The following is a 144179-nucleotide window of genomic DNA, read 5'->3' as shown; positions in this document are numbered from 1 at the left end:
CTTGTGATTCTATTATTCCTTACCTGAATTCAATTTTCATGACATTATGATAGCTGAATTTCTATGGAGAGTCTCAGTCATCCAGGTCATGGTTGTCCCAAAGATGCTTTTTTCAAGAGGCAACTGGACTTTCTGGTTTTTCTTTGAAGACATTTCACTTCTCATCCAAGAAGCTTCTTCAGCTCCAAGAAGTCTCTTCAGCGTCTTCAAAGAAAAACCAGAAAGTCCAGTTGCCTCTTGAAAAAAGCATCTTTGGGACGATTATGACAGCTGCCTATTTGCTTCTGGGTAGAATTCAAGGTGCTGGTTTTCACCTTTAAAGCCCTACATGGCTTGGGACCAGGTTATTTGAAGGACCATCTTTTCCTGGTCACATCCACCCAACCCAGCAGAAAAGGGAGACAGAGAGTGTTGCGGGGTCCCCTCTCCCAAAGAAGTACATCCTGCAGGACCCAGAAGAAGGGCCTTCTCCATGGTGGCTCCCTCCCTTTGGAACATCATCCCTGTGGAGATTAGATAGGCTCTCACTTTGACATGCTTTTGCAATGCTTGGATGATTTGGTTTTACCAAGAGATCTGGGAAACCCAGAATGAGGTGGAGCCCATCAAGGGACTTACCTGATTGATTGTTGTCACCAGAGGGGTGGGAAGTTATTATTTTTATTGTTCGTGTATTGTATTTTTATTTTTGTAAGCCACCCAGAGTCACTGACAGTGACAGTCTGTCAGGGCAGCCATATAAAGTTTCTTAAATAAATAAACAAATTTTCAAGCACTATCCCGCCCTTAGGTGGGATGAAGCAGCTACTCAGGCAGCCTTGGTAGTACAGTGGTCTAAAGCACCCTGTTATTAAGACCAGCTGCCTGCAATTACTGCAGGTTCAAATCTCACCAGGCTCAAGGTTGACTCAGCCTTCCATCCTTTCTAAGGTAGGTAAATTGAGGACCCAGTTGTGGGGGCAATAAGCTGACTTTGTATAAATATACAAAAGGATGAAGGCTATTGCTTAACGCATTGTAAGCCACCCTGAGTCTCCGGAGAAGGGCGGCATATAAATCAAATTTAAAAAAAAAAAAAAAAATTGAGAGGCAGAAACTAGTACATATCTCCTGCCTTGCAATTCCTCTTAAATACATCTGAGGATGCTGTCCAAAGCAATATTAAAGTAAGTATCATGCTGGTTCTTCCCCATATTCAGAAGGGAGAACAGACATCATCTGTCTCTTGTAGACTGTCTGAGCCCAGCCCTGATGTTTTCCTGCTTCTCTGCATACTGTAGGCTTCCCATTCAAAACACACAGTTCCAGATTATATCCAGGCATAATCTTGCCCAATTTTTTCAACAAATTCTTGCCTCTCTTTTTATTTTTTTTCTTATCTCTGATCCTCGTCTTCAATCCCAATCCTTTTTTTTTTTTGTATTAGCCACTCTGCTGCCTGGAACATTCTAAACTCTGTAAAAAGTTGGACTTTCTTGTGAATATCCTCTTCAGACCCATAAATCAATCTCTTAATCCATTTTTCTTTCTCTCACCATTTTTGACTGGAAGTGGGCAAGGAAGAATCTCAGATTGTGAAAAGGTTGTTCAGGCACCATTTTAAAGAACAGCATGATTATATGATTGTGGGAATCAGTTAGAAAAGGGGAACTTTTCCTATCTAAGATTATCCAAAAATGTTTAAAGTGTTCCTTTAGGCTAACTTAAATGTTACAGAATGCTGAGCAAATTAATAAATTCAACAGAATTCTAGTCAGTGGGAAATTTATAATATGATTCTGTACTATTTTATTCTAGCTATGTTTCTCTCCCATAAATGCTGCACGGGGAGAATAGAAGAGAAGGGACATTGAAAACACTCCATGATTAGTAAATTGGCTGGCTCTCCCTAATTTATGATTGTAGAGAAGGCACGATTCAAATTAAGCATAATTCGATATTTTATCAGATTGGATCGCTCTCCACTTTTTTTTTTTTTTTTTGTAGCACATAGACCCACGTACAATCTAGCTATAATAACATTTTAATTCACTTAAGCCATGAAAGTTTACTGCCAGTGTTAATTAAGGGAGGGATTGCCAATTTTCTGAGTAAGGTTGTGAGCATGTTTAAAGTTTCCTCCTACTTTTATGGCAGCCCTTGTCAGTGTGACAACAGGGAGATTTCATCCCTCGCTTGGCATGCTGAAAGAAAAAGGATTGTATGAATAATCAGGAGGAAACAAGGATTGGGGAGAACTGCAGTTCCAAACCAATATTCTAGAAAAGCTGAAGTTTTCCAATACTCGAGGCACAAGTCATGCTTGCATAAGTCCATGAAAGTGGTCTGAAAAGGATGCAACTAAGGAATGTTGTAGTGGTGCAGTCGTTAGAATCAGGGGTGGGTTCTACTTAACTTTACTACCGGTTCGCAACGGGATCGCATGCGCAGATCGCTTCTGATGATGTCAGGGTTGGTGGGCGGCGCCTCCTGCCGGTTTTACTACCGGTTCTATAGAACCGGTCTGAACCGGGAGCAACCCACCACTGGTTAGAATGCAGTATTGCAAGGTAATTCTGCCGACTGCCAGCAGTTCGATTCTCACTGACTCAAAGTTGATTCAGCCTTCCATCCTTCTCAGGTAGGTAAAATTATTATTTATTATTATTATTATTATTATTATTATTATTATTATTATTATTATTATTATTATTATTTTAAATTTATATACCGCCCTTCTCCCTGAGGACTCAGGGCAGTGTACAGCCAGAATTAAAAAACATAAAATATAAATATTGAAAAACAATTAAAATATATATAAATTTGGCCCAAAATTAAAAATACAAACCAATTAAAACATTTAAAATTTCTTCTTAAGCCAGCCCGGCTTGCTGGAAAAAGTGGGTTTTAAGGGCACGGCGGAAGGCACTAAGGTCTTGGATTCTCCTTATCTCTGGGGGCAACTGATTCCAGAGGGTAGGTGCCCCCACAGAGAAGGCCCTCCCCCTGGGGGTCACCAACCTACATTGATTGGCTGATGGCACCCTGAGGAGGCCCTCTCTGTGGGAGTGCACGGGACGATGGGAGGTCGTCGATAGCAGCAGGCGGTCTCGAAGATAACTAGGCCCGATGCCATGGAGCGCTTTAAAGGTGATAACCAGCACCTTGAAGCGCACCCGGAAGACCACTGGGAGCCAGTGCAGCTCGCGCAGGAGCGGTGTTACATGGGAGCGCCATGCTGCTCCCATCACTACCCGCGCTGCTGCATTCTGGACCAGTTGGAGCCTCTGGGTGCTCTTCAAGGGGAACCCCATGTAGAGAGCATTGCAGTAGTCAAGGCGAGAGGTGACGAGGGCATGAGTGACTGTGCACAGGGAATCCCGATCAAGAAAGGGCCGCAACTGGCGAATCAGGCGAACCTGACAAAAGGTCCCCCTGGTTACAGCTGTCAGATGTTCCTCCAAGGACAGCTGCATATCCAGGAGGACTCCCAGATTGCAAGCCCTTTCTGTGGGGGCCAAAGACTCGCCCCCAATAGTCAGTGATGGAGTCAACTGACTATATCGGGATGCCGGGAGCCACAGCCACTCAGTCTTGGAAGGGTTGAGCTTGAGCCTGTTCCTCCCCATCCAGATCCGCACAGCCTCCAGGCACTGGGACATCACTTCAAGGGCATCATTGGGGTAGCCTGGGGTGGAGATGTACAGCTGGGTGGTATCTCACCCCGAAGCCACGGATGATCTCGCCCAGCGGCTTTACATAAATGTTGAACAGAAGGGGCGAGAGGACCGATCCCTGCGGCACTCCACAGATGAGAGGCCTCGAGGTCGACCTCTGCCCCCCTGCCAACACAAACTGCGACCGGTCGGAGAGAAAGGAGGAGAACCACCGCAACACGGTGCCTCCCACCCCCAACTCTTCCAGCCGGTGCAGCATGATACCATGGTCGATGGTATCAAAAGCCGCTGAGAGATCTAACAGGACCAGAACAGAGGAGCAACCCCTGTCCCGAGCCCTCCAGAGATCATCAACCAACGCGACCAATGCCGTTTCCATGCTGTGCCCAGACCTGAAACCTGACTGGAACGGATCTAGATAAGATGTTTCCTCCAGGAATTGTGGGAACTGTCACGCGACCACACTCTCCACAACCTTCGTCATGAAGCAAAGGTTGGAGACAGGACGGTAGTTGGCCAATATTGCCGGATCCAGGGACGGCTTCTTGAGGAGAGGCCTCACCACTGCCTCCTTCAAGGATGAGGATCCAGATTGTTTGGGGCAATATGCTGTCTCTGTAAACTGCTTAGAGAGGGCTGTAATAGCACTATGAAGCAATATATAAGTCTAAGTGCTATTGCTATTGCCAAGGAATGTGTTTCTGTTAGCAAACCTGTTTGCCATTCAGAAGTCCAGTCAGTCTATCATTTTTGAAAGAGCAGATGACAGAGTAATTTGAGCTCAGAACAGATGAATGGATGGAGAGATACATTGATAATTTACACTATATTACTCCTCTGCAGTTTGATTCTTAATGAGTAAAACTAAGGAAAGATTCTAGAGCAGGGCCCAAGCTACAGTCCAACACAGGCTCATTTCCTATTATTCAATCGGCTATCTAACTAATAGCAAGTCCAAATTAAGCTTGTTTCCCTCCATCTGGCCATTTCTGGCTCCTCGTTTACCAACTGAAAAGGAGGGAGATACATTTAGTATACTGTACACATTTCTCAATGTCAGGCATAACTATCCTGCACACATCTACCAGTAGATTGATCACAGGTGATATTTTACATCCTACAGAATCTGCAGTTCTGGGAACATTTGGAGACATTTGTACAGTTGAAACTGTAAGCAATGCAAAAATTGTATTGCATTAGCAAGCACAACAATGCCTAATTAACCACATAAAACTAATCTCTAGATCTAATCAAAACATCCACTATTCCCTATGTTCATTGCAAAACATTATTTCAGACTGCTCTCGCCCATCCTGGGCTTGAAAACACTTGCCCTAACGATTAACCATTCTTTAAGGACAGGTCTTCATGATACATCCTTTGTCTTATCCCCAGACCATAGGTGAGCCTGCCTAACTTCACATTGTGGGGTCCTTGGTGCTCTCTGAGCTTGGTGGTTTTCTTGCAGATGTTTAGCACTGATGATTTTACCTAATTTGGTAATGAAATGTCTGCAAGAAAACCACCAAGCTCAGAGAGCACCAAGGAACCCGTAGTTCAGCCCTGAGCTACAAGTATTCTCTTCTATCAGTAACTTCATATTCATCTAATCTGATGTTTAAAAAAGCGTCTTCCATCTTGTCCCAACACCAGCTTTGTTCTGTGCATGATTTTTGGTGCAATGGCAGCATTTGTGTGATGATGTGGCAAGGTTGGGCTGTCATGACAGTGGGAGAGAGCAGACACCAGAGGTGGTATCCAGCAGGTTCTGACCAGTTCTGGAGAACCGGTAGCGGAAATTTTGAGTAGTTTGGAGAACTGGTAAATACCACCTCTGACTGGCCCCGCCCCCATCTATTCTCTGCCTCCCGAATCCCAGCTGATCGGAAGGAAATGGGGATTTTGCAGTAACCTTCCCCTGGAGTGGGGAGGGAATGGAGATTTTACAGTATCCTTCCCCTGCCATACCCACCAAGCCACGCCCACCAAGCCAAGCCACGCCCACAGAACCTGTAATTTAAAAAATTGAATCCCACCACTAGCAGATACCTGATGTGAAGTGCCGCTTAGGCACTTATATAGACTTATTAACTGTATGGACAGACCAATGCCCCAACTGCACAGCTTGCAGAGCAGAGCAGCACTGGCTGAAGCCAGGGAATCCCCCTGCCAGCACGTGTCAGTAGCCCCCAATCCTGTTTCTTTAACAGCAAGAGAGAAAAGGGCAGTGAGATCTGTGAGAACAACAGAAGAACAAAGGAGGTAGTTGAGTGAAAGAGAGGGTGCTAGAGGTAGACAAGCAACAATAAGAGCAATGAGCAAACAGAAGAAAGCGGAGCAGAGATGAGCAAAGTCAAGAGAGAGTGAAAGCAACAGAACAATACAGGACAATAAAAGCAGGTGAAAAGAGTAAGTGATAGAGAAAAGGAGAAATGAATGAATAAGAAAAACAGGTGGCTAATGGAGTATGCAACAAAGAGAACGAGGCAATGAGCAGCAGAGGAACAAGTGCAAGAGAGGCCACAATGAGAATGATTGAATGCGTAATGGAACACATGATGGAGCAGACAATGGAGCAAGCCAGCAATGAAGCGAGCAGATGACAGAGCAGAAAAATAGTAGATGATGGAGCGACAGAGGGCAAGAGAGAAGGATGAGTGAGGGAGAAAGGGATGGAGAGTAAGTATAGGAGACATCCCAGTGAGAAAGGGACTGGCAGAGGGGATAAAAGAGCAAGGAATAGAGCAAGAGGGTGAGATAATCGACAGATCATTGACATGGTGAGTGAGGTAGCCGTGCTTAATCCCTGGGGTGCTTCTCAGTACAACAGGAGCAGAACCCCTTCCCCTTCGCCCCACTGATGAAGTTCTATCACTCACTTCTCCACCTTCAGCCTTAGCCATATGTTGTATTAGGGAGAGAAGAAGTAAATATTGGCCCTGCCAACAGAAAATCCACCAATTACTTTTCATAACGCATTTCACAATAAAGCTTTCTGGACTGCCACCACTGGGCTGCCTTGTTACTAAAGCAGAGGTCAGCTGCTGAAATAGAGCATGTTAGGCAGGCACAGAGTTGCACCTCCTCACAGATTGAAGGAAAACAGCTGACCAGATGTGCTCTCAGAATCCAATGCTAATCTCCATTGAAGTTTTGACCAAAATTTCAAGTTAAAAACAATCTACAGCTGTGCTGTAGCTTAATAAGAGTCCATCTGTTTTGCACACAGAAAATTCTGGGTTGCATTCTTCCAAGTAGTCCTGGGAAAAACTCTAGCCTGAAGACTTCCTGCCCTTCAGCAAAAACAATATTGGGCTAAGTGGGCTATGGATCTGATTCATTAGAAAGCAATGTTCTAGATCAGGGCTGTCAAACTCCCGACCCGTGGGCCAGATGCATCATGTTCTGGTCCCACCCACTCCCGGTTTAGCGAAGGGGGGGGAAAGTCCCGATACGTCACGTGATGCCACTGTGGCGATGTGAGTTTGACACCCCTGTTCTAGGTTCTCATTCTAGAACATCAGGATTCTTTTCTTTACAAGTGATAGGGAATCAGCCATATTATGAAAAGGTAATATTGTCAGAAAAATAGTCAATACGTTTGTACAACTGACAATATATTTGTTCTTCCTGTCTTGAAATGTAACAATAAGCAGGAAGCTTTCTTTTTTTCTTCTTTTTCTTAATTTTGTTGACTAGTATTTCCTCACATGGAAAAGTGGATATAAATTAAACAAACACATTTTTTAAAGCACACGTTCAGAAGATTCCCTTGATTTAGTCTGGCAGTACATGCTAAGTCCAGAAACATTTTATAATGCAACTTTATCTCTTCTGCACAAAAATTGTCTGCAGATTCTCAAATAATGAGAACCAGTCTTATGGGAATCTGGAAGCTTCAGATCCTACAATAGCAAATGGACAAACACAATCTTTCTGGGAGGCTAATTAGTATGGCTTATCTTGTCTCACTGGTTTGTATTGTCACCAACATTTGAAGGTAACACTTGCCTTCATAACTTATCTGTCAGGTTCCGTAAAGTCTGGGAAAAAAACTCAGCATGCAAAAGCAGTAACCAAGTTTGTTTAGCCTGATATCGGTGATATCAGTACTAATGCGCTGCTCCGTCTCTCCTTAATGTGATGGATGGTGAGAAACTGCTTCAGTGCAGTGAAGCCATCTAGCATGCAGCTGGGGAGTCGAAGTGAGAGGCATGCCTCGGGGCTGACGACCCAGCAGAGCAGGCACACAGGAAAGGTCATCAGTGAAAGTGTGCAGCAGCAGAACGGCGATCCCCACATGTACCATTGCAGGGCTGGGGCGGCCCCAAGTACCATTGCAGGGCTGGGACTATTATCACATCAGCAGCACATCATGGCCAGAAGTGGTATTCAGCAGGTTCTGACCAGTTCTGGAGAACCGGTAGCGGAAATTTTGAGTAGTTCAGAGAACCGGTAAATACCACCTCTGACTGGCCCCGCCCCCATCTATTCTCTGCCTCCTGAGTCCCAGCTGATCAGGAGGAAATGGGGATTTTGCAGTATCCTTCCCCTGGAGTGGGGTGGGAATGGAGATTTTACAGTATCCTTCCCCTGCCATGCCCACCAAGCCACACCCACAGAACCAGTAGTAAAATTTTTTGAATCCCACCACTGATCATAGCTCATATTGGTTTATGAGAGGTGATGGTTAAATTTCCTGGGATTTTGCAAGCCAGTTTATAGTTGACCTGACCATGAAACCTGGTATGCCAATCAGTTGCTTGGTGGCTAGCACCGCAGCATGTAGCAGCAATGGAGCCAGCTGTGTTAACGAAGACTAGAGGCATTGGGGATTTTTTTCCCCAGAGAGCTGGTTGCTAAACGTTTACCAACACATCACTGCCTATAGGCATCTGCAAAATGCCATCATCCCACAGATATTTTGATGTGGCAGAAAATGCTTGATACACTATCCTAAAGTACAGGTCGTCCCTGACTTATAACAGTTCGTTCAGTGACTGTTCAAAGTTACAACGGCATTGAAAAAAGTGAGTTATGACCGGTTTTCAAACTTGAGACCATTGCAGCATTCCTGGAGTCATGTGAACAAAACTTGGATGTTTGGCCAAACTGACTCATATTTATGATGATTGCAGTGTCCTGGGATCATGTGATCCCATTTTGCGACCTTCAGACAAGCAAAGTCAACGGGGAAGCCAGATTCACTTAACAATCATGTTCCTAACTTAACAATTGCCGTGATTCACTTGACAAATGTGGCAATAAAGATTGTAAAATGGGGCAAAATTCACTCAATAAATGCCTCATAACATACATTTTGGTCGTTAATTGAGGATTACCTGTACCGATATGTTTTTATTAATCTCTGCCAGAATTGTAACTTTGATGTTTTTTCTAAATCTGACCTTAGAACGCATCAATACTACAGGCTCATCATACTGTATTCGCTTTATCATCAGAGGAATCCGGGATCTTGCATATTGTTGACAAAACCCCAATACAAGGAGTCGGTTTTATCTTGCGATATTATAGGATGATTGCTGAAGGCTAAGATTATGCAGACGATGCTTTGCTTGAATCTGAGACAAGTTTATCTCTACCTCTTTCTTTAAACCCATGAACTGTCAGGAATATATATTTACTATGTATAGTTTTTCCAGCACGAATCTACAAATACTTCGTTTATACGCAAGAAAGCTGACAAGGCAGCTTTGCTGGGAGCTCAGGCAGGCTCTCTACTAACAAGGTCTGTCGTAGAAGAAAGGGCACAGAAATGCTTGGGCAATTCCAGCACAGCCCAGAGGACTTTTATGGTTACACCTGACAGAATGAGCCAGAGCCATGGGGCTCAAAGTGTTAGATTAGAGCAGGGGAATGTTAACACAGCACTAGTGAGCAGAGAGTGTTTGGACCTCAGGCAGTTCCTGATCATTCTGGCAAATCCACAGAAGTTTTCAGACTTCAAGCTCCAAATTGATGCCCGAATGGCCAATGCCACTGACTTTAGCAAAAGATTGTCATTCTGCCCAGAGTACATCAGTTCTAACAGCACAAGCTTGACCTATGACTACAGTGTTTTTGCTTGGGCTTCTTTCTGTCTTTAATCTATGAAAAGATCCTGTTGAGATCAGCATGTGTGGACTGCTGGTGAGACAGGGCCAGATCGGGGACAAGACTGCTGAGAAAACGGAAGGCAATCAGGAGTTGAGCAGCAAAATCCAGATAAGGAGGAACCAAGGACATTTGACACACGCAGCATTAAAATCACAGTACCATAACCATTTTCAAAACTGTGCTTATTCTTATTTTATTTATTTTTATTTATTTGTAAAGAACGTAGGTAATAAGTATAAACATGGATTGGATACATAAAATAGATACAAACAGAGGAAACATTAGGACAGAGATGGTAGGCATGCTGGTGCTCTTATGCACACCCCTTACAGACCTCTTAGGAATGGGGTGAGGACAACAGTAGACAGTCTTAGGTTAAAATTTTAAGGGGTTTGGGAAGAAACCACAGAGTCAGGTAGTGCACTCCAGGCATTGACCACTCTGTTGCTGAAGTCACATTTTCTGCAATCGAGTTTGGAGCGGTTCACTTTAAGTTTGTATCTATTGTGTGTTTGTGTATTGTTGCGGTTGAAGCTGAAGTAGTCATTGACAGGTAGGACATTGTAGCAGATAATTTTATGAGCTACACTTAGGTCATGCCAAAGGCGGAGTAGTTTTCTAAGTCCAGAATTTCAAGTCTGGTGGCATAAGGTATTTTGTTGCGAGCAGAGGAGCGGAGGACTCTTCTTGTGAAATATTTCTGGACACGTTCAATTGTATTAATGTTTTGTTTGTCTTGCTCTCCATACTTTTCTCTCTTTGCATGCATGTATCCAGACATTCTCTTTACCCACACTTACCTCAATAGGCCTAATCCTGAACTTGCCAAAATCACTGCTGGAATGTGTACTCTGTCACATTTTGAGCAATCTAACATAGACTTCACCAAGAAAGTTTACCATTTCTAATCTAGTCTAAAGCCAGTTTGGTGCAATAATTAAGGCATCAAGCTAAAAACCAGAAAACAGAATAACCGGACAACAGTTAGAAGGGACCTTGGAGATCTTCTAGTCCACCCCCTACTCTGGCAGGAAACCCTATACCCGTGATGGCAAACCTATGGTACGCGTGCCACAGGTGGCACGCGGAGCCATGTCGCCTGGCACGCCAGCTCAGCTAGGGCGCGCATGCACATGCCAGCCAGCTAATTTTTGGGCCTTCTGGGTCCACCAAAAGTAGAGAAACAGGCTGTTCCCTGCCCCGGAGGGCCTGGGGGTGGGGTGGGGAAGGCTGTTTTGGCCCTCCCCAGATGCATAGAGAGGATCTGGAGCCAGGTGAGACAGAAAAACGGGCCTACCGGGACATCGTGTGCCAGGAGCAGGGGGAGGGAGATCGCGCGTGCATGCGCAGAGTGGGGTGCATAGAATTATGGGTGTGGGCACGCTCACATGCGAATCTCCCCCACCAACCCTTTCCTGGCACGCGATGGCAAAAAGGTTAGCCATCACTGCCCTATACCATTTCAGACAAATAGTTGTCCAATCTCTTCTTAAAAACTTCCAGTACTGGAGCATTTACAACTTCTGGAGGCAAGTTGTTCCACTGATTAATTGTTCTAACTGTCAGGAAATTTCTCCTTAGTTCTAGGTTGCTTCTCTCCTTGATTAGTTTCCACCCATTGCTTCTTGTCCTGCCCTCAGGGGCTTTAGAGAATAGGTTGAAATTTGGAGAAGTTTGGAGAAACTATGCATTCTAGTCCCACCTAGGACACAAAGCCAGCTGGGTGGTCTGAGGCCAGTCACTTTCTCTCAGTCCTAGGAAGGAGGTAATGGCAAACCACTTCCAAACTCTTGTCAAGAAAACTGCAGGGACTTGCCCAGGCTATTGCCAGGAGACAGCACTGACCTAAAGGCTGGAAAAAATGGTTTAGTATATTGTATATCGCATATAGTATATATACATCTGAGTATATTTAGCTTGAGATCCAATTATCTCAAGGAGTCTGACTTATAGTAAGCCAACCCAATGTGGGGAATCCCAATATTTTTGTTACAGTCCTCCTAAATTTGATCAAAAAATGACAAATACTTTCTCACTTACTGCCCAAATGTTTGTTTTAAATAATCGAATGTGTTCCCTTCATAAGGGAGAAAGGAAGCCAATACCAAGAAGAGCTAATCGGTTTTTGAAGCCTTTTTCCTCTTCTATCTTACAAGGAATCCCTGTCCTAATAGGTTTGGGGGAATGAAACCTGAATCAGGAGGACACAAAAAATGAAGTATACTAAAAATGTTGAAGAATTGTTATAGTCTTAGAGGTTAGAAGTGTGAATGCTGCTAACCAACTGGGATCCAGTGGATAAAAGCCTTGGCACGTTAATTTATGTGACAGATAAATCAAAAAGCTCCTTCTCAGAAAGACAACATGTATTTCTGAATTCATCCAAAGTTGAGGTGAGAGGAATCCTTTAAACCACATATAGTTTTGCAGGCTCTCTCCAACTAAAGGTGCAATTTCAGCAGCAACCTTTAAAAATATTGCTAAATATAATTAGCAGCCTAGCCAAAAGATGCAGCACAGTATGGCTTGGCAGCATTTGTGTCAGCATGAAAGCTAGCATAGTTCTGTTTCATGTCAGATTCCTTTGGTTGCATGTAGATCTCTCCTTATTTAACACTCCCCTCCAGCTGTGCTTGGCTAGGCTCATTAGTACTCCCTAAAGGACATTTTATTATACTGACACTTCAGAACCAACTTCTTTATTTCATGTTTATTCACTATCTCCCACCCCTTTTTGAATAAATCATCAAGAATCAGCCCATTGCGTGCAGTTCAAATGAACTCTGCATCTAGATACTTTCTATAGCTAGGGAAATTATGCCACAGGAAAAACTCTTAAGAAAACCCACAAACTCCAGAAAGTGGGATGAATAAATAAAAAGGTAAAGGTAAAGGTTCCACTCGCACATATGTGCTAGTCGTTCCCAACTCTAGGGGTGCGGTGCTCATCTCCATTTCAAATCCGAAGAGCCAGTGCTGTCCGAAGATGTCTCTGTGGTCATGTGGCCGGCATGAATAAACGCTAAAGGTGCACGGAACGCTGTTACCTTCCCACCAAAGGTGGTCCCTATTTTTCTACTTGCATTTTTTATGGGCTTTTGAACTGCTAGGTTGGCAGAAGCTGGGACAAGTAATGGGAGCTCACCCCGTTACACGGCACTAGGGATTCGAACTGCTCAACTGCTGACCTTTCGATCGACAAGCTCAGCATCTTAGCCACTGAGCCACTGCGTCCTGCTGGTGAATAAATACTCAGCCTTTATTTGACCTATATGCAATAGATTGTCAAATACAAATATGATAGATAACATATTAGAATGAAACCAAAGGCTTAGCTATTGCTACATTCTATTTCAACAATGATCAAACAAGCATCCATGGGAACCCCCAAAATACTAGGCTTCCGGAGAGGATCTATAGTGAGTTAGACATCCCTGAGGGCAGCTCCGTGAACAGGGTAACATCATGGTGAAATCAGTGGCCAGGATACAGATTCTGGCTGATAAAAATTGCTCTAGAGCAAGCAGAAAAAAAAGATGACCTACTTGCAGTCTGGGTAGCTGCTCCTCACGAGGAGATCACAGGAATTGAATTTTTTTTATGGTGAATTGTGAGTTGATTCTGCTTGGGGACCAAGGGGTAATCAACCTGCCCAAAACTATTGTGTAGCCTGTACGGATCCATGGGTGGCAAAAATCTCACTTTCTTAAATACCTTTGGATATAATTAATTGACAATTGGAAAGAAGAAAAATACTCAGTGTGTTGCCTTCTTTTTGGAATTAACGAGAAAAACAAAATTAACAAAAGAAAAAATATTAAAGGATTTTAATTTAAAAACAAAAAGCTTAACATGATTATGATTCAAGAAAGCTTTTTTTTGTAAATTTTGTACTAAAGTTTTATAAAACATAAAGAAATAACAGGGAGGGAGGGAGGGAGGGAAGGAGGAAGGAAGGAAGGAAGGAAGGAAGGAAGGAAGGAAGGAAGGAAGAGGGGGGGAGCGAGGCAAAAGTTAAGAAAAAAAGAATCCAGAAGAAAACCCAGGTTTCCAAACTTTTTGCAGAAAATATAAGTACTGTACATTTCAAAATGCTCTCTTTTTCTACTATCCTCTTGTGAATAACTAATATTATGATTCAATAAAGTTTTAAATGGATAAGGGGGACTGTAATTTTTGAAAGCAGAAAAAAATTCTGGCAAAAATGACTTGTGAAAATAGTAACATTAATTAGACAGACTGGATCTTTGTGGGAATGCTGATTGTTTATTATTAAGGAAACTAGATCAGAGATGGATTTTATAAAATAAAAAGATAAGGGCAATATGAGCTAGACTGTGTGATTGTGGCTAAAGGTAAAGGTATAGGTTCCCCTTGCACATATGTGCTAGTCGTTCCCGACTCTAGGGGGACAGTGCTCATCTCTGTTTCAAAGCCAAAGAGCCAGCGCTATCCAAAGACGTCTCTGTGGTCATGTGGCCGGCATGACTAAACTCCAAAGGCGCATGGAATGCTGTTACCTTCCCACCAAAGGTGGTCCCTATTTTTCAACTTGTATTTTTTATGAGCTTTCAAACTGCTAGGTTGGCAGAAGACTACAGCGACCCATTTGGGACTAAAGATAGAGAAAAGCAAAACAGAAAAAAAATGAGAAGTTTGCTCTGTACTTTCACTCTAGCAGTATTTGACATACTTTCACTTTACCATATTGGCAACCAAAATAGAAGAAGGAAGAAAAGGTTCATTAAAACCCACATGACTTTACATCAGATTTAGTGCAGAAAATGTTCGAGGAATTTGGAACGAAGATAATGGCAACAGTTGCCAATAATTTGAATGCTTTTAAACAGGAAATGGAAGAAAGATTTACAAGGATAAAAAGGGTATGAAAGAAGTAGTTAAGAAGATTGAAGAAACTTTAGGACAATTGGATGAAGATGTAACACAAATTAACGACAAAGTGAAAAGTTTGGAAACAAAGAAACTATAAATAGAGAGATGGAAAAAGATTAGAGCAGGGGTGTCAAACTTGATTTCATTGAGGGCCACATCAGCGTTGTGTTTAACCTTGGGTGTGTGTGGGCAGGGTGGGCGTGGCCAGCTTGATGTCACTCATGTCAGAGGGGCATCTGTGGTGGCCCGAGCACTCTGCCAGCGAAAATGGGCTCATGAGCTGTTTTCAGCTGGCAGAGGCACCATGGGCCAGTCCTTTGCTGTTTCCAGGGCAACCCCGCAGGCCACATCTAAGCACCCCTTGGGCCAGATCTGGCCCACAGTTTGACACCCCTGATTTCAGTTTGACACCCCTGATTTAGAGCAATTCCAAAAAACCATGGGACAGATACCAGAGAAATGAGTTTTACATCCCTAACCTAAGGTCTTGGATTGGGATGAACCTGACATTGAGACAGAGAATGATAAGGTTTATATCAAGGGTGAAATGCTCCCAGTTCGGATTGGATTGTCCGATCTGGTAGCGATGGCAGTGGGTGGTTCGGAGAACCGGTAGCAAAAATCCCTATGCCCCACCCTCCGCCTTGCCCATCTGAGCAACTTCTACAACCTCTACTACAACCTCTTCAGCTCAAAAAATGCTTTTAAAAATAAAAAAAAAAGCCTCTGATGATCGCGCGGCTCAGCTGGGATCGTCAGAGGCTTTTAAAAGCATTTTTTTTTCTACAGCCTCTTCGGCCGAAGAGGTTGCAGAAAAAAATGCTTTTAAAAGCCTCTGACGATCCCAGCTGAGTTGCCTGATCATCAGAGGCTTTTAAAAGCCTACTAAAGCATTTTTTTTCTGCAACCTCTTCGGCCGAAGAGGTTGTAGAAAAAATGCTTTTAAAAGTTTTTTTTTTAAAGTTGGCCATGCCCACCCAGTCATATTACCCCCTCCCCACCAAGCCACACCCACCAAAACAAATTTTACATTTCACCACTGGTTTATATAGTATCAATACATGATTTGCAAAATTAAAAAATGTTTCAAGGGATGTCCTTGGGCACTTTGTCAGGAAGAAAACCAGAGACCAATTCTTACAGCAGCAGTTTAATACTAAATTGAGGATTGCTAATACAGATATGATTGTAGTTAAAGAAGTCCCTATTAGAATATTATGCAAGAGGAAAAAAAGTTTATATGGAAGAAGTAGAGATTACAGACAAATTTAAACTAAAACTATGTTAATAAAGCCTGGGGCTTTATCTCCTGCTTACTAATATTTGCTTCAGATCCTTGGGTTCAGCTTTTGCAAATACTAGTACAGAGTAAGATATGCATATGTTACATAGTGCAGGGGAATGTAAAGAAGTCATTCGTCTTCTCTGCAGTTTCTAAAATTTCATTTAGGCCTCAGATCGTTGCCAACAATGCACCCCTTTCTAGCCATTTTCTTGCTTCTAATATGTATACAATATTTCATTATTAGCCACTATTGTTAATAACATACTCCTCAAAATCATTTCTGGCACCCTTTACTATATTCCTTCTTTTTTTTTTTTTCCTTAAAAGTGTGCTCCTTTTATAATCCTTAAATGTGTGTTCTTTGATGTTTTCTTCTCATTTAGAAACAATTTCTTCAAGGAAACTTTGTTTTTTCCACCTCTATTAGATTCTTTCACCGTATTTGTTAACAATACTGGTGACCTCTTGGACTTTTCAGATACACAATCTATATTTTATTTGAGGTTTTTTTTTTATTGTAGCTTTAAAAAACATTCTGGAGATGTGATCCTCTTGACTTTCCAATTTTCCATTTTCTGTTCTGCCTCTTTTTAAAGAATTTCCTCTTTCTAAATAATATCTGACTCTGTTGGCCTTTGTAGGCAATTTTCCTTTTATATATAAATTAAAGCTGATAGCATTATAGCCATTGTTTCTTTCTGATTTAATAACACCTCTCATGCTAGATCTTTGTTTTCATTTAGGATTAATCCAGAATCACATCCCCTGTGGTCATTTATGATATACAGAAATTTAACTCTTCATCATGATATGCAAATTTAGCTGCTGTACAGGAGGCTAATTGAACCCATCCATTATTATAATATTTTCTCCCTGATTTGATTCTTCGTCTAAAGATCCAACTAACCCTCTGGGTGGTATATTCACAATAGCTTGTTTTCTTTATGCTACCAAAGAAAATCTTTTTTTAAAAAAAAACTGTTCATATGCACAGTTCTTATTCGTAATAGTACTGAAGGCTGGGAGATGGAACCACATTTTTAAGTGCTCTATAGAAATTCTGCCCCATCTCTAAGGATTTCCTCCCGTTGCAAATGTTGGTCCCTATTCCCCAATATGTCCACACATCCTCAGCAGGTGGCAGCACCTGGTCATCCTTGAGTTTGAAAGTTAAGTAGAATCAGGTCTGTTTGACAGACTATCAGAAGATATCAGGGTTACAGGCTAGACTGAATAGTAATATATATATATATATATCGAAGAACCAGTAAATACCACCTCTGACTGGCTCCGCCCCCATCTATTCTCTGCCTCCTGAGTCCCAACTGATCAGGAGGAAATAGGGATTTTGTAATAACCTTCCCCTGGAGTGGGGAGGGAATGGAGATTTTACAGTATCCTTCCCCTGGAGTGGGGTAGGAATGGAGATTTTACAGTATCCTTCCCCTGCCATGCCCACCAAGCCATGCCCACCAAGCCATGCCACACCCACCAAGCTACACCCATAGAACCGGTAGTAAAAATTTTTGAAACCTACCACTGGCCACAGGTGCCCATGCTTCATTGTCCCATTTCTCTGGTACATCTGATGTACTAATTTCTCTGCTAAGTCTTGCTCACCATCTAAGACTCTGCATCAGCCTATCTGAACATTATCAAAATCCCACTGATTGAACCAATCCTATATTTTCTCATCAGAACTATGCGTCAATCTGAGTAATCCAAAGAGCTGGTCCAATCCAGAACTATCATAAAGCTGATTAGCAACCTTGGTAACTTCCAGATGTATGCACCAGTGATGGGTTGCTCCCGGTTCGGCCCAGTTCGGCCGAGCTGGTAGCGGTGACGCTATTACATCACCGAACCGGTTCTCTTTCTTCGGGAGCTGGGCCCTCCTGCCCGCCCCCGTGTTATTCCGACCTTATATTTCTTCTTTTTTCGCCCAGCTGAGAGGTTGGCAGAGCGGATTGCCGCACATCAGCTGGGCAGATTCGCAACGCGCATGCGCAAAGCGCAAGTTTGGCGCACATGCTCACTTCTCTCGCATGCACATGGCGATCACGTGCAAAGCGCGCGACCAAAGAGGCGATCGCGCACAAAGCGCGCGACCGAAGAGAACCAGTAGTAAAGCCGGTTAGAACCCACCCCTGGTATGCACCTCAATTCCCAGAATTCTTATCAATAGTCATGTTGACTATGGAGATCTGGGATTTGAAGTCTACACATCTGGAAATCGCCAAGATTGGGAAACAATAGATTAGTCGGTTGGGGGGAGGTTTTTTTTGTAACTAAAGGTTTACCAGACATAATGAGAATTTTGTTTCTTCTCATTACAGAAAATGGGAATTGTTCTAATAAAATCAGTATTTTAATAGTAATTATTAGAATACTGGTCTTCTCAGTTTCAGTCTTAGCAAGAAGCATAGTTTTCCCCTTCATTCTATATAATTTAGAGCTTTTTTACTTCAGAAAAGAGGAATATTTCTTTCTCTGCTATCCTATATATTCCTGTACTTATGATGGTTCTGAAAAAAAATATTCTCCTATTGCTACTATGGCATTCATGGAATATTTTGATGTAAGAGGTTTTAGCAGGAGTACTGCATTTGTCCAAAATTAAATTTCTGTTTCTATGAGCGACCATGCCCCCAACATATAAAAAATGCATTTCCTCATCAACCCTGGCAGAACAAGGCAGAATTATATGTGACAATGATTGAAATTGACATTCAGAGTCAGAATCTTGATCTCTGTTCTCAAAATATCTACAACCATTGCTAGGGGTCAAGCTGAAAGAATTGCACCCTCCCCATGATACTCTAAGATCCTTTAATGATTATTATCCAAAATATAAGAAAAAGGGGATACAAGAAGTCTTGTTAGATTTCATCTTCCTTCGGAGGTGAGATTTATAGCCCATTGGGATAATGATGTTATAAACAAAACAATTTGCACTTAAAGATTTACAATCATCCATGGGAAATACCAGTAAAAAAAAAACATGTAAATCTCAGTGCCGATGCTAAAGAGGCTTTGTCTACTTAGGCTGAAATGGGATTAAGTGCAGAAGGCAATGAGTTCCCTTGATGTGTTTGAGCTAACTCACTCATACATGTGCCACATATTTATTTTCTACCCAAAGGAAAAATATGAACTAAATATCATCCAGGCTCAACAAATATTCAACAGTCGGTCTCTGTGTGTATGTGGTGCTTTTGGCACAAATAAAACTTATCAGGCAGCAAGCATTAGAGAGCATATACTTCATCGGGTTGATGTTAAATCCTTGGGGGTGGGGAGTAAATCAATCTCTCAATTTCCTCTAGTTTAGGTGTAATAAAACCTCTTAACTGCCTAGCAGAATCTCACAAAAAAAATTGCTTTAAGCCAGATTAGTCGGTCTGTTGATAGACCCCAATTCACATGCGGAGATGGAGGCTTGAAGCTTTTTTCTCATACCTACTTGGTATGCCATATACATCCAGAACTCTTTTACAATACTGTAGCTGTTGCTCGGGCTTTCTTGTGTATACAGGTAGTCCTTGTTTAGTGACCGTTAGAAGTTACAACTGAAAAAAAAGTCACTTATGACCGTTTTTCACACTTATGACCATTTTTCACACTTATGACCGTTGTAGCATCCCCATGGGCACGTGATTTACATTTGGATGCTTGACAACTGGTTCATATTTATGCAGTGTCTCAGGATCATGTGATCCCCTTTTGCAAACTTCTGACGAGCAAAGTCAATGGGGAAGCCAGATACATTTAACAATCGTGTTACTAATTTAAGAACTGCAGTGATTCACTTAACAAACGTGATAAAGAAAAGTGATAAAATGGGGCAAAGGTCATTTAACAAATTTCTCATTTAGCAACATAAATTTTGGGCTCAGTTGTGGTCGTAAGTTGAGGACTACCTGTACTTGCATGTAAGGAGCATGGCTAATGATTTCTTCATCTGTATTATAGAACCAGGAGTCATTAGTAGCATGTCACCTGCTGATCTCGTCCCACTCCATCCCTCCATTATACCACCTTACCCTGACTTCTCCCACTAGTTTCACAGCAACTGCTAGTGCTTTCATTCCTGCTTGCTACCATCCCTGGCCTTCTGTTGCCTTCCTTACCCTAAAATGATGCTCATCCTCACTTCCACTTTTAAGAGAAAATCAATGTCTACCGGGAAACGAACTAGCTATTTCATTTTACTTTCAGTGCTGGGACAAGAAATAACTCTGGATGGTTGTTATTTAACAAACATCAGGTGAGGAGATGCTCCGTTCATTAATTGTTTAGTTCCAATTGCTGCCTTACAAAATTGCTTTCCATTTTAAAACTTCACAGACTGAATAGGATTTCCTTAACCTGTAACTAGTGAGCATAAGGACAGTATCATCAACATCAAAGGAAATTGAATCAGCGCAAGAAAAATTAAAGCGGAAGGCACACTGGCCCCTAACTAAATTTATCTTAGTATCTAAAGATGTGCTAGATAAGAATTGTTTGGCAGGCTTACTTGAAGGCTCACCTGAGAAGGGCTGCCTTTCCTTGCCTCCTTTTTAAACTATTAAAAATAGTAGGAGAACTTGACATGAGCAGATTGGCCTTATTCCCAAAGTGGACAACTTTCAAACTAAGAATACACACAAGATTCACTAGGAACAAAATGGTAGAATTGTAATAGAATATGTTTTGTTTCTCTCCTGACCTCACATGGGTGTTAGATGGTATCACTCAGGAAAATATATTACATGAGACAGGATAATTTAAATGCACAGCTGCACGTGTAGAAATAATAACTATAATTTAAGTAATGACAGAGGTCACCATACTATAACCAGTCGACCGTCATGCATCATAGGCACTTCAGGAGCCTGGTGTGCCTTCTTCATCTTTTTAGAGTGCTATATCTTTAATCAGATTAGAGCATAACAATCCTCCAAACAGAAATGTCCTCTGTAAAATATAATCCCTTACCTGTTCAAAATGGCAAATCAAACTGAAAACCAAGCAGTGTTGTCCTGTTTTCAATATGTGGATCAGAGGTGGGTTTCAGCAGGTTCTGACCAGTTCTGGAGAACTAGTAGCGGAAATTTTGAGTAGTTCGGAGAACCGGTAATGAAAATTCTGACTGGCCCCACCCCCATCTATTCTCTGACTCCTGAGTCCCAACTGATCAGGAGGAAATTAGGATTTTGCAATAACCTTCCCCTGGAGTGGGGTGGGAATGGAGATTTTACAGTTTCCTTCCCTCCACGCCCACCAAGCCACACCCACCAAGTCATGCTGCGCCCACCAAGCCACACCCACAGAACCGGTAGTAAAAAAATTTGAAACCCATCACTGATGTGGATGAACAAGCATATATCCACCAATGCCTTGGATAACTGCAAAGTGAAAAACCTGCCATCAGATGCATTTAAGAACAAATCTAAAAGGGCACCAACCTAAACAATGAAACCCCCTGCCCCCAATTCTATATATCTTCTAGCATTATAAGATCAGCCACAAGTACATGCCACAGCGAAACAGAAAATATTTTCCTCCTTTCCTTAGAACGGTAGATGTTCCCTGCATCAAAATTAGGAGTGTCTTTAGAAATATACATCTCTGTGAACTTTCAAGTTCTCCTTTAAAACACAGAAACCTATCATTCGCCAAGGGGAATGAAAGGAGAGTAACCAAAAATGAATTCCTGAGGCTGGAATATGCCCAGCTTCTGGGGATAAGGAAAGGAACTTGATCTATAAAGCAATTATTAACAAGATATTTGAACTTCTGATTCTTCGCAGCAGCATAGGTCTGCCTCTGAGCTTTCTATTCTATTCTTACCAGGAACAGCTACTCTGTTGGATTAATGAATATCTAAAGCCTCTTCAGTTTTCTTGCAACCAACATCCTTATCCTTAGATAGGGTGAGCAGCCATCTCAAATGGCAAGTGCTGAATGTGACACATGGTCTCCTCTCACAGGCTAGGAAAGGCGCATCACTAGGCCCAGCAAGACATATATTACCCTAGATGAGTGGGACTCAAAATTCATAAATGTATTCACAAAATTCAGTAATCATGGTGGTGAACCCATTTCGTTATTGCTCCTCCTTTGTCAGCTGGCAGAATGGTACTTTGAATAAAACAACAATTATATCCATTCATATAAATTCAAGTATGGATACACATATCCCCTTCATTGTGGGGGGGGAGAATGATGATATGTTCTCACTTTTTTGGAAGAGCATAACAACCACCCTAGGATTGCCATATACTCCATCTTTCAAGAAACTCTTCAAATGAGAGGATCCTAATTTACAGTTCTGTATTTTGTACCAGATATTTTATAGCTAGTGATGCTACTAGCCTTTGTGAGTTTCTTTCACCAAGCCAACTGTTATGGGTTAGATACTGTAAGCATCCCAAATCCATGATTGCAGTGCCCATATAAAAAGTGACGAGTTGTCTGAATTATTACATAAAAATATGTTTATATATTCCCATCCTTCCAGCACTCGGAACTGTTGAATGAACCATTTTTTCATTACCCTTCATATTATTCCATTTATCTATTGCAAGGCTTCGTATCATAATCTGAAAGGTACACACCAGGTTTAGAGAGCTATACTTAATCCAAAGCTAGTATTCAATTGTCTACAACCAGATGCCCTCTTTCAACCTCTATCATCTCCAATCAGACCATCTAAATAGTCAGGAGACAAGAAGTTGTAGTCCAACTCTCCAGCCAGCCTGGAGCTGAAGATACTGTATTAGTCTTTTTTCTTTCTTCCTTTCGCTAATGAACTGACTGCCTAGATTTGTGCCTCCAAGACAAGCAATACCAGCCTGGACGATTTTATTTCCCAGTTTCAAGAACTGTGAAAATGCCAAAAGGCTGAAGATCATGGGATATTTAAAGTCTGAAAAGTAAGTTATGCCAAGCTGGTGATTCACAGTGAAAAATTATTTTTCCCAGCCTGTCTTTTACCTTCATGATTCTGGACTAGGCAGGGCTGCCTGAACCTCTGACAGAAAGTAAATTCTGAAATGCATAATCATACCGAATAATAAAGGCTGAGGTTATATCACTGTTTGGGGTCAGTGACTCATACAGAGAAAAAAATACTTCAGCTATATGCTTGCAGAATGGTGGGGGTTGTTGGGGGATTTTCTTTCTCCCTTAAGGTTATAACAATTAATTATAAGACAAACAGTGCAAATCAGAGGTGAAAGTTAACAACTTTTGTGGTCTCCCTTGGGCCTTTTTTGGTTAGCTTGAGAGTGTCTCTTCACCTCTGTTCATTACACTGTTTATTTTTGGATGAACCCATTGAACTACAGTAATCCAGACAGCTCATTAGCTTAATACATGCATGTTTGGCTGAAGTTTGCTATGCACATCATTGCAAAATATTAGTAGTCCTCTCCTTTTCCTCCTCAGGACCTTGCTGATTTTCAATGAAAATACATTCTAATCAGAATATACTAGTCCTCCCAAAATAATATTGTGATTCTTCATGTTTTGTTAGAATGAGTTCCCCATAGCGGCTAGAGCAGGGGTCCCCAACCCCCAGTCCATGGACCAGTATCACTCCACAGCTCGTTGGGAACCAGGTTGCACAAGTGGCGGGTGAGTGCGGGAAACTTCATTTGCACAAGAGCGGGATTAGATTGAACACAAGAAACCAACCCCTCCTCCCGCCACCACTGCCAATCCATAGAGCCAGAAAAGATGGGGACCACTGGGCTAGAGTTCCAAATTAGCAGTAGCAAAAATGGAATTCCAAACCTACCCAACCATGAAAGTCATTGACTGACCTCACACAACACGGTAACACCTCAATTCTAATTAACAAATCGTAATTACTGTGTTCCTATAACATACAATGTGGATGGATGGATGGATGACAACATAACAGAGTTGGAAGGGGCCTGAGAAGTCTTCTAGTCTAACCACCTGCTCAAGCAGGAAACCCTGTGCCATTTCAGACAAATTGTTGTCCAATCTCTTCCTAAAAAAACTCCAGTGTTGGAGCACCCACAACTTCGGGAAGCAAGTCGTTCCATTAATTGTTCTGTCAGGAAATTTCTCCTTAGTTCTAGGTTGCTTCTCTCCGATTAGTTTCCATTCATTGCTTCTTGTTCTGCCTGTGGGTGCTTTGGAGAATAGCTTGACTCCCTCTTCTTTGTGGCAACCCCTGTGATATTGGAATCCTGTTAGCGTGTCAACCCTAGTCCTTCTTTTCATTAAACTAGATATACCCAATTCCAGCAACTATTCTTTATGTTTTAGCCTCCAATGCCCTAATAATTTTTTGTTACCACCGGTATCATTACATTGATGATGGATGGATGGAAGGAAGGAAGGAAGGAAGGAAGGAAGGAAGGAAGGAAGGAAGGACAGACAGAATGAATCAGCCTTGCTCAGATAACCGGGGTGGGGGGCACTGTCAAAATTTGTTCTGGGCTTTCTCATTTTGCCTATGCAAGCCCCCAGTGGTGGTTGCTGAATTAAGTTTGAGAATCTTTGTGATATATAAATTAGAAAGAGATTAAAATAAGTTGTATGTTTATATTTGCTCAATCCAGATGCCAATTAAATCCTCAGCTTTATTAATGGGGAAGTCATACACATGTATCCATTGTTTTAGGCTGGCCCAGAATCAAAAACTTAGAGCCAATTTGATCTTGTGGCAGATGTGAGTTCTAGTCCTGCCTTAGGCATGAAAGCCATCTTGGTGACTTTGGGCCAGCCTCTTGCTCTCAGCCCAATTCACCTCACAGGGTTGCTGTGGGGGAAGAAAATAGGAGAAAAGAGTGTAAGTTACGTATGCCATCTTGAATTATCTATAAAAAAGGTATGAAAAATATATACAGTATATTAAAAAGTATATTTAAAAAGTTATATGTAAAAAAAGATGGGATTAAAAAAATGTTTCAGAGCCATTGGCTTTGCCTGCCACCCCACCTCTCCCCTTTGCAAATAATTTCCAATTCCAGCTGGGAGGTTATTCCCTTCCTTTGTTTTCAGGTATCAAAAACTAATGTGGGCCTGAAACTTGCTGCGGGCACTTAGAGCCAATTATTGCTCTGTCAAAGCTACCCAGTAGCTGTGCTCTGAGAAGGTGAGCCAATAAGCTGTCAGGCTTTCAGTTTCAAACTCGCCAGACCCCCGAGTTTACTCCCACCTCTTCCAAACTATAAAAGGAAGGATGACAGCAAGAAACCTTCAATTCACCGTGTGCTATTCTAGCAAACCTGTGTGGCATGCTGCCCCAGCAAATCCCAATAGCAAGTCAGTAAAGCTGTGTTTTGACAGGGTTTTTCTCTAAGCCAAGGTGAGCACTGGATAGTCTATCTAATGCAAAACACACACACACACACACACACATTGGAGCCTTCTGGGTAGTTGAAGTGTAAGAAGGAAAAAATTATTGATCACAGAGTGGCGAGGAAGCTGAATTTCCAGGGCTTTGCAGCAAATTAGAATGTCAGCGTTCCAGAAAAACCCCAACTCCAAGTAAAGACGCGGAAGCAGACATTTTTCCAAAGTTCTGTTTACTAGAATAGGCAAACTGGCATATCTGGGAAAAATCTGAAAAGACCGTGTTATCCTTCAGTAAGTCAAAGCTCCCAAAACCATCTCCTTTCCCCCCAGTTGATCACATGCTCCAATCAACGTCCGTTCCATCTCGATCAAGCCCCCTGACCACTCCTTCTCCAGATGCTGGATCGCCCTGACCTTGATCGACAGGAAGAATGCTATTATGTCTACTAACAACCCCTCTCCTTAATCCCCCCTCCTACTTTCCCACACATGAGAAGGTGGCAGCATTGAAACTTCTGGCCTAATATGGCTTCCAAAGCTGACATAGAATTAGAATTAGAATTCTCTATTGGCCAAGTGTGATTAGACACACACGGAATCTGTCTCCAGTGCATAAGCTCTCAGTGTACGTACAACAATAGTGATAGATCATTATCATAAGTCATTGTAAAAATACATTCATCATAAAACATTAGATACACTTAGTGATAGTCATAGACACTAAATAAGCAATCAATGTAAATCATACTAGGATACTAAGTAAACAATATAAATCGTATACAAGCAATGAAATTATTATCATAAGAAGATAAGGAGATAAGGAAGATGAGAAGATCTTTATCGGGGTTTTGCTGCCAAGCAATAGGCAAGAAGCATTTGTACATTAGCAGAGACACGGTCAATTCAGTCTGTGGTAAAGCTCAATGGTTGTATTGCCAGAACAAGCTAAACCACGAACTAGCCAGCCTTATTTTTAGCATAGGTGAACGTGTTGTTGTGTGAACCAAAGGTAGTCTAATAATTCTGTCTCTTGTTCTACTTCATAGAGTTGTGTAGATAAAATGATGGGTTGCTCAATGCATGGCTATTTGGAATTTTAATCACACCCACCACCACCTTGCTGGAGGAATTTGCTCTATATTTTTATTGCAGGGTGTCCTCTCTCTTATTTGTGGACTACCGTACAGGTAGTCCTCAACTTATAACAGTTCATTAAGTGGCCGTTCAGAATTACAACAGCACTGAAAAAAGTGACTTACGACCATTTTTCACACGTACAACTGCTGTAGCATCCCCATAATCACATGATCAAAGTTTGGCTGCTTGGCAACTGGTTCATATTTATGACGGTCGCAGTGTCCCAGGATCATAAGATCCCCTTTTGTGATCCTTCTGACATGCAAAGTCAATGGGGAAGCCAGATTCGCTTTACAAACATATTACTAATTTAACAACTCCAGTGATTCACTTAACAACTTTGGCAAGAAAGGTGGTAAAATGGGGCAAAACTCATGTCTCACTTAGCAACATAGGTTTTGGGCTCAATTATGGTTATAAGTTGAGGACAACCTGTATTTGGAGATAAATTTTGTGATAAATTGTAAATTGACCCTAAATAGATAAATTTTGAATTGACCCTAAATTCTCAGCATCTGCTGACATTAGAGGAGGAGCACTGTGTGAGTTGATGGTGGCAAAAAATCAGGAGACTAGCAGCATCTTTTTCAACTAACAGGTTTTATTAAAAGGCATAAGCTTTTGTGAACTGCCACTCACTTTGTGTTATGCAAATCATTTTATGCCTTATGTTTGTGCTTTTTAATAACATTTGTTAATTGGAAAAGGTGTTACCAGATTCCTTCTGATTTTTTGCCAGCGCCTGCTGAGTATTCTTCAAAAGCATCTGCACAACAACAACAATAATAAAGATCCAGGAAAAAGGAAATAAAGGACAGAAATTCCGTAGCATATTGGATCCATTCTAACATGTCTGAGCCTGGTATTGTAAAAGACTTATAGAAAAGGAACCGAAAATCAGGGATCAACCTGCTGGAGAAACTACTAAAAACAAAGTAACTTTGCTAAGAAAAGCCAAAGAGAATATAGGTTTGTATCCCTTGCAGGGGTTTAGACTAAATGACCTCTAATGTGCCCTCCAAGTCTGTATTTCTATGAACATCACCATCTGGGATTGTGGGGGTGAATGTAGAAAGGACCCACATAGAAAGGAACTATAACCCAAGGAGCCATTGTATGCTATACAAAATCCACAACACATCGTAGTACATCATGAACTCCAATGGAAAAGGCAGCAAGCAGAGGTGGTATTCAGCAAGTTCTGACCAGTTCTGGAGAACTGGGAGTGGAAATTTTGAGTAGTTCAGAGAACCGGTAAATACCACCTCTGACTGGCCCCACCCCATCTATTCTCTGCCTCCCGAGTCACAGCTGATTGGATGGAAATGGGGATTTTGCAGTAACCTTCCCCTGGAGTGGGGTAGGAATAGAGATTTTACAGTATCCTTCCCCTGCCACTCCCACAGAACCGGTAGTAAAAAAATTTGAATCCCATCACTGGCAGCAAGTATGTATAATAGGATATCTCCAAGCACCCCAAAAGACAAAGGGTTGAGATTCATATCTATACATAATAGAATACTGCTGTTTTTAACACACAAAGGGCTCAGAAGGCTATGGGATGCGACACTTGGAGAGATCAGTTAATACAGAGGTAAGTAACCCTTAATCTGTGGACCATTTACAGATCCCAGTCCCCTCCAGGGTGTCCACAAATTTACCACAAAAATGCTGTGGCATAGTCACTGTTCTCGTTGTTTGAAAGATTATGCACTTCTGGGAAAGCTGCTAGTCAATGGAGATATACAAACAGTGAAAAGCAGATGGAGGAAGACATACTTCCTGATCCAGGATATAAAGTAACTTTTTACAAGGGAATGGGACAGAAAAGTGAGTGGGGATACTTAACCCTCAGTCAGCAATCTCTCTACTTCTTATCCTACTTTCCGGCTTTATATCAAACATGGTTAGAAAACACCCTCACAACTCTCTTAGCTTCACTTACCAGAGCAGATGCAAGGAGATTACGTAAGCAGCTTTATTATGGAAAATTAGGAAGCCATTTGTAAAAATAAGATCCACATATGATAGCACACAGGAAATAAGCCTGTCAATTCCAACCAAGATTTAAATTGTGCAGATTTTAACTGGGGAACAGCTGTACTCCACATTTCCAAGCACCATTCGGATGTGTTAAATCTATTGCACTAGTGGAATATGGCTCCTGCCATAATTTTTTGGCTAGGATTTTTTTCATTATATGATTGGCTCTTTATAAGGAGTGGCTGGACAAGAAAGCAACTGCCTCAAGTGCTGAACCACTGTACTTCAGGAGATAGAAACACAACTACAACTTCTTGTTCCAACAGGCCTTGTGAATAAGTGGTGGTAGCGTAGACTACAGATGACAACCTTTGGGCCAGTGAGCAATGTTGTGGATGTACTACTGTGATACAAGCCCAAATATGATGACTACCAAAAAGGAGTTCTGTGGGAACAGCAAAAGTTGGAGACCCCATAGCTATGCTAACATTTCACAAAGTGAAGAAGAAAGAGCTTGTATATAGATTTGAAGCCCACAGTAGGATATATCCCAGACTTGTGGCTCTATATAAATCAGGGAAATAAAGTCTTGCTTGATAATAACCACTTCTTGGCCCAAATACTCTCAATTCTCAGTTAATTTTAAAGCTGCTTGCTCTAGCTTTTCAGGGCATCCTTTAACCTTTCCCTAGTGTATTTTCTACCCTATCTTGTGATGGGCTTCTTTTTAACGTTCAGACCTGACAAAGTCAGATCTCTATTTTCAGCTCTGCTTCAGTGACTTAACGAGCAAAAGTTTGCTGTATTCAGGATTCTAGCTGCATTACGCTGTTTATCCTATCTATAGTAATGTCAATTGACAGAACAAGGAATCAGATGATTCTCATAACAATAGAAAACAAAAACAGAATGAGAGTTTTTGAGCCATGCAAACAACAGATGCATGGTAGGCAAATTAGATCCTTTAGGTATAGATTAGTAGCACATGGTTTAGCTCATACTATCATAGACAAGGTTATATTGGATCAAGATGCTTATCCATAATTACCTGGGGGCTGCTAAATTAACTTCTGGGCTCACACAGCACACTGGAAAAAAAAATTCAGCAGATTACAATATGATTGGCTATGTTGTTGCTCAATGTGTCACTGAGTTGTCAAAGGCCTTTGAATAAACCATCAAGACTAAGCCTGGGAAATGAAGATTTTCCCTTTACAGAGAGTTCTGCAACTTCTGCTTTTAGCTGATTCCTTCTTGAGGTAACCAATTTCATTCTCGAGCAAGCTGTCATCATAAGGGATTCTTTTTCCCCATGATCATCCAAAATCTGACTTGTGACTTAAAATCAGGTTATTAAATCTGGTAGCAGAGACTTTGTCCTCATTCTCTACTTTCAACTCTTCAAACAGTTGAAAAGCAGGATCACTTACCTTCAGTGAGCAAGCAGAAGTTCCAAGATATTGGAGGATACAGACTAGGCAGGTTTCACCTGGAATTCAATTACATCTCTTCATGTTTGGCAGCTGTTCTCCTCTCACTGGGACCTAAAGGTCTTGAAACCTACCTTGAACTCGCTCTCTATGGGCCACTTCAGCTGTAGTAGAAATAGCTATTTTTAAAAAATTACTCCAAGGTGACTTGGAGTGCTCCATAAAACATCCATTCATAACATCATGGGACATGATGGCCTAACTGATGGAGGAAGAGGCCCAGATGTGCAGGTAGCACAGCTTAATAACACATCTAAAGTGTCCCAACTGTAAAGGAAAATACTCCTTCTCTTTCTCACATCTATCAGAGTTCTACTCTTTGTCCATCATTTTAAATCAGGGAAAAATGTGGTTCCTGGACAAATAATTTGATTCCTTATAATAAGGTTACTCTCAATCATGCATACCATTCCACCTCAGGCACATCCAATTTATTAAATTCACTATGATGGAGTATTTTCAACCCGACATAATCACCATTATAACAAAAGAGCATTGGATTCTGGGTTTCCTTGTCTCACTTCTGTCATCTGGCTCATACTGGTGGGTAGTAGTTTACTCATAGATAATCCTATGAATGACTGAGCTTATCATAAGGACATGCTCTAAGATGATCAAAGGCCTGGAAATTAACCATATGAAGAACTTCTGCAAGTTTGGGGTTTGGCTAGTCTAAAGAAAAGAATTAGGGGTGACATGACAGCAGTATTCCAGTATTTGAGGGGCTGCCACAAAGAAGAGGGGGTCAAATTATTCTCCAAAGCACTGGAGAGCAGGACAAGAAACAATGGTTGGAAACTAATCAAAGAGCAATCTGGAATTAAAGAGAAACTTCCTAACAGTGAGGACAATTAACCAGTGGAATAGTTTGCCTTCAGAAATCATGGGTGCTCCATCACTAGAAGTTTTTAAGAAGAGACTGGACAGTCACTTGTCTGAAATGATAGGTTCTCCTGCTTGAGCAGGGGGCTGGACTAGAAGACCTCCAAGGTCCCTTCCAGCACTATTCTATATTCTGTGCTGTGCTGTGCTGTGCTGTGCTGTGCTGTGCTGTGCTGTGCTATCAGTAGTGGGTTTCAAATCCCGGCGCCACCGGTTCGCTATCGGGAGTGCGTGGGTGCATGTGCTTGTTTTGCGAATGCGCAGCACTTCTGCACATGCGCAGAAGGTTCTACGCATGCACAGAGCGTTTTTGATGACATCTGGGTTGGTGGGCGGAGCCTCCCACCACCAACATTTTGCCTGAACTGGGGCGAACCGGTAGCAACCCGCTATGCTATGCTATGCTATGCTATGCTATGCTATGCTATGCTATGCTATGCTATGCTATGCTATGCTATGCTATGCTATTCTGGATGCCAAAGTCTCTCATTTCATATTACTCCACTCTTACCTTTATTGTTACAGATTTATGAAAAGTAAATAAGGGATTCAAAAACGTGGCTGTTCATAATTCCACGACTCTACTTAAAGTCATTAATCCAACATTACTCTATAAGGAACTGCTTCTGATGTTTATTTTTAGGTCACTGCTGTTTGTAATAGCACAGCAGGGTGTTACATTTTTCTTGAATTAGGCAACATCTGATCTGACACTAGAAGCAGAAGTATTGGGACATTTCTGAAATACCCATCAGCAATCTCATCGTGAGTGATAATTCATACTAAGGCAAACCTGTTTTTGGCAACTGTATTGCTGAATGCAAACTCTCTTCCTTCCTGTCTCCCATGGAAAGGGAGCAGATGAAACGATATTTCTGGAATTAAAACTCACTTCCTTTGGAATAATAAGGTAGTCCACGTTGAATGATGACAGTTCACAGATAACTGAAGTTCTTTATTCCTCTGCCCTTTCCACCTGGACAAGGTGCTTACACAGCATATAGTATTAAATAATAATAATAATAATAATAATAATAATAATAATAATAATAATAATAATATAATAATAACAATTTCAACAGTTCATTTTGTGTTTGAAGTTACAGCGGCACTGAAAAAAAATGATCTATGACCATTTTTCACACTTACGAACATTCCAGCATCCCCATGGTCACCTATCAAAATTTGGATACTTGGCAACTAGTTCATATTTATGGTGGTTGCAGTGTCCCAAGGTCATGTGATCAACTTTTGCAACCTTCTGACAAGCAAGAGTCAATGGGGAAGCCAGATTCATTTAACAACCGTGTTACTAACTGCAGCGATTCACTCAACAACTGGGGCAAGAAAGGTCATAAAATGGGGCAAAATTCACTTAACAAACGTCTCACTTAGACACATAAATGTGGGGCTCAATTGTGGTCGTAAGTCGAGGACTACCTGTAGTAATGAAATACATATGGTTAGGGTCCAATCTGGGTTGGTCACTGGAAACAGAGGTTTTGTCTTCCGAGCTGAGCTGGAGACCAGCATGAGTCTGAAAGATCGGAAGACAAAACCTCTGGTCTCGGTAACTGACCCAGATTGGATCCTGCAACATTATCCTTGGACACGTGTATTCGCCTTCATTTACACACATGGTTAGTTGATGTTTTTTCACCAGCTTTTATTGATAAATACTTATGTGAACATGTGTAGGTAGGGTTTCAATTAGGTGAGAAGAATGGAATACCTTTCTATTCACAACCAGATCCATCACCAATACTGCATTCACCATTCTGCTGAGTGTATCCAACTCCTCTGTGGTGAACAAGATAGCGACGGTGCTGTACCTGACACTCTACCACAAAAACAGTTCCAATAAATTCAAGATCCTTTAAGCCACGTAATTGAGCCATACAGCTGCACTCTAAATAATTTAATGAAAGCTGTTCAAGATTTACTGAGAGATATTGAGAATATGTTACTAATCAAAAATAAAAGTGACCATATTTCTGAATGCAGCTGACGCTAAAGTTATTAATGGTTTATTGCAAACTGAAAAGCCAAAGCTATTAAAATTTGTCATCTCTATAACTCCCGTTAAACAATTCTGATTGTGAAGAGATAAATGAACAGTCTACACAATCTTAATAACTTGCCTCTCAGCCAAGTAGAGAAAGCACAGAATGACTTCATTGCTCTTTTGACTCTTGAATGAAACTGGCACTCAAAATCCCACGGAGGTGGATATAAATCAGCTTGCAAAAGGGAGGCTTCTAGACAGCCAGTTTTTAAAGATCCAAGCTTCAACGTGGGACTCAACCCTATCTGATGAAGCTGAGGGCAACGATTACATATATACTATACTAATATATTTTTATTAGAATACCAGTTTAGAATGAAATGCTATCTGTAGTCTTATTTGGAACTCATGAACATGGTACATATCCCAAGTCAAAGTTTTTAAGTTTACACACATCTGCTTTGGAGATTAACTTCAAAAATCCATCTGGTGAAAAATCATGCGGAAAGTCAGGAAGTCTTTACATATGATACTCTCTTGACAACGATTTATTAACAGATTCATTGACACCACAGATGTGTAAGATGGTGTGAATACTGACTTTATTATACAGGACACTTCCAAAAGACTAGTTATCTTAGTTAAATGTTGTAAGAGGCCATTTTCAGTCATACTTTGAGCCCCCCCGCCCTGCCCCCCCCAGGTAGTATCTGTGGGTAGCGGTAGCTCAGCATATAATTCTCTTCATACTCTCTGGGTATTTTGTTTAGTTATATATTTTTTTATTTAATTAAGAAATGCATTTAAACAAATGTGCTAGCTGCCAGCAGTCTCATTTTCATTTCCATACAGAATCCACAAACATTACAAGATTCCTGTTTAGCTCTATTTTAAACAATGGACAATTGCCCAGAGAGAGAGAGAGAGAGAAAGAGAAAAGGTGAGATGAATTGACAAAGTTTACCTAGCATAAGGAGGGGATTGGAAGGAGAGGAGGTAGACTAGATGGTGACATTTACCTTGCATTGCCTGTGTGTTCTATATCTCTGTATTGCACTGGGTATTGTATATATCAGCAAGAGCCTTGGTAGTACAGTGGTCTAAAGCACCCTGTTATTAAGACCAGCTGCCTGCAATTACTGCAGGTTCGAATCTCACCAGGCTCAAGGTTGAATCAGCCTTCCATCCTTTCTAAGGTAGGTAAATTGAGGACCCAGTTGTGGGGGCAATAAGCTGACTTTGTATAAATATACAAAAGGATGAAGGTTATTGCTTAGCGTATTGTAAGCCGCCCTGAGTCTCTGGAGAAGGGTGGCATATAAATCAAATTTAAAAAAAAAAAAAGTTGATTTTATGTGATATGTGTGTTTTGCCTAGAATTGTCTATACAGGATGTGACATTTTTATTGGGTTTATTTAGACTACTTATGTAGGTAGGTTTCTTTGAACATCATCAGGCTACCATCCATAAAAGAACTATTTGTTATGCTTTGCGGAAGCAAATTGTGATTTGATTTCTGGGAATTGGCCTTATACCCTTTGTCTTAAAGGAATAAAACCCACATCAATAAAATGTTGGATAATAAACAAGAGCAAATCAAAACCACACAGGGGTGAACAAAAATGTTTTTGGTCAAGCAATGTGCCTCATCAACCTACATCCTGTGAAATGGTTATTGGAAAAGAAAGCTGAAATGAAAAAGGATTATTTTGGAGCTCAGACTTAAATTTGGTCATGTACTTAAGATTTATTTTTTAAGTACCTTGTATTTATTAATAAACTATATAAGGGCATCCAACAATATGGTTCTGGGCAGTGTGCAGCAGAAAAGGAAAACAATAAACCAACTCCCCATGTTACCATTCAATATTAACAATATAAAGATACAAATACAGAATATAATATAGTAACCAAGCAACAGAACAGAATAACCACGAATCTTAATAGTCTTCCTGAAAGTGAGCAGAATTGGGGCCTGTTGAGTGTCAGGGAAGAGATGGCTCCAGAAAACAGGAGCAACCCCAGAAAAAAAGCATACCTCCTAGCAGCGGTGAAATCCACTTACCTTTGCTACCAGTTTGGGAACGGGAGTGTGCAGGAGCTATGCCTCTTCTGCGCATGTGCAGATGATAAAAAACCGGGACGTAATGATGTCCCAGTGGGTGGACAGAGCCTCCTGCCACCGGCACTAACAGTTCGGCGAGCCGGATAGAACGGGGGGGGGGGGGGAATTTCACCACTGTCTCCTAGCTCCAGAAGATTACAAGATTTAAAAGAAGGAACCTGGAGCAGCCTCCATGTGGGGGTGTCTGGGGCAGGCAGATGTTCTTGGGAGAAGGCAATCCTTCCAGTAACCCAAACCTATGGCATGTAGGATCTTAAAGGTGATAAGCAACACCTTGAATCACACCTGGAAACTTATTCTGCTAGTCTAAAGAAAAGAAGAATTAGGGGTGACATTATAGCAGTATTCCAGTATTTGACAGGCTGCCACAAAGAAGAAGGGGTCAAATTATTCTCCACAGCACCAGAGGGCTGGACAAGAAATAATGGTTGGAAACTGATCAAAGAGACAAGCAACCTGGAATTAAGGAAAAACTTCTTAACAGTGAGGACAATTAACTAGTAGAACAGCTTGCCTCCAGAAATTGTGGGCACTCCATCACTAGAGATTTTTTAGAAGAGACTGGACAGTCACTTGTCTGTAAGGATATAGGTTCTCCTGCTTGAGCAGAAGGCTGGACTAGAAGACCTCCAAGGTCCCTTCCAGGTCTATCTATATATATTCTATATATATATATTGGAAGCCAGTGCAGCTCATAGAAAAGAGGTGCTCTAGGAGCCACTCCTTAAAGTCATTCTCATAGTGAACTGAAAGCTCTAAGCCAGTTTTAAAATGCTCTGGTGCATGGGCAATTGCTGCTCCAGATAAATGCTTGAGGACAGTATGCCTGCAGAGAAATGAAACTCCTGACCATTTGTCAGCACCTCAAAGCAGCCCAGACAAGAAGCACACCCAGGGGGCCTAGCCCTATCTTTTATTGTACAGTTATATTTTTAAAAAAATTGCAAGACTGAAAGTACATCTCTCCCCTTCTTGCGTTTACAATCCAAGAAAATGGGAGGTGGTATTCCTTCTGACATGCTTTCCCTACCCCCATTCTTTCTGCAGGTTCAGATGCTTCTTGTCTGACCAGTGTCTAGTCTACTGCTATTTCTTTTGTATCCCAAGGTCATTCCCACATATCATTACACCACTGACATGTTTAGGTTAACCTTTAGACCATGAAGTATATAAGCCACCTTTTATTGCTCTCACCACTGTTTGCATATCAGGGCTGACAAAAATAGATCCTCAAATCTTTTAGTAATCGGGGTTACGGCTTAGTTTTTGGCTGAATGAAGGTTGCAGTGGAACTGCAGCAATGCCAAATGGGTGGAGCCCTTTCACACACGTTGGTGGCATCAGAATTATAAGGAGTGAGGGTGGAGGAAGAGCTTGAAAAAGGAGGCTCTGATGCCACAGACAGCAGAAATCATAGTAGATATTTATAGCTGTGGTCCAAAGGTCTGGGCTATGTAAAAAAACAACCTATGATTCCAATGTCGGCTGACGGTGCCCAGGATGAGGGTGTTCTCTGTGGCTGCACCGACCCTATGGAACAAGTTACCCACCGAGTTCTGGACGGCCCCTGATCTCCGTTCCTTCCGCAAGGACCTGAAGACATGGCTCTTTAAGCAAACTGGCTGAGTCCGTTCTGGGAGTTTTAATTTAATTGTGGGTTTTAAACTGAGTTTTAATTGTTAATTTTAATCGAATTTATTATTGTTGTTTTTATTGTGATTTTATCGCTGTGAGCCGCCCCGAGTCCCTCGGGAGAAGGGAGGCATATAAATTTTAATAAACTTATCAAATAATAAGCAAAAATCCACAATTACAGGTAGTCCTCGACTGACAACAGTTCATTTAGTGACCGTTCAAAGTTATAACGGCACTGAAAAAAGTGACTTATGACTATAAGTCTTATGACCATAAGACCATAAGGTTGTAACACTTACAGCCACTGCAGCATCCCCATGGCTATGTGATCAAAATTCAGATGCTTGGCAACGGATTCATATCTATGACGGTTGCAGTATGCTGGGATCACGGGATTCCTTTTTGTGACCTTCTGACAAGCAAAGTCAATGGGGAAACCAAATTCATGTAACGACTCTGTTACTAATTTAACAACCAGTGATTCACTTAACAACCGTGTCAAGGATGGTCATAAAATGGGGCAAAATTACTTAACAAATGTCTCACTTAGCAACAGAAATGTTGGGCTCAATTGAGATTGTAAATCGAGGACTACCTGTATGTATGCATCCATTGGGAAAACGCTGCCTTGTCTTCATACAGCATACTATATAATGGACATTGATATATTACGAAGTTTTGGGGGTTTTGTTGGTTTTTTTGCTTCATTGCCTTGCTTGGTAAGTAATACCAGCAGCAAACCTTATTGGAAAGTGAGATTTATGCCTGTAAAGGTTTGTATTCAACAGTCATTTGTTATATACTGTACTATACTGTAAGGAGTACTGTAAACTCCTTCAGAGGAGGTGATAGTACGCAGGCAGTAAACTGTTAACTGGAACATATACACAAAAAAAGTTAGCTCTAAAAATAATTGGACATCTCAGTGTGATCTTAAAACACAGGCATCTGATATCAATCTTCCAAATGTAAGACACCGGAGTGCAAACCAAGCAAAGAACGAATTATTAAAAAGGGGGCTGAGGGATTACTTTTCTAATCAAGACATGGAGTCAATTTGGACTTCCTTATTTTCGCCATATCTCTGCCTCATTAAGAATGATCATGCCCAGGAGAGCTATGTTCACAATTTACTTTGTTGCTTATGGTTTGCTTGTTTACTCCTTTGTTTGCACCAAGGTTCCCAATTATGCCCTCTCGGTTCTTGAGCAGCAGTCCTAGAAAATTCCGGCGCAGCGATGTTTACGTGTCCGGGGAGCCTGAGAAATCAATAATGTATTTATCCTTACCATCTCCCGTGTGTAATATTTATAAAGCCTTGGGGAGAAATTCATTTCGAGAGAGTTAAAGGGTCCAGTCAGTGCAGTCTTGCTGGATACAGTGTTAGCTTTTTTGCCTGAAGACAAGAGATGCAGGATTTACTGGATTTTTTCTGAAACCGCAAAAGAATTTATTGAAGCAAAGAGAAATTATTGTTAAGGGTGTTAACATTTTCCTTAATATTTGGAGGAAGACATGTAGATTTTATATTTTAATATGGCTGTTGACAGGGGTGAAATTCAGCAGGTTCTGCAGAACCGGTAGCGGGAATTTTGAGTAGTTCGGAGAACCAGCAAATACCACCTCTGGCTAGCCCCAGAGTGGGATGGGAATGGGGATTTTGCAATATCCTTCCCCCAGGAGTGGGGAGGGAATGGAGATTTTGCAGTATCCTTCCCCTGCCATGCCCACCAAGCCACGCACACAGAACCAGTAGTAAAAAAATTGAATTCCACCACTGGTTGTTGAAGTTTTAGAATGACCTGGATGATCATATTTTCTGATTGTGATAATATGGAGAATTGCAAAAAAAAAAAAAAAAAAAAATTCAAGAGAGTTTTCATCTGGGTAAGCTGGTACTGTGAACATTTTTAGCACCATTCCGGGCACTTTTCGTATATTTTCTTGGCCTTATATACCTCCCCCTTCCTTCTTTTTTTTTTTCTTTCATTGAAGTTTGGAGTAAATTAAAAGATTGATTTTGAAAAATCATCATCATTAGATTGTAATTATAAAGTGTGAATTTTATTTTTATCTTTAAAAACTTCTCAAGACTCCTTGTAATGTGCTAATTTTTCAGCCAATACTGTAGTAGTTCTTGCAATTTTAAACACCAATGATAATTTAATTAATTTAATTTTGCTATAAATCAAGCAGCTAATAAAAAAACAAACTAATGGGCTACACCACATTAATTAGTAAAAGCTGTTGGTTCATGTTTTCAATTTTTTCAAGAGCTGACTAACTCAATGGATACTGAAACCAAAGTATACACAAAATTGATTAGAAACCCTTAATGCATTTGAATAGGCCTCATAGAAACTATTACTATTTTTCTGGCCAATTCTTGATTATTTGCCAAAATAGATTGAAAAGGAATTTTATATCAAAAATAGATTCCATGCTCATCCAATTCAAATTCAATTAGTCTTCTTGTATTTTTAAACACTTTCAAGAAAACCAGTTGTACTTAATAACATAATTTTGTCCAAAACTGTAGTAGTTCTTTCAGTTTTAAATCACATGGGTGTACACTATTCTTCAAACATTCTGAATGTGATTGATTGGTAAGATCTTCTTTGCTAAGGAGATGATTCCATACAATTGGAACAAAATCAATATACTTGTGACTGATCGTTCTACAAATCAACAGAAATAATTTCCTATCAATATAGGTAGCCCTCCACTTACGACCACAATTGAACCCAAAATTTATATTAAGTGAGAATTTGTTAAGTGAGTTTTGCCCCATTTTACATCATTTCTTGCCACGGTTGTTAAGTGAATCACTGCAGTTGAATCACTGCAGTTAGTAACCTGGTTGTTAAGTGAATCTGGCTTCCCCATTGATTTTGCTTGTCAGAAGTTTGTAAAAGGGGATCACATGACCTTGAGACCTAAAGGTAAAGGTTCCCCTCGCACATGTTCCCGACTATTTATTTATTTATGACTCCTTGAGACATAGCAACCATCATAAATATGATGTTAGGGTTCCAAGTAACACCCCAACCAAGTAAGAGTCTGAGGCAGATAGTTCCTCAAAGTTCCATTTTATTAGAGATGTCATATTGACACATCTGGGAAAACCCGAATCTGAAAACTCCCAGGTTTTCAGCACCCAAAGGAAAGTCAAAGTCCCTTCCCCTGCACCCTCATGTCCATCACATGGTCCAATCAATCCACCGTCCCAACTGGAGATGTCCCCCAGTCACGCCTCTACAGGTGCAGGCTGAATGTCCTTGACTCCCAGAGAAAAGAATGTTGTTATGCTATATATCCCTACCCGTTCCATACAACCCCCCTCTCACATTACCGCAGCACTAAGTGTGGCAGCCCTGAAGATCCAAAGAAAAAGATGGCCTCCAGGGCTGACATATGAACCAGTTGCCAAGCATCTGAATGTTGATCACATGATCATGGGGATGCTGCAAAGGTTGTAACTGTGAAATATGGTCATAAGTCACTTTTTTCAGTGCTGTTGTAACTATGAATGATCACTAAATGAACTGTTGTAAATCGAGGGCTACCTGTAATCTAGTCTCTTAAACCTATAAAATCCTCTACCCATTCCTTGAATGGATGATGTTTATCAATGCATTTAAAAGATGGATGATTAAGAAATGGCAAAGAAGAATCAGAAGCCAGAATGTGATGCTATGCTATGTAGAACTCTGGAATCAATCAAAGCTTGGATTGAAACTGCTAGGTTCACCTTGGTGAGATCCAACCTGCAATCTACTGCAGGCATACAGTGCTTCAGTTAAAAAGGATTTTTCTGTGTTGATTGGTTTTCCTTTCCCTTATAATGTATGAACACATTCATTAAACATATGCTGTGAAGAAATGAGCTTTCCTAGCTGTTATTCACATCAGTGGCTGCTTATGGCAGGCTCAGCAAACAAAAGCACAATTATGACATCACACATAACGTACTTAAACACCTGAAGATTACAGGGCTCAAGGAAGAAGAAACAACAGAACTGTTGATTTTGATGGCACACTGTTGTCATTGTGTAGTCTAAGCAAAGCCTCTCTCATATCAACCATGACTGACAATAAAACTAATCCATTCCAGGAGAGTGAAATGTTAAAGAATTTCTCAGCATTTCTGAAATAAAGACATCATGCGAGATTTAACTCACTAGAAATATGATCAGTTATGACTCTCATCATCTGAGCATAATAGTCATGCAATGTACCTAGAATGAGAATTCTTTTATGGAAAATTATAATGGATTCCGAGAACATTTCTTAAGTTGTAGACTAGTAATCAGCAGGATGAATTTTGGACACTATTTTATTTCTTTAAGTGATGCTTCTTGCTGAGTCAATCTATACAGAGAACTGAATAATTTTACACTGTGTGATTATCCAGGAATTACACTAGGATTTTTATATATAAGAAGTCCACTTTATACTCTATATACTATGATCTTCTAGTTGATTAAGTGATATCTTCAAGTTGGGATATTAATCAACATGCATTGTACAATCACACTTAAGCAGTATATACATTCACACATATATTCAAATATATATCCTACGCACATACTTAATTGAAGCACCTGTTAAATAAGCACTTGCAGAACATTTACTATGGGAAAGTTAATTGTCATTCATGTAATTATTAAAAAGATTGATGCCAAGATGCAACCTTGTTTTACCTTTTTTGGATTGCTTTTGGGGCGGAAAGCTATAATATATAAACATGTATGGCATTTTTCTCATGAAGTATCATTATTAAAGCTAGTAAACACTAGTTGATACAGGATGTAGTCAGTTTTTCCCATAAACCATTTTTGAGAATCAAGTAAAAATGGCCTTCAAATCTATGAGGGCAGCATACGGTTTTCCTTTTGGATGGAAAGTATATTTCTTGGCTTGACACTAGAGAACTAGATAGCGATCTGATCTAATTTATCTGAAATTAGCTTGTTCAGGCCCTAGAACATTGTCTTCTGTCATTCAAGTACATCAGTTTAATATGAAGTTGTTTAACATGTAAGTATTTATAATGCTTAGCAAACTAATTGGAGAAGACTTACTTGGATTATTTTATAAACTTTTTAAAATAAAATGAACTATAGACTGATTTCATCTTTGGTAACCCCATCCACTTCAGTTTGAAGTGGCAAAAATTATTTTATCAAACCTTAACTGCAACTCTCCAATTGTAACCCCCCAACAGTTCTCCTTCTTGGACTTTAAATCCCGTAATTTCCAATCATGCTGTCTGAGAATTATAGGAATTAAGTTCGATATGTTTGAGGTTCTTCAGATGCAAAGGTTGTTTTAAATTTACCAAGCATACACAGGCTGGTAAGATGATACAAGATGCTATGACAATAAAAATACTGAAGAAGATTTTTGAAAAATGGAATCAGAAAATAGTAGCCACAGTATCAACGTCTTTTCCAGCGAATTATGAGGTCATTGGAATTCTATGTGTGGATGAGGGCACCTAGGAAGTAACATATGCATTGCTTGCGACTTCTGAGTCAACAAATTAGTCAGTCACATCAGACTGCTGGGAGCTATTGGAAAATCTTATCATTCCAACAGCCTCTGAATGTAGCATTACTTTTTTTCCCTAGCCATGAAGACTTTTATATAAACGCAACCAAGGTTGCAGCACAAAGCCATTGGTACAAGTCACTTCCAGGCTGTTTCCCTCTCCTTCATTATCCAATAGGCTTGTTTCAGTGTTATTTTATGCATAGTGAAATTATATTTTCTATGTCTTTATTAGGTCTCAAAAAATGTCTTAGGGGCCTTGTCTCTTTCTGTATGGAAAATGGGCCTGACTTTAATCAAGAGAAAAAAAATATCATCTTTCTAAGAATCATCATCATTATTTGTGGATGAAAGGTAGCATTAGCACCAACTAGGTCAAAGTCTTTAAATATCTTGGGGTCTCTTTTTATGCCTCTACATCCTGGAAATAACAGATAAAGACAGTGTTCACAAAGACTCAATGGCTTTCAAATGCTGTCTTGCATTTTGTAGCAATAAAGACATTTCATTAAGGTATGTAGGACAAAGGTTCTAAGCTACCTAATCTCTAACACTCTCTTTGAAACTGTTGAATCAAAATTTCTAAGAAATTTGCAAGATGTATCCTGCTGCTTTTCTATGTTAGAGACCAGAGGGATTTCAATTCAGATATACAGGTTGCATTGTTACCTAAAATACTGGGTTAAATTTTGAGACATTTTTTATCTCTCTGATTTTCTATGTTGCCTTTATGATTAAAAGGAATAAATTTAGATAGAAGACAGTAGCGTCTCTATCTAAGGTCAGTTCCTTGTGTGGAGCTGATACAGCCTTAAAAAAAAAAAAAATTCCTGAAAGACCTAAACCATGATCTTACCACTTCAGCTTATTCACTAAAACCTTCTCAGTTGCTCCTTATCTTTCCAATATCTTATGCCTAAAATACTGGGGAACCTTCATCCTGCCTAGATAATATGCTGTCATTAGCACAATGAGAAGGTAGATTCAGCAGTAGCTCATTGTCAGATTATCTTTATCTATGTCCAATAGTGAAAATTGAATCTGTTGACCATATACTTCTGTTGTATTATTTATTTATCTTGGGCTAGGGACTTAATTAAGCCACTTTTATCTAAATACTGCAGTAATTTAAATGATAAAGATTGTTGTCTTCCTGCTCACACATATGAATTCTAGTTGCAAAAGTTTGCCCAAATGTAATCCATTGAAAGATTGTTTAGATTGGCACAATAACTCATTGCATTTATCTTGTTTATCTATTTTATGCAGTATAGTAACAAATAGTATGCCAGTATATCACTGACTGTTATTTACAAAGTGTAATGCATACCAATGATTTTGGAGACTTCTGACTGTATTAATATGTTTCATTCAGTCTACATTTATCTAGCTATCTGCCAGATAAGGACACAATTATTATCTAACTATATTTACTTGCTCATTTTCAACTACCTTTTCAATTATATGGTCCCACCAATTTTCCTTTACTAGTACGTACTAATTTTTACAGATATTCTAGTGTTATGTCAGAGTTTATAATCAGTTTGTGCAATCTTCTTGCACAAGCTGAATATATGATCTGCTGTTTCTATTGCTTCTTTTCACAATTTGCCCTTTGAAACAGTTGGATTTTTCCATTCTAGCCTTGTTGCATTAGTTTGAATAGCTTGCTCTTGCCCAGTCAAACTCAACCCTTCAGTTTCTTTTTTTTAATGTTACCATTGTAAACCACTGCCAGGTTTTATCTTTATACACTTTCCCCTTGACCTTTAGCAGAAATTGACACATAATATTTTCATGACAGCATTCTGTTCTTATTTTTATTACATTCTTTTGATATTCATTTTTTGTTTCCTGTGCCTTTTTTTGTTTCCTGTGCCTTCCTAATCATTAATTCTCAATGTTTGGTTTTGGTTGTCTTTTACATAATCAGCCAATACATGCTTTTCTTCTTCGACAGGTTGTTTGATCTGAATTAAACTTGTGCTTCTATTTCTGTGGGACAGGTATAATTCTATCAATATCACAAGACTGAGGAAGGACAGCCTAGTACTTCTCACCTCCAACCCCCACAGCCATTCTAGAAGGATACTATGGTCGATGGTATCAAAAACCACTGAGAGGCAAACAAAGCAAGGACGGATGCACTACAGGTAGTCTTCTACTTACAACTGTTCGCTTAGTGACCGTTTGAAGTTACAACAGCACTGGAAAAAGTGACTTAGGACCATTTTTCACACTTATGACCGTTGCAACATCCCTATGGTCACATGATCAAAATTCAGATGCTTGGCAACTGACTCATATTTATGACAGTTGCAGTGTCCCGGGGTCATGTGATCCCCTTTTGTGACCTTCTGACAAGCAAAGTCAATGGGGAAGTTAGATTCACTTAACAACCATGTTATTAATTTCACAACTGCAATGATGCACTTAAATGATGCACTTAAAATGAAGGAAAACTCACTTAACAAATTTCTCACTTAGCAACATATATTTTGGGCTCAATGATTCTGCCAGAGATCATTGAGGAGCCCAACCAATGTTGTTTCCACCCTGGGCATCTCCACTGGACCAATTTCCATGCCAACATCCAACTGGTAAATCTGTAATAGTAACTAGTGTTACTAACAGTAGCAAATTAAGGTTTTTGTCTTGCTAGGAGGAGTGCATTTGTGTCCTGTGTTTTTTATAAGATTTACTGAATTTATGGTCAGGGACGAAATAAAAACACAAATATAATAAAACACATCAGAACCAAGGGAGGTAATGACGTTGTTTAAAAATTACCAATTGTCTATATCCAAAATATTTAGCCAAATTCTCCAGGCCTGAACATCATTAAAACCCACCACCTTATGACATCAATGCCAACTGAGGATTTAGCAATTTTTGTAAAAATTTTGACAAACTGATTGAGTAATAAAAACTGGACAACTATTTCAAGCCAACCTGTATATTTTGTAAGGAGAAGGAATATGAAACCTTAGTAGTTCAAAATAGCCAATAAAGTTAAAATCAAATATATTAAAAAGATATTCAAATGCTTTGACTGTAAGATGTTACGGAAGGTCTCCTCTAACACTCTCAAGGCTAAGATATTAAATTTCATTACAGTTAAAACATCTTTGTATGTAAGACAGAGAGCAGGAAAATAGGAATGCTAGTAGATCTACACTTCTGGGGAGGTATGATATGATGAACTAAAGACAATCATTGCAAAACCAAAGAACCAGTGAGTAGACTGAATCCTTGGAACGTCTCCGAATAAGGAGAGAATGGGAGTCGACATATGCTCCTGATGGCTGCTCCTTGCAAGGAGACTGAACAGCATTTTTCTGTGGGATTATGCACTGAGAGATAACAGGATTGATCATCTTATCTGCAACTGTGGCAGAGCCTTTTAAAGGGTATTAAATTTGCAAACCTACTTTCTGATTGCTTTTCAAAATTGCTCATTTCCAAACTATTTCTAACCTATTAGAGACCTTTCAAATGACAAGTCTGAAAACACCAGATGAGCCTGCTTTCAATCTGGAAAGAAAGAAAATAATAATCATAAGGTTTAAGAATTCAAAGAAACTGAAATAAACTGCAAAAAAGCTAAAAAAGATTGTGGTCTAAGAAAGTTATGAACAGACTAAGGGTCCAGATAAAATTGGAACATTGAAATAAGTATTTCATATTTTAGAATATTTAATATGAATATTTTAAATAAGGTTTTGGAATTTGTGAAGTACAAACAGCTTGCCACAGGAAATAGATGTTATTTTGATTTTTACAAGACATAAACAGATAATTACGATTTCAAAAACTAGGCACTAGAGGGGATTAAATGTTTTAGGCAGAGAAAAAATATACAGCCTGATAAGAGGATGCAAAAAATTATGACATTAAAATACTGAAGGAGATTTTTTTTTAAATGGACTCATAAAATAGTAGCCACAATATCAACAATGTCTGTTCCAATGCACTACAAGGTCACTGGAATTCTATATTTGGGTGAGGGCATCTAGGAAGTAATATGTGCATTGCCTGGGACTTCTGAGTCAACAAATTAGCCAGCCACATCAGAGAGGGCTGCTGGAAGCTATTGGAAAATCTTATCATACCATCAGCCTTTGAGTGTAGCACTACTTGTTTTTCCTAGCCAGAAGGTGTTTTATATAAATGCAGCTGGGGCAGCAGCAGGCATATTGTGTGCCTTGGTCCCTTCATCAATTATGTAAGACATGTATTGTCAATGGAAAGGTCTTAGGGGACTGCATAGGCCTTCCACACACTAAAATGGTGGGTAAATGTGACATGAGATTAGAAGTACAGCAGCCAGCTTTCAAATAACTAAACCAGGCATGTCCAACCTGCAGCCCATGGGCCACATGCAACCCTAGACAGCTGGTAATAATAGTCCCACAAGATAATAAAAAATATTTAAAAAGGAAGTTTGTTATATATATTAACTGCGTTATATATTTTATATGCAACCCAAGGGAATTCCTCTTCACTGAACCTTTGGCCCAAGCAAGCCAAAGGTTGGACAAACATGAACTATATTCATGGATAGGAGAATGTAAGAAGCATAAATTACATGATGGTAAATAGAAACTGAACACTATCAAAGTCATGCCGGCTATACCAAACAAATCCATTTTGCCATTAGGACATTCTTATGAAGTTTCAAGGGGAAAAAAACTGCAAATGCAGTGTTCTCCCAAAGTCATAGTATTACAGAAGCAATAACCAAATTATGATGGTAAGCCAGTGTGAGCTATGGTAGAATAGGAGCAAGGGTGAAATCCAGCATGTTCTGACAGGTTCTGGAGAACTGGTAGCGGAAAGTTTGAGTAGTTCGGAGAACCGGCAAATACCACCTCTGGCTGTGGTATGGGAATGGGGTGGGAATGGAGATTTTGCAATATCCTTCCCCTGGAGTGGGGAGGGAATGGGGATTTTGCAGTATCCTTCCCCTGCCACGCCCACAAAGCCACACCCACAAAGCCACACCACACCCATAAAGCCACGCCCACAGAACCGGTAGTAAAAAAATTGGATTTCACCACTGAGTAGGAAGTCTATTAGCAGGACCAGAGTATCTATACACTGGCAGATGGCATTTCTTGACACCTGAGCTCTTTTTCCTACCTAATTCCAATTATTTCAATTAAACAAGTGAATAATTGTATGGGTGACATGATGCAAATAAAGCATCAACCTCTAGCATTAACTTTGTCTCTACTAATGCTTCTAGGGATGATACAGACCGCATGTATTTTATATTTATATTTTACAATATAAAAATGATGGTTGGCTACAACTCAACATTTTGGAAGTGTGCCCACCTGGCCATAAAAATGACAAATAAGTAAAATGTATCCTTAGTTAGACTTACTTCTATGTATTATATTTACTAGTAAGGAAAGTTATTATGAATTTATTGGGAATTTACTGGAAAGGAAGCCAACCCTGAATCAATTTCCTTCCCCTCCAAAACTGGAAGGTTACACAGTAAAAGTGCATTACATTTCCAGAAATTCTAAAATGACCATTTGTTTTAAAGGAAGACTTTAAGTGTTATGGAAAACCCATTCTAGTAAATTCAGAGACTGCTCTTATATGGTAATATTTGATACCATCTCTAAAATAGTACTTGATTATTAAAGATAACATATGGAAGAAAATAATGCATGTTTTTGAAAAAAAAAAGAGGGGGGCACTATATCTTATGCTCCATTGATATTAGTAGTCACATTTTAAATATCTGTTATCAAATTTTAATAAACAAAACTTCCTTTCTACAAGTGAAGACTACTTAGCACAGCAGTCCAAGCACCCCAAAGTCCTCCCAATAACTCCAGTACATCTGGAAATACCAAGTTACCTGATCTTATACAGGAGTTCCCTTAACACTAAAACCATTAACATATTTATATGTATTAAAGTGAATATAGGTAGTCTTCATAGTATGCCCAAAATTCCTGTTGCTAAGCAACAGTTGTTAAGTGAAGTGTTTTACCCCATTTTACATTTTTTGCCATGGGTTGTTAAGTGGATCACTGTAGTTAAGTGAATCATGCTGTCATTAAGTTTCCCCCATTGACTTTGCTTGTCAGAAGCTGGCAAGGAAGATTACAAATGGTGATCAGATGACCCAGGAACAGTGCAACTGTCATAAATATATGCCAGTTACCAAGCACCCAAATTTTGATCATGTGACCATGGGGATGCTGCAATAGTTGTTAAGTATGAAAATTGGTCATTGGTCACTTTTTTAGTATCGTCGCATCTTCGAACAGTCACTAAATAAATAGTTGTAAATCAAGAACTACCTGTAGTGCTTCCCAGAATGGGATGAAGACTATATTTTCAAATATCTTTAGCATAAGGTAAATACATCCCTATTTTATTTATTTTTGAATAAATCCTTTCAAAATTTGTATCCTATAAAATTTTCTTGGCTAACTTTTCCTAGATCCGGCTCTTGTATAAGGTAATTTCAAGCATCATATTTTGATACTGAGATATTAAAAAATGTGGCTAGGTAGTTCTTTCAATTAGATGCATATCCTTCCTTTCATTCTGTAACTCATGGCAATGTACTTAACACTCCCTCCAACCAAACCTGTGAGATGGGTTGAGATGAGAGTGCATGATTAGCCTAAAGTTAGCTTTAGGTGAGCTTCCATAGGTAAGGGTGTACTAGAACTGGGATATCCTTGTTCCTAGTCCAATAACTTTACAGACCACATTAGGACTATATTAGTTGTACTTTTATGAAGAAAACATGTAAAGCAATGATAGGGCCAAATGATTTTCAGCTGAGAAGTTAATCAACTAATTGTTGTGGGCATCTTGTGAACCCATCATTCAAATCTAATGTTTCTCAACCTCAGCAACTAATGAGAAAAACTTCAACTCCCAGAATTCCTTAGCCAGCAAGTCCACCATTTACGTAACTGGTCTAAACTGCCTTGGCCCAGCTGACGGGAGTGAAGCTGGCCATTCCTAGAATCACTTTTATTGCAAGAATTAACATTAGAAGGAAGTCAGAATCATTTCTTCAGTGTACGTCCCCTACACACTTACAATAATCTGAATATTAAAATCAACCTAATCCATACAAAAGCCCTCCAGAGATGTTCCTGGTTGGTATCACCAACCACTCTTAAGGAATGAAAATGTGGGAATTGACATTTGAGTATGCGTTAGTAAGTCTAGATTGCAAAAATGCACCAATCAACACCTACAAGCATTTATGCAGGTCCATGTGTGCTACCTGAAGAATGCATTGAGTGCAAGAAGGATCTGGAAAGTTTGTTAAAGAGCAGAAAGAACCCATCTTTCGAACAAAATAAAGCTTATTTTACAGTAAAACTGGCTGAGCTGGCATTGTTTTTTGCTCCGCTGGCAATCGCGCTTAGCTAGTGCACTCAAGTTGTATTTTACTGTTTTTTTTGGCCCAACTTTGTGCTGTCTTAAGTTCTTTCTTTAAAAAGAACAGTGAGGTGTAAGCATTCTCGATAAATATATTTTTTTATCAAGGATGTTTCTTGAAAAATAGCCCTGTGCTGTTGTAGGGAGGGAGGGAGGGAGGGAGGGAGGGAAGGAAGGAAGGAAGGAAGGAAGGAAGGAAGGGAGAGAGAGAGAGAGAGAGAGAGAGAGAGAGAGAGAGAGAGAGAGAGAGAAAGAAAGAAAGAAAGAAAGAAAGAAAGAAAGAAAGAAAGAAAGCTTAAAGGCCAACAAATTTATTAGGGCATTTTTACCATCCCTCTTTTGCTTAAGTTTCACTTCACCAGTTGCGATCCATATCATTCTGTGAAACTTTACTTGACTTTTTGGTTTGTTTGGTTTTTTTTTTTTACTAAGAGCGCGCTTAAAAATCAACTCTTCCTAAGTCTGGTAGCCTTCCACGGAAAGGAAGACTACTCTTTCCTCAAAATGCCTTTCCCGTAGTCGTGACGTCGCCGGATTTCGTGCCATACAAAAGAGGTGCAGCAGGCGCTCCCAGTCCGTATATGGAAAAGGAGGAACACAACACACACTTCCCTTCCCTCATGTCCATAAAAAGGTGTGTTAAAAGTACGCGCGCCCGTCGGGAATCTTCGGAAGAGGGTTTCCCCTCTCCGGCCGCTCCGAGCGCGAGCTCGGTTTAAAACTCTCACCTGAAACTCTTTCGCTCTGATTCACCCACTTCCTCCACGCCTCCCTCCTCTCTCCCCCCCCCTCTCTTTCGCTCTCTCTCTTTGCCTCTGCCTGCTGCCGTTCCGAGGCGGGCGGTGCTCGGAAGAGCCGTTCGCTGTTGGAAGGAGCCGGGAAGCAACGCAGCCGAGGGCGGTGCTGGGACGAGCCGGCCAAGGAGCAGAGGGCGGTGCCGAGAAGAGCCGGGGCTAAAGCGGCAGGGGGAGGTGCCCGGAAGAGTCCCTCGTTTCCTCGTCATCTCCCGTGCGGACTTTCGGGGCTGAGTTTGGGACGGGACGGGGCGCGGCGGAGACGGCAGCAGCAGCACTAACACCACCACCACCAGCCAGGCCCGGGCTCAAGCGAGGCAGCCGCACCTAACCGACCGCTGCGAGAGGGACAAAGCGCGGGCCTGTTGGAGGCGCGGAGGGGGGGGGGTGTTGGAAAGCCAGCGCTTAATCGCCGTCGCCACAGCGAAGGGGGGGAAAAAAAAACAGCCGCCGCAGGTAAACTTTCGAAGGTCGTGGAGGCGGTTGGAGATGTGGCGTCGCGTCGCTTTGTCCGGCTTGGGCCTTCTTCTCTTGGCCGAGTTGGAAAGTTTGAGAAGTGGCTGCCTTCAAAACGGCAGCGGTGCGGCGGGACCGAGATTGGCCTCGGCTCCCTTCTTTGACTTCTCTCTTCCTTTCCCCATAAAAGCTAGGCAGAGAGAGAGAGAGAGACCCGGAACTGCCCGGAGGGGGGACTACTCTTGCTTCTAGTTCTCCTGCACCAACGGCCTCCCTGCCCCCCCCCATTCCCTTCATCCCTCCTTCCCCCCCCCCCGGGGCGGTGCCCCCATTCCAGTTCTCTTCCGAAGGGAGGAAAGGCAGGCGGAGCAAGGAAGTCGGGTTTTCTTTTTTTTTCCCCCAAGTTTGTTCAGGAGACTCTGTGACTTGAGAGTAAAATAAGAAAAGTTTCTCGCGGGTTTCATGCTTGCCAGTGAGTGAGTGAGTGGGGGTCGTACCTTTCGCAAACCCCCCTCCCCCGCCGCCCCGTTGGGGTGCTTTGCTGTGACGTGCAATGGACCTTTCTCCCATAAGGAAACAGGACGCGAGTTTTTAAAAAAAAAAATGGGGAGGAGGAAGAGGGTGGAGAAAGGCTCCCTTTTTTTTTCCGTCAACCTTCGGCGTGAGAAGTTTGCTGGCAGCTGAGATGGGAAGTCCTGGGTTGCCTCGTTCCCCAAATTGGATGTAAAGCACTGTTGTGGGACTTTCGAAAACTGGTGTTCAACAAAAGTGCTAGCTGAGCAGTTATTAGATCCACAGTCATCTAAGCCGGTTTTAACTACAGTATGCGATTTATAAAGATTGTCAAAAGAGAAGCAGGTTTCAGAAAACTGCTGTCTTAAATCTTTCTGGCTAAATCCTGTGTTGATATATAAAGGCCTGCGGAAGACAGCTTATGAAACAATCGCTGTAAATCTTCAGGGATAAATAGTATTTTTTTTTAGCTATTGCATTAAATTATTAGCCTGCCATATTTTTTAAAATTGGGCTTCTGTTATATATTACTCAGAAATTCCAAGTTTCATAAATCTGTTCTGACAGGGTTTTTTTTTTAATTCAAATCTTCTTGAATGGCCAGGATAGTTTCTGTTATTTTCTTATAACCTTCCTTTCCTATAAGTAGCATTAATCATAAACAGATGAATATTTTTTTCTATGAAAAGTAGCTATAATCTTCAAATATTTTTTACTGACCCTGAGAACAAGTTGGGTATCTTTTCTGATAAAAAAGAGGATTTTACAGACTTGGTATTAAACTACCTGGAATTGAGTGGTGACATGAAACATTCATAGTTTGTATTATGGTATCAATGTTTATTATGGTTCAAATACTAAAAATATTTCAATAATTCTGGTGCATTACTGAATATAGTAAGCACATTTTATATGGATCTTATAAAATATTTTACATGGGGCTGTTGGCTCTGTAAATTGAAATTTAAAGAATGCAGGAATAGTCATGTACTGTGTGATAGGAAATCCTGCCACTTCACAGCTTCTGTATCCCTGGAATATTACTTTCAAAGGCAGCAGGATGTGTTTGTATTGGTGATATTGTAAAAGAGGTTTCCACAATGTCACTCACAGGAACTGTAAGGATGTATCTGAAGACACCAGGAATTGTGCTTGATTCAAAAATGATTTTACCTTTGAAGCACACAAAAGCAATTTAACATTGTTTCTGCAATACCATTAAGATTATCCATGTGTTAATAAACTAAGGGATTTACTTTGTGTGTGTGTGCTTATGGAATATATCTGTAACTTGGTGTCCAAACATTTTTCATCACCTGTTGCTTTTCTGTTCTTTTATTATTTTGTAGAACTGTAAAATAGCACTCATTTCTTCCAGCTGTATGTTTTACACAGATTTCGATGAAATGCATCAGATTTTTGCTTTTTTAACTACTTATTTGTCCTAATCTAATATTTCTTCACTCCCTTGGTCATCTCTGACCCTTTTTCCACATGGTGTATATTTAGTATACTTCTTTTTAAGAAGCCCCTGTCTATTTTTGTTACTAGCAAAGAGAGAAGCCCAACTTTGAACAGTTGCTTTTGGAACCCATCTTGGATGTGAATGTTTGATTAGAGCATAAGCAACCTGCCCTTTGCTGCATACATCTGAAAAATAGGCATGGTTAAAGTCTACAATTTGGACCTAAATGCTAAGCTATGTGAGGCAAGAAACAGAATACAGTCTCATATATAAGGCAAAGATGAATTTTGAAAATTATACAGTCCCAATGAATACATTCATTAAGATTCTTACATTAGTTTATATTGATAGTTATAAAGTAATGTTGGGAACTTTTCAATTAAAATATAAAGTTTCTTATCAGTAATATGTGACATGCAAATTGTTCAAGATTTTAAAGTGAAAACTTATCTGAAATGAAGTATTCTAGATTGTGATTTAATATAACAGATTAGAGGTAGGGAATGCTTTTCCAATCTGTTTTGTTTTAGGAGGTAATGTGGTGTCAAGAATAGAAATCTTACTAGGTATTCACCTGAACTGAAAATTCATATTCTGATATGACATTGCCAAATATATGGGTATATTGGAACCTACCCATTACATGGGGTTGCACTTGAAGACCACTGAGAAGTTTTGATTGGTACAGAATAAATCCCTTGATATGTCCATGTGACTTCTGTGAGCTGCAATGATTACCAGGTTGCTTCTAGGTCCGTGATGGCGAACCTATGGCACGCATGCCCGAAGTAGCACATGGAGCCATATTGCCTGGCATGCGTGGCGTCGCCCATTCCTCTTCCGGGATTCTGCTGTGCATGCGCATGTGATGATCAGCTAGCATTTGTGCGTGCGGCAGTGCCGGAAACTGGAAGAACCATAAATTTTAAGGCTGGCATATTTTTTTCTAGCATTGGGGAATGTCTTCTTGATTAGCCTTGTAAAAAGGGGTTGTGTAGAGAGTTTGATAGTATCTCTTCAATCCATATTTGTGCAGTTGCTTCAGAAGATTAGTTAAGAAAATAGCAAAAGCCTTCTTTTTAACCTATATACTACTTTCATGACTCTAAAGCAAGAGTAACTTTAACCCCCTGCTTTAAAATCTCTTTGGGGCTTTGTTTCCATTTGTTAAACAAATTATGAGCTTTGAAATTTGGGAGTATATTGTGGGTGATATAAGTCTTCTATAAGAAGCTTACTTCTTCACAAAATGGTTGCAATGAAGGTATGAACAGTTACTGAGATCCCAATTAATAAAGGGCAAATAATTATAGTGTTCTGGCATGCTCTTTACCCTTTCCCCAGTTGTGGGGAAATGGGTACATTTAGCATTAAGCCGTAGATGTTCACTATTTTTATTTTCCAATATTGTTTGTGGGCTACACAATATTTTTTGTGAAATAATGACTGTTTAAAGTTGTCACTTTGCTTTGTAACATGCCAACTCCCCATTTAAAATTAAAAATCTGAAGAGCTTTAAAGTTGTAGAAGTCAGAAGATCCAAAGGAAATGTTCATAGATATATCATTTGCCTTGGGCACCATTTTGAGTTGTGTGTGTGCATAAATTTTTTATATATGTATAAAGATTGATTTATGAGCAAACAGCACTTTTTCATACATGTCCCCCTTCTGTGATTGATTCCTTTTGGATATGGAAACAATTCTCCCTTTAAGTTGCAGGATATTCTTTGTCAGAGATAAGGACTCATGCTGCATTTCCATAGGAGGTTTTCTTAAGGGCATGCTTAGGTATTGTAAGATAAAAGACTTGGCACAGAATTCTAGAGAGATGCTTACTGCAATAATTATACCAGAAGGTGCCATTCTAAATATGTTACAGCAATGTGTTCTTCAAGTGTTCTTCATGTGGCTTGTATTGAGGATGGGTTCTTACTAACTTTCTATTCAGCATTGAGACAGACTTTCTGAATATACTATAGCTAGTTTTGATATGTGTCCATAATATTAAATTGTCACTAAATGCCATTGAAATTCTTACACAGGGTGGATTTGATTTAAATCGAGTTGATTTAAATCACAATTTAAATCATGATTTAAATCGCTAGTAAAATGGCTTGATTTAAATCAACTCAATTTAAATCATAATTTTTAAAGAGCAACTGTCATCTCTGCTACTCCTTTGACCCACTGTTGACTCACCGATATCCCAGTGTTGCAGAATATACAGCCTCATGCTACATAACTAAGCTCCATTTCATGCTGAATAAACTAAATTATTTATGTATCTTAAATAGAAAACTATCTTACGATAGATTTTTACCCCAAAAGTTTTTTATTAAAATAAATTCAATAAAAATCAAAAAAATCTGATTTTTTTGATTTTTTTTAAAAAAATCATTGATTTTTATCCACCCTGTTCTTACATATTTCCAAGTTTTCATATGGTATTTAGGATAACTTCCTTTGGACGTTAGTAGAGCTAACACCAACTTGGTAATTTATTTTCTTTCAAAAGTAATCTGAGATTTTCAACGTTTACAACAGAGCAAATGAGAAAACCGAGTAATGAAAGTGCTATTATAATCAGACAAAAATCATTAAATAAAGTCTAGATACAGGATGTTCCTACAGATACACTTTCTTGCAGGAATAACACATCCTTTTCCCATTACTGTGTGACTGTGGAACCATTCACTAATTGGTTCATCCAGTGTTAGTTTAATGTGAGGGCTCAAAATAAAACCGTATTAAAGAAAACGTGTTCCATTTATTGTGATTATTGTTTGGCCCATAGTAAGTCTCTGTGGAGTATGTGTTGTGTAATCAAAAGTTCTCTGGATAGGAGGATTAATGGCCATTATATAATCTGCCAGACAAGTATAGTATAGTACTTTCATTAACGATGCAGTCATTTAATTGTCATCTAGGCTGCTTGCCAAAAGTACTACAGTATCTCTTGCTGTATCTAGAGTGGAAGTGCCAGGAAAAAAAAAACAAGGGTAAAGTTTTTGAATGGACTAATGACATCACTGTATTGCTATTTCTGTTCAACAATTGCATACATTTTAGATGTCACAGACATGTTTCATTGAAATCTATGAAGTGCAGGTGTGCTGGTATGTTTTTGTGTATTTAAATTAAACTACAAAATCCACCACGAACAATCTGCCTGATGCAAGGTGAGCTGAATGAGAAGTTATAGACTGAGGAAATGAAAGAGAAAGAATGGTTTGGAAGAGGTGAGGGAAACAAAGAGCAAAACAGCCATTGAGGACAGCAATGCAAAAAGAAAATAGGGATCAATCAGTTGTATTAGAAGGCTCAGTGTGATACAGAATCACTGAGTTTTCAAGAATGGTGAGAAAGTCAAAAGAAAAATTCAGTTGTGCTTAAAATAAGTTTATTTCCTATACTGGTAGTTGTAAAATTTTCAGCAACTAGAGTTTGGCTGTTGCAATTTTCCATAAACATCTTTAAGATGCAGACATAAAAAGTAATACTTTCAAAATGTAAAGAAAGGAAATTGACTTTTGAGACCAGTTTAAACTATTTCCATAGTTTAAAGTTCCTATATTATGGAATAGTATAAGAGAATGTATAACTATAATATGACATTGACTTGACAAAAAAAGCAGCAACATGTATCTTGAGTAATTTCAAAGCAGAGTTCATTCATCCTGTTGGGTTGGGGAATGTGGTCAATTTTCATATTGCAGTTCCTCCACCCATATCCATCAATCTTCATGGAAAATTGTCCTGATCCTAAATATATTAAATAGTGTGATTGGAAACTTAGAATTGATTCCCCCACCCCAGTTGAATGGTTTGGCTTTGCTGTGCATTGAGGAAGTCTTTACCATTTAGAAACTTTGCTGAAAACAACTAAATTATACTTTGATTATAATTGAAATAAAATTATTGCAAATTAGTTAGTTTGTCGACAGTATCATTTTGTGGTTCTAGATTGCAGCTACGTTTGGGGGTGGGATCAATTTTGACTCCTGGTGTCTGCATGCACAAGTTCCTGCCATTTTCTTGGCAAGATTGGTTTGCCATTGCCTTCTTTGTAGGGCTGAGAGTATGTGACTGGCCCAGAGTCACCCAGCTGGCCTGATGTTTAAAATGGGACTAAATCTCAATGTCTCTTGATTTCTAGCCTGGTGCTTAACCACACCACCAAACTGGCTCTCATTTTTGAATTACATATATTCAAATTTAATTTATTTAAATTGCACTTTTTAAAAACATAGTATTTCTTCAACTTAAACCCCATGGAGATACTAAGGATACCTACCTGTCTCCATGTTATGTTTTCAAGATTCTTGGTGGATTTTACTTAAGATAATGTCATTCTAGAATGAAATTGATATGACACTGCTATTTTATGATTGTCCATACACCTTACACTTTAACACATTGCAATAATCAAGTTTTGTTTAGAAGTCTCTCTTCTGATTTTACTTTGCAAGTTTCTAACTGCAAGGTCTAATGAGATCTACAGTCAGATCATTATGTGGAAAGCAATAGAGATGTGCAAAAATACTGAATTTGAAAATAACTAGTTCAAGGATGAATTGCTGCTCTTAGCAGAATGCAGTTTTGGGCATTCTGGAAGTGTTTTCTGAGTTTCAAAAAGCTGTGTTTCAAGCATGTCTCTTGTTTCACAAACAAAACATTTCTAGAATGCTTGAGAATCCATTTCAAACTTACCTAAGCTATTTTGCATCAAAATACAGCATTTTGTTTTCAAATAGAGTATTTTAAATTTAGATTTTGTACAATCCTATACAAGTAGTCCTTGACTTATGACCATTCATTCAGCAGCCATTTGAAATTATAACACGTTTCCAAAGTTGCAATTATTGGAAAACCTTCATAATTAAGTGATCACAATTCAGGCTCTTACGACTGGCCTCAGGGACATTGCAACTGCCCCACTTGCTTATCTTTCCCTCTTCATCCTCCCTAGGTGGGTTCCTTGGACCTATTTCCCACAGGCCTTGGGTGTGCTTCCCACCCTACTGGGTCCCACAACCTTGGGCCTCCTCCCTTCCTAGTCACACTTTGCTTCACTTACCTCTTCCGAAGATTACCTTTCCAAAAGAGCATCCATACAATGGGATGCACAGCGGGCAACATTCTTGTGATTTTCCAGAATGATGAAAGGCAGCCTCTGTAGGAAGGCCATGCATTGCATTGTCTGGGTGCGGTTTTGGAAAGATGATCTTTGGAAGAGAAAAGTGGACGAAGGCATGATGCAGTGGGGAGGAGTCCCAAAGCTGTGGGACCCAACAGAGTGGGAAGCTATGCAAGGGGTGCCTTGGGATGTGGGAGGACCCGCTCAGGCCATGTATGAGCTGGGATGGTGTTCCAATGCAGACCTAGGGCAGCACCAGGCCTCCCACGACCTCCCCCTACCCTCTCAGGCACCCCATGCTCCACTTAATGACCACAAAAGGAGAGATGGGATTGTAGTCATTAAGCAAAGTGATCATGTGGGTGCCTTGCTTAACAGCAGCAACTTATGACAAATTCTGAGCTCAATTAAGATCATAGGTTGCAGACTACGTATAGAGGAAAATAATAGGGTATACTTAAATGATGACATTTTCTATAGAATTGCCTCTAGATCCCCAAAAAATTTATTCTGAATGTACATAGGTAACATGTTCCCATTTTCTGTGATAGTAAAGTAAATGTTTAGAAGAGGGTGTTAGTAAGAAGACTCAACATTGATAACTTCCTTGAGGCATGCAAAATACCTTACATTTGAATAAATTTTCAGACCTGTGAGGGAAGTAATACTTGCAAAAGCACAGTTGTCTTCACCATGTACTCTTCTTGTAGTTTTGTTAGATGGAAACAGCTGTTATAAAAAGTGAATAGACCTATATTGGCTACAGCTACAGTAATTGAATCTTAGCATTTTTATGAAGGTCCAAGGGAGTCTTTGGTTAGAACTAAATTAGCATTTGCCTTTGTTTGGTATAATTTAATATGGAGTATACAATGTTCCCACTTCCTATTTCCCCTGAAACAGTAACCCTATAAGGTGTGGGGTGCATTATGCCAACAGAATATAAAGATGCAGCTAGAATAATGCTGTCCTGTTTTTTTATTGCAAAGTCATGAAATGGTTGGAATGGACAATGTATCTAGTCCTTCCGCTGTACAGTTAGAATCGTTCCTTATATAAGTCATTTAACTGGTGGGGTATTCTCTTTTTAAAGAGTAATTGATTTAAAAGAAAACTATAGGAAGGGAAAGATAAGAAAAATATGGGCTAAAACTAGGTTCCTTTTTAAAGCTTAATCTAAAGCAAGGGTTCCAGGATGGCATACAAAATCCTAAGTATATCAACATCAAAATTAATTTTCTTAAATAACCAAATTTAACCATGTGATCTTGAGCTATTTTCAGTTAATTATATGTTTGGTGCATTGTCCAAGATTGCATGGTGTTACTTAAAAAGGTTGCTCCCTGGGATAAAAGGTCAAGAAAGAAATTCCAACTACTAATCTAAATCTCAATTTGATTGGCTGTTCAGAAGAACTCTAATGATACATGTAAATGGCTCTATTTTGGGTCAGAGTTTAGTCTGAATTTAATTTTCAGTAACCTCCGTTTATTACAGTGAATTTGCTGCATAGACATTTGTGTTGTGTATAGAATTGAAATTATTTAATACTTTCTTTTCCAGAAATGACTACCATTAATACAGGAAATGTTAATTTCAAATGGGATCCCAAAAGCCTGGAAATAAGGACATTGGCAGTTGAAAGATTGCTTGAACCTCTTGTTACCCAGGTAATATCCTTTGCTTTTTATTAATGTTCTGGATCTGTAGTTTTACACTGGAGAACCGATAGATTAATTGCACTGTGTTGCTAGGTCTACATTAAGGATGCAATTGGCATGTTTTCTGTTCATAGCTATCTTTTTTGCCTTTATAAAGCCATATCAAAGTAGAAAAGGATTTTTTTTCCTTAAAAAACTTTAAAGCTGAAATATAACCACATCTTTTATGAAGTAAATATAGAAAATCCCAAAATGGGAGAGAGGGGGAGATAATGTTAACAACCCTACATATTAAAACAAGTTTGGTAGACTGATGAGTAAAAAAAAAAAAAAAAACATCACTCCCACTACTGTGTTTTCTTTTTAAAATGAATTTAAGATTAAAATAGCACCCAGAATTAATAGAAATTTTAACAAAAACACTTAAAGCTGAATCACTGGCATATTATTAAAAAAAAGTGAGACCAAACATCATTGCCTTTTTGTCCTTAATCTAATAGAAAATTAACTATGCTTAAATCTCATTTAAATTATTGGAAGTTAAATGGCCTAGAGCTAGCCCAAATGATTTCAGTAATATTTGATTGCAATCAAATATGACCTAAAATAATTTTTTAAGTTTTATGTTGCAAAGTTCTACATACACACAATTCTCCTTTCTGTTCAAAACATCCCTTTCTCTTATGGTATTTTATGGTAGCTATAGTTGTTTTGATATGTCTGTCAAACTGAGTAACTCCTAATAGAATCCAGGTGTCAAAAGATGAGCATACCTAATTTTACACTTAATATTAACCCTAAATCAAATTATAATTTCTGAACCAGAAAATTTTGAAATAGCTAATAATTTAATTTACTTAAAACTAGAAATACCACAAAGGTGGAACAATGCATGTGAGCCTGAACTAACAATGTCTGAAATTATATTTTTAGAGACAACATTTGAAATCAGTGTTTAAATTTAACTCATTAGCCCAGGCCAAATAATGTCAGGAGTCCTTCTAAACATGTCACAACAACTGTAGGAGAAGAGCAGGCATGGGGGTGGAAGGGTGTATGTAGAATCAAACATGTTATCCATTTAGAATCCTTGCATTGCCACAGAGATCCAAGTGCAGCCCCCTCCCCATGAATTCTGTTAACCCTTACCTAGCACCAATTTAGTGCTGACCATTAATTTTATATAGGTTTGAATAAATCTATGATGCAACTTTACAAGTGGTCCTGATTTTTTGACCCTGACAATAGGTCACGTAATGTGTCATGGATTTAATGCTAAAAGATAGGCATTGATATGCCATTAACAATTAAACTGAATAGTAAGACAATAGGAATAATTGAGAATTAAACAATACAAGAATAGGTATGAAGATATAAAAGTCAAGAAATAAAAGTTACTTCTAAACCACATTTCTGTATAGCTTCCATTTCTTATTTCATGTTTTAGAATGCTATAGGTTCCACTTAATAAGTTACTGGTAATCCTTGATTGAAGATTTCACAAGTATTCCCCACAAAATTTCACACATTTCTGATTTATAGATATATGAAACTCAACTAGGATGTATAAATGTTTCGAATGTTTCCAGATTTTTTGAGTTCCCCCCAAAAAAAAACCTTTAGCTGAAGCTTTGTTTTCTTAAATATAGAGTGTATTACTTGAGTTATCTTGTTCAAGCAATGAAATAATTTAGTTGGAATTGCATTTATGGGGAATTTCTGCCATATTAAATAGTTAAAGCTTTTCAACTGAAAAATGGATCATATTATGCTGTTTTCAGGTCACAACATTGGTCAATACTAGCAACAAAGGTCCTTCCAACAAAAAGAGAGGCCGATCTAAAAAGGCACATGTTTTAGCTGCATCAGTTGAGCAAGCAACAGAGAACTTTTTGGAAAAGGGGGACAAAATTGCAAAGGAGAGCCAGTTTCTTAAAGAAGAACTGGTAGCAGCTGTGGAAGATGTCCGCAAACAAGGTATACCTTTGATGAAGTTATAACTCTTATGATTGTCCACATTTGTAAATTAGCACACAGGAATTACCAATTTAAAAAAGAAAGTTTGCCTGTCAGTATTTGCATATATTTAAATACCAGTTTGGGGATAAGCTCAGCTTTTAATATATGTCAGCATGTTTTATGTAATTTTACTATATGTATATACAGGGCTTCAAAGAAATGTATATAGTTATTCCACTCTTAGCTTAATCTCACAATAGTTCTGTGGGAAGGGCTAGACAGAGAAATATTGAATGACCCTGAGTCAGCCATTAAATTTGTGGAATGAAAATTTGTCTTTATTGACTGATGTCTATGAAAGTAGAGCTTCAGCAACATTTTTTTGTAAAATTGAAAATGGTTGCATTATTACCCCAAGAGGATTTTTACTTCAAAAAAGCTTGGCATAAAATTGGATGATCTTAAATTGTCTTTAAGTGATTGTATTGATATCTTCTGCTACTGAAAAAAATCCAAAACAATGTTTTCTTTCCCCACCCACCCCATTTTTAAAATGTTAATAGAGCCTGCTATCATCTGACAAAAAGCTATAATTCTAATGGGTCTATGAAAACCATTTAAAACAAGATGTTTGAGAACCCACAGTGGCACATACAGAGCACCTTTTTTGCATAATTAAAAGAGGCACATCATTTTCTAGGCTTGTGCAGCTGCTTCAAAAATCTCCCAGGTGTCTTCACATTAATGTGCATGCAATTTTGCTTCATTTTTCCCAGCAAAGCAAAGTAGTTGTTTATCCACGTGTATGTCAACAAAACCAGGAGCAGTCTCCAACTACTTTTCTAAAAAGATAGTGTGTTTTAATAGTTTAAAAAGCAGTGTAAATGTATTCCAAGTCACCTTGTTCAAGATATGCACAGGCCAACATTTGAATATTATTTAGCAATAACTGTCAATATTTTACATTATTCCCATTTTGTAACTTGACTAGGCTTCAAGGTGTACAGTATTTGAACTTGAAAAGTATTTGAAATGCAGCATAGAGACCAAGGTCAGTGCTTCCATAATGAAGCCATGCCTTTTCCTGGGCTTGCATGATATTGCTGAGTACAATCAGACAAAGATGTGGCTTTTTTAAAAGCCAGTAACACAGTTTACTCTTCTTTCCAGCTTCAGGTTGAATATTTGCACATTCTATTTAAGGCCATTGAATATAAGCAGCAAATCCTTAATCTTGCAATACTTGCCTAAGCGCCAAAAGTAAATTGTTTTGGAAGAGAATGTGATGAAAATTATAGTGATAGATGTTTTAATGAGAAATATCCATGCGGTTTTGGTTGAATTGGGTATACTTTCCTAATCGTCATAAAAGCTGAAGCCTTACAGCTACTTTCTGTATATATAGGAGACTTGATGAAGAGTGCTTCTGGAGAATTTGCTGATGACCCCTGTTCTTCTGTGAAACGAGGGAATATGGTGAGAGCAGCTCGGGCCCTCTTGTCAGCAGTTACCCGGCTGCTCATTTTGGCTGATATGGCGGATGTCTACAGACTACTTGTACAACTTAAAGTTGTAAGTCTTGAGTATATTGTTCACTATTTTAATGGCATCATAATAAAAGGAATTCAGAATAATCGTTTCTAACTTGCAGGAAGATGGGTTAATAGGGCAAGAGCATGTCTTTTATACCCTGCTTTGGAGTTTTTAAGAAATGTTGGATTATTGTGGAAACAATATTCTGGTCTAAATGGAACATTTCTGTAAAATAAAAGATCTATTCCTATATTGTTACATGTTGGTTGACAGATTTGCCATCAGTTGAACAAATTCTGTTTTACTTCTTTACCCAAGGCAGTTCTTTATTTTAATTTGGATCTGATGTGTTCATGGCCTTTTAACATAAATTCCTATTGCTAAATTCAATATAAAACATTAATAGATTATTGAAATCTGATATTCACAGACATAATAGTTTTTTTCTTGTTTTGCTAGCATGTCTGATTTTATTGATTTGTTTGGGGTTGAGGTTAGACCATATTTCTCTTGCTTAAGTATAGTGACATTATAAATAACTGCTTTTGTAGAATTTATACTAAATTATACATATTGTGAATAATTTAAAACTGATTTCATTTTCTAGGTGGAAGAAGGCATTTTAAAACTAAGAAATGCTGGAACTGAACAAGATTTAGGAATACAATATAAAGCTCTTAAACCAGAAGTGGATAAGCTTAATATAATGGCAGGCAAGAGACAACAGGTATAGTAATTTAGGATTATACTTCTATAAAATCTGACTGTTACAATACAGAAACAGTTATAATAGAAATCTCAAAATGATAATGTTGACTATTGTGTAAAGAGGATGTATAAATTGTGATGTAATTACAGGAGCTTTTATTTTTAAAGAAAGCCAAAGCTGCCACATGGGTAGAGAAATGCTATATCTACACCTTGATGGAAACTAGCCATATTAAAGGGGTAAAAACTAGGAGACAAAAGATACTTTTGACAGCTTGTAAGTAATATTGCTGAAAAGAGTCATGTCATAATAAGTTTGGAAAAGTTGCATGAATCCACTCAATTTTGTGTGAGTAGCTATTCATGTGACCACTTTATTACCAAAGAAGAATTTCTTTGCAATAGAAATCTGCATTTTATTGGCTCCTGCCTGCAACATTGCTGCCTGGCTCTTTCTTTTCTGTATTATGCTGCTCATGTAATCTAAGACATATAAGGTGTCATTATCTTTAGTTTGATCCTTTTTTCAGAAGGAAAAATTCAAAGTGGCTCCAATATACTACAAACACTCTCAGAAAATATATTTCAGTATAACTGTTTCTAATTCCTGTCCTAACAAACTGGCTGGATGTGGAGAAGATCTTTAGTCAGCTGCCTCAGATTTGCTAGTCTCCTTAACAGGGTTGTTTGTTTATTTATATATCAAACTTCTTAACCAAATATCTCCCTCATAGAGATTAGCAGAACAGAGAGAGTTGTTACTTCATCTGCAATTCCTTCTCTATGGAACAGGTTAAAATCAAGCTGCCCATTTTTCTCAAAAGCTACAGAACAAGAGTCCTATCTATGCAACTGTTACTAATTATATAATTATTCAGTTGAATAACTTGTTCCAAATGTTGTTGGAACAATTAGCAAAAGGAACATTTTTTGTTAGAGCATTTAGCAAAAAGTGAATATGGGGGCAGGTATCTTAGAATGGGAGAGACTGATGTGTAAACTGGTATAAAGAGATGAGAATGATGTTTGTTGCGAGACACTGCTGCCTGTTTAATACACACTAATAGATAACGGTATTAAGCTTTGGCTTATACTTTTTTTTTTCTGCAATCCAGATGGAAAATTTACAGTAACTTCAGTTACAAAATGGACATTCGAGGCTTCATTTGCCAGCATTATTGTGTTCCAGAAATCATGTAATTTCCTAATGCATCCTGATATGGGCTACCCTACATTTCTTAATTGAAATAGGTCAGATAAGGCAGGGCTCTCCAATCCCTTGCCCATGGACTGGCACCGGGCCATGGCATGCCAGCAACTAGGCCACGCAAACAAACAAAGCCCCAGCCATAGGATGCAGGCAGCATGTAAAACCATGCCCCCTCTGCTCCACGGAAGAATCTTTCTCCATGGAACCAGTCCCTGGTGCCCAAAAGATTGGGACCCACTGAGATAAGAAATGGACAATATGTTCCTCTCCAGGTACTGTGGGATTGCATCAGCCCCCCTCCATTGGCTATTGGGATTTATACTTGGAATCTCACTTCTTGTCACTGCTGATAGAAAAACTACATTCCCAAAAAATCTTTTATCCCTAAATAAAATGTTACTGTTTCTGCAGGAACTGAAAGACATTGGTCATCGTGACCAGATGGCTGCAGCCAGAGGAATTCTTCAGAAAAACATCCCTATTCTTTATACTGCTTCTCAAGCTTGCCTCCAGCATCCGGATGTAGCTGCCTATAAAGCCAATAGAGACTTGATCTACAAGCAATTGCAGCAGGCAGTCACAGGAATCTCTAATGCTGCCCAAGCGACAGCTTCTGAAGATTCTGTCCATCATCAGGGTGGTGGTGGAGAGTTGGCTTATGCACTTAATAACTTTGATGTAAGTTTTAAGTTAGTACCATAAATAAGTTTTGGCACTATATTTCTGGAGCAGTATGATTGACAGTTTCTGATTTGCAACCTTGATATAAGGGGGATTATTATTCCATGACTGTAAAAAGTAATAAAAGTAGTGTCTTTCAAAATGCAGCAGGATCTAGCATATTTACAGGAATGTGAATTGGGAATGTTTAAATTAGGTATAACCAACACTTAATTTAATAATACCCAGCTCAAACCAACTCTAGCAATTTAGAAATGCAAATTGCTTGTAACTTTGCATTTTATAACAGCACTAAAAGTTCTTTTCATAGAAAAATCATAAAATTTCAATTTTCCAGTTTGTCGACATAAAGTGTAATGGGCTTCCAGTTTGGGGCTAGACTTTCAGATTTTCTAGAATTCAGATAGGCTGTCAAATAACCAGACAGCCGTTTGTGCTTTCTCAAGACAGTTTCAGTTTACTCTGTGTTCCACTTGAACTATTTTTGAATGACACATCTGATACTCATATCTGGTTGAGAACCACTTTTCCTAGTCAACCATATGCAGCTCTCTGCAGCCTCTGCAAGATACTTTTCCCAGCTAAATTGATCTTCCATTATCCAGCTTTCCCAGCTTTCTTTTTTTTTTCCCTGAGCAGTTGAGCTCAGATTGACCACTTAGAATGAGGTCAAGGCTTCTGTACCTTTTGATAGTTATATAGAAGATAGAATCTGAGGAGCTGCAGCTGGTACAACAAATTAATTAACACAGTCTCTTAAAATCCCCTTTTAATATTTCAAATAGGTCACTTCTAGCTACATTGTCCAAAGTGTGGACATTTATCCAAAATGTGGACAAAATAAATTCACTCAGATTTGTAAAATTTTAAAAAATATTGCCATATGAGATTTTACTGAGTAGTGTTTCATTCTTGCAGTAAAATGGCATAACTGATGATCCATTAAAAAGATCAACAGATAAAAGATAAGAGCATAATTAGAGTAATTAAAATATTTGGAGCTGCTGATACCAAATCAAAGAAACTTTAGCACCCAGGAGAATTTTTAAGAAAAATAAAAAACTGCTGATTTTTTAAAAATAATAACATTAAGAAATAACAGTATACAGTAAGTTGGAAAACTGGAAAACTGACAAACCACAAAATTGAAGTCAATTTTCTGATAATATAAATGAGATCACTAATGCAATCTTAAATTCATATAAATGTTTTGTCGTATAGTTTTTTAAAAAATTAATACCTGTTGACCTTGTTAAACACACATATTTTATATTAATTTTAAAAGGTCTTCATCAAAAGAGCTGCATGTCACTTTATTAAAAGTTATAAACCATTTCTTCTTAACAGAAACAAATTATTGTAGATCCCTTGAACTTCAGTGAAGAGCGTTTTAGGCCATCCTTAGAAGAGCGCTTGGAGAGCATCATTAGTGGTGCAGCCCTAATGGCTGATTCATCCTGCACACGTGATGACCGACGGGAACGCATAGTGGCCGAGTGTAATGCAGTGCGACAAGCCTTGCAAGATCTGCTTTCAGAATACATGGGAAATGTAAGTAACAAGTATACTTGCAAACTTTTCCTTTTCGTTGGGATTTGGGAGAATAACACAATGTGATTTGAATTAGAAAATGTGTATAGATTCTCTCAAAAGTAAAATTAGGCCATTAAAATTGTAATTGTCCTGTGATGGTCTTCTGCTATGCTGCTTAATTTTATTCAAAGATTTTTTTTAAAAAAAAATGAAGTTAAAAACTAATATAAACTAATAACAATGTAAGGGGGGGGAATAAGAAATCAAAGAGAATGTTATAACTGATGAAGCTTCTTGGATAAGAAGTGAAACATTTTAGTCTTCTTCCTCAAATAAAAAACAATCCACTTTCCTTTTGAAAGGAAAAAAAAACACCTTTGAGACAACTATGACCTGGATTACTGAAAATCTCCATAGATGTTTAAATCAAAGAGAAAGCTAAAAGTACAAAAAGAAAAAAACAAGGAAATACCTTCCAATCTTCCTTCCAACAGTTATAAGTAGAGTTATAGAGTTTCCTTTTACTTTATGGTTACAACATAACTCTCTTCTTTCTGTAATCTATCCTGTCTAATCATCAAACCCATAAATCATAAGTTAATTTTTTTCTGTTTCATGCAAAAAATCTATAAGGAGTTTCCAGGTCAGCTATAAACATAGATAATTGACTTTTGTCTGATCAAGGGAGTCAATTTGGCCATCTCGGCACATTCCATCATCTTTACCAACCATTCCTCATTGTGGGTAATGCCAAATTTTTCCTTTGTGCATGTAATAATCTCACTGCAGTTATTGTATACAAAAACAAAGTTCCACCACTTTTTTCCAAACCCTTTGTCTATCAATCCCCCCCAAAGAAAAACCTCTGGCCTCAATTGTAAATTAATTCTCAAAATCCTCTGAATCAGAGTATTTTTTTTTAATTAATTTTTGAAATTGACTTGAGGATAAATTAGAATAATAAAGAGTTTCAAAGGCTTGGATTTTTTCCCCTCATTTAGAATTGATTCTGTATTAAAAGAGTGAGAGAAATAGTTTTTGAATTTGGCAACATTCTGGCAGAGGAATGTTAAAAATACATAAGATGTGTAAATTGAAATAATGTCTTGCGTATGAAAACCGTGTTACAGTAGTTAAAACAATACATTCTACATGTCTACAACTCATAACTCTGCCAGTAATATTAATTTTTAATAGGATATTTTTTGTGCTTGAGTAGAAAAGGTAAAGATAAAGGTTTCCCTTGTCCAGTTGTGTCCAACTCTAGGGGGCAGTGCTCATCTCCCTTTCTTAGCACAGTTACAAGTGTATTGAATAGACCGAGGCTGGATAACTTATGGGGAGGGATGCAGGGATGCAGCCTCCAAAGCCCCTTTTGGGGAACTGTGGAAGATTATGACACCACATTTTAGCATTAGATTGCTGAAGAATAATGTTATTACTTCCTGCTGATTTTTGTCAAACAATGAAAAAATAGATATATTAAACTACAAATACTCTTAGCGTCGCTATCAAATGTTAAAATAACCCAGAAAATGGATAAAAATGTTAACTTTACCCCTTTGTAGTTTGCCCAACCTCCTTCATCCAATAGTAGCTGAAATTCAGTGAAATTAAATGTTTAACTATTTAAATGTTTCACTTATGTAAAAATGGCTAAACAATAACATCTCCCACTCTGTAGATTAGTGACTACAAGGTGAAATTCCTGAGTTACATCCAGCCAGAATGCTCAAAATAATTTATGATGAGCTTATCAAAATTCTCTAAATGAATTATATGTGGAAATACATTTGGAGTATATTCAGAATTGTAATATCTATTGGCAGATACTAAGTTAAAAAAATCTTACTTTAGGTAGACTGACAAGTACACCTGCTCTAGCTGATTTAGCATGGCTGTGTTTGTAAAGGACAAGATTGATGTGTTATAATTAATTATAATGTGATAAAATCAACTAATTTCCAATCTGTTTTTATGAAGGAACTCTTTCTATTTGAATGGAAGGTAGAAAAGGGAGACAAGCTTTGGAAAAGTAAGAGATAAAGATAGCAAATCTATACTTCTTGCAAAGAAAAAAATTAGGCTTTTTTTTTTTTAAATTGAGAAAATGTGAAGAGGTTGGTAAAAGGGAAAAAACCCAAGAGAGGATTGTAGCAAGTATTATAATGCATTCCTTTAGTTCTTTTGTTGCAAAAATATCTAAATTTATGCACAACCATTAAACTAGTTTATTTTTTTACAATTCCCCCTTTTTTCCTAACCTTTCCATTATTTTTCCTTCTCAGATAAAATAGTGAGCTTTTAGAACAGATCATTGAATAAAATAATGGCTTGTTCTTGGCTTCTTTTTTTTAATCATATTCAAAGAACAATAAGACAAAGCCCTGGTTTGGACAACAGACTTGAAACTACAGATGGAGTCATATTGTTTGGTAAATTACACCTGCTTGCTGGGGGCACCAGAATGCATACATTAGAGCAGCTGACTTCATCAGATGCTTTATGTATTGGGAGAGAGAAAAAAATCATGGCATTTGGCTTTTAAAAAAAGACTGAATTGTTTGTTCATAGCAATAGCACTTAGACTTATATACCACTTCATAGTGCTTTACAGCCCTCTCTAAGCGGTTTAAAGAGTCAGTATATTGCCTCCATCAATCTGGGTCTTCATTTTACCCACCTTGGAAGGATGGAGGCTGAGTCAAACTTGAGCCGGTGAGGTTTGAACTGCCAAACTGCAGCTAGAATCCATGTTTCCCTCTATAAAAATAAGTATACCAGTACATTTGAAAAGCTGGCATCTAAAACTTTACCTACGGCTGTTGGATATGTTCATATACTTCTTGATATTCTAGGTGCCTCCTGAAAAACCACCTAGACTTGAGGTATTTTCAGATAGCGTTCCTGGCGTGACTTCCAAGTGGAAATTATCACATTTACAACAGATATAGCTTTGTCCCTAGATTTTGTGAAATACTTAAGGAGAATGAAGCCAATAATGTGGGAAATTGAGTTTAGTTTTCTTGATTTCCTTTGATAATACGTGGCCTAAATATGAAAACATCCTAAAAGATAGCCAAGTATATTCATCTCTCTTCATTTTATATTTTAAATATAAAATATTTAGTTTGTATAAACATTCTTTTGAAAATCTACAGTCAGCAAATATTTTATAGTAGCCAGGGATGTGAAGAACTCTTAAAGGTATGCTTCAAGGTTCAGGAGTCCAGTTTGACTTCTTTTCATTTCAACCATATTTTTTCGTATTTCAGTGAAACTATCTTGTGGACTTAACTTTCAAAAGTGGCTTACAATATGATAGTAAGGCGAGGATGATTGAGAAGATCCTGGACAATGAGTCTATAGTAATTTATAAATCCATTCATTTTGTCGTCAGATGTGCAATTGAAGTACTTAAAGTACTTAGAAAAAATAGTTACTTTAATTAAATAGCACTTAAGCATATTTTGGAACATTTGGAAATCCAAATAACAATTTTATATGATAAAATTAATTTGATTTAGCCACAAATACTGTACATACGATGATTCAAACCAATGCTACACTAAAGAAAAAATAGCCCTTTAATGCATGTGTGCCCAACTTTAAGAAGTATATTTGAGTTCTAAGTAGCTTTGCACAATTTTCAAAACTGCATCCTTCTGCAAATTAAAGCCCCAGTCACCTTCCTTGTCCTTTGTTGCCCAGAAGATAGTAGGGAAGGATTTTACTATCAATATACTGGCCTGTCTAGTAAGACAGGACATAATTTCTGAAACAGAATCTGCCCCATTCAGAAATCAGTAGCTTCAGTTAATCAGCTTCAGTACTGTCATACTTTGCACAGAAAATAGAAAACATCTAGAGACTTAAAATTTAAATTAAAAACAGTGTTGAACAGGACTTAATGTATAATGTATGTGAGAAAGTTCTTGGGAAACAGGATGAAGAGATGGTGCCTAAGGAATAGTCAGATAAGAGAGAGCATAGCCTACAGCTGGATAGTGGCAGGGTAAGAGGCTCAGGAGGGACCCTCTTTAGTTTCTTGGTCTATAAAGGAGGTGGCAGGAGATTGGTCCTTTTAGAAGACACTGCTAATTTAACAATAGCAATAGCACTTAGATTTATATACCGCTTCACAGTGCTTTACAGCGCTCTCTAAGCAGTTTACAAAGTCAGCATATTGGCCCCAACAGTTTGGGTCCTCATTTTACCCACCTCGGAAGGATGGAAGGCTGAGTCAACCTTGAGCCTGCTGAGATTCAAACTGCCAAATTGCAGGCAACGCAATCAGCAGAAGTAGCCTGCAGTTCTGCACTCTTAATTACTGTGCCACCATGGCTCATGTAGCTTTACAATAAAGTGGAATTAGCTTCTGGTTGTGTTTCCTGTCTGGTCCGCCTGGTAAAGCTGACATCATGAAAGTTTGTACTTGAGTAGTGCTGGAATGAACTATGAGCGTTAAAAATTTGGTTAATTTAGTTGGTACTGGTATGTAGTATATTTAATTCAATCCTCTTCAATAATGGAAGCCACTTAACCCTCTTCACCAATTATGACTAATTTTTTAAAATATTTGACCTTTGTTAATTATAGTTTGTTTTATGTTTTATTAGATTTATATACCGCCCTACTCCCGAAGGACTCAGGGCGGTGAACAGGCACAGAATAAAATACATAGATACAAAAGTTAAGAACATAATTAAAACCAGATTAAATAATTTAGCCTGAGACAATTAAAAATCCCAATAATTTAAAACAGGTTAAAATTTCGATTTAAAAGAATTTTAAAACGGGAGAAAATTAGGCCAGGCCAGCTTGCTGGAATAGGAGAGTCTTAAGAGCACAGCGGAAAGTGCGCAGATCCGGGATCCTACATATCTCTGGGGGGAGCTCGTTCCAGATAGTGGGTGCTCCCACAGAGAAGGCCCTCCTCCTGGGAGCCGCCAGTCGACATTGTTTAGCTGACGGCACCCGGAGGAACCCCTCTCTATGAGAGCGTACCGGCCGGTGGGAGGCTGCTTGTGGTAGTAGGCGGTCCCGTAAATAACCAGGTCCTAAGCCATGGAGCGCTCTAAAGGTGGTAACCAAAACCTTGAATAGTGTTTCATGAATTTCTTTTCTGCATTATTGAGAAAATTAAATTCAGAAATAGTTGTGAAATGCCATGCCTTGCAGAAAGGAAAATTGACTGTATCAGCAATCGGACATTTTCCCAGTCCTATTTTGAGATATTTGGTCCATTTATGCAATAACATTGTTATATGGATATTAATTCAATTATCATCACTGGAGGTTTTCAAGAAAAGATTGGACAACCATTTGTCCAGGTTGTTATGAGGATCTTGCCTTGGACTAGAAGATGTCCAAGGCCCCTTCCAGCTCTATGATTATGGAATTTATTCAAAACCTAATACATATTTGATAGGTTACTCTTAGTTATAAGATGTAGAATTATGTGGCAAGATCTCAATATGTAGAACACTGATTACAGTATTGCAACTTTTAACAGGAGTGTAGCTCTATCAAATACTAAAGTTATAGTTTAGTACCATAGCCATTTTGTGTTTGCCATCTGGCAGTACTGTGAGAAGATGTAATACTTTTGGTTTTAATTTAATTAAAAGCTTATCTTTATTTAAGAAAACAAACCAACAGATTATTTTAACCTAGCTTATTTAATAACACATCATTAATATTAATTTAAAAAAAAAAAGGAGCAAAAATTTCCAGTATCTGCAGTTCTATAGATCAGTAGCAATTTTTCATAGTGGAAAACAATATTTAGTTTCCAAGCTAGACTACTCTGCTGAGTTTTTCTGCCAGTGCATTAAACTTGCACTGGAGACCCCAGGGTTCTTCTCTTAACCATAGAGCTTGTGTCATTAACTGGACCAATCTTTTTTTCTCTTATTACAAGTTATTATGGGATACAGGTTGGTGGGGAAGGATTTATATACTACTTCAAGCTTCCAGAAAAGGTAAAGGATGAATATGTAAATTTTTTTAAAAATTCACATATGCCAGGAACTATTTCTGATTAACAAGGCATCTCTGTCTCTTCTGCTTTTTTTTCTTAGAAGAATCAAAAATATGCAGTGGCTGATAAAGTAAGAAATGATTTCCAGCACTAATAAGAGTTTAAACATTGAGAAGACAATGAAAGGTCAAAGGCATTTTAAGCTTCAATTGATAATGGGGCTTGTCTATCAGGAAATTAGGCCATTCAAATATCGTTACATTTCAAAATGTATCTAAAAAGCAAATTATTGTCCTCATTTTCTGAAAAGAAAATTACATGCACATTGCTTTTGCTTAATTCCTCTTAGCCTATTTCCAGAGCATATAACCAAAATAATTGAAGGACATCTCAGAACAGAAGTTAATATTACTGAAAGGAGAAATTGTTATTTTTCAACCTCTAAGCAAAAAAAAAAAAAAAAAAAAAAAAAAAAAAAGCTAAGACAGCACCTAGAAAATTGCAGTTCTGCTTCTTGTAATCAGACAAGGCTATCTAGTTATGGGGGGAGAGGAATTGCTTCATTCAAATAATATGGAATAATTCATGTTTACTTTCTGCTGATGGAATGGCATCCTCTCCTGTAACATCCTGATCTTATTTAATGTGAGATATTAATATCACTACTACTACACTGTGTATGCTGAGCAGTATTAATAATAGTGAAGTATTTAAATGTGTCTTTAATCCAATGATATTTTTTCTGCCTTGAAAAGGATGAAAAACTGCTCTTCTGAAATATACTGCAGATTTTAGGCATTTGAAAAGTGAAGAGCAGTACAAGGAAAAGGGAGAATTAAATCTTGTCTTTTAAACAAATAGCTATGCTTATTAGAAAACATTGGATAATTTTTGTTGCAAGATAGGTGGTGTGCTTTTATAACAAAAGCCTCTAAGGTCAGGTTGTCTGAATTTCATCAATTATGATAATTGAAAGCCACTTACGCGTTGAGATGACTAAATACTAGAATATATGTCTGTCCCAGAAGTTATTCTCAATTTTAGATTGAAAACCCCAGATAAGCATCTCTAATGTACATTAGACTCACCATATATTAACAAAAGTGATTTCCTTCTTAATTCAAATGCGGTAATTAGTTCTTAATGCTTATTGTGGTCTTCTGTTAAACTGCACATTTCTCTTAGGGACGTAGACCCTTGAGTAGAAATGGGCTTAAGAACTACATATATTGCATGTTTTAGTATCTTTTAAGTCTACTTAAATGAATGAAATAATTTAAAATACAAAAACCTGTTCTTACAAGATAGAATCTGAGACCTCGTAATCTGTTTACCATTCTGATCCCTTTACAAAATGTTTTTTCTTGAACTTTTTAATCAGTGCTTTCTGTGGAAGTCTTTGAATGGCCTCAGAGCAATTTGAGACTGATGTTTTTCCTTTCATGGACTGTTAAGTCTCATACTTAGAAACTTAAACATGGAACGGTTTATATTATATCTTCTTATTTAAGCACTTGGACTAGAAATTAAATTTGCCATGAGCCTTACCTTGCTGACTGCACATAAACTGGCAGAGGAACTGAAGATTGTTTTTGTTGTACAAGTGATCAATTTGATTGTGTTGGAAAATCTGGTGTTTGATATAAAAAAGATTTTTCACATGTATTCTGGAAGATTATATCTCAGATTCTACTCTTGTCAATGTAGTGATTCAGTAAAATCATGTTGAATAACAGGTGATTAATTAATATAAGAAAATTCATAACATGGGATTATCAAACTAAGTTCTTTACATTTTCTTATGTCTATTGGCAGAGTCCAGTTCAGAGGTGCCCCCCCCCCAAAAAAAAGATTTGGTAGAATCTGCTGATAATTTTTTCTTCATTTTATGAAACAGCCTAAGAAATTACAGTAATCTTAGCACATAAAACTGGACGTTATGCCCAACATGGGTTCCTTATAAATAATTTGCAGATGAGAACATGAAAAATATGAAAATTTGTGAAAGTATTTGACTTAATGATGTTGAGCTACTTCCAATTCAAATTTAATATTATGTTCTTGGAATTTAAAAAAGGCAGTCCTCTACAATTTGTCATCCTTATGAAAAATCTTGAGGGTTGTGATACGGAAATTTTCTATTTACCCGATATAAGTAACAAAATAATGTCTACTTGATATTGATATCATGATACCGTGACATTGATAATACCCAAAACACGAGGGCATTATATTTGTATCTTGGAAGCAAAACAGTATGCTCATTCCAAAAAGAGATTTTCCTATAACCTGTATTATAAAGGAAAGATATAAGCAAACTTATAACCAAGAAAGAAAATGAAATTCACAGTTTCTTATTTTGAAAGGGCACCAAAAAAGAGTCCGCTTCTGGTTTTATAATGTATAGATTTTTTTTTAATGTTTTTGTACACTGCACTTACTGCATTATAACTTCCCACCACCACCATCAAAAATGCACTTGGAATATTGCTAGTAGAAATCATTTGAATTTTCTATTAATATTTTCAACATTTAAAAATTTGAGGGGGAAGATAGAATGATAACTGAAATAGAAGTATAGCATATATCTCTAAAAGTGATGATGCAGACATGATGACCATTATTTGTTTTTCATTTAGATGATATGATTTGTATTATATTATATGATGTCTCAATAAGATTCCCCACTAAATATGTCCTGCAATATTAAATTAATATGAATTTATAGTACAGTACTGTGCCAGTAAAAGCTTATAAAGTTCAGTCTTTGTATTGGATCTTGGACTGGAAGGTGATATTGAACATAATTAACGATCACAACTTGTTCTTCCTATAATAGCAGAGAACATTTAATTCAGGGATTTGCTTGCAGGAACCTTTGCTTTCTGAAATAATGGAAATAATCTATATGTTCAAGGACTGATTGAATAGTGCTAAAATAAGTGATGGGTCCATTATTTATTTTCCTTCTGGGACTGTTGTAATCATCATTTGAAATATCAACTATAGAAGATGAATTAATTCAAGATGGCATTCTGTTAAGAACTGCTAATAAAAATGGCAAAATCTGTATTTCAGCTTTGGTAGGAGCATTTGGGAGAAATATGATGCTTTGGGCTGGGTGTGATCAATAGCCTCATAATTTAACACCAGTTTAGAATTAATTCATACAGGTTTACATATCACCTAAAATTTCATTTAATGATTCAGCATTTGGATCTTTGCCAAGGATATATCTTACCCATCTTCCCATGAATAAGTAGTAATCCGGGGAGGGGGGGGCACTGAAAATTGTGTTTAAATTGCTTTTGGGTGATATTAATATTTTGCCTATGGCGTTTGCATATATTCAAACTCTTTATTTAATTATCCTGTCAGTGTGAAAATACATATTGGGACTGGTCAGTCTTAAATAATACTTGCTGCATTACTGAATGTGATATCAGTAGCTGTTAGTTTTGTCACTTTAAAAAATGCCCTCCTTTTAGACTCTTAAGGAAAAGTAGATTAGAGAAATCCAATTAACATAACTAGAACCAAACTGGTCTACAGCTGATATACTTTGGTAATTATATAACTGTACCATGCAGCCTATATGACTGATGTTATAGAATTAACGCATAATATTGTCCTGCACTTTCTCTTTAAACAGTCAAATATGTAGGCATGATAACATGAGATACTAACTCGGGCTAAAATTTGTATTCTCAAATCTTGTATGACTATGAAAATTATATTATACTGTATAGGTGTTTTCAGGTAATTCAGAAAGAAAAGAGAACAGATTAACATAGGAGAAAATAAATCTCTTAGCTGCTAGTACTTCCTGCACCATCTCCTAACCTAGGTGAAGTGCTCTGAAGAGAAGGGATAGTAATAATAAAAGGTTTTGACCAATTAGTAAGCCAGTTGTTGCAACTCCATATAGTAGTTAAGTAGTGCTGATGAAATAATGTGTGGCTGTATTCTAATGGAGTATCTTATGAGATACAAATGTCATTAAGATGCTGAGAAAAATGTTCTGTTAGAATGTAAATGTTAACATAATTGTTACTCAGTTGCCTTCCATATCTTTGCAGTTCATACATCTCTCTTCACCTTCAAACCAATTTCCTTACACACAGTGGGTTCTTGTTAAGTTAGTAGGTGGAAATAGAGACCAAAACATAGGCAGTTCTCGGTTTGATAAGTGGAACATGGATTCTTAATAGATATTATGTTTCAATGCAGATAAAATCTAGTTACCAGATGCATAGAATAAGCTGTATATGGCTGAAAGACAATGTCTTATCATGTAGAGGATTTGTAGATTTTATCTACTTTTCACTAATAGTTTGGTTTAATAGAGCTTTAAGTAATACAATCCAATATATTGAGCTAAAGTAATGCCAATTATAAAACTTGCAAGTACTGGGATTTGATGCATTGGCTTTAAAGTCTGAAATTTCCATCCTTTTCACCCTGTTCAAACCTTTGCAATATTTATTCAAGGATGTTTATATAGCACACGCATCAGAAAAATGATGATTTGTTTGAAAACCTTGCAGCATAGTACAATATACAATGTTATATATTGATTTAAAGAATCCAAGCATCAATATTTCTTTTCCCCACTAACAAATGTCATTCTTGAATTTGGCATGATGGTTAGATCTACATATGTACATTTTCTTCAAAATATTATACCTTTGATTACGTGTTCATGATTTGAGAGTTGTACTAAATAATTTCTTAATTGTATTACATTTAAACTACACAAATATGTAGTATAGTAAGTTTCATAAACACTAAACCAAAATTGATTATTTGCTTTTCAGAGAAATTTTGTTCTATTTTAAATGACATTATAATCTTTCTCCACAAAAAAAAATTACCAATCTGAGTTTTAAAAGTTCTTACTCTTTCCACAAGTGTAATTAAATTAATTAATTATATTGCAATCAGTAGAGCCCTCTCCTTGAATATTGGATTGGTGTTTAAATTATCCAGTGTTGGAATTTACAGTGGTAATTGAGAGTTCATTCTGTGAGAATAATTTGGTGCCAGAGGAATAGTAATGAATATAGAAAATAGTTTTCTGGTATTAAGTAGTCAGTTACGCTTGTTGAGGAAAAGAAAGAGGGCTTTTTTGCTTTTAAAAAAATCCTTAGTGTTCATTTCTTTATATGTTGCTCCTTGGTATGAAATGTAGCCCATTAAAGTCAGGACAGATTTAACAAAAGTTGAAGCTCGTGTAATATTTGGAGACCACACTAAATGTTACTGAATAGCTGGAGCAGGTTAATATTTTGAAGTAATGAATGTGATCTTTATTCAGAAGTGGCAGTAGCTATATTCTGAATTTGCAACACATTTAGAATTCTGAATTCTTACTATGGAGTTAAAATAGTACTAAAATTCCATGCTGTAGTAGACTGGAAAATCTCTTTTCTGCACCTTTGTACTGTAGACCACAAGACAGAACAATCTTTTAAGGAAATTACCTTTTTGTTTTTTGGTTAGTATGTACTTCGTGAAACACTGAACTGGCTGAAATGTTGGTAAAATTTAGTAATTACAATGCATCATTTGGTAAAATATTCCCCCTTAAGTCCATTAAATAGATACCCAACAATATTTTCATCCAAATTATTTTTCTAAATTATATCTGGAGGCTTGGGAGTAAAAAAATAAAAAATTACATATATAATTACATAACATGAAACAATATACATATTTTGGGCTGAGCATATTTAGATTCCAAACATCAGGAATGCAAATGTAATGCCAACACTGTTATTTAAACACTGAAAATATTGTGGGTTTATTTAAAAAAAAAACCAACACCCTGAAATACTACTGCATCACTCAAAACAAGTTGCTTAGAAAAATCTAGGCTTTCTCAGTATTTGAGTTTTTTAAAAATGTATCAGATCCCTGCAATTTAAAATAAGTTTATCTCCTTTGTGTTCTTAGATTACCTGTAGATATTACACTTCACATTCTTTATAGGGTAACTGCTGACATTTGCATTGTCCATAGCCATTAATGATGATGAAGGGTCCTTCATGGGCAGGTTCATATTCATTATATGGTCCTTGGTCTGACATATTTGACATATGCAGCCGTGTTTGAGATCGTAGTTGCCTGTGGCTTTGAATCATTGAACACTGCCTAATTTTTCTTAATGTGGGAGGACAGCACTTCCTGGAGATGAACACTACAAAAATGATAAAAAAGAAAGAAAATAATAAAGCCATTGTTCCTGTAATTACCTGCTGGGTGAAGATGACATTGTTTGGTTCAGGCATCTGTTCTTCCGTGGTAAAGGGTATGCCTGTGGTGGTTGAAATTTCTTTATCTCCCACATGGAAATTTGAGGAGCTTATTCGCCTTGTATATTCAGTTGTTGGAGCTCTGTGAGTTGTAGCAATGGGGGTAACAACAGTCGATAAATTCCAGCAAAGCTGAAAACCATAAACTGCATCTAGAATATCCTCTCCCTGGGTATGGTTTGGGGTATGACAAAGGATGGAATATTCCCACCGACCTTGGAAGCCACTGAGCCATGTGGCTAGTGCACATATTTTGGGGCTGCATTCCCAGGGGTTGCTGGAGAGACCCACAGTCGTTAGGGTTTTAAGTGAATATAAAACCTTGGACTCCAGAGTGGTTAGCTTGTTGTTATCCATTAGGAGAATTTTAAGATTAGGCATTATTTCAAAAACTGTCGTGTCAATGGCTTTGATATCATTTCCAGACAAATCTAGCTTTTCTAAAGTGCTCCAGGTCCATTCCATCCCACAGGTCAGGTTGCTAATTTTATTCCCCTGTAAGAAGAGCATGTGCAGATTGCTTAGCCGAAGGAAGTGAGCAAAGTTAATCTTTGTCAGCTGGTTGTGCTCTAGGTGAAGCTCCCTTAGTTTGGTTAATCCTGCAAATCCATTGCGCGCCAAACTTCGCAAGCGATTTGTGCTCAAATCCAAAAAATCCAAACTACGACAGTCTGAGAACAGGCGGACTGGAATAGTCCTCAGAGAATTGGAACGTAAACTCAGGGTTTGCAGTTTACGAAGGCCATACAACAATTCAGGATTCAAAGCAGATAATTGATTGAAAGAGAGATCCAAATGTTGCAGGTTAAGCAGCTGGCTGAAAGTTGTGTTTGGTAAATAAGATATTTTGTTTGAACTTAAAATTAATTCCTTGAGTTTATATAGTCCTTGAAAAGCATCTTCTCTTACTGTATCAATTTGATTATGGTCTAAATGAAGCCAGGTAAGTTGACTGAAGCTTGCAAACTGATCCCCTTCAAGTTCCATAATAAAATTGTGCCTCAATGACAAACCTAGACAGCCCTTGTCAGTGGTGTTTGGCACTGAGTGAAACCCCTGAGAGTCACAGTAAAAGAGCAGCTTCTCACAACGGCATTTTGCTGGACAAGCCGTGCCCAAGGCAGGCAGCATTTTAAAAACAATACTCATTGCATATACTGCTACCAGCATAGGAGCCCCTAATGGCCACTTGAAACGTAAGCCTGCAGAATATAATTCAGGGAAACAACAAAATAGGATATTCGTATCAGAGGTATGCTTAGAACAAGAAGAGAAAGATTGCTGCAAATAATGACATGCATTAAAATGTTTTGGAGCTTTAATTTTTATTTTTAAAAAATCTTGGTAGAGATATCTAAGTTACTGAATTTACTGATAAACAGTTCCCCAGTCTTAAAAAAGTACTGCTTCCTAAACGTGCATTTCAAAAGCTAGATTAACTGCACATTGTAAAAGAAGTCAAATAATGCAAACTTACCCATTCTTTTGAGTACGTTGGAGGTTGCATTCAGTCGTAGTTTTAGACTCAACACAGTGAGTCTTTAAAAAGCTCTAACGTTGTCAGCTTTTAAATCATTTACTCTCTTTACTCTTCTTTGATTCTGGAGTAAATAAAAAGACTTCACATCCCATTTCCAATATATTCCTTTGAATTCATGACCTTGATTTCCAGTGGCAGATCTGTTAATTCCTGAATCAGTGCTGAGTTGATTGGCAGATTTTCTTATACTGTACAGCTGCTTAATTGCAAACGCTTTCCACAGCTATGGCTTTTTTACTCTTAACTTGTTGATGGCAGATGGGTAGCTTATCACTGAGAGAAGCTTCTGTAGTCGCTTGAATGCATTTGCTGAAAAGCTTTCAGGGCTAAGGTACAGAACGCATTTGCTTATGTGCTGCTACCACACAACTGTATATAGGCTGACGTCACCCTGTGACGTTCCTTTTTGTTTGGGTTTTCCAGAAGCTTTTGCAGTTTAAGGCACTATAGTGCAAACTCTCAATTGTGAGATTAGACTACCACTAAGAGGAAAAAAAGTAAGAATTCTTCAGCTGATATCCAGAAGATAGGAATGATTTTGCAAGAGGCTGTCTTGTAGATTACATGCTTATTACTACAATCTTAAGCTGTACAGATTTTGATTTTTGTGATTTATATTTGTGTTGGTATTCTGTATGAAAACTGTAAAGGTGGTACACAAGAGCATTACACTGCGCGCGCGCGCACACACACACACACACACACACACACACACACACACAAACACAAACACTTTGTCCCCAAATACAATTTAACAGAAAAACTCGCACATGATATAGCACTTTAGAAATTAGTAGCATGCACTTATAAAGTTTTTTTTAAAGGGACTATATTTATAAATGTATAGCTTATATTAAAAATTGTAAAGTTGTGTGTGAAAATCAATTGCACTGGCTTTGATGATTCTTCATCTGGGTAGTTCAGACAGAATTTAGAAACATGTATACATACTCAATACATACCGTATTTTCCGGCGTATAAGATGACCGGGCGTATAAGACGACCCCCTACTTTTCCTGTTAAAATATAGGGTTTGGGCTATACTCGCCGTATAAGACTACCCCTCTTCCAACGCACACCAAATAAAAATTAAAAAAACATCAACTGGCTCACCCACAATGTAAAAGCAGCTGTGCTAGACCCAAAATGGCCCCTGAAACAAGCAGGAACCTCACACAGCCACAAAAAGCCCCAAAAAACAACTTTCACGCTTTACACACACAACACAACACAACACAACACAACACAACTGGCTCATCCACAATGTAAAAGTAGCTGTGCTAGACCCAAAATGGCCCCTGCAACAAGCAGGAACTTCACACAGCCACAAAAAGCCCAAAAACCCAACTTTCACACTTTACACACACAAAATTCCACATACAGCTTTGTGAGATTTTGTGTGTTTGTGTAGTTAGAGTGAAACACTACAGAAACACACTAAATCTCAGAAAGCTGCACAAATATTATTTTATTTTATTTTTATTTTTATATGAAAGCTAAATTTAAACTTCCTAAACTTTAAATGGCTAGGTCTAAAAAAGAACTAAAAAAAACCCCAATTAACTATTTTTTTTTTAAAGATCCCAAAGGGGAAAAAAACTTACGGTACCCAATAGAACAGGGGTCTCCAACCTTGGCAACTTTATGACTTGTAGACTTCAACTCCCAAAATTCCTCTGCCAGCTTTGTTTCTGGGAGTTGAAGTCGCTTGCTGATGGAATGGATTCAGGCAAGCGAAGCAAGGCAAGCAACTAAGGCAGTGGTTCTCAACCTTCCTAATGCTGCGACCCTTTAATACAGTTCCTCATGTTGTGGTGACCCCCAACGATAAAGTTATTCCTAAAACCATCAAAAATATGTGTTTTCCGATGGTCTTAGGCCAGGGGTCCCCAACCTTTTGGACCTCAGGGACCACCAACTTCATAATTTTAAATTTCGCAGACCACTAATACGAATCCAGTGCCCCGCTTGCTGAAGCACCTGGACTCCCAGTACGGGATGGGGTCCTTCAGGCACTCTCCATCCTCTCTGTCTCTCTCTCTCTCTCTGTCTCCCACTCTTTCTCTCTCATTCTCTCTTTCTCTTTCTCTCTCTCTCATTTTCGCTTTCTCTCTCTCTCCCTCTCTTTCTTTCTCTCCCACTCTTTCTCATTCTTTCTCTCTCCCCCCTCTCTCATTCTCTTTCTCTCTCCCACTCTTTCTCATTCTTTCTTTCCCCCACTCTTTCCCTTTCTCTCCCCTCTTTCTCATTCTTTCTCTCTCTCCCACTCTTTCTCTCTCATTCTCTTTCTCCCCCCTTTCTCTCTTTCTCCCACTCTTTCTCTCTTTCTCCCCCCCACTCTCTCTCATTCTCTCTTTCTCTCTGTCCCCCTTTCTCTCCCCCCCACTTTCTCTTTCTCCCTCCCCCTCTTTCTCTTTCTCTCTCTCCCACTCTTTCTCTCTCATTCTCTTTCTCTCTCCCCCTCTTTCTCTCTCTCCCCACTCTCTCCCTCTCATTCTGATTCTCTCATTCTGATTCTCTTTCATTTTCTCTCCCTCTCTCTCATTCTCTCTCTGATTCTTTGGTTCTCTTTGATTCTGTCTCTTTCTCTGTCTCTCATTCTCTCTCTCTCACTCTCTCTCTCTGATTCTCTCTGTCTCTTTCTCTCATTCTCTTTCATTCTGTCTTTCTCTCTCTTTCATTCTTTGTCTCTTTCTGTCTCATTCTGATTCTCTCTCTCTCATTCTCTCTTTCATTCTTTGTCTCTTTCTCTCTCTGTCTCATTCTGATTCTCTCTCTCATTCTCTCTTTCATTCTTTGTCTCTTTCTCTCTCTGTCTCATTCTGATTCTCTCTCTTTCTCTCTCTTTCTCTCTCTCTCTCATCTCATGGGCCAGCCAGTGTCTTGGGGCTGAGAGGAAGTCAAGCATCTCCCTGAGAGACTGAGGGCCGGAAGAAGTGTGGGAGCGAAGCACTACTTGAACTTGTGCGGCATGAGCATTCGCCTTGGTATATTTGCGCCAGCCGATGGCCAAGGCAGCCCTCATCTGTCTGCTGAAAGTGCAGCATCAGGATTCTGCCTTGCTATATTTGCGGCGCAAGGCAGCCTTTGTTTCCTGCTGCTTGGGACTCAGAGCGGTAAATAGCGTCTGATCCGGAGAGCAGCTGGATTTTGCTCTCTAATCCGGATGCCAGATCGGCCCCCTGCAAACTCTCGTCTCTCAAGGAGCGCTCCCTGAAGCGGGGCTGGAAACTTTGGTTGGACTGCTTGAGAGAGGAGAGCTTGCAGGGGGGCGATCTGGTGTCTGCAACAGAGAGCGGCATCCGGCTTTTTCTCTCCGCTGTAAGAGCGCTGTAAGAGCGGCAGCCCTCATCTCCTAATGCTTGGGACTGCAAAATCCAGCTGCTCCCCGGACCAGTCACCATTTACCGCTCCGAGTCCCAAACATTAGGAGATGAGGGCTGCCGCTCTTACAGCGCTCTTATAGCGGAGAGAAAAAGCTGGATGCCGCTCTCCGTTGCAGACACCAGATCGCCCCCCTGCAAGCTCTCCTCTCTCAAGCAGTCCAACCAAAGTTTCCAGCCCCGCTTCAGGGAGCGCTCCTCGAGAGACGAGAGTTTGCAGGGGGCCGATTTGGCATCCGGATTAGAGAGCAAAATCCAGCAGCTCTCCGGATCAGACGCCATTTACCACTCTGAGTCCCAGGCAGCAGGAAACAAAGGCTGCCTTGCGCCACTCCTGACACAAATATACCAAGGCGGAATGCTGTTGCCGTACAAATGAAAGTAGTGCTTCACTCCCACAGCTTCCAGCCATCGCAAACGCCGCTTCTTCCCGCTTCTGCCGCCCCCTCCCCCACCGCCACAACAGCACCATTCATTCCGGATGGCGAGGGTTGCGCTCGTTTTTCTGTATTGCACCACCATCAAAACCCCTGTGAAAGGGTTGTTTGACCCCCAACCACTGAGCTAAGGTAAGCAAGCCAGGAAAATGCGCTGCGCACTCCCACCCTTTGCCTGCGAGCCCGGACGCTGATCCGGATGGCTGCAGAAGGAACTGGGCACCGGCTGTCATGTCTTTTCTGCTGTGCGGGGTTCGGCACCTGGGCTCCCGGGGTTTAAGCCCCTGGGCCAGCCCGTGCTGCTCCAGGATGTTAGCTTCGGGCTCCTTGGAATCGCTGCCGGGTGGTTCTTCCCGTTGGGGCGATGGTGGGTGGCTGCGAGCCTGGAAGAGGTGGTGAAATGCAGAGCAATACCTCGTGGGGAAGGAGTCCGCCGTGGCTCCCGCAATCCAAGCGACGCTGATCGCTGCCGAACCCCGCACAGCAGAAAAGACATGACAGCCGGTGCCCAGTTCCTTCTGCAGCCATCTGGATCAGCGTCCGGGCTCGCAGGCAAAGGGTGGGAGTGCGCAGCGCATTTTCCTGGCTTGGCGCCGATCCGGACGACTGCAGAACGAACTGGGCACCGGCTGTCATGTCTTTTCTGCTGTGCGGGGTTCGGCACCTGGGCTCCCGGGGTTTAAGCCTCTGGGCCAGCCCATGCTGCTCCAGGATGTTCGCTTCGGGCTCCTTGGAATCGCTGCCGGGCGGTTCTTCCTGTTGGGGCGATGGTGGGTGGCAGCGATCGGCGTCGATCGCTGCGCACTCCCACCCTTCGCCTGCGAGCCCAGGTGCCGATCCGCTTGGACTGCGGGAGCCACGGCGGTGCTGGCCAGGCTGGGTCTGGTGCGGTGGGCGGAGATGAAGGAGCAGCCTCGGCGGCAGCAGCAGCAGCAATTACAACGGGAAAAGCCATGGGGAAAGGAGGACGAGGAAGATCTGGCAAGGCGGTGCGAGCACTTCATGGCTCCTCCGGTGAGCGGATTGCGAGAGCTGTGCGACTGGGGCGGAGACATGCGAAGTCGCATGGAGCTTCTCATAATGGAGACTCAGAGCCAGGTGTGCAAGGCGCTGGCCCAGGTCGACCGCGCCACCGCTTTCACCGTGGACTGCTGGGAAAGGAAGGAAGGTGACCCGAATTCCGGGGTTGAGTGGGGACGCGTTCCTTTCTCGTGGGCCGCGCACTGCCTGGCACCTCTTGTAGGTTGGAACTAATTCGGAGTACAGCTTCCCCTCAATGTTGCCGGTGCTCCCAAAGTGTCATCGGTCAGCGCCAGCAACTCAGATTCGGGTACCCGGCGTATAAGACGACCCCCGACTTTTGAGATGATTTTCCTGGGTTAAAAAGTCGTCTTATACGCCGGAAAATACGGTACATGGATTCCATTTTAAATGACTATGTCCCTGGAAATATACAGGACATCTTTAATTATTAAATATGTAGCTCTTTTACTTCTTAAATTGAACTGAAGAGTAAACCAGAGGCAGTAGTATTTCACTGTACCCTTGGCTTTGCAGTTATCCGTTCAAATAATGTAAATAACCTAGTAAATATTTGATTTGGAAATGGTAATATAGTTTTACCTAAATTTGGCAACATTGAAATATAATTCTCAGTTAATAAGAATTAATGCTAATAGGATGTAACCTCACACTATATTTTGAATATTATTCTGTCACTGCTATAATTTTTTAACCTGTAATTTTTTTATATTTGTGTGTGTGTATATATATATATACATATATGCATTCATGCATGATATTAAAACTATGATTTAGCAGTGTAAGTAACTATGCTAGTTTTTTCTACTCCTATTTTTCTCAGAGAAATTACTTTCTTTTCACCTGACACTTGTAGAATTCTTGATCACATATTTATGGCAGATAATATATCAAGAATTTTCAGTTACAGTTTTTAGAATTTTGAATATGCACTACTTTTCAGAAAAAAAAATTACCATCAAATCTGAATCTTTACATTTGGCTGGTGGGGTGGGGGAGGTTAGCTACAGATTTTACCAGATCTCATTAGCCAAGCCAAAAACTGCGCTTGTCCATCCACAGTTAGAATGATGGAAACTGTTCAACAGCAACCAAGGAAGCACACAAAGTCCAAAGATGCTCTGACTTGACGTAGTGATTAGTAGTTAGCAGACTTGACAAAATAGGAACAAGTACCTCCTTTCTTGAAAAAAGATGGTGTTTGAGTTGGTCTCTAGCTGAAGAGGTCCTTTCCTGTTCTAGATCAAAAACAGTGGGATGTGGAACTTTTATGTCTGGTTCTAAGTCATAAAGAAACTTCCAAGTGCCTTCGCTTTGCAACTTCCAAATCAGATCCAATCTTCTGCTGAACTTTTTGATTGAGAAGGGAAAATGTGTTCATAGAGGTATGGTTTTGAAACTGAAAATGCCAGACTTCCAAATACCTACTGAAAGGCAGCTCCATGCTGTGCATGGCTATAGTACTATGCAAGTACTAAACTCGCCATTATCTTAGCTGAGTCCTTTTTATTTTAGATCTTGGAACTCATATTTTTAAATAATGCATAATAGTTTCCAAATATTTGAGGTACACGTAAGGAAGGGACCCTAAATTGTAGACAATGTCCAAGAAGTGAAGAGATGAAAAAGCTATGAGCATGTTCAGTTATTATATTTAATGCATACATTTTTACTATATCAGACTTAAGTATACCATCCTCTGCTGAATCCAGTCCTGGAAGGTTTTTCCCCTTCCAAAGGACCTGTGCATATGACATATATCTAGTCTGGTTTACAGATACTTGCCAGAAGCCACAATCTTAAAAAGGATAAAAGGTGAAATTGAATTAATCCCTAGTTGTATGTAAAATAAGGCACTCCAATTTTTTTAATCAATTCTTTCTGTGTGTGCATGCACATACACAAAATTATTCCCTGTTGCATAAAAATGTAAGTGCATGCACACATCTTCATTCCAGCTGAACAGTGAAAAGAAAAGAAAAGAAAAGAAAAGAAAAGAAAAGAAAAGAAAAGAAAAGAAAAAAGGAAAAGAAAGGAAAAGAAAAGAAAAGAAAAAAGGAAAAGAAAGGAAAGGAAAAGAAAAGAAAAAAAGAAAAGAAAAGAAAAGAAAAGAAAAAAGAATGGGATGGTGAAAGGGAGTGAAAAGGGGATAGTCATATTTGGAATGAAAAAAGAAAAGGTGGACCAAACTGGAGGAGAGGGGACAAGATCACTGAAAAAAGGAACTATTGGCCCTTCATTTGTAAAAGATGAGTATCTCCTTCAAGTAAGAAGAGGAGGATAAGTAGCTATCATCCTTTCTGCCACACAGAACTGTAGTGTACCTGTGAGAGGCGAGAGTGAATGAATGAATGAATGAATGAATGAATGAATATGGGACAGAAGTGTCTGTCCTATTTAAATAGTATCTGCAGTACCATTTATGAAAGAAAAACTCATCTCTGCTTTAATTAAGGGAATCATTTTTAAATAAAGATAGTAATAGAAAGTCATATATTTTTCTCCCAGTTTTGCTGTCTTTTTATGTAATTGAATTGAACAATTTAGATTATTGAGAGTATATTTGGATATAATTGTTTGTGATGTGGAAATCTCTCATAATCTTTTCTTGCAATTGCCTGATGCCCTTAAGATACTGGAGTAGACCATTTGGCTGCTGTTAGTTAACTGGTCAGACCTTAGAAGAGCCAAAGGAAGACAAAAGTAGAAATAACTATGCCAGATATTTGCAAAGGCAACTGAAGAAGGGGAAATCTTAAAGTGAAGTTTAAAGAGAAATATTTCAACAAAACGATAGTAATGAATAAGTAAAGAAAATGAGGTTAATATTGCATCTAGGTGGCATTTGTAGGGCTGGAAATTCAGATTATAAATGATTTGCAAGATAAGAGCCATTTATCATTTGGCTTCCAATTTTAAACAATGGACATTAGAATTCCAAGAAACTTTGTCCAAGATGGATACTACTATAGTTTATCTTAGGTAAAATCATATGTATGACAGGAAGAATTATTATACATTGGTAACATATTCAAAGGGAACATGCATAAAAACCAGAGTGGTTCCTCCATCTGGATGTTCATTTATTTATTATATTTCTAGACTACCCACCAACTACCTTAGACACTGCACATCATTAAAATATATTAGGTCAATGTCATACAATAAAAATATGTTATTATATAGTGATATACAAGTTTAAATCCTAACTCAAATATATTTCTACTTATACTACTAGTCTAAACTTTCACTTATAATACATGAATTATTCTATTCCAGCAAATAGGTGTATAGACATTTTGGAAGCAGATCATTGGTTTGAATCCAGCTACTGGAATTTGTCTTCATTTTATGAGATTCAATCTTTTCAAAGCACAATTTATTGTTTGTGACACATAGTCAATAACTCTTAAGCAGAAAAACATGGAGTCAGCTAGAGTATACCTATTTCGGAAACCCTGGGTTAGAAATGCAGTAATGTGTTTGCCTTAGATTAAAAACCAAGCTTGCTTATCATAGGATATCAAGGCAATCTAGCATTCAGAGGATGAGGATTAAGTTTGGATTTCTGAGGGGGATCCCCATAAAAAGTGTTTGCACAATGTACCATGGCAGCATAATTATATTCCTTGTTGCCTGCCATAGCTACAGCTTCCTTATCCCATTATCCATAGGAATTGCAGATATTGTAAAGGATATGACAAAACAGAATTGATGCCAAACCTACATCTATGTACTTGCATTGGATGTAAGGATGTAAAGACAGAATTTGTATTGCCACATGCAAGTTTTTGTTTTAACATAATCTAGGTTGGTTTACATATTATTCTTTGCATCTTCTGTTGTATCTGAATGTTTTATTTCCTGGAGAATGTTATTATCCATGTTAGTTTATTTTTATCCTGCCTTTTTACTTAAAAGCTCTCAAAGATACTAATGTTTGTCATGTTTTCTTTTCAAAATATTTTAAATAAACATAACTAGCCTTACATCCTAGCATAGGCATAGCCTGCTTGCTTAGTTAGTGAAATTCAACAGATGTTTTTCTAGTACAATACTGCCACCTGTACAAAAAGGGGCCTTGTGTTTTACTAGTACTAAATGTTTTTCTTGAGAAATATGATATCTTCCATTTCCCTTGACTTTTTGCACTCATGTATGTGGATTCAGAATCTTAGGCTCATGCATCTCTTTCTCTACACTGTCATAATGTAACAAAGGTTGTCATGTTATAGACAGATGCCAAATTTGTAAACCTGACACACGAGCTGTTGGCCACAAGGAGCTTAAGGAATAACTGGGGACAGAAACAGTTGCTAACTTAAGTAAAAGCAGCAATGACTTATTTTCTGCAAGAGATGACCACTTCTAAACAGGTGGAACTAATCAGAAAAAGATCCCTAAAGGCTATTTAATCAAACAAGATTATTAGTTTTCCTGGAAGTTAGAACAATCTGTCCATGTAATTAAGAGGTTCATCTTTATTCAGGTTTCTTTTAATTCAACTAATTTCGCATCTGGATTCATATATTGTTCTAAGTTATGCTTTGTTTAACTACGATTTATTGAATAGCCCATAATGGTTAATTGTGCTGAAATTAAACAACCATGTTATGTCAGAGTGAAGTGTACAAATCACCTTTAGTATCAGGCACAAATAACCAGAATTGTTCGTGGAAGATCTCAAGCAGAGGTTTTATTGTTAGTCACCTATGTTACAAGAATCTCGCCAGACTTGATTGCATTTTCTCTTGGGATCGGTCAAAAGGCTTCAGGGATTTGTGGGGGAGGTCAGACCTGCACTGCTTTCTGCAATGCAAAAAATCTATGCTCAGCCTCTTCTTAACATCTCCCTCAAAGTAACTGGTGAGTCCACTACACCTAGCAAATCTAGAAATTTACAGGAACTAAGCGTGCAGTTCTAAGCATACTCAACAAAAATTATTGAACATAATTATATATACTGTGTTCCCCCCCAAAATAAGACATGTCCGAATAATAAGCCCAATTGGGCTTTTCAACGCATGCAATAATACAAGCCACCCCCGCAAAATAAGCCCCCCCCCACCAACTACTTACATGTATGCCCACCATTTCCTCTGGTTGCTTGCCGCACAACCAAAATGAGTTGAGGCGAGGCTGAAGTGGGAGAAGGTGGGGACATGCCCTCCCCTCCCTGTTCTTCATGCCGGCCGAGTGGCCCAACATGTCCCACCCCACTCCAATGGCAACAGCAGCCTGGCTGCTTCCCTTCCCCACCGTCTCTATCGAAAGGGGTGGTGGGGCGGGGGAGAAGCAAGACACGTGGAACGAGACGTAGCTCCCCTTGCTGTCTCTTCTCCCCCCCACGCTGGGCATGACAGGGCTCCTGCCCCTTGCTTAGCCACCCACCCCCTTTAGGGATGCAATTTGGGGGTGGCAGGTGGGACCGGCGAGAAGCGGGATTCAGGTCTTACCTTTCAAGCTCTGTCGCGCTCCTTGCCGTTGAAAAAGAAAACCTCGCGAGTTCAATCAAACTTCTCAAACTACTGTACTCAAAATACTACTGTTTTGTTATACAAGACCTCTGCTGATTTCACTTTGTCATTGATACTGAATGAGTGGGAAAGTCAATGGAATTTAGACTTGAGCTATTGTATAATTATAGTACTTTAATCTAATGCTGCTTTATTTGATTTTCTAGGCTGGACGCAAAGAAAGAAGTGATGCCCTCAACTTGGCAATAGACAAAATGACAAAAAAGACAAGAGATTTGCGTAGACAGGTATAGTATTAAATATGTATTAAATGCTCATGTAGTCTGCTATTACAAAGCATACCATTTATTCTAGCAATTTTTTTCAGATTTGTCAATTATAGACAACTAAATGCTTGGATTTTATGAAAACTGGGCAAGCTAACCTTAAGTCTAGAGCAGAGGTGGGTTTCAACAAGTTCTGACTAGTTCTGGAGAACCGGTAGCGGAAATTTTAAATAGTTCGGAGAACCAGTAGTAAAACTTCTGGCTGGCCCCGCCCCCATCTATTCTCTGCCTCCCAAGTCCTAGCTGATTGGGAGGAAATGGGGATTTTGCAGTATCCGTCCCCCAGAGTGGGGGACGGATGGAATGGAGAATGGAGATTTTACAATATCCTTCCCCTGCCACGCCCACCAAGCCATGCCACACCCACCAAGCCACACCCACAGAACCAGTAGTAAAAATTTTTGAAACCCACCACTGGTCTAGAGTATGATGATTTCTTTATTCTGTCACATTCACAAGTATAATATTTTTTTCTCTTCCTCTCAACCCAGTGACAGGACCAAACTGAGAAAGTCAATGCTGCCAATAAATCTTGACCTTCCCGCTACACCCCAGAGAGCATACTCTTTTATATTATTCATAAGCTGGGCAGGAGAACCTAAAACTTTTCTCCACAACTGTTAGCAGCAGTCCTTATGTGAATTCTTGGGAGCTGAGATTATAGCAATAGCACTTAGACTTATATACCACTTCACAGTACTTTTACAGCCCTCTCTAAGCGGTTTACAGAGTCAGCATATTACCCCCAACAATCTGGCTCCTCGTTTTACCCACCTTGGAAGGATGGAAGACTGAGTCAACCATCCGTCAAGTCAAGATTAGACGCTTTCTTTCCTCACCCCAGGAAACATTAATGCACAGCCAACAAAAGGAAATGGTCATCTAGAATGGTCATCTAGAATAGAATCTCTTTAGTGATTTCAGATGTGTATAAAATAGAGCACTAGGCAGTGAATGGCTAGACATTCTTGATCATTTGTTCAGCCCTGGACAGATTCTTTAGGGATCAGTATAGATTACCATTCCCTACTATAACAATGAACCAGTGGTGGGTTGCCCCCTGTTTGCAAGAACCGGTAGTAAAACCGGCGGGAGGCTCCGCCCACTGACCCAGATGTCATCAAAGTTGATCTGCGCATGCGGAGAAGCTTCTGCGCGATGCAAACTGGTAGTAAAGTTAAGTAGCACCCACCCCTGCAATGAACTCTCTTTTTCAACAAAATATAATATCATTAGTTTTTTTTTTAGTCATTAGAGTCATCAGTTAAAGGAGTTTTATATCTTTGTCCTTGGTCAAACAAAATGGAAGCTGAACCTGTGTTTTGATCTAGGTCTATTCTGAAAGTAATTAATCAAGTAATTTTTTGAGATTTCAAAAACAAAATCCCACCTACATTGAAATAATTATTCTCCATGAAAGGCCACGTATGTTTAAATAGAAGGTAAAGTGTATTTTAATAATGCAGAAATTGAAAATAGCATTTTGCCTTGTTGAACAACTTAATTTTGTTTTGATTTCTCTTCTTAGCTCCGTAAAGCAGTTATGGACCATGTTTCAGATTCTTTTCTGGAAACAAATGTGCCGCTCCTTGTTTTGATTGAAGCTGCTAAAAATGGGAATGAGAAAGAAGTTAAGGAATATGCACAGGTTTTCCGTGAACATGCCAACAAGCTGATTGAGGTACTGTGATAATTAAATCTGGATGCCACATGAGCAATGTGGGAAATAGATTATGCCTTCTTTGATGGGTTTGGAGTACTTAATGTTCTAGTAGCCCTTTTTGACAATTGATTTTTACAGCCCATTGGGAATAGGATGTATTATACCTTGGAAATGTAATAGCGCCACCACCCCCCAAACAAAAGCCCCAAACCCACTTGCTTACTCAAATAGTTAAGCATAATACGTTTTATGCAAATAAATTCTTAGACTTAAGATATCTTTGCACTTCACCCTAATTCCTTATTCCTTTGTAGTTATTAATTAAAATCAGAGCAAAATTTAAAGACTTGATCTACACTTGGACTGGATCACATTCTAGATTATCCAACGCATTAGCTCAAATTGGCACAAAATATTTTAGATAAAAACACTTGTACTTATCCATTTGTTACTATTATATCTGGGAAGATGAAAGTAAATAGAAAATTTATTCATCAGACTATTGGTAGCAGCAATAGTCAGCCCAAGGCCATCCATGCCTCTTAAAATGTAATGGACAGATTCTGAAACGATAATTACAAATTTGACAAAAAGCATTATTAAAGAACTATATTGAAATTTAATTTGCCTTGTCTGCACTATAAGAAGCATTTCCCTATTCCAAGTTATTAATTATTTCTGGATTAGGCGAGTTCTCATAAAATTACATATCTCTCTCTTTCCTACTATGAAAAATGTTTTAGTTGTTGATTTCTATAAATGTTCCTTTCTAGTTCATAAAACAGTGCATGACAGGATAGACAGAATGCAGATTGATGGCAAATGACTTTCTTACTTACTTTTACAAGAACCTTAAAATCCATCAGTCAGCGCTTGACAGAAAACACAAAATTAGACTTTAGTATTTGAGCCCAGAAACTTATTTTTAGTACCGGAGATTAAGGAAATAGAGTCTTTTCATGTACAGAAATCTCTTCTTAATCCCCTACCTCAGTTTTCTTCATCTTAGCAATATAATTTATGACAGATTGGAAATAAGTAGATTAATAATAAATTCTTCTTGGTTTAGTAAATCCTGTTCTACCTCTGCCTTCCTTTGGTACATGGGGTATATGCTTTGGTTCTTTGTCTTATTTGCATATTTGTATCAAGGGACAGCCAGATCTTCATGAAATTTATCAACCCAATACTGAACGATATATACCACATTTTTCAGACTGTAAGATGCATCAAGCTTTTGGGGAGGAAAACGGGGGGGGGGGGGAATCTGCCTCTGCCTCCCAGCATCCATCCAGTATTCATCTGGCCTGTTTGCCGTGACCCATTTGCTGTGGCCCATTTGCCGCAGCTCCTTCGCCACCACCACTCGTTCTAGAACACCAACCCTCCACCCTCGCCACAATATTTGGAGTATAAGACACACAGACATTTCCACCTAGTTTTTTTTTGGGGGGGGGAGGAGTGCTTCTTATACACTGAAAAATATGGTAATGCTTAGAAAGGTGAAAAACTTTCAACTAAAGGATGAATGGCTTCCCAAAGGATATCTACAGAAAAAGTAAGGGGACCAAGCCCTGACAGGAGGGAAGAGGGTGTTGGACCAGCAGGATAGGAAGCAGTCTCAGCTTGCAGAGACCCAGTGAGGCGGGAAGCAGGCCCAAACTTGCAGGAACCCAATGAGCTTAGAAGAGGAGGGTGGGAGATAGACAAAGACCACTGCAGTTTCTCTAAACCCAGGGAGATTGCCAAGCACCTGAATTTTGTTCTTGTGATTGCAGGGGCTGTAACTCCAGAGAGGGGTCGGTCATAGGTCCCTTGGTTGAGTGCTGACATAATTCAGAATGATCACTGAACAAATGGTCATAAGTCAAGGGCTACTTGTACATGTTGTACTCTAGAACATGTTTTTCTACATTTAGAAAAAAACAAGTAGGCAAAAACTATAAAACAGGAAAATACGAATGCTGTATTACAATATGAAAAATTTATTTTTGTTTTTATATTCCAGAATATCAAACAGATATAACACCATAATTTTCAGAAAAAGAAATGTGAGAGGGGGAAATGTAAGAGAAATCAAGGCTTAGCATAAATATTTTGCCGTCTGAAACTTTTAGCAATTTCTATTTCTTCAGGGTTGTGGGTTTTTTAGGGTGGGTTATGTGGAAGAGCCAGCTGTTTAAAAAAAAATTGCAAACACCTGCACTCCCTTCTTTCCCTCCCAGTTGAGCCTTTCCTTCCTCTCCCCCCCCCCCCCATATCAGCCCAGCAGAGTTGCCAATGAAGCAGCAACCTTGACATGATTTGTGGGAGGAAACAGGTGTTTTGGAGCTGTGCAGCCTCCAGCAAACTTGAGAATAGTATCCAAATCAAAGGTGTTTTTCCTTCAGAAGGAATGGACAGTTCAAAAGAGAGGAAAAGAAATATAAAGGCCCAACATAAAAGAAAGCACAATGGAAAAAACTTGCTATCCGTTAACAGAAGAAGAAAAAAATCTGAGAGAGAGGAGACTGAAGACAAAATAAATTTAAGGAAGAAATGTTGAATCATTCGAGTAATAATATGGAGTCTTATGATAGAGTAATAGGTAATAATAATGGAATATAGTGCAGGTAATCCTCGGCTTGCAACCGTAATTGAGCCCGGCAATGAAGGTTGAAAAGTGGGTCATCCTATGACCGGACCCAATTTTATGATCTTTTTTTGCAGTGGTCATTAAGCAAACTCATTGTTTGCTATGGACATTTTCCCCCAGAAAAATACCTGTTTCTGGGGGGAAACATTATGAATCTTAGTCATGTGACTGCAGAACACTACAAAAAGTGTAAATGTGGGCTGGTTGCTGAGTGCCCACAGTGCAGTCACATGACCATGAAGGAGTGGCTATCGTAATTTCAGAACTGAGCCATAAGTAGCTTCCTAGCATTTTCTAATTTTTTGTTAATGGTTCCTCATTCTGTTAGAGAGATGTTAAGGGTCCTCTGTGTTCTCTGAGCTTGCTTGTTTTCTTGCAGACGTTTCATTACCCTAGGTAACATCAGCACTGATGATGTTACCAAGTTAGGGTAATGAAACGTCTGCAAGTAAAAAAGCAAGCTCAAAGAGCACCAAGGACCCTTCATTTCAACCCTGAGCTACAAATATTCTCCTTTATTGAGAGCTGTTAAGTTTACATATTCATATTTATGAAAACACAAATAATATAGCAAGCAAAAAAATTTATGACCCTTATCTCATAGTTGGGTTCTTATGCGCAAATAAAAATTCAATTGATATAAATATGTAATTGCTGCATAGCACACTTGTTTTAAAGAAAGCCTGATAATTTATTAATAACCAATTGAATCAGTTCTGTCAGCATGAGGCATAATTTATCTCTGTAGGATGATCCTTGTGGATTCATGAAAAAAAAAACCTATATCCAGGGATCATAACAAAAATATAAATATCAAGAAATGACTATATTCAGATGTGTGTAAAGCATTTTTATCAAATAATTTTTAGCATGGAGCTTCATAAAATATCTCAATTTGAATGTGAAACTGCTGCATTTTGAGTACAAGCACTTTTTTATGTTTTAGAATATTAACTTATTTGATTTTGGCAACACTTGACTCCAAACTGACTCTGGACAGTTCAAAATGTGACAAACATTGACGTATGAAGGTTTCTTGGATGTTCAGGGTAATCCAAAGTCACGAGAATTATTAACTCTTCAAGGATATAAGATAGACTGGTGGTCTTATTCGCAAGTGTACTCCAGGTATAAAAAAGGTTTACATAGTGAAGGAATCTACCGTAAAAGACAAGAATTGGATAAGATCTTATTAGAAGGAGGGAAAGGGATATTATCTAAATGTTATGCATATTTATTGTCTCTGCAGATAGGACAGGATGTAGTGAAGGATTGTATGATAGCATGGGGGCGAAATTTTGGATATCCCCTTGACTTCCAGCAATGGGAACAGATTTGGTTGAAAAATATGAAATTAACCATGGCCTCCTCATATAAAGAAAACATATATAAAATGATCTACCGGTGGCATCTACCCCCGGCGAGATTAGTTAAAATGTTTCCCGGGACATCTGCCTGCTGTTGGAAGTGTGGTTACAGCAATGGAACCTATTTTCACCAATGGTGGACCTGCCCGCAGGCGGTTAAATATTGGAAAAAAATACGGCAATGGATTTTGGAAATTACACAGATTAATTTGGAATTAAGACCTGAGATTTTCCTATTGGGGGCAAAACCTTTGAATGTTAAGTCAGATATATGGTTCTTGTTGATTCACATTATCACTGCAGCAAGATTAGCATATGCGCAGGAGTGGAAAAATCAATACTTACCGATAGATTTGAAAATAATATATAAAATTAATGAGTGTGCGGAATCAGATAGACTAACTAGATTGATCAATGGTAAAAAAGATTCAGAATTTTATAACAGTTGGAAAGTATGGTACGATTGGGTCCAGAAAAGGTGGGATAGAATAGACATATGATGATGCATATATATGATGGCAAATATGTATGTATAAAGGAATGATTTTATACTTATGGACAATGTAATCATATTATACCATGGTGGCAGGATTGTATATTTTATTTGTGTATTAGTGTATAGAATATATTAATAAAAATTATTAAAAAAAATGTGACAAACAAGATAAAAGCGCAGTGTAAATAAATGTTAAAAACAATTAATTTTGTGGGATTTTGCTCTCAGTTTGAAGTGTTTTTCCTATCCCTAGGGATAGTTAAACTGCAAGAAATACCACCAAAAATGTAGAAAGGCTATTATGACTTTATTTCCATGACACTGAATATTCCCTCTAATTAAAACATATTAAAATGCATTTTGATTGTTTGTCTTGTTATTGGTAGGGGGAGGAGAGAGAGAGAATAATCTCTCTCTCTCAGAATAAAGGCCATCTGCCAATAAAAGAGAATATATGTAGTTCAGGATTGAATTATGGAGTCCTTGGTGCTCTCTTCTTTTGGTTGTTTGCTTGCACATGTTTTATTACCTAACTAGTTACATCATTAGTGTGAATGAGTATAGGGTTTCCGCTTTGTTTATGTATAGTAGTTTGGCCTGCAGTATTGGTGGGATATGGTTTTCTACTTGGTAGTTTCTTGATTAAGTTATTGTTCTCTGTATGATTGTCTGACATTAATTCCTGCTTATCTGATATTGTCAGTTGTCAGTTCTGTCTAAGAAGAATGAATGCCAGACAAAGAAGAAGAATGTTTCCATTTTAATTTTTATTGTCTCTTATGAATGGTGTGTAAATCTGGTTTACTTCTATGTGCCTATTGATAGCTGATGCCAAGCTTCCCTAGTGTTTTGGGTTTAAATTTGGTCTAGGATGCTATGCTCAGTTTTCTAGTTGAAACTATGATTGAATGTGTCCATGTAGTGTGAATTTAAAGAGTTTTCATTGTATTTTTTGCCTACTAATTGGTGCTCATGGTATATATGTTCTGCTAGTATACTGCCTGTCCTACATAGTTGCTGTTACAGTCCTTACATTGTATGTTGTAACTGGCTTCTGTTTTTTCTTCTCTGGCTACTGGGTCTTTTGGATTACTTAAGATGTTTTGAGGGCTTTATTTGGTTTATGTGCTATGGTAATGCTATGTGGCTGTAATAGCATCTTGGTTGTTTCTGAGATGTTTTGATGTATGGTAGTGTTATCCTTTTCATTGTGTTGGTTGTTCTGAAGTTGAATAGTCAGGAACATTTTGATAAGTTGCATTCATATTCCATTTTGTTGGAATATATTGTGTGGCAGTGTTTTTTTTCTGGTGTTTTGCATTGCTGCAGTGCATTTGTACTCCTGAATAATGTTCTTAAATAGCTCTTCTTGTGGGACGTTGGGTTGTTAATTTGATAACGGAGCACATGGTTAGTATGAGTTGTTTTCAGATAGGCTTGTATTTGCCCTTGTTTCCTCTGCTGATAGATCCATCTGGTTTGCTAGTCAGCTTTAACTTCTTGGGAATTACTGCTAAAATGGAGGAAAAAGATTGCCAATTCCCAGAATAATAGACACATTGTTCTTGTCTTTTTGCACCACTTTTGTGCATTTCGATGCACAAATGAAGGCTTTCGGTAGCAGACTGTCATATGCTTGTCAGTTAATATATATAAACATTATAGAATGCCCTATGAGAGCATGCTCCAAAATATAAAACACTTTCACTTAAAAAAATAACACAACTTTGTGTGACCTTTTACAACCATGCCAGAAAGCAAATGGAAAGAATTGTCCCTAGACAACAGCACAAGTCTTCATGCAATTCTCTAGAAACAGCTGGTTGTGGTATTTTTCTGCACCAGTTGGCAACAGTGTGTGCTTTTCTGCATTGAGGTTGAATGCATATGAACTGCTTGCACACAAAGAGAAGATGATCATGTACCACATTCCTCTGAGAAGTTAAATGGTTAACCGCAATTATAGGTAGAATTCTCCATGTATTTTTACTTCATGAGGTCAGTGGAATTCTAGCAGGTGTTCATTGCAGGTTCTTCAGATTCCTCTCTCAGAGCCTTCCGCTCCACCTTCCCACATTTGCCAGCACTCCATAGCCCAACGGTGCTTGATCCCTCACTCCCTCTCTGTATTTATCACTAGTCAGCTGTTTCACAAAAAAGGCTTCAGCAGCAGATTTGTTTAGTGAAATTCACAAAAGTAGCAACACAAGTTGTGTAGTTCACTGTAAATGGTGAGCAGGTCTTTAAACATAATAAATGACTGAGTTCACCTGTGCTGTACTGTGCTAAGTTAATCACAATCATAAGTTTATTTGTCAAGCATATATAAGATAACAGGTAAAAGTATAAACATAATTTGAATACATGAAAAGAGTAAGTAAAAAAGAAATATTACAACAGGGATAGTAGGCACCCTGGTGCACTTATGCACACCCCTTACAGACCTCTTAGGAATGGGGTGAGGTCAACAGTTGGATTATGATCTTGCACAAGCAGCCAAAAAAAACAAAGTGCAAATAGGACTTAAAATGGTAAATGTTACTCTTGTTGTGTTGTAAAGAACTTTTAAGTGTGCCTTAATTAGATGATGATTTACATATTTAAAAGTTGTTTTTCACTTGTACAGTAGGCAAAATTAAGAAGATCATTGAATCTGTTCAGTTAAACTAGTCCTCAGTGCCAAATTTACATGGATAGTTGTAAAAGATTTTATTAAATTCTTATGAAAAAAATACAGGACACCAGTCTTACAATGTTATGAATATATGCTTACATTTTAAAATTTTCCTGTATGTTATGGTCCTGTTAAAATGGTCCTGAAGACCATTTTAGTGAAAAGATGGGATATAAATTTAATCAATGTGTTCTTTTTACCAGGTTGCCAACTTGGCCTGTTCTATTTCAAATAATGAAGAAGGTGTGAAATTGGTTCATATGTCAGCAAGTCAGCTTGAAGCACTGTGTCCTCAGGTAAATTGCAAGCTTGATACATCATTTTCATGTTCCAATTTTATATTAGAGCTGTGGAATATAAGAACCTTTAGCAAAATTTAATTTATTGTCTGAAAGAACAGTTTTGCGGATAGGTTGATTTTTAGATAGAACACAGAAGCTAATTCAAGTAGCTATTAAAAAAACATACATTTATTGGCTGTATTCAAGAAGCTGGATGTTTCTAGAAGTAATTTATTAAAAGTGTAAAACATTTAATTTAATACCATGCTAGATCCAGCAGGAATGATATAGTTTTGAACACTGCAACATAAGAGAAATCTACCTATAGCTCTTCTCAGGCTAACTATACAACCCACTATTTCAGGACCCCAATATTAGAGATGAAATCACTTATAAAAGCTATCTCTGCTTTTCTTGAAGCTTACTACTAAAGAAAGAGAAAAGGATATTATTAAAATAAGAAATGTATCATGGAAAACAAATGTGTACAGGTCCTTGGTTTTGGCCCTGCCCAAAACTTGTTTTATTCCTAAGAGTTCATCCCTATGTAAATGAAGCCCATGGCAGAAAACACTGTCTTACTTGAAAGAATGATTTTTGAACAATAATGTAATGTATACTACTTGAGGTGGCCTTTGAAGGGCTTTCAGAAGCTTCAGCTAGTTAAGGTATTGTAGTTCCCCAATTAATGGGATTTATAGTAGGAAGTCTACAGTCATGGCAAGCCAATTTCATTCCCTGCCAAGCACAAATCACTTACACTGATAGCCAGTTACAACTTCTATAACTTGAACTTCTATCACTTGACTGCATTCTATTCAAGGACCAAATCCTAACACCTGTGGGTAAAAATCTTCACCAGTCTACCCAGTACAGCATAACCAACACAAGCTGTGAAAAAGATAACCGTACTGTACATCAAAAACATCTCAAAAACAATCAATAAATTACTACAAACACAGCACACAAATTATGGTGGAATCACTGCCCTCCAGGGAGAATAAAGAAACATAATAGTTTAGAGTCAGGGAGAAAATTTGTGAGGACAAACTGTTTAGATCTACATCTGCCCCTCCCCAAGGGGAAGGCAGTCAGTCTGGTGAGAGTCATGTAATAAAAGGGATCAACAATAAAATACCTACTTGGGCTTATTTGTGAGTGGTTCTGCTGGTTGCGCCTGACATAAGGCAACTAAAGCTTTGATTTGTTAGTTGCCCTGTTGAAAAGGTAGGCTATAGATTTAAAATAAAAAAAATAAGTGTAAGGTAGCATAAGATAGGCGTTAGCAATTGGGAAATAATCAAATCCAAATCTACCTCTAGTTAGCTTAACAGAATCACTTGGCTTTCTCAGCACTCCCATCTCATAGGACAGGGCTGTCAAATTCGTGGGGCGGTGGCCAGATGCGTGATGCGCTGGCCATTCCCACGCCCAGTTTAGCGAAGGTGGGAAAGTCCCAATACGTCACATGACAGCACCATGACAACATCAGTTTGACACCTCTACCACAGGAGAATGGCTTTTGCTGGTTGACTTGTCAGTTTCATAGAAAACTTGGCATAGTGTGAAAATTGGTAAATCAACAACTGTGGACATTTTGCTTTGCAGGTAATTAATGCAGCATTGGCTTTGGCTGCTAAGCCCCAAAGTAAACTGGCTCAAGAAAACATGGAGTTGTTTAAAGAACAGTGGGAAAAGCAAGTACGTGTGTTAACAGATGCTGTGGATGACATCACTTCCATTGATGATTTTTTGGCAGTATCAGGTAATAGTTATACATTAGCTTAAATTTATTTTTTTGAAGTTGATCAAATTTTATGAATGTTGAAGATTGCCTCAAAGAATCCTGTAAATATTCCTATTAATATAGTACTTGTGAAGGGAGTCCCAAAAATGAAAATAGTGCAGAATGTGAGACTGCTAATGGGTATACAGTGTTCGTATTACATTGTGCCTGCATTTAAATATTTGAAGCAATGCCCAGTTGATTTCTGGGCAGAATTCAAGCTAGTAGTATTTGGACTTTAAAGCCATAAAAGTGTTGTCTTTATCCTTCTTTTTTATGAGCAAATCTATTCACCTTATTTTCAGAATCATTCTTGTGGTACAATATCGGAGAAATTTATTTTGTGTGACTCTTAAACTGTGGAATGCATTCCTTCAGGAATTATGGGTAGTCTCCATTCTTTTTGTCTTTAGAAAAGGAGAGTTAAGGCATAGCATGTTTCAAGTTATTGTTTTTAGTTAATTACTTTGTAATTGTGTTTATTGTGTATCCCGGAAGTTTCGTTGATTTATCTGCTTGGAAAAGATATTTTTGACAGGTTAATGTTTTGTGCGAAAGAGCCTATTGTTTCATATAAATGAAAAACATAAAAGAGAAGGTTAGAAGTTTCTTGAATATAAATAATAGCTATAGATACCTCCACCTTGATCCCACTGAAACAAAGCCTCTTACAAGGGACTATTAAAAAAGAGTCTTTCAAATGAGGCAAAATTAAGTAAAGTTAACACTTTCTTCAGAGAGGGGTTTTTTCATCTGTTCTGAAACTAGCAGTAGTCTGTCCTGTCCAGAAGAAATCAATGCTGGATCAAACGGGACACCTTTCATTCTCATCCAGGGCCAAATTATTTTCAGGACTCTTTGCCTCCAATTATTTCTTCTCACCACCAGATCTAAGAGGGTAGCCATACTCCTGGTTTCTTTTATTAAACAATGCCCCTCACAAGACCAAGAAGATGTGCCTTCTCTATTATGGGGCCTGCCCTTTGGAATAGCATATCTCCCCCCCACTCCCCCCCCCAAGATTCTGATAGTACTGGCTTTGTTGGCCTTTAGTAAGACATTAAAGGCCTAACTTTTCCCTCAAGTATTGGGGTCAAGGGAGCCCTATTGGTTAGTGTTTAATGTGGATTTTTTTAACAACTGGCATATTGAATATTAATTGTTATTGTAATTGTTTGAAATTGTTTTTTTTTATTACCGTTAGATGGCCAGAGTTGCTATAGTGAGATGGGTGACTATATAATTTGTTTTAATAAATATTCAGTATTTCTGTCCAGAATGAGACTTCTAAGGCATAAAGCATTAGCAATGACCAATTACTTGTGCTGTATTGTAGAATTTTTAAAAACTCCCTTTTGTGAAATTACCACATTTTTGTATTTGTTAGATGCCACATTTTTAAGTACTTCTGAGACAGTGATAACAACTTTTGAGCATTTTACAATAACAAACCTTAGGTGGTTAGGAAAATAGATGATAAACTGACAACGGCATTCATTAAAAAGGATTTTGGGATGTTTTTCCCCAGTTTTATAAGAAATTTCAACTAAAAGAACTGACAGATTAGGCATGGCCATCTAACATAATGATATGTACCCATTTGCTGGCAGTCCCACCCACATCATCTACAAATGGTACTGTTTATATGGTATAATTTTAGTGCAATGTAGAGCCACTTGTGGATTATCTCATGATCAATTTTTGGTGAATTGCTGAAACAGATTTAAAGATAACTCTGGCACAAAGAATTTTTGTGTGGTTCCTAGTGTTCAAATCCCAAATTATTCTATTAGAGCAGGGATGGCTAACCTTTTTGCCGTCGCGTGCCAAAAGCAGGGGGAGAGCGGGGGGATCGTGCGCGTGCATGCCCACATCCATAAGTCAATGCCCACCCATGCCCCACCCTCCTGTGCACGTGTGCGTGCTCCTCCTGCACTCCCCCCATTTTTGGCATGCAATGGCCCCATTTAGTGGGACCATTTTTCACTCTCCCCAGGCTCCAGAGGCTTTCTAGGAGCCTGGGGAGAGCAAAAACAGAAACAGCCCATTTCTCAACTTCCGGTGGGCCCGGAAAGCCCGAAAATCAGCTGGACGGCGGGCACATGTGTGCTGGAGTTGAACTCGTATGCCCTCAGATATGGCTCCGCGTGGCACCCGTGCCATAGGTTCGCCATCACAGTATTAGAGTTTTAAGACTATCAAAATTATCTGTTTCGTTTAATATTGAAACTGTATTTTGCATTAACAAGATTTCCTTGTTATACATCATTCCATAGTTGATACCAGCTGCAGACATTATTCCATGGACAGCAGACTAATCATACATAGAAATACTGCCAAATTTGGAGTGCCAACCCTAGCAGATAACTTAGCTAGAATGCTAGTGAAAGTTTGCAGCTGGCCAATGAGCTGGTTACATAACAAACTATTACTTTATTATACCAAAATTGGACATCTGCACAGCCACTTGGAATGGACACACTGAACACCATGTTGGCAAGAAGGAATTCATTGCTTGAGATCATCACATTACAACATTTTGAGATATATGTTATAATGTGGTAATATCTGAATTACACTGAATTAGAAACCAAAATCAATAAAACTGACAAAATAACTTAAAACAGGTATTAACAAATAACTCTCCATGTTAATATTTTAGTTAGCAGTTGGAGAAACATTTCCAAGTGGAAAGGAAGGGAGAAAACATCATTAAAACATATTTATATAATGTTTTTATTTACAGTTGTTTTTTTTCTCAGTCTTTTGTTTTATATCTTTATCTAAAAATCTATTAAAAGCAGTTGTCTATTTTTTTCTTTTTATTCCTTTAACACTTTTTTCTTTATCTTTTCTCTTTATATTGTTTGATGTTTATATTTTTAACTTTGTAAACATTCATCAATAAAACATTTTTTAAGAGCTTAATATAAAAAACGTAAAATTTGCCCCCAGCTAATGGCAGGGCATAAAGCAGACTGGAACTCCATGACCCTAGAACTGGAAGTGACTTCACAAAAACACAAGTACCATGTGTTTGTTACCCCTCTCAGATATCAACAGGGAAAGACTAAATCAACTAGGCAGATGGGATATTATAAGATCTTCAGATGACTAATTTCCAAGATGTGATTTTTTTTTCAATAACTCTGCAATTGTAAAGAACTACTGAGACCACCAGTAAAATCTAGTACTCATTCCAACACCAGAAAAATTAGACCTTGAATGCAGAGCCCACAATAGATGAAATAAAAGTAGCAATAAGACTACTGAGAAATGGTAAAACAGTTGGAATGGATGAAGTCATGACTGAGGCACTCAGAATTGGTGGAAACTATCTGACTCAGTGACTGCATTGACTGTTAACGATTCATTTGGCACTCAGAAAAGCTCTCCACTGCATGGAAAGGAGCACGTACATCACTAGTTTGAAGAAAGATGACAGCTCTAGTACCAAAGCTACTGGTATATAAGCCTTCTATCAATTATTGGAAAGGTCTTCATGAGGATGATTCAATTTACTTCCCGAAACAGCAGCAACAGATAACTAAGGAACAGCACCCCATTTCCACCCAACCCAAGGATGCTGTGACCAAATTTTCATCATCAGACAACTAATGGAAGAGAGAATTTGATGTGACAAACTCACTGCATTTCTTGACTTTCAAGCAACCTTCAGCAGTGTATACTGGCCAACTTTAAAGAAAAACCTTGAAAAGTAAACACACGTCCATAAAAGCCTGCTGCAATATTTATTTTATTTGCTTGTTTGTTTGTTTATTTAGCATATGGCAGAGTACATGAATAACATAGCAAAAAATATATAAAAGAAGCACAATACTATGGTACACATAAGATGGAAATATGTAGTCAAGTTTGTAAAGTTTGAGTAATTCAAGAAATTATATGTAAATCACAGATTACATTTTGAAATACATTGGTTCATAAGAGTGGAATAAGTGTTCTATATATTAATCTCTAGACCAGAGTTCCCCAACCTTTCCCAGTTGGCAGCCTGGAGTGGGGAAAGAAGGGATGGTTTGTGGAAGGGGCAAGCATACACACTCATGTACATGCGCAAACACTCAGTCGTGCGAATGGGGCCACAAGCACCTGTGACAAAGCTCGCACAAGTGGGGTCATGAGCATCCATTACGTTCACGCCATTGGGCTGTAAGTGAGCGAGTACCCACAACGCTCACACTAGTGATGCTATATGCGCACATACACATGCGCCAGTCATCTATTCATGCGACCTGATGGCCAGTGGGCCGCGGCCCAGTAGTGGGCTGTGGCCCACAGGTTGGAGACCCTGGTCTAGACCATTTATCTAATTAAGAGCAATGTTTGTTAGTTGGAGAAAATCTGCTTTTCCTCCTGTATAAGCTCTCAAATGGCAGCCAGTCACTAAATGATCTGACGAGGAGCACCACAGTCACATTCAGTGGAAGAAACTCTGCCACATTTAAACAGAGAAGATTAACAGATACCATGCAAGGTGCGAATCCTGAACAGAGTTTTCCAGTCCTGGTGAGTGGGATCAAAACCTGCTTATTTTGGGGTTGGATCAGATACATTTTTTCTGGAATCTGGACAAGAAAACTTATAGCAGTTCCAGCAACCTGTATAGCTTTCAGTGGAATTCTTAATTTAACTGGCATCAGGCAAGATTCTGTGATATTACCCCTGCCATTCATCGTCATAGTTGATACTGTAATGAGGAAAGATTTTGATTGGCAACTATAGAGTATAGCTAAACCACTACAGGTAGTCCTGGACTTACAACCACAATTGAGCCCAAGATTTATGTTGCTAAGTGAGAAATTTGTTAAGTGAGTTTTGCCCCGTTTTATGATTTTTCTTGTTGTGTTTGTTAAGTGAATCACTGCAGTTGTTATGTTAGTAACATGGTTGTTAAGTAAAGCTGGCTTCCCCATTGACTTTGCTTGTCAGAAGGTCGCCAAAGGGGACCATGTGATCTTGGGACACTGCAACCGTCATAAATATGAACCACTTGTCAAGCATCCGAATGTAAATCATATGACCATGGGGATGCTGCAACGGTCATAAGTGTGAAAAATGACAATGGCACTTTTTGCCGTTGTAACTTCGGATGATCACTAAGTCTGTCAAGGACTTCCTGTATTTTATCAACTTCATATTTGCTGATCATAATGCCATCTTTGCAGGCAGCAACACAGAAGCCATTGACATCTGGCACGACATTACAAGCACTGTTCATTTTCCTACCTCGCTGCTCTGACATTCCATTGATTGGGTAATCTTCACTCTCATTGGATTGACTGAGTGCCATTCAAACTTCCTCCACAGTTTGGTCACGCCCACACCTTCTGCGCATGTCCAATCTTTTCACTCAGTCACTGGTTTGTCCCAGTAAAGCCCACATAGAGTAAGAGAACCACTAGAAATACCGTGAATCACCGGGGGAAGAACAGAAAACAGCATTTTAGATTGTCAGCCACACCTCTCTTTAGATTGTTAATGCATTGTAGTACCTGTAGAGGAAATGAAACATTCCTCTGAAAACCAGGATGCAAATCTTCTTGGCACTAGTCCTGCCAGTCTTGCTATATAGATTTGGGCCATGGACGCTATTAAAATCAAAATTAAATAAGGTGGGAGGTTTTTGAATGTGTCTATGGTATATACTGGGAATGTTTTTGAACAGGCATCTTAAGAATGATATCATCAGAAAGTGGCCTGCATCAGCACCAAAGATAATATGGGCAAAGCAAGTTAAAGATAATCTGAAAAACATAAATGTCAACCTAAATAACACCGCCTCAATTGGAAGCATGGAGAAAACCAGTATAAAACATCTCATCTGCTATTCAGCAGGACCCACAACAATCTACTGGCTCCAAGGACACTCTCTTAAATGAATAAAGAACAGCAACTGATAAGAGACATTTGAAGATTTTTCTGTAGTTCAAATTCAACATGCGCATGCCTGTTTCCTGATCTGACTGGGGCCTCATGCATAGTATGCATTTATATAATAAGAATATGCTTACAGTTTGTATGTTACTTATCTGCCCTTGTCCCTTTGCAAGCAACAACAGCACTAGACCTTATCGACCAGCAGCTACAGCATTTTATTTTCCTTCATATAATTCCTTCTATAATTAGGTTAAAAAATTTAAATTCTTTTCAGCAGGCTTACAAAAGGAAAGAGTTGCTCTAATTAACTATCCTTTCGTACACGGACTGTAATTTGTATTCTTCACTCAGTGTCCTTCATAGGTTTTGGTTCACATCTATTACGTTAGCTTTGTTTTTACAAAATTGTATTGCTAAAAGCAGGTTCTGCAGCTTCTGTAGTGTGATTTAATACATAAATTACGCCAAAGTTTTTACATCTGTGTTTTGTATACACAGCATAGGTAAATACCAGAAGCTTATAAATACAGCATCACTACGTTCTTTAAGATTGAATAGGATCTTTGCATTCTGCCAGATATATCATTATGCCCATGTCACAACTAAGTTGTTTTCAATTGCTTGATCTCTATAATTCTAGTAATTCTGCTGGGCACCTTACAGATTTTGTTCATTGTATTGCATGATTTACATAAAGTTGTTTGGATTTTTTAACTGGGTAAAATAGTTTCTAGACCTATGCATATATTTAATTTCTACTGCTATTATTTTAATTAGTTAAGAACTTAACAATACATGATCTAAGCAGTCCAGTTCATATGTGAAGGGACTGTTTCTCATAGAACATTTTGAATGTGAAATGTTTTATTTGTAATGATAATTATTACTATTTCCTATTCTATGTTTCTATACCACTTCCGCGCAATTTCAGTAGTTTTCTATACAAATTATTAAAATAAAAATACTGTAAAATATAGAGAGGTTAACACGATAGGATGGAAAAGAAGACGTACGACTGTTCAGCTAATTTTTACACCTGGAATGCCTGGGTACTTCCTCCAGGAAAGGGGGTAGTAATAAAAGGCTTTAGAATTGGGTAAGTGGGGAAGGAGAGAGAGAATTTCACAATGCTAGTACTATGATAAACTCTTCTGATAAATGGGCTTCAATGTAGGCCATGCCCAACTCCAGACTATTATGGGTAGTTGACAATAAAAACAAACAGGTCTGGGAAAACAGCCAGGTTTTTAAGGCTTTACAGGATGCCATCAGGGAGGGAACATACAGCTCTCTGGGGGAATCTCACTTAAGAAGGCAGGTGGTGGGACACTTTCTTAAATCCCAGTAGTTGACATTGTTTAATTGAAGAGACCCTGTCTCCTCTTACTGGCCAGGCAATGGCATGAAGATAGACGATCCCTCAGTTAGCCAGATTGTAGACCAATTAGGGCTTGGTGAATTATAACCAGCACTTTAATTGCACTCAGAAGGCGCAAGGAGGACATACCAGGAAGTGCTTATCACTGCCTTCGTTGCGGCATTCCAAAATATTTAAAGCTTCCAGGTGGTCTTCACAGACAGCCCCAAATAGAGCATACTGATGTCACCAACCCCCACAACCTGTGGATGACCTCACTTAACAGATTCACATAGATATTGAACATAAATAGTTATGGTTGGTTGCTACTACCATTTTGTTTAGAATTGATACTATTTTACCATGGAAATGCTTTTTTACAATCTATCAAAAAACCCATTTTTAGCATTCGGGAATATCTTGCCTGTTATTTCATTAGTTAAATAGCCTGTAGCTGGGGCTATTTTATTTTGTTATTCAAAGATGAAAGTAATATACGCAAAAGTTTTTTTAACCACATAAATTTAAGCATCAAATTTCACCTACATCTGAGAAATAGTGTATAGAATCTTAAATTACTTCTTGAAAGCTTTGGTAAGCTCTCAGCCTTAAAGGGGAGGAGGGGACTATACTGTTAGGAACTGCTCTTCTTTGGGATAGAGTGAATATGGATAGAATATTGATAAAATGATGGCCTATTCTTACAATTCTTTTTCTCTATTCATGCCAGAAAGTAGCCATTAAAATAACAGTAACAGATTGCTTTTTTCTTGTCATCTAAAGCAGGATATCCTGATGAAGGAATGGGGAGAAAAGTCTCAATAATCCTAATAAAAACATCTTCCAAATCTTGTACTTTAAAGAAATATTGTGCTTATGTCCTGTGCTAGTTTATAACTGTTGACTCATTCACCAGCCTTTCTCCTCTTTTCCTCTTCTACCATAATAAATATTTTTACATATTGATCAACCTGGAGCTGAGCTAGTAGTAGTTCCTGCTGTATTGATTTTCCTTTTTTTCCCCCTGCATTGCCCAGTGTTATATTTGACATCATCATCTAGCCTTTCATTAGCCATGTGTGGGTTTAAAAAAAAAGCTTCCCTTTTAAGCAGCTTGATATGCAAAGAGTTTTATTTTGCGAAGATATTAGAGAAGCTTTATAAGAATCAGGATTCTTGAAGATGAGCCTCCCCTTCCCCAAAGAAAAAGATGGGGCTGAATTTTGGATCTGGTGTTTATACCTTGTAACTCTGCAAGCTTCTAAGGGACCAGAGAGAGGTCACTATTAGGTAATCTAATGGCTTCCTCTACTTGTTGGTCAGTAGCTGGAATCTGTGGCATTATAAGACTAGATTCAGCTTGTGGATCTTTTTTTTTTTTTTAAGATTGGAAAATATTTATGCCATCCTAAATCTACATTATGCTAATTTTCAATAAAAGAAATGAGAGAGATTTCTTTTTATCAGCGGGAATATTTTAACTTGTGTGCTTCATGTTAACTTTGTATTTCAAATATACATAGCAATTTCTTCTTAACTTACTGGTGCTTATTTACACATTATCAGTAGCAAATGCAATTTTCCCATTTCTTTTTTTTTAACCGCCAGAAAATCATATTCTAGAAGATGTAAATAAATGTGTCATTGCTCTTCAAGAAAAAGATGTTGATGGTTTAGATCGCACTGCTGGTGCAATCCGTGGTCGTGCAGCAAGAGTAATTCATGTTGTCACTTCTGAAATGGATAATTATGAACCCGGGGTGTATACAGAAAAGGTTTTAGATGCAACAAAACTGCTGTCAAACACAGGTAAAGTAAACAACATAATCATGATTTTAATTTGATAGTCTTGATGAAACAGTCAGCCAGGACAGCATGTTCCTCACTTCTTTCTGCAGCTTCTTTGTAGGTGTATAAGTATTGTCTAATAGTTAAGGATAGTTATAAAATACCAAACACTTGTTTTAAGATAGAGGCAGAAATAGGCAGACTAATCCCATGGAGCCCTGGTGCTGCTGTAGTTAGAATGCAGTACTGCAGGCTGGAGTTCGATCCTGACCGGCTCAAGGTTGACTCAGCCTTCCATCCTTCCCAGGTGGGTAAAATGAGGACCCAGATTGTTGGGGACAATATGCTGACATTGTAAACTGCTCCAAGTGTGCTGTAAAGCACTATGGAGCGGTATGTAAGTCTTAAGTGCTATTGCTATTGGGCGGTGTTTCTCAAGCATGGTTCTTACATGCTGGCTGGGGAATTCTTAGGAACTGAAATCCACATAGCTTAAAGTTGCTGAGGTTGAAAAACATTCCTTAGAGCTAGACTTGATAGTGTGTATGTCCTAAAATAGGTGTACATACTTTAAAAGAAGCCCCTCTTAAAAATGAAAAAGAAAAATCTTACCAAAATATTGGCTTTTAGTATTTGCATTTTCATCCTGGCCCCTTAAATGTTACATGTGGGCGTCAGCCATGAAAAAGTTACTTATACAATGTAAAGCAGGAAATAGGCATCATTTTGAATCATACAGCTCTTGAGCATTCTTTTTGCAGTTCCCATGTTTATATAATGCACAACGGACTGCCATCTACACTCTGAAAATGTATGTGTGTGTGTGTGTGTGTGTGTGTGTGTGTGTGTGTGTGTGTACACTCTCATGTATATGTCTTATTTTTTACTACCAGTATAAACATAAATATTTCTCTGCTCACAGTACTCTTCCAATGAATTATGAATTAAATATGAATTAAAACTGCTCCTCAGTATCGTGTTGTATAATTTTTCTGTCTCCCTAATTCATTTTTTCTATGTGTTCTGTAGTTATGCCACGTTTTACAGAACAAGTAGAAGCTGCAGTAGAAGCATTAAGTTCTGACCCTGCTCAGCCAATGGATGAAAATGAATTTATTGATGCTTCACGACTAGTATATGATGGAATTCGTGACATCAGAAAAGCAGTACTGATGATCAGAGTGAGTGAACTTCAGCTTTCTTGAAATAGCATTCACTTTTCAAAATAAGTTTTATTAATAATTTAAGACATACACTAAATTCTCTGTAAATTCATGTGCACATATAGTGCATATCATAGCAGCTTAATAACTTGAGCAGCTCCAGAAACTATTGTGTCTGCAGCTAAACATTTTAGATTTTGAACAATTGCTCTCTGTATTTTACTCATTACCTATATAACTTTTATCACTTTCCATTCTTCTAATCTCAGTAATAAATACAATAATTTCAAATTAAATTGTATGCAGTTGAGAGAAGTGATGGAGACTACAAAAGTCAGGATATTTCAAATGACTTTTGGTGCCTGGTGTCCCACTTGGACAGGAAATGGGTCCAAGCACCTCTCCCCCACATAGAAGAGGAGGATGGTATAAAGCTAAACTACTTCAGTTTTCTGGACCTATTAGTTTAATTTACTGCTTGGCATACATTCTGACCAAATCTTTTATTTGTTGCTATCTCAGCTGTTCCCTTTTCCAATGTAAACCAACACATTTTAAAACATGCATTTGGGTTGTATTTAGAACAAGGCTTCCATTGTGTAGTATTTACGTTAGGCAGATGTCATATTTCAGACTGGGAAAGCCAATAACTAAAGGTGTTTCATTGTTTGAAGTTTGGGAGGATTTCAAAGAGCAAAACAGTTGCCAGCAAAGAAGAATTTTAAGGACTAAGGCTAGGATTCTCTTATGATTCAGAAATCATATTCAAAATCTATCTGCTTTTGATGGAGATGAGGCAGCAAAAATTTTAAAAATGAATAAATTATGAGAGGCAAATGCCTTTTTTCTTAGGTGTTTGTTAAGAGACCTAATTAGTGGCAGCTCTGCATTTTTTGTAAAATACAAATTGGATGTATTTTCAAAGCAAGCCCCCAAATGAAGTATCATAAATACTTGTATAATGTCATTAGGGATTAGTCACTTTGAAAATAAAGAATAGAGATATGCACAAAGCAATTTATTCAAATGAGGTGAAGCTAAAAGAGAATTGATTTCCCCCACCTTATTTCCCATTGCCATCTGTAGATAGTTTCTACACTGTAATACTATCAACATTCCCACTATCAGGAGCTAGTACACATTCTAATTATGGTAAACCAGGAAACAGATTTTCTAGGAGAAAGAAATCAGCAAAAACACCTACTATAAAAGAAGTACAAATTGCAGATTTCTGAAGCTACAAAAAAGTAATATATCCTTTTAAACGGATTGTTGTGATTTAATCTAGCACAGGATCGAGTTATTTTACAGAAATAACTGTTTCTGTAAAAATTGCATTAAATAAAATGTTACAAATACAGCAATATAGGAAGCTACTAACAGTATTTTTATGTCTGTTTGCTCAAGCTCAAGAAAAATTGTAATATAGGAAATGTGTAAGTAGGCAGTATAAAATGACAATTACTTTTTTAAAGTGTTTATCTAACCTTTTTATCAAACTGTCTCTCAGTTGTACTAGAAAAACATGTGTAAAATGTACATGATTGTGGGTATTGTTAATTATTCATCTGTCTTAAAATACGCAGTTTGACAGGTTTTAAATTCAGTGTATTCCAAAACCATGGAAAAATTTGCTCCCCTAAATTACTCTTTAAGTTTGATTTGGGCTTAAACTGTGTTTGCAGACACCTGAAGAACTGGACGATTCTGACTTTGAGACAGAAGATTTTGATGTCAGAAGCCGAACAAGTGTTCAGACTGAAGATGATCAACTTATTCACGGTCATAGTGCAAGAGTAAGGAACACCTATTTAATTATCTGCTTTAAACTCTTTGGATATAGTCTGAATACCAGGCCACATTAAAATCAAGATACCATGATTTCTGTCATTCCCAGTATATCTGTTTATCTGTATAGCATTATTTGATTGTTTATCTTATTGCTTGGGATTATTCTCTATTTGTGTTGCCTTGGTCTAGATAAAAAACACATAACTGCAGCATCATCTGATCTGATTTCTGCATTCCCAATCCTTGATTTAAACTTAAGCCTAGCCATGGAAAAAGGAATGTTCCTTCAAACTGGAATTATTTTTATTTAAAACAATTCTATTGGGAAAAATTATCTCCAATATAACGTGGCCATTCGATACCATTATATTTCTATCTTCTATGCACACATAAATGGCTATTTTAGTCCTTATGATAGCAGCTTTGTTCTCCACTTGCATGAAAGTGTATATTATATTACAATATTGTAATATAGTGTATAGTATATTACAATATTACACTTGTATATTATAGTTACAAATAGATAAAATTGCGTGGAATTTCTTGAATGTTTTCTTAAAAAAAAAACCCTTCTGAATCCTATCAAGTTTCTTGTGTGCTTAACAGTGAAAGAGAAACTCGTGTTGCATTTGCTATGTTAAGCATCGATAAATACTATAGAAAAGAGAATTCAGAAGGAACCTCAAAGTAATACCGGTAGTTCACTTTTTCAAGTGTTCCTACTACTTGAAAGTTCAGCTGGGGGTGGTTGCTTGCCAACAAATACATTTATGATGAGATGGTCTTCCAAGCAAGTGTCCAAGGCTGTCCTCTTTGTTATTTCACAAAGCTAAACGCTTTTTTAATTTTCCTGTTATAAATTTGCTCTCACTTACTGCAATAGCCTTACAATTTAGTGTGTAGGCAACATGAACTTGGCTGCCTCCAAATATATCTCGGGTAATTTAAAGAGCTGAATCAAATAATCATGATCTGATAATTATACTTTAGCCTGGGTTTTTGTCTTTCCCTCCAATTCTGCATATATTTGGAAGATTTGAATAAGATTTTATCCTTGATCAGCATTTACAATCTGGCTTTCAAAAATATGTCAGTTTTCTGTCTGAAAACTCTTTATTTTTCATCCCCTGTTTTATGCATCCATACAATGTAAAAATGGAGAAGAAAACATAAATTTCCTATGTTACCAATTTTTTTCTACGGGGTGCTTAAAAAGTCATCTTTCGCCAGTACATCTTTCCATATAGTGGAGATTAAAAAATAATGTTCCTGGCCATCCTTTGGATATATAGTACTTTAACTCTTAATTAGGCTGGCTAGTGAAAATATCTGAATAGCCAGTTATTGAAAAAGCATTTTATATATAGAATAATTCTTCATTCCAGGCCATCATGGCTCAACTCCCTCAAGAACAAAAAGCCAAAATTGCTGAACAAGTTGCCAGCTTCCAAGAAGAAAAGAGTAAATTGGATGCTGAAGTATCCAAATGGGATGACAGCAGTAATGATATTATTGTTCTGGCAAAACAAATGTGCATGATTATGATGGAGATGACGGACTTCACCAGGTAAGCATTCTGTATAAGTAGGCTTTTCAAGGGCAACCTTCTTTCATTTTCCTTGTATCTCAGCTAGTTTGCTTTGACAGTATCCACTAAAGTTGGGCATATACCTGAAACAGTCTCAGACATCTTGTGAAATGATCTTATTTATTCTCTCTTATCTCTCATTCTGAAGAGATTTCTAAATGAGAACAGGGTCATTAATATGAATACGATACCAAGCCTCCTCTTTTTCATTTAATCTTAACTGTTCTAGTGTTGGGTCATAGACTGAAGGAGTACCAGTTAAAGCTACAAGTCAATCTAGGCAAGGTAGAGATTTTGATTTGTGTCTCTATTTATACAACTAAGGATTATATTAGCTTTTTTGGCTGCTGCCACACACTGCTGATTCATGTTTAAGTGATCATCCACTAGGACTCCAAGGTTCCTCTCACAGTTACTTGAGCCCATTATGGCCCATTGTTCAAGTCTATTAAGATCTTTTTGGATCCTGAGTGTGTCTTCTAGGGTGTTGGCTATTCCTGCCAATTTAGAGTCATTGCAAATTTGACGAGTTCCCCTTGTGGTACCCCACTTCTTTCTTCCCTACATGTAAATGTTAAGGACTACTCACTGAGTATGGTTTGTCAGCCAGTTACAAATCCATCTGGTGGTAAGGCTGTCTATCCCACATTTTTCTAGCTTACTTCTAGGTTGTGGTCTACTTTGTCAAATGCCTTGCTGAAATCTAAATATACTATGTCCACAGCATTTTGCTGGTCTACTAATTTAATCATGTGAGCCGGGAATACAGCAGTCATAACTTTGTGGGTGGGTCGTAAGTCACTTTATGGGGGGAGTTGGTCATAACTTCAAACAATCATTAAGCAAGGACTACCATACAAGTCTAGTAGTGAACCCTATATCATGGGAAATAATTTGCAAGCAAATATGTGCAAATATTCTGTTCTCCTTTGCAGAGGTAAAGGACCTCTAAAAAATACATCTGATGTAATCAGTGCAGCAAAGAAAATTGCAGAAGCCGGGTCAAGAATGGATAAACTAGGGCGGACAATTGCTGATCATGTAAGCCATAATTGTTTTTTTTTCATGAGCCTTCTACTCACCTTTAATTTTACAATAGATTTATGAACTCAGGAGTCACTATTTTATTTTATGGAGTCTTCCTAAGAATCTTAATTCTGTACCCTTCTCTACTAAGAAGCTTTCTTCATTGCTTGCTCCCATTAATGAACTTGCATTCTGATACCTTATTTTTCAAATAATTACTGAAAATAAAAACTTACTTAAAACTTCCAGATGTGTGGAATGAATACAAAAAGCATGAATGGAAAAAAGAATACTCTGTCATATACACAGTTTTGCATTTATATCCACTTAATTCAAGGCACTAGCATATACCTAATAAAAAAATTAATCTTGTTTTCCTTTGATGCCACCAGGTATTTTATTTTTTATTTCAGAACACAAGACTATTTTATTATAGAAAAATCTAGTGTTCATGCTGAGAAAAGGACAGAGATTCTCAGTCCACTTCATTTAACTACCACTCTGTAGGGAAAAGATAATGCATGTATATTGTCTTTGCCAGGAGATCAAACATGGTGTTGTCTACATTTTTGGCAATATAGTAGATAAAAGGATATTAACCTTATCTTGGCTTTTCAATATTTATCTGGGATTTTTCCCTGCATTCTAGAACATTTCTTCTTAAATATCTGACAGTTTCATTGGATACACAAAATGGACTATTGTTACCTGAATCTTTTAAGGATAAAGATTGGTGAAAATTAAATTCCATTTATTGTAATATGTCCTATTTGGGGTTGCCTTTGAAGATTACTTGGAAACTACAACTGGTCCAGAATGAAATGCAAATGAAATGCAATTGGGCAAAGTGGGTGTGCCTTGATACACTTACACATCACTCCTCCTCTTCACGCTTCATTTATTTCTAATTGGTTTGTAGGTTCATGCCATAGGGGCTGGTTATCTAGAGACAGCCTATCCCCCAGTAATTTCTGTCTTTCCTGTAAGATAGGGCACAGAGGGTATACTTCCAGTCCCCTCAAGCAAACATGCCATCTGTTGGGACCTGGGGATTATGTCTTCTCTGTTGTGATGCCTGTCTCTGGATCAGCATCCCCACAGAGATCCATATGGCTCCCCCAATGATGTTTTTAAAAAATCACTGAAAACCCGTCCAGGGGGTCAGGCAAGCTTGAGCCCTTCCAGAATTTTATTTAGAATTTTATAGTAGTAAGCATCCCTTACTCCATATCTCTAATGCAGTTCTATTCAGAACAAGGCTTAACAATAAATACAATGACCGAAATAGTGACTTGTATTTCAATGCATTTGGAGTGTGGAAAACTCTCCAAAGAATGAAGTATCTATTCTTTTTCTGTGCCCAGTGCCCAGATTCTGCTTGCAAACAAGACCTGCTAGCCTATCTGCAGCGTATTGCTTTATACTGTCACCAGCTGAACATTTGTAGCAAAGTGAAAGCAGAAGTTCAGAACCTTGGAGGAGAACTTGTGGTGTCTGGGGTATGTACATGTGCTAATGTTCGCTTTGTGTCTTTTCTAGAGTCAGTTCTTAAACTTCATTTTGCTTCAGTTGTGAAACACTAAATGTAGAATGTAAAGCTGTTCTTTCAGTATCTTCAAGAACCCTCAAGATTTTTCTCCCAGGATTGGAGAATTTATACTATCTTTTTTCTTCAGAAAGATTGTATGGTCCAAACTGTGGTTTAAACCAGTGGTCCCCAACCTTTTTATCGCCGCGGACCAATCAGCCTTTGATAATTTTACCGTGGCCCGCTGAGCGCGCGCAGGGGTGGGGGCTTTGGGCCACACGTGCGTACCTGCGCGGGGCTCTCTTCCCTGGAGCCTTTGCGCACGGCCCAGGAGCTTTTGCGCATGGCCCAGGAGCCTTTGCGCTGCAGCGTTCATGTCCCCCGGCCGCTGCGTGGCCTGGTGCCAGGTACTGCCCGGCACCGGTCCGCGGACCGGGGGTTGGGGACCACTGGTTTAAACAATCCAGTGCATACAATTAATTATGGTGAAAATGGCTTTGTTGAATAATGGCAAACTGAAATGGATGGATGGATGGATGGGAGAATGCCAATACAACCAAATATACTGTGTACCAAATTAATACTACTAAAGATCTGGGCCATCTTTGGCAAGAATATTGGCACTGAGTAGAGACTTGCTATCTTTACAGTAGAGAGCCAATTTGGTGTAATGGTTAAAGCCTCAGGCCAGAAACCAGGAGACTGTGAGTTCTAGTCCTGCCTTAAACACAAAGCCAGCTGGGTGGCCTTGGGCCAGTCACTTTATTTCAACTCTAGGAAAGAAGCAATGGCAAACCATTCTGGAAAACAAAACTTGGCAAGAAAACTGCAAGGACTTGTCTAAGCAGTCCTTGAGAATCAGGCACGATTGAATAGAAGGGGAGGAAAAAAGGTTTACAAAAAGTCTTCTCTGAGGTTTAAAATGATTATAAAATGCCTGTTTAACTTTGAGCTCTTCTGCTGCAGACATTTTTCTTGAAGCTAGAACCAGTAATATATAATTTTTTAAATACTGAAAAAGCAATGTAGGTACCCCCTTTCACACAGTGGATAGTTAAACGGTGATGGGATGTGCTACTGTTGCCTTCCCATTAAATCATTTTCAAACTATTTAGAAAACCAGAAGAATTAAATCTTACCAAAAAGAAGTCATACACATTATATAATTTATTTCGGTAAATTCTTCTCTTAATTGAGAAATAAAAATACAACTAATACTGGGCTGGGCTGGGCTGGGCTGGCTGAAAACAATTAGTCATAATGGAGTCGAACATCTGGTTTATAAAAAGAAAAAATTCTTTTTTATAAAATAGGTAATTTACTGTTTTTAGTTATATATATTGCAAAAGATAAAGGGCAGCTTTTAATCAGTTAATTTCCAGATTGTTCATTTTGAAAGAACCTTAAGCCAGTTAAAAGACCCCAACAGTTGATAGGCAATTGCACTTCTGTAATTTTTTTGCCATAGGATTATGTTTTAATTGTTTCAGTCTTTTTACATTCTCAACTAATTATTCAACCTATAAGTTGCCATTTGTAGGAATGTGTGTGTGTTTTTGACAATGAACCTGTTGCAAAATTTCTTTGTTGATGTTTTTGTGGATTTATATATTGATGCCGAAAGCCTTTGTCTAAGATAAGCACAGCAGACATAATAATGGCTATTGAAGCTAAACCATTTGACATAATAATGCCCTTGTTCCCTTTTGTGCCAGCAATTCCATAAAATATATTGTATTTTTCCATGGCTTAGCTTTTGAAAGCAAGGGCCCATCAAAATGCAATTTGTGACTAAAACAATAACAAATTCCAATTTTACCATCATTTAAATCTTAGCCACTGGTAATTCTTTTTCTTTCCTAAGTATCTGGATGTTTTTCTCCATTCCCTTCCTAGTTTGTGCTCAAGGATAAAGGCACCCTTGGATTCAAAAAGAATATTCTTGGTAAAGGAACCTGAACCTCAGATTCCTCTTAGGATTTGTTCTGAGATTCATAAACCTGGAATTCTTGCATCTCTGATATATTTGAACCCTATCCTTAAACTTCATATAGCAAACTATGTTTCAGGCACTGTCTCAAACTAAAGCTATTCTCTTTTGTGGATTTGTTTGTTAAGGTGGATAGTGCCATGTCACTGATCCAGGCTGCCAAGAACCTGATGAATGCTGTGGTACAAACTGTGAAGGCCTCCTATGTGGCCTCCACTAAATACCAGAAGTCTCAAGGGATGGCTTCTCTAAACCTTCCTGCTGTGTCTTGGAAAATGAAAGCTCCCGAGAAGAAGCCTCTAGTCAAGCGAGAGAAACAAGACGAGACCCAGACCAAAATCAAGCGAGCTTCCCAGAAGAAACATGTCAACCCAGTGCAAGCACTCAGTGAATTCAAAGCCATGGAGAACATTTAATTCGTCATTTCAGTTTTTCTTCCTTCCTTCCTTCCTTTCAGAATTTATGCCTTCTGGATTATGTTAAAGTTTATTTACTTAATATTATAATAAAATCATTTAGACTAAAAAGAAATCAACAGAGTTAGGAAGCACGACAGTTCAACTTTCAATCTGCAAGCACGGTAATGTTAGTATGAAAATGCTGTCTAGAAACGCTTCTGTGATATTTCTAGCTCCTGTTTTGCATAAAATAAGCCCTGCTTTAAATCTGTTTTATAACCAAAGATAAATTCACAGTAACAATCATCCTTCGCATAGCTGGATCATGTCATTCTATCAGGGGAAAATAGAGCCCTCTCAGTGTGAACGGGAATCAAACGTGGTTTTTTTATTAAGTATATATATGCTGGGTGGATAAAGATAAACTTTGCTATGTTTAATAATTGGGAAAGTAGAAGCTCTAATTGCTATTAGAACACTAAGACAACAATAGAAAAGGAAATTGAAGAAGTAATATACTGTAGCATTCTTTCTAATTTAAGTAGGTATTGACTTTTTTCCAGCCTGAACACATTGATGCATTTATTCTAAGTATCTCTTGAGGGAAACACACATTAGGGGTATAGATAATAGTGAATGACAAGTTGTAGCCAAACCAGCATTTCCAAGGTAGTTTTCCTTGGCTCTTGGGAACCGAAGAAGTCATTATAAAAGCAACTTGATGCTCATTGTGCAATGTATTAGAACACAAAAAAAATTACTTATTTTGGGGATGTGACAGTGTCAATGCTTGGTTACAGATTACTGATATTTTTTGCCACAAGACTAATAAAAAATTCTTGTTACCAGTGGGTGCTGTAAATGTTGCCTGTTTTCCCTCAGCATTCAAATGCAAATCCATCACTGTGTTCTTGTAATAATTGCTAGTCATTTTCCTTTAAGCTTAAAAAGAAACTTAGCAAATAATGTTTATTCAAGTTGCACCCTAGGAATGAATTGTCATAATGGGAGCTTCATGGCATAATTTTGCTGTTTTAAATTTTTTATGGATTTCTGTTTTTATATCTTTTCCAATAAAGTATAAAAACCAGTTGTATTAATCAGAGTTTTCTTCGGCAGTTGATAAAATAAGCTTAATTCTATAGTGTACTGACTAATTGGACTTTTAACTTTTAAAAGGCAATAATGGATGACTCATGCCTAATTTTCTTAAATGGTTTTGTTGAAAGTCAACAAGCGGCCCTGCACAACAGTGCACAACAGGCAAAATTGATCTGCTGTTTTGTAACTTTAGGTAGAGAAAAAGACACTTGAGAGTTAATCAGCTGGAGTCATAGCCTCATTTGTTCCAAGGAGTTAGCAATTTCAGGTCCTTGCATGTCCACAATACATTTTTAAATTAAAGGTGTTTTATGTTGGGGGGGGGGGAGGACCTGTTTTATCTGTTTGGTTTATTTGGGCAATCCATGGGGTTGCATACTGCAGTTTTGTGATCCCAAAAATGTCATTGGCAATTGAACTGTTAAAAGGAAAAGTGGGATACAAATTTAAAATTAATAATTCTAGGGGTTAATGACTGAATAATAAAAGATGAATTTTGGCACTTTGGGAGAAAGTAACATGTGAAAGAGCCTGATCACTTAAGAATTCCATTTTTAACTTCTTTCAATTCTAAATAGTGTTCATTTACACGTACTTTTTATCTTTCATCAGAATATTATATTTAGAGATATAATAGCTATAGTATCAGTATGCTGCATATTTACCCTTAGTTTTACATGGGCAATAATTCATTGATCTACAAAGTAGTTGGTTTGGAGGTTCTAGATTGCATCAAATAGTATGGGAGTGCTTAGGCTTTGTGTTTTTGACATCATGGATAAAGTGTGCCCAAACTGACAAGAACAGGGCCCTGACTGATAGCAGGAAATGATAAATGTGATTTTGGTACATTAAGGCTAGTACTTAGTCAAGCTTAATAAAAGTGTTTTGTGAAAGCCTCAATTACCTTGGTTGAAAATCAACATTTGTGGGCCCACTTGTGGGCATATATTGAAGGCTGCAACTTGAAGTATAGGATGACTAAATATTAAAGACCCTGAATGAATGAATCAATCAGTCTAATGAAAAGTGCGTATGTGAAACTCAGGAAAGAAAGAGATAATAGTAATATAAAAGAAAATACAAATGAATAAGATGTAATAGAACTGAAGGACAATGATCTGGTGCATTTCTCAAGGAAATGAAGATGTAGATTCAATGTAAAAGGATTAAAATGTATGTCAGAAACAATGTTTGAAGTGCACATGGAAGTGACTGGTGATAAATCACATGTCACAATCCAGAGAATTATAACAAAAGAACCAGGAACTGGTTTTGAAGGAACATAATGAATGAATGAAATGTGGGTGACATAAAAGAATGAGTGGGAATTCAGAAAAAATGGTTCACCCACTGGAAGACCAATGCACAAATCTACTTTAAAAAGATAACACATTGAGAATACACATTTAGGTATAAGGCTATTTATGTACCTATGATAAATTAATGAATCGGAGCATGAATGATGTAATTTATTATGATGAAATATAAAAATAAGAAAAGAACACAAGGTAAATCAGGGCCAAGAAATATGGAAAAACAAACCAAATGGATCAATACATTTCAAACAATTAGAGCATGGATTGGCTAATTTGGTAATCAGTACTGGAGAAATTGAGAGAAGACAGAAAAACAGAATAGCAAATTATCTCAAATCATCTTCCTGGGAAATACTAGAACAAACAAAAGACAAGGAAGAATTTTAATCCTGAAATTAAAAGATTTTAACATTGGCATCCATCCATGTTCCAAATACAGATAAGGAATAATTATATGAAAGTTTCTCCCAGATGTTAATAGGAATTGCAGAGCAGAAAAGAATTATTGTAGGAGATGTGAATGGTGTGCTAGATCCAAGTTTAGACAAATCATCCCAAAAGGTGGGTAGAATGGGCAGCTCCCAAAAATGGTTTTGCGGTATATGGATATATTAGCTTTGGTCAATGCTTGGAGATTAGAATCTGAATCAGAATAGAACTGGAAGGGACCTTGGAGGTCTTCTAGTCCAACCCCCTGCTCAAGCAGGAGACCCTACACCAGACAAGTAACTGTCCACTTAACAACTGTCTCACTTAGCAACAGGAATGTTGGCCTCAATGTGGTTGTAAGTTGAGGGCTACCTGTATACGTGTGTGTGTGTATGTATGTATGTATGTATGTATGTATGTATGTATGTATGTATACACACACACATATACCAGTGGTGGGTTTCAAATTTTTTTACTACCGGTTCTGTGGGTGTGGCTTGGTGGGTGTGCCGTGGCGTGGCGTGGCAGGGGAAGGATACTATAAAATCTCCATTCCCACCCCACTCCAGGGGAAAGAAACTACATCCCCATTTCCTCCCGATCAGCTGGGACTCGGGAGGCAGAGAATAGATGAGGGTGGGGCCAGTCAGAGGTGGTAGTTACTGGTTCTCAGAACTACTCAAAATTTCTGCTACCGGTTCTCCAGAACTGGTCAGAACCCGCTGAAACCCACCTCTGATACATACACACACACACACACACAAGTTGAAAAGTGGCAAAAACAATACATCAAATACATAACAATAGTGACCTTTGACTTTTTTCAGTACAAAGAATATGACAATAAAACAACCTCTAAGTTTAAAGAATACCAATAATTAAAATATCATAGAATACTAATACCTTACAATCCAAAAACCCAATTTTCATAATATATTCTTCTCTATACTATATTTATTGTCAAATATGAATAATCATACAAATATTAATCCACAATATTTATCTGGTCAAATCAAATCTAACCCTCAAAACTCAAAGTTATAAGATGATTTTCTCCTTGTCCTGTAAGAAATCTAACAATGGTTTCCAGCTCACAAGAAATTTAATCAAATTATTGTCTCTAATCAAGGCTGCCAATTTTGCCACCATGATTAGCTCCAATTGTTTCAAAAGTCCATACTTCCATTACGTGTATATGGCCTTCTTTCACTCTTCATACTTATAGCAAACTAGGAGCTGATGGCTAATATAAAAACAAAGTCACGTGTTTTCTTTCCCTCTTTATCAGCTATCCCTAAAAGAAAAGTTTCAGGTTTCCATTGTACATCTATTTTCAAAATATTCTGAACCAAGATACTGTAGGTATCTGATTCCAAAATGTCTCAGCCCAGTGATGGCTAATCTTTTCCGGACCAACTGGCCAAAGCACGCATGCGCCTGAATCCCCAAGTTCCAATGCGTGTGCAGCCTCTGTGCATGCACTGTGCCTCCTATGCATGTGTGTGCACCCCGCTCCCCCGAGCATGCATGCATGGCTTCCCTGCACACGCCCCGCCCCCCCGCATCCACGTGTGACCCCCCCGCATGCACTCTGCCCCCCACGCATGCATGGCAGAGATCCAAAGACCAGCTGGCTGATGGGAGACGCACGCGCATCTGCAGCAGAGCTGAACTGGGGCAATGGCTCGCGTGCCATTGCCCCAGTTGCCACAGAGAGGGCGCTGTGTGCCACCTCTGGCACGCATGCCATAGGTTCACCATCATGGTCTTAGCCTTTTTGCTGGCCTCCCAAAAGTGGTAAAATTCCTTCAAATTGATTACATTTCGAACATTTGTTTGAGACTCCCTTGTACGTCTTTGACAATTTATCAGGAGTTAAATACCATCAATACATCATTTTATTAAAACATTCTTTCCAATTATAGTTCAGTGCAAATCTCAAACTCTGTGTCCACCTATTTTCCCATTGATTCAGGCATAATAGAACCAATTTTTTAGCCTATTTTATCATACAATCTTTAACATATTTATGACTATTTAAGATGAAAATTCAATAATACTTTATAAGCTTTCGCAAAAAGATGTTCATCATTAGTACATATTTCTTTTTTGTACCTCATTTTCTTGCCTGATTGACAAGAAATTGACAATAATTTCTTTTTAATCTAGTTTTAATCTTTCAGAAAATTGCATGTGTGTAAATCAGAGGGGAAGTATAAGCCCCGTTCCAATTCTTCTTTTGATTTAAGTCTAAACTCCATATCATCACGATCCAATGAATCAACATAAATCGTCTAAGGTTGTCTGGTTATCATTTTCCTGATAAAAAAAGCTTCTTGGAGTGAAAAAGCCAACTGAGAACGGTATCTGAATGCGTTCTACCAGATAGTACTGACTGAACAACAGTCATCTTTGTTGATGTGAACATTGTTGTAGAATGTCGGTTGAAATATGTAAAAGTCATTGATAAATTGTTTGATGATGTTTAAGCAGCTTTACCAAATATATGCTAAAGGCGATTTAATATATTTCCTCTGCTTCTTTGGTGCTAAACCAGGTTATCCTTTTAAAACTGCATGTCTAAATTAGGGTGTTGGTCAAGCCATTGAAAATGGTTCTGTACCTTGTGCCTGGTGGGGCTTCAGAGTTAATGATGTAGGAAAAAAATTGAAAGGCTTCACAAAAGAGAAATGCACGCACGGCTTCAGAATGAAAAAGGCAGATGGGATAGCTAAAATTACCCAAGCTTATAAGAGAAAGAGGAAAGGCAACAAAGGACATACATAGCACACTTTAAGCCAGGGCCTGGATGAAATGCGACTGGACAGTGAATCAGTGGCCAGGAAGTTCCCCTCCTGGCACATACATCAGTGTCTCAGAATATGCTCTTAAATAAAGACCTTTTCATGTCTCTGAGTTCAGTAAGTGAAGAAAAGTGATAGCTAGGCCAAGGTCAACAGGAATATAATAATAAGAGGGGAAAGCTTCTGTCTGGTTTTGAAGCTTTAGCTCTCTGCTCTTCTCTATTGAGAAAAGCAGCTTTAAATATGTTTGCTAGGGAGATGAAATCGGCACACAGAAAGGATTACTTTCTTCCACTGTACAACGGAATTGTTCTTGAATCTGGGCATCTCAGCTACACGCAATACTCCATGTAGCTAATGCAGACTTAATAAGAGGAGAACTTTGTTAGTTTATGCTATCAAATTATTTTTGCAATTAGCACAACAACCCAACATAACCAGGGACGGATTTTAAAACCCGTCGCTACTGGTTCATTTGTGGGCACACGCGCGCAACGCTTCTGCACATGTTCAGAAGAGTCCAGGTGGGTGGGCGGAGCCTCCTGCCGCCGTCGCTACCGGTTCGCCCAATCTGGGCCAAACCGGTAGCAACCCACCACTGAACATAACTACCTGTAATAGAGAGATAGTCCTGAGCTGAGATAGACAACTGCATTCCTAGAAGTCAATATTGGACGGAATTGTTTGGAGATTTTAGATATCATCTAGTGTTGTTGTCAGATGCATAAAATTTGGTCATAAATGTGCACATTGGTTGGGAAATGATTTTTAAATGACCATTTATCACCATTGTGTTTGTGAATGGTCACTAACCAAGGTAGTCACTAAACAGGCAGCAGGTATAGGGCTCCCCAAGCACCATTTCCCTGTGTTGAATGAAAAAAAACTGAAGAATAATCCTTAATCCATGTTGATGAAAGGCACGATATTGGAAGCTTTCCCTCTGGAATTTAGGGAAAATTGAAACAGCGATCAAAATAGGTTTTTAAACTATTTCTAAGTACATTATTACATGTAGTCTTCAACATACAACCATAAGTGGTCATTAAGTGAACCAATGATTCACTATAGAGCTGTTTTGCATAAAATCAGAAGTAAATGCTGCGTTTCTGCAAAACCACCGTAAAATGCAGTCATCTGACTTTAAGACCCTGCAAATAGCCATAAACATGGGTCAGTTGTTGAGGGGGGGAGGCAAATGAAGTCACATGACCACGGGAGAGGTCCCCAGGCATTAGAACTTCAGAACTGGGTTGTGAGTATCCTGGAAGGTCCGTTATAACTTCAAATGGTAGCTTAACAACCAGTCATAAAACAAGGACTACCTATATATGAAATATAGATCTATGTAGATGTTGTCCTATTCCAATATTCACGCTCAATTTTCCTAATGCCTGGCCATTTTAGGCTTTAAGGCCAGCACTCCGAAAGGCCTAGAAATAGGAAATGCCAGAGAAAACACAACCCCAAAACCAACCTTGTTCTCTCTGCTCCAAACGCAACAGCTTTCCATAAACATGAGGGAAAATTTGGTACTCACTGGATGAGGCCCATCAGCCAATGACTGTACTGTTGCCATGTCCAACTCTCCAAACTCCTGGCTACCTTCCACAAAAATCCTAACTAACCTATGTCTGTTGGTGTGGTGTCAAAATTAAATTAACAATTTTGAATCTTAAATGAGAACCAAGGCAGTTTACCACTATCCCAAAATCTACCCTATAAGAAATGGGACTAAAATAATATAAGATGATTCAAAATATGTGCTAGAGAAGGTAAAACGAACAGATTCATTCATCCAAGTAGAAATATTTGTGTTTACTTCTTTAAAACCTGTTTAAAACCTTATATCAAACGCTCTATCAGTGGTTCTAAATAGACTTTCCCTCTCTCTTTTGACAGGCTCCTTATCTCTGAATTATTTGGGAAACAGGTATATTGTGGCCTTTCCCATGCTGGGAATAGCTGTGCCTCTTGAATTTGGCCAGAGAGCAAGAATGTAATTCTGAATTCAAATATTTCTTCATGAAAAAGCCACTTTTAAACATTTGTGAGAGAAGATTAAACATACTACAACGTTACTGTCAGCATTCTGATGCTGCCATAAAAAGACGAGGCTTGACTTTTCACCTACTTATTTCTTTGTAGATAATATCCCCTAGTAGATGGGATGGTGGGGGGAACATTCCTATGGGGTGAAGTCAGAAGCTGAGGAGACTGACTTGGAAGATGGCCAATGAGAAGATGAGAATTGGGGAACGGAAAGGGAAGGGTTTGAGGGTCAGAGGGTTGATCCTCAATTGTTTTGAAACTCATTGAATTGTTTTGAAACTCATTGAACTCATTGGTACTCAATGCATTTTGATGGGAAATTTTTGGCCCAGCCCTCATCGTTTGTTTGGTACTCAACACACGAGCTAGAACTTGTTGATGTCGGCTGCTTTGTGACTTACTACAGGTAGTCCTCAACTTACAACAGTTCATTTAATGACCGTTCAAAATTACAACGTCACTGAAAAAATGACTTATGACCATTTTTCACACTTACAATCGTTGTAGCATCCTCATGGTCACGTGATTTCCATTCGGATGCTTGGCAACTGAATCACTGCAGCTGTTAAATTAGTAAGTTGGTTGTTAAATGAATCTGGCTTTCCTATTGACTTTGCTTGTCAGAAGGTCACAAAAGGTGATTGTCAGCATTCCAGAAAACCCCCAACTCCCAGTAAAGACGCGGAAGCAGGCATTTTCCAAAGTTCTCTTTACTAAAATAGGTAAACTGGCACATCTGGGAAATCCCGAATCTGAAAAGCCCGGGCTTTCCTTCAGTAATTCAAAGCTCCCAAAACCATCCCCTTTCTCCCCAGTCGATCACATGCTCCAATCAAACTCTGTTCCACCTCGACCCAGCCCCTGACCACTCCTCCTCCAGATGCTGGATCGCCCTGACCTTGACCGATAGGAAGAATGCTATTATGTCTACTAATTCCCCTCTCCTTAATCCCCTCTCCTATTTTCCCACACATGAGGTGGCAGCATTGAAGCTTCCGGCCTAATATGGCTTCCAAGGCTGACAGCGATCACATGATCTTGGGACACTGTAACGGTGTACATTATTCCTTATGGGGGGAAAATTGTTTGGGATTCATTGTTTTTAGTACTCATCGCACCTCCTGGAACCAATTAAGAATGAATATCGAGGTACCACTGTATTTCATTACTGCTGGAAATCCATCTTTAGAAACCATAACTGGTCTAAGGCAGCTTTGTGACGTTTCAGTGAATTTTATAGTACAGAACATTTTGTTTTTGAAACAAATACAAATTAGGTGCTTCCTCTTTTTATATTCCTAAGAACTCTTTTTATATTCCTAAGAACTAGACTCCAACGTGACCTGACTACCTCTTCTATTTCCTAGAGAAAATTTAAGAAATGAGGTCCATGAAACAAAAATTAACATAAAACATTTTGACGAAGAAGGCAAGCATATCTAGCATACTATGCTGCTAGATTCCACCTATCTGGGAAGAGGGTGGGAGAGGTGTGGCCTGTTTTCTAGACGCAGTCACATTTTATTTCAAGTGAGTTCATATCCTTTCAAGACATGGTCTCACTTAGAGGCAAAGCCACATCATCTGACAGCGAAAAGCTCTTCTATCATCCTCGTTGTAATGCATTGTCATCCATCTAAACTGATGCATTTTTTAAAGAAATGAAAGCTCATCAAGCTTATTATGTACAGTTCGCATCTCTTCTTGTAATCTCTCCCTTTATATTCTCCCTTCCTCTCCAAACTCATCTGCTCTGTGTTTCCTTCTAACATGGGCTTACGCATCTCACTGTATTCGGTGGTCCATAGTGCTTTTAATAGCTGCTAAATGGATGGATATAATGGGTGCTGTTGCATAATCCGCCCTGCCCTATTAAGATTTGTCAATGAGCTGACTTAGGTACATTTTTTGGAATATGAATTTTTATTATTCCACACAGGACCATATTTTATGCATGATCATTTCAAAAGCCGAGTCAAATGCTAATAGGCATTAATTTAGGCTGGCACAATCTGCTGGTTACCTGGGTCCTGCTCTTCTCCATCTTCAGTGGAGACCACCAGCTTCCACCAGGTTGTTGGGAAGTAAAGAACAGAGGAGCAGAATTAAAGCTTCAACCCAATAGGTGGGGGAAAAAATCAGCAATACCTCTTTATTATGAATAATTTGAATCTCCAGGGCTCTGACAGATGACATCCTAAAGTTCTAAAGGAATTCGCTGATGATCTTTTATGTATTCTCTTTGAGAGAGCCTGAAGAACAGAGTGATATTTTAGATGCCTGGAAGAAAGCAAATGTTGTCCCTGTTTTCAAAAAAGAGAAAAAGAAGATCCTGGAAATTATAGAGCAATGAATCTGATGTGATTTTTCTGGACCATCTTAGAACAATTCATAAAAAGATGGACTTGCCTGTATCTTGGAAACAATGCAACAATTACCAGAGTCAGCATGAATATGCTAAAAAAATATACAGTAGTCTTCGACTTATGACCACAATTGAACCCTGAATTCTTGTTGTTAAATGAAACATTAGTTATGTGAGTTTTGCCCCATTTTACGATCTTTCCTGCCACAGTTGTTAAGTGAACCACTGAAGTTGAAAAGTTAGTAACCCGGTTATTAAGTGAATCTGGCTTTGCCATTGATTTTGCTTGTCCAAAGGTTGCAAAAGGGGATCACATGACCCCAGGTTGTAAGTCTGAACCAGTTACCAAGCATCTGAATTTTGATCATATGATCATGAGGATGCTACAAAAGTTGTAAGTTTGAAAAACGGTCATAGTTCACTTTTTTCAGTGCCGTTGCAACTTTGAACGGTTACTAAATGAACTGTTGTAAGTGAAGGACTACCTGTATTCTCTCACCATTTTTTTTATTACAAGCGGGAGAAAAAGAGGATAAAGGGGAATAACAGAAACACACTATGCTACATATAGGAAATGGCTGAAACTAATTTTTAAATATATCATTGATCCTGACCACACAAAATAATATGGATATGTCTTTCTATTGCATCCATTCATAGCCAGCCTATCAACATATATAAACATATGGACATATACCCATCTTCCTACAGTGAAGAGAGAGGTTTTCACGGTCTCTGATGAGTGATAAATCTATAATTATTTATACTGTGACACGTTCCAAGGTTTTGTTGTATAATTAAGAAATACACATCTTAATTACATCTTTAAGCAATATTGATTTGTTTTACAATATTCTGTATACCATCTCCATTGTGAGACTTTGAGTGGTTAGATTTAGACTTAAACTTAGACTTATATAGACTTACAGTGCATTTGGAAAGTATTCAGACGCCCTTGACCTTTGTCAATTTTGTTATGCTGCAGCCTGATTCTACAACTGTTGAAATTCATTTTTTTCCTCATTAATCTACACCCAGTACCCCATAATGACAAAGTGAAAACAGAATTTTAGAAATGTCTGTAAATTTATTAAAAAGAAAAAAACCCTGAAATATCACATTGGCATAAGTATTCAGACCCTTCACTCAGTACTTCGTTGAAGCACCTTTGGCAGCAATTACAGCCTTGAATCTTTTTGGGTATGACGTGATAAGCTTTGTATACCTGGATAGGGGGATTTTCTGCCACTCTTCCTTGCAAATCCTCTCAAGCTCAATCTCATTGAATGGTGACCGTCGGTGAACAGCCATTTTCAGGTCCCTCGAGAGATTTTCTTTTTTTTTTTGAATTTTTTTTTTATTTAAAACAAAAACCAAACATAAAATCACCATCATTCAAATACAATTACAAACAGTGTGTCGATCGGTTAAAATTCTTTTGTGCTCAATCCCTTATCCCAAAATACCAATTATTTAATTTCTCTTACTTAACAATTTTATGTGTTATACTCATTTAGCCATTGTCTAACAAAAGAAAACATTTCATACATTTTACCATTACATTAATTTCGTATTTCATCTTTCAACTCCATACTTTATCATCTAGCCATTGATAAAACAAATCCCAAATCAAATAGTATTGTTTATCTTCCTATTCTCTAATTTCAAATGTCAATTTACTCATTTCAGCACACTCCAGAGATTTTCAATAGGGTTCAAGTCAGGGCTCTGGCTGGGCCACTCTAGGACATTCACAGAGTTGTCCCTAAGCCACTCCTGTGTTGTCTTGGCTTGTGCTTAGGATCGTTGCCATGTTGGAAAGTGAACCTTCGACCCAGTCTGAGGTCCTGAGCGCTGTGGAACAGGTTTTCATTAAGGATGAAACCCTGTACTTTGCTCCATTCAGCTTTCTCTCAACCCAGACCATTCTCCCAGTCCCTGCTGCTGGAAAACACCCCCACAGCATGATGCTTCCACCACCATGCTTCACTGTTGGGATGATATTGAGCAGGTGATGATAAAGGCCCATGATATTAAAGGGCTCACATAATAACTTTCTAATAGTGCCATGTCTTCTTTACTTGACCACTGGCACTCCATAGAAAAATTAAAGTCAAAATATGCACCCAATAATAAAGCTGAAAATTACAACTTACATCAGGGGTGTCAAACTCAAGGCCCAAGAGCCAGATCCGGCCCACAGGGTATTTAGATATGGCCTGCAAGGCCAACCTGGAAACAGTGAAGGGCCCATCCATGGTGCTTCTGCCAGTGAAAATGGAGTTTTCACCGGCAGAGGGTTGCAGGAGGCTGTGGCAGCCGAAAACGGAGCTTGGAAGCCCGTTTTTGCTGGCAGAGCACTTGGGCCACCACAGGCAGCCCCGACACAAGTGACGTCAAGCTGGCCATGCCCACCCTGGCGACACCCGGAGGTCAAACACAACCCTGATGTGGCCCTCAATGAAATCAAGTTTGATACCCCTGACTTACATCAGCAAATAATAGTTTGATGTTGTATTGGATGCCTTCAAGTTAGTTTTGAATCCTGGCAGCAGTCTGGACAGAAGTCCAATAGTTTAATTGGAATTAAACTATTTTGGTGGTTTGGCATTGCCCCCTTCCTAGGGCTGAAAGAGAGAGTAGCTCAAGGTCACCCAGCTGGTCTTGTGCCTAAGGCTCCTGGTTTCTAGTCTGGTGCCTTAAGACATTATACCAAGCTGACTCTCAGTTTCAATTTAGATAAAGGAAAATCTAGGAAGTTGGAAAAACTAGAAAAACCCTCATGTGCCTCTGAATGACATATGAGATTGGCTCTCCAATCAAACTGAAGGCCAAAGGTCCAGTTTCTGAAGCTTTTTTCATCTTTGAAGAACAAAAGGCTTATCTCTCTCTCTCTCCCTCCCCCCCACACACTTCCATCTATCAAATACTATCGCATTTAAGTGGTGTGCTCAGATAGCAGAAACAATTTAAAAATCCACACAGGTGGCACTTTCTTTACTTTCATTTCTTTTTTTAAAAAAAGATTAATGATTAGGAACAAAATCCATTAAATAATGGAAGAAATAAAAGAGAACAACTGTTCACATCTGCAGATGTTACAAACAATAGAGTCAGCACCTTAAGTTACATCTATTTTTCTTTTTTAATGCATATAATTCATTTGAAGCTTAGGGTGCCTATCCAGCTATTATGCCCACCTCTTCTATGGTAGCTTCAGGTGATCAGGCCAAATAATGATCTACCCTACAAGAAGATTGGAAGGCCATCGTAGCAGAGAAACTGGGATTCAAAGTTGAATGTGTCAAAATTTGGGCAAATAGAGTGTTTATAAGCTTTCAAAAATTATATTGGTTCCCTTTTTAAAGCCACTAAGACCAGTGGTCTTTGCAGCACACTGGGGTTGTGAATTCCAGCAATTATATTTTATGAAGGAAGGTATGTTCACCTTCCTTGAGTTATATTAAAATAATAAGGTTACAAAATAGATAGATTATTGCTAGCTAGATAGTTAGCTAGCTAGATAGCTAGATAGCTAGATAGTTAGCTAGCTAAAGATAGATAGATAGATAGATAGATAGATAGATAGATAGATAGATAGTCTATCATGTAGCACAATCAAGTACAAGCAGCTTCTTTGAGAATGATTACAAATGATTATGAATGAAAGATACTCTCCATCTTTCTCCTCACAACCGTTCTTTTTTTTTTTTTTTTTTAATGAATAATGCTACTCTATTGGAGCTGACTTTGCATTCATTGCAGCATTGTCTCTTACAATTGTTCAGATCTTTTCTCTTTGTTGAATGGCGTATTCACCTAAAATAAAAGCACACCCTCCTTCCTCAGCAGCTATCTCATCTCTGGGAGGAAGTACACAGAGATCCACCCTATCTTCCGCCATCTCACTTCTTCCTTTATCCCTTTCTATAGGACAGGAAAGCCACCTTGGGAAAGATTATACTGAAAAACAAAAATGAAAAGAGGAACAGTATTATTCAATAAGAAAGCATTTGTACCACTTTTTAATCCCAAGTGATTTTCATTTCCTTGAGCTGGGGTTGGTAAACCAACCTAATTTCCCCAGCAAATAAGAATAAAATACTTTTAAGTTTTTTAAGAGTACATTAGTTTTCCCAGAAACACCAGGTCTTCTCTATTACACAACTGGAGGCTATCATGGGTTCTAGGGCCACCTTCCCAAATGTGATGCTCTCCAAATATATAAACTTAAACTCCCAGATTTTCTGAGAATTTGCAGTTTGGGGAAGACTGAGCTAGGAACTCAAGATGTATATATTAAAATGTGGGGTTTGTCTACTGTTGGAGTCCTTAGCCACCAAATTTGGCCTATGGGTTTGCTTTTTGCCTAACATTTTGCTCTGAAGGAAAAAAAAATGATGGCTCATCATTTATGTGGTTCATAAAAGCGAAGCAATCTGTTTTATTCCTTGCAATATTCCGATAAAGGCATAACTTCTATTTGTTTTTTATTAAGATATTTATCACATCTCACCCCATGGAATTCAGGATAAATATTACACAATTCATAATTGCACAGTCATTTAGTTTAGTTTAGTTTAGTTTAGTTTATTATATTTGTATACCGCCCTTCTCCCGAGGGACTCAGGGCGGTGAACAGCCATGGTAAAAACAATGTACAACAAAAATTAAAAGCTTATTAAAATAATTCAATCATTTGGCCAAATTTAAAACATCCAACTAAGATCATTTTAAAACACCTATCAAAACCCAATTTAAAAAACCTTTATCCTGTCAGTCCAGCTTGCTGGAATAATAGGGTGTTCAGAGTGCGACGGAAGGCACGGAGGTCGGGGATCCTTTGTATGTCCGGGGGCAGTTCATTCCATAGGGCCAGGGCCCCTACAGAGAAGGCTCTCCCCCTGCGGGTCGCCAGCCTACACTGTTTGGCTGACAGCACCCTGAGGAGGCCCTCTCTGTGGGATCAGTGGGAGGCAATCGGTGGCAGAATGCGGTCCTGTAGATAACCAGGTCCTAAGCCATGGAGCGCTTTAAAGGTGGTAACCAACACCTTGAAGCGCACCCGGAAGACCACCGGGAGCCAGTGCAGCTCGCGCAAGATGGAAGTTACATGGGAGCGACGAGTCGCCCCCATTATTATTCGCGCGGCTGCATTCTGGACCAGCTGGAGCCTCCAGGTGCTCCTCAAGGGGAGCCCCATGTAGAGAGCATTACAATAGTCCAACCGGGAAATGACAAGGGCGTGAGTGGCTGTGCGCAGGGCGTCCCGATCCAGAAAGGGACGCAACTGGGAGATCAGGCGAACCTGATAAAAGGCCCCCCTGGCCACGACCGTCATATGATCCTCCAAGGACAGCCATGAGTCCAGGAGGACACCCAAGTTGCAAGCCCTCTCTGAGGGGGGTAAGTATGATTCTTGCTTTCTAACTGCCAAAGAATTGTGTTGATTTGATTTTTTATTTTATTTTTTTGCCAAACTACTTTGCTTTGCCTAAGCTACTCTTTGTTATGGTGAGGAAAAAGCCAGTTGCTGCCCCACATTAGGCAGCAAAAATCTTAGAGATGGTCCTGATTTACCGGTTTTTCAGATCCTGCCAGAAGAAACTATGGCCATGTTAAGCCTCCTAAGACAATAATTGTTTGGTGGCCCTGGAAAATGATTCTCCTTTCTGAAGTCCACAATGAATTGCCTCTTGCTTTTTCTTAACAGAATCTCACTGTTGTTATGACAATGGCTCCACACAGAGCTTGGTCTAAGGCTTATCTTTGTTATACTTAAAGAAAATAACCTTTTCAAAATACACCTATAGCTATTCATATTTAGAAACATACACAGAGAAAGGGGGGGTGGGAGAGGGAGAGGGAGAGAGGAGAGAGACAGAGACAGAGAGACAGAGAGAAACAGAGAGACAGAGACAGATGTCCATCTGTTCCCAAATGGGAACAGGGGAGATATTCTCATGTATACATAATCAAGAGCCTGCTTCTGTAATAATAAATTCCATCAAAGTGAATATGGCTCTAACATAGTCATGCAGAGATTGCTGTTTAAAATCACTGAAAGTAACTTCTAACTCACCAAAGAATTTTTGGATGCTCTCACTATAAGTCTCTAAACTGAGGTTTGCTGGTCAGTTTCACATACATAAACGCCAGCTTTATTAAATATTGTTTTCTGGGATTATTAGATGGTCGGTTAAAGCTGATCACCTGGCCTTCTATTGTGTTTTTAGAACACAAAACTTTGCAAAGTTGGTGAAGTTTTTACAATGAAAGACAATTTGGTATATTCTCTTGGAAAGAGAATTACAATAAAAGTTTGGTTTAATAGGTATCGTTCTAGTGCCTTCATATCCAATGGACAATGTTTGTTCAGATTTCAGCCCCAATTTAATAGACTAATGTCCATTAAATCAAGGTTTCATTGCAAATGATGCAAATTCAGGTTCAGTCAACATTCAGATTTAATGGAGTTGTCTGTTAAGTTTTCTCTGCAAATTAATATTCAATGAAGATCTAGATTTAACAGGCACTTCCCAAGTGGTCCATTAAATCAGTCATGCTATAGTCCTCTAATTTCTGTTGTTAAAGATGCTGCAGCTGCAAGGACCACTGAAAAGTTGGCAACTCTCTTTTCTCCTGGTATTTTTAGAGTTTTCTTTATTCCCTGAAACATGCAACATTAGTCTTTGTTTATAAAGAACTCACTTTATCTGGAAACAAGAAGATTCCGTAATTTAAGCATTGTTGTTATACTTCAAATCCAACCATGTCCCTTTCTTGATTATTTTACAGATTGCAGAAGCTACTTTTTTTATCTCAACAGATAAATGTTCAAATTGTATTTCTTAGAACTTGCTTTGCGAATGTAACGTTCTTTACAAATGGAAAGGTACATGAATATTAAATCTTGTCTATTCCTATTCAGTTAATAGGCAATGTTACTGCTGCCTTTTAAAATAATGTGCCTGGAATTGGGTGCTTTTTCTTCTCAAGCTTGAATGGAGTTTGATTAAAAGACTATTGATAACATTGGCAACTTCAATTTCTTCATTTTCCCATGTTTCAGTGTGATTCTCCCTTTCAAGGAGCCTACACAAAAAGTCAGTGATGATTCCAGGAGTAGATGAATCATGCAAACGGTTAAGATAAAGTTTGCAATGTCCTGAGAAACTGACTCATTCAAACTCTTTTTCAGTGGCATGGAAAAATTACTATGTTCTCCGCCCCTCCCACCCCCCCAAAATCAACAGCAAGCAAACATGCAAGACATCATCATCCAGGAGGAAGACTTTTGCGTAGGGACTGATTCCAATACCATCCAGCTGGTATTATTTTTAACGAGAAGTCACTGCAATTTTCCAGGGAATAAAGCCAGCCTCCAGGCTGCTCCATCAGACCTGGGAGTCTGAACAGGGAGTACACCTCATTCTTAGTTCCCATTCCAACACATGTGGGGAAAAAAACCCTGGTACTTGTACTTCTGTCTCTGATTCAACCAAGATGGCTCTTTCCATTTCCCCAAAATCCTGCTCTTGAGACCATCCGAACCAATGGTCACCAACTGGTGATCTGTGGACCATTGGTGGTTGGTGAGAAAATTTTGATGGTCTGCAGAAAAATTATTTGCTTTTTTTATATTGCACTAAATCAAGGGTCCTCAAACTACGGCCCCTGGGCCAGATAACGTGCAATGAACATTTGTGTTGCTGCAGAAAGTCTCCCCCTTCGGGGTCTTTATGTGTGGGTCGGAGGGGGGCAGAAATTCCAACTCGGGGTCTGCTTCAGCCTCCTAGTACAGGGCTTTGGGCGAAGGCTGGAGGGAAGCGTCGCTGGTGGTGAAGACCCGGAGGGCCTTGTTCCAGTGGGACTGCCTCATGGCTTGGAACTGGCTAACCATCTCAGCCGGCTGAGCGTACAAGCACTGGTACCTGGCCTTGCACTCCTGCAGGTCTTCCCTCTGTTTGGAAAGTCTATGCTCGTAGTCCTCAGTGTGATGCTTCTGCTGAGCCTCCTTCTCAGTCAGATCCAATTTGGATCTGTTTTGCCAACTCTTTCTCGTGGTGGCTGCTTAACTCCAACAACTGCTTCCCGTTGGGGCCCTATGGAGCCCGGGTGGGCAGATGAGGAGTGGCTGGGAGGGGAGGGGAGAGTAGAGGGCGGCGAGGCACCCCTTGACACATCAAATTGGCCATGCCCACCCAGTCATATGCCCACCTATCCACGCCCACCCAGCCGGTCATTAGGCAGATCATATTAGTGATCCACGGGATTTAAAATTATGAAATTAGTGGTTCCTGAGGTCCAAAAGGTTGGTGACCCCTGATCCAGACTTCAGAGCATGTGAGAAAGGGAAGGTGAGTTGAATTCTCTTCTACACAGTGGTGGGTTGCCCCCGATTCGCACCGGTTCTATAGAACCGGTAGTAAAAATGGCAGGAGGCTCAGCCCACTGACCCTGATGTCATCAAAACACTTCTGCGCGTGCAGCCCCGTTGCGAACCAGTAGTAAAGGTAAGTCAAACCCACCCCTGCTTCTACAGTCCTGATACAACAGTTCACTCCACTCCAAGTCCACTCCAAAGATCTGACTCCCTTCCGTTGATTTCAGAGTTTAAAAGTGGATCAGTGGGTTGCGGCCATTATTTGACACAATTAACATAACTTTGGTTAGACTGCCAAAATAAAATAAAGTAAAAGCTTTTCAGCCTGAGACACAACCACCTCCTTTGCTTCCTAAAAATTGGTGAGTGTTTCTTTCATTGGGGAGATGTTTTCAGGCAGCCACATTCAAAAAGTCTCTGCTGTTGTGATAACTGAGAACATTCTCATGGAATGGGCCAACTCACTGCGGTCAACTCATTGTTACCAACTCACCACAGGACAACCCACTGCGGCCAACTTGCCGGATAAATTCAAAAGTTAAATTAATTTCAACAGAACCATGGCCAATAATAATAAAATAAAGAAAGTCAATCCAGAAATACCAGAGTTAGAATAATTTTGATGAAAACGTGGCCACCAATAATAAAAGTAGCTAAATGAAATGATTAATACAGCATTGAGTTGTTCTGTGGGGAATTGTCCTGCAATGAATTGGCCATGGCGACCACATTCTCAAGTACAGCTTGATTCTTAATTATTACAATCTTGCCTTTTTCTTGACAGCAGTACAAGAAGCATTTTCTATTGCTTCCTTCCTTCTGGAATGCATTTGTCCTAGAAGTCTGTAGAGATTCTCAGTCATCCAGGTCATGGTTGTCCCAAAGGTGCTTTTTTCAGGAGGCAGCTGGACTTTCTTGTTTTTTTCTTTTGAAGACATTCACTTCTCATCCAAGAAGCTTCTTCAGCTCTGATAGGATAGTGGGGAATGGAAGGATTTTTATTACAACAAGAAAAGTCCAGTTGCCTCCTGAAAAAAGCACCTTTGGGATAACCATGACCTGGATGACTGAGAATCTCTACAGACATTTAGCCATACAATTTGGGATGAACACCCTTTGAATGATGTGCGAGTAGGAATGGATTTCCAGAGGGAAAAAATTGCAGACTACAGGAACCAGGAGCACTACTCAGGTGACCCTGAGGACACAGATAAACCTCCAAGTGCTTCAACGACCCTCTAAAAGGATGCAAATGACCAGCTGTCTGCAAGGAATAGAAATCCTTCCATTCCCCACTGTCCTGTCAGAGCTGAAAAAGCTTCTTGGATGAGAAGTGAAACATCTTCTTCTTTGGGGGTCATGCTCAACAGTGAAATCTGGCCGGATCTATCCGGCTCGCGCAAACTGGTAGCATTGCCGGTGGGAGGGTCCACTCACCCGCCAGGACATCATTAGGTCCCATTTTTTATCCTCTGCGCATGTGCAGAAGACTCTGCGCAAGCGCAGAAGAGGCGCATGTGCTCACATTCCCGAACCGGTAGCGAAGATAAGTGCATTTCACCGCTGGCCGAATAATCCCGGAGTCAAAGAATTTAGCCATCTGCTTTTGTATGAACTTTTTGACATGGCAGGGATGAAAGAAGGATCTGTCTAATGCCAAGAAGTCTATGTGAGTCCTATGCTCACTATTGTGCAGGGGAAGATATTTGTATCTCAGCTGCGTATGCCCACTTCCTGCAGATAAGAAGTCCCATTTTTTTTTACAGCATAAAGCAGGACTGCCAAGCAGAAAAGGAATCTGAAAAATGTGAGGCTTGCAAGCAGCAAACCTGATAGAAAAACCGCAATAAAAGGAGAGATTCGTGCTTGATGACGCTCATAAATGACTGCAGTGACCCAGTTTTTGATAGAACACCTCCTGAGTGAGCTCAGAGGGATTGTGAGCCAGGGAACATCAGCAAAAGAGATGATGTTATAAACAGGACCTTTTCCACTTGGAATAACCCCTGAATAATCAATGATCCCCGGCTCCCCAATACGTTCCCAGGGTGCTCACGATGCTGCTGTTGTGATTTTAAATGTGGGCTGTCGTTTCCCATTGGTTTTAAATCTCGTAAGATTGCTCTTTGTTTTTATTGCGCCATATTTATTGCTAATATGGCACTGAGCCACGGTGGCGCAGTGATTGGAGTGCAGTACTGCAGGCTACTTCTGCTGCCTGCTGGTTGCCTGCAATTTGGTAGTTCAAATCTCACCAGGCTCAAGGTTGACTCAGCCTTCCATCCTTCCGAGGTGGGTAAAATGAGGAGCCAGATTGTTGGGGGCAATAGGCTGACTCTGTAAACCGCTTAGAGAGGGCTGTAAAAGCTCTATGAAGTGGTATATAAGTCTAAGTGCTATTGCTATTGGAAAGAAGGAGACAGTGTTCATTGGAAACTGCTTGACTAGTAGTTCTAGCTTCCAGAACAATTCTAGCTTCCAGAAGGCAAAGGAAATCCCAAATTGAGAGACTCCGAGCAGGTTTTGCAGGACGTAAGGAAAAAGGGCCTTGATAGTACAGTGGTTTAATGCACCTGTTATTAACATAGCTGCCTGCAATTTCTGCTGGTTCAAATCTCTCCAAGGCTCAAGGTTGACTCAGCCTTCCATCCTTTCTAAGGTAGGTGAAATGAGGACCCAGTTTGTGGGGGCAATAAGCTGACTTTGTATAAAATATACGAAAGAATGAAGGCTATTGCTTAGCGCATTGTAAGCCGCCCTGAGTCTCCGGAGAAGGGCGGCATATAAATCAAATTTAAAAAAAAAAAAAAAAGATGATCCTGACAGAGATATCCAAGAGCTGCTGCCTAGATGAAAAGGGGTGGAAGCATTTTTTTTGAGTCCAGAATGGAAAGATAACATTCAGAAGTGTCTCAGACACCTCCCTAATTCAGTACAGGTAGCCTTCAATTTACAACGGTTCGTTTACTGGCTATTGTTCAAAAGTACAACAGCATTGGAAAAAACAACTTGTGACCATTTTTCACACTTATGACCTTTGTAGCATGTGATCATGTGATCAAAATTCAGATGCTTGGCAACTGATTCATACTCATGATAATAATGCTTTAACACCATCAAACATCTGCCTATCCCAGGTTCTTGAGAAAGACTCAACAGGTGGATAAAAGTGCCAAATCCAGTCTAAACATCCAGCTGCCTGTGCAACCAACCATAAATAATTTATACACCACCTGACTCCCCGCAGATCTCTGCTTGCTTTCTATGTTTAAAATGCTAAGTTCTACTAGGGTTTGTTTACATGTAGCAATTATTAGGAGGCCATTTCTGAAATTATGCCTCTGGACTTCACCGAAAGTGACCTTATATTTATACACTGGTTGGGATCTGAAAGATTCAGGAGAGAAAACCAGTTGGTTCTGTTTTCAGCCATACATTTGTATCGTGCAGGTGAATGCATAATTCACTGTGCTTCAGGCATATAAAATTATGATTTGGAATATGCAAGGTGCACCTCTGAGCATGTCTAGTAATATAAAAATGTCACTCTGCAACCTCGTGCAGATTTGTGCGCAGAGAGAGAGAAAGTCATTCCTCATGTGGGTATACACATTTTATTTTTGCCACCTGCCATTGGATGATATGCAGCTTTGTTTTCCCATTACAACCAAGACCGTTTAAATATCGCTCCAGTGCTATGGCATCACGGGGAGGAGGAAGAGGGAGGGGGCATCGCTGACAGAGAAGCCATTGGAAAAGTTCAGGCCTCCATAAATAGCCTTTGGCCTGGAGCTGGCTTTGTGCTACCGAGGCGAAAGGCACAACACTAGAGCTAATGTCCCCTCTTTGCATTTGAACAAGGCTGCATTTTAAGCACCTTGTCGTTCTCTGAGATTTAAGCAGACCAGGTACTGAGGGAAAGAATACTTCAAATACATCAGTACATTATAGCTTCAACCATTCTGAAAAGGAAAGTTAACATTATTTTTATGAAGACAAAAGTGAAGCCCACATCTCGTTGGGCAGTGGTGCTGTTCTCCACTGTCTACTCAGATGGCTCTAGCACCTGCTCCAGCTTGTTCCAGCAAACCTGCCATTCCTTATCAGTCACAATTTATGGTGAGTTGTTGCCCTTTACATCTCCCACACAATCCTGCTTTTCCTTAATGTGCCAAACCTGGCCAGAGCCAGAACCTTCCTGCTTAGAGACTGCAGTAGACCCCTCAATTATGAAAATTACCCTTTTAACAAGAAAAGTTTTTGGTGTCATGGTGAAGGTGCTAGCCTAGAAACCAGGAGAAGATGAATTCTAGACCTTCCTTGGGCACAAAAATTGCTAGATGACTTGGGCTGGTCATTGTCTCTCATCCCAACCCACTTCAAGGAATTGTGGTTGTGGGGAAAATAGGAGGGAGCATTAGATATATTCACCTCCTTGAGTTGTATATCAAAAGGTGGAATAAAAGAATAATAATGAAATAAAACTAAAACAATAAAAGGAAGCAACGGTAGCACCAATAGCAATAGGCATCTTGGGTGCAACCCAAAAACATCTGGAAGATCACTAGAACCCAATCAGCTTTGACAAAATCACCGTCAGTCAATTGCAAGAGGCAGCTTTACT

The 144179-nt window shown here is 38.7% G+C and overlaps 2 protein-coding genes across 2 annotated transcripts; one reads left to right on the top strand and one right to left on the bottom strand.

Moving 5' to 3' along the window:
• The first annotated feature begins 50490 nt into the window (after nucleotides 1–50490).
• Nucleotides 50491–122189, top strand: CTNNA1 (catenin alpha 1). The gene is made up of 18 exons (XM_070933038.1): nucleotides 50491–50764; nucleotides 59445–59551; nucleotides 61324–61519; nucleotides 62907–63073; nucleotides 63642–63761; nucleotides 65364–65630; nucleotides 66981–67184; nucleotides 91548–91628; nucleotides 93196–93348; nucleotides 100706–100798; nucleotides 102392–102548; nucleotides 111436–111636; nucleotides 112645–112796; nucleotides 114464–114574; nucleotides 115955–116136; nucleotides 117093–117198; nucleotides 118548–118682; nucleotides 120830–122189. Exons 2-18 carry the CDS (start codon nucleotides 59447–59449, stop codon nucleotides 121115–121117), a joined length of 2718 nt encoding a protein of 905 aa, XP_070789139.1. The 5' UTR covers nucleotides 50491–50764; nucleotides 59445–59446; the 3' UTR covers nucleotides 121118–122189.
• LRRTM2 (leucine rich repeat transmembrane neuronal 2) lies at nucleotides 79119–80970 on the bottom strand. The gene is made up of 2 exons (XM_070956115.1): nucleotides 80941–80970; nucleotides 79119–80237 (listed from the first exon to the last, which is right to left on the bottom strand). The coding sequence occupies exons 1-2, from the start codon at nucleotides 80968–80970 to the stop codon at nucleotides 79119–79121; spliced, it is 1149 nt and encodes a 382-aa protein (XP_070812216.1).
• Nucleotides 122190–144179: the final 21990 nt, after the last annotated feature.

Source organism: Pituophis catenifer, unplaced genomic scaffold, assembly GCF_029215685.1.
Source record: "Pituophis catenifer annectens isolate HBS135680 unplaced genomic scaffold, rPitCat1.0.hap2 SCAF_1, whole genome shotgun sequence".
In the NCBI taxonomy this organism is placed as follows: domain Eukaryota; kingdom Metazoa; phylum Chordata; class Lepidosauria; order Squamata; family Colubridae; genus Pituophis; species Pituophis catenifer.
This window is presented reverse-complemented; position numbering and strand designations above follow the sequence as displayed.

What these genes read in the sequence shown, in the direction of transcription:
- CTNNA1 (XM_070933038.1), top strand. Translation starts at nt 59,447, where the DNA reads ATGACTACCATTAATACAGGAAATGTTAATTTCAAATGGGATCCCAAA. An exon ending in TACTTGTACAACTTAAAGTT is followed by an intron (nt 63,074 to 63,641) that starts GTAAGTCTTGAG and finishes TTCATTTTCTAG; the next exon opens with GTGGAAGAAGGCATTTTAAA. An exon ending in TGGCAGGCAAGAGACAACAG is followed by an intron (nt 63,762 to 65,363) that starts GTATAGTAATTT and finishes CTGTTTCTGCAG; the next exon opens with GAACTGAAAGACATTGGTCA.
- LRRTM2 (XM_070956115.1), bottom strand. Translation starts at nt 80,970, where the DNA reads ATGCAACCTCCAACGTACTCAAAAGAATGG. An exon ending in CAACGTACTCAAAAGAATGG is followed by an intron (nt 80,238 to 80,940) that starts GTAAGTTTGCAT and finishes TCTTTCAATCAA; the next exon opens with TTATCTGCTTTGAATCCTGA.